The 111952-nt window shown below is 42.8% G+C and overlaps 1 protein-coding gene across 1 annotated transcript; it reads right to left on the bottom strand.

The window, feature by feature from the left end:
• Window positions 1-11416: 11416 nt before the first annotated feature.
• BCR (BCR activator of RhoGEF and GTPase) lies at window positions 11417-111483 on the bottom strand. Its single transcript, XM_050906789.1, has 23 exons — window positions 109968-111483; window positions 60294-60478; window positions 49957-50061; window positions 49251-49436; window positions 45431-45538; window positions 43608-43668; window positions 42624-42676; window positions 42131-42271; window positions 32565-32686; window positions 31149-31317; window positions 29646-29765; window positions 28612-28687; window positions 27904-28008; window positions 27008-27082; window positions 25695-25792; window positions 24892-25023; window positions 17095-17154; window positions 16851-16960; window positions 15876-16015; window positions 14240-14374; window positions 13532-13637; window positions 12315-12477; window positions 11417-11552 (listed from the first exon to the last, which is right to left on the bottom strand). The coding sequence occupies exons 1-23, from the start codon at window positions 111481-111483 to the stop codon at window positions 11463-11465; spliced, it is 4056 nt and encodes a 1351-aa protein (XP_050762746.1). The 3' UTR covers window positions 11417-11462.
• Between the last annotated feature and the right edge of the window lie 469 nt (window positions 111484-111952).

Raw genomic sequence — 111952 nt, 5'->3', positions numbered from 1 at the left:
CTGCCCGCCCTGGCTGCGGCGGCGGCCCGGCGCTGAGGGGCCGCGCTGCCCCTCGGCCTGTGGGGCGGGGCGATGGTGGTGGCCCCGGCCCAAGGCCTGGGTCTCGCTCTGGTAAAAAAACATTTCATTTTTTTTCTGGAAGAAAACCGTAGATTTTAAGCTTCAGAGAAACCTTGAGGAGGGAACCCGCGAATGTGCAGCAAAGCTCGAGGGTGAAGGTGCGGCGGTGGCGGCCTCGCGTCGCCGTTACAGCCGAAACTGTCGAACAGCTGTCACCACAGCTCACACAAACGGGCAGCCGCCTCTTGAGCATTGAGCGTGCACAAGGCAGGTAGTGCAGCCCAGCAGAGATGGGAGCGGAGGGGCTGTGGGTCTCCAAAACCTGTGCCTGTGCCTTACAGTACATTATTAGATTAATTGTAGCTTTTCATTTGAGCGAGAAGTAAATGTTTAAATGTTGTAGAGAATAGCTTTGTCTTATTAGGTTACAAGAACTGTCTGTGAACTCAAGCTTTCAGACTTCTAGCTCCTTTTAAAAGACTGTACTAAGCTAAGTTTTGTAGCTCATCGTTGTTATGCAGGATGTATGACTGTTGTCATGAATAACAAGCAACTGCAGTTAATAAACCCAAATTACAGTGTTGGTACTTTAGTGGGAGGTATAGCAGAGCCCGTATTTACAGGCATTGGCTGGAAAGTGCTATGAACACAGTAACTAAGAAAATGTGCTGATTTAACATATCCCTGTGAAAGTTTCCCCATCAGGGTTTCTGTTTAGCTCAGACCATGGGTTAAAGCCTCTCTCCCAACAGCAATTCAGCTGTTTTATCAAAAGAAACGCTTCAGTATAAGATTGCATTACAGCCTCCCCCTTGAGCTACATTCCTTCCTAGAATTCATAGGGCTGCAGATTGGTGAAGGCAAGTATGATTTACAATCCCCTCGTTATCTCGGGTGAAATTTAATTCTTAATATTGTAAATCAAAGTAAATGACATCTATATTTCATCAGAATTCCCTTTAAAACTGAGAGGATGTACGCTTCCAGATGTTACAACATAGTTTGATTTACATTGTGGGAAAAATTCCTATTTATGTGTCTTGCAGAATCATTTTATTTAGATGTCCTTCCCAATCCGTTTCTCTGTCGGTCTGCCTGTTCTTAGCTGGCGGGGATTCCCCTGGAAGACTGCTGCACGGACACGGTGTACTTTGACATTGAAAGGCTCCTTTATACCTAAGTAATATTTATTTCTGATGTTTGTTTTGTAGCAATATGACCAATGTCATTCCACTAGGTTTTCTGATCCATGATGTGTTCAACAAAGTGCTGTCTGTTCAACAAAATGCTTTTTTCAACAAAACCTTTGAATTGAATTTTAAGAGTTATCAGTAAAAAAAAAAATGGCATGTCAATGACAATCAGCAGCATTACTTCTGTATTAGGGATGTGAAAAATGTCTGCATTTGTTTTGTACAATGTATTTCTCACGGTAGCCCACAAAGGGGCTCTGCTTTCTGTTTTCTAGCAGGAAACAGAACGTAGTTCATTCAGCTCAGTGAATTTATGAACAAGCTGCTAGCTGACAGTGCATATAGCTGGTATCCTAGTTCAGGAACTTAAAAGGTCACTGAAAAAAACTGCATAATATTGCAGCATTATGTCCTGTAATGTGTGCAAGAGTGGTTCAACTGTCTACTAGGAAAACTTTCTCATTGTGGTTATGTATGGGATTAGATTGCCCGAGAGGATTACAGAACCTCCATAATTGGAGGCTTCTAACAAAGAGCAGACAAATGTCTGTTGGGAGTCGGGCAGGTACAGCTGATCCTGTCTCAGACTGATAGCTGTATCCTGCAGGGCTTCTGGCGAGCGGCTGCCTCAGGGCAGCCTGCTCCAAGCCTCAGGAAGCAGCGCGAGGGCTGCCTGGAAAATGAAAAGACACCTGCTCAGGTGTAGCAATTTGCACGGAACATCCATGGTTATTATGCCTTCCTGTGTTCTTTCTCGTCCTGCTCCAGCCTTAAGTTTCGTTTGTTCTTTCTCGTTACAAGGAAGAAGCGTACCGTAAGTGTGTACTGGCTGAATTTGCACAAGCTTGCACTCTGCGATTCATCTCAAGCCAGCGGCAGTGTTGCTCACCCAGGGTCTTCAAGTGGGGGAGAGCAGCTAGGAGGAGCGGCTGAGAAGCACCAGCCTGGTCGTCAGTGAAGAGCTTGATGTGGTAGAAGCGTGGCTGTGTGAGTAGAGCTCCTGGTAGAGCTCCTACCTGGGGTAGGACATGACCAACCGTATGAAATTTAACAAGAGCAAGTGCAGGATTCTCCACCTGGGACAGGGTAATCCTGGTTACACATACAAACTGGGGGACAAGAGGCTGAAGAGCAGCCCTGCAGAAAGAGAGCGGGGGCTTTGGGTTGATGGCAAGTTGAATGAGAGTCAGCAACATGTCCTGGCAGCAAAAAGGGCCAACCGTGCCCTGGGCTGCATCGAGCACAGCATAGCGAGCCGGTCGAGGGAGGCGATTGTCCCACTAGACACTGCGTTGGTGCAGCCCCACCTTGAGTACTGTGTGCAGTTTTGGGTGCCTGAATATAAGAAGGACATCAAACTGTTAGAGTGTGTCCAGAGGAAGACAACCAAGATGGTGAAAGGTCTTGAGGGCAAGACTTACGAGCAGCGGCTGAGGTCACTTGGTTTGTTCAGCTTGGAGAAGGCTGAGGGGTGACCTCATCGCAGTCTGCAACTTCCTCAAGGGGGGCAGTGGACGGGGAGGTGCTGATCTCTCTCTGGTGACCAGTGATAGAATGTGAGGAAATGGAACGAAGCTGCTTCAGAGGAAGTTTAGATTGGGCATTAGGAAAAGGCTCTTCACTGAGAGGGTGGTCGGTCCATGGAACAGGCTCCCCAGGGAAGTGGTCACGGCACCAAGCCTGTCAGAGTTCAAGGAGCGTCTGGACGACACTCTTAGTCATATGGTTTAGTTTTAGGTAGTCCTGCGAGGAGCAGGGAGTTGGACTCGATGATCCTTATGGGTCCGTTCCAACTTGAGATATTCTGTGATTCTATGACACCTTCCAGGCTCACTCAGGGGCATCCTAATACTGTTCAATGTAGTTGCATTACAAAGCTATGCTTTTTAATTGAGTGAGAGCCATTTTGCAGAAGAATTCCACATTGAAGCTATCTGAAAACTATTTTGAAACTATTTTATATTACACAGATACACCACTGGTAGGAAGTATTAATAATAGTCATTGAGTTTCCCTTTCTTTTCCCAATTTAGGGGTAAGCATGACATTTTTTCTTGACCTGCATCTCATTTCAGTGTAGTTTTAAACACTGTACAGTCAGCTACATTTTTCTCTACTTTGCATATTGCCATTGAGACATGTCATCTTTGTGATCCACACTGAATGAGAATCTGAGAGCTTTCGAGCAGGTATCTTTTTATTATAGAGAGGTTTATATTTTATATTAAATTTGGACTGTATTAAAACAAATGTACTTTAATTACATTAGTAATTTAAATAATATTTAAGTTAAATAAAGCACCAAGAGAACTTGATTTAAATAACTGATTCAGTTTCCACATTGATTCCTACAAAACCCACTAATTTCATGCAATGTTTGAAGAACTAGAGGCCAGAGCTGATTTCTTAGCAAATATGTAAGTACAGCTAAAGTGCTCTGCACACAAATGTAAAGGTTACAAGGTTTGAGACTGGCTGCATTTTGAAGCAGTACTCCTACAAAGGGATTAATACAGATCTGAAAATGGGCTGTTTTGCCCAGCTACTTCTCTACCTTACATGTAAACTATTTCCATGTTACAGTTGTTTTAGTTTAATTCAGCAATAACCCTGTACTAACCTCTAGGTTTTAAGTGATATAGCTTTTACCTTGTAAAACATGAAATAGCTTTTATTTTGAAACAGCAGTGTTACATTCCATACCTCTAGCAAACTCAGTTGAATGTAATTCACACATTCAGTTTAATGTAGGCCCAGTTTTTAGTTAAAGAAGACCAAAAGAACCTGACAAACATAGATACAGGAGATTTTATTTAACATTGTGTACAAAGAAAGGCTACAAATGCCTTCCCCCCCCCCCCCCCATACAGTTTTTGGATCCCTTTTTCATACCACTCTTCTCAGAAAATTTAAAAAAAAAAAAAATCCAGAATGACAATTTCCCCCCCCCCCCCTTTTTCCCTTTCCTTTTTCCCTTTCTTTGGGCCTAAACTGAGAGATGTTTAGCAGTACAGTTTCAACACCTGTCAGTATTAAACTATTAGGATTAGGTTTTCTTTCCCAAAACCAGAGCACTATGAGATACTGAAGTACTAGCAACAGCAGTATAAAATGTTAAAAACTGACTCCCTAACATGGTAGTGTTAAAACAATGCCAAAACTATTAACTCTGATGAAACCCAAAATTATCCAAACAATAATGTTGTCTTCTACACCTGATAATTTAGCACTAATTATATAATTTAATTGTATTTATATTTAAATAAATAGTCTTAACTCCTTTCTGTGGAATTCTTCATGGATTATAAACACTTGTAATACTAGAGATAAGAACAAACTACACAACTTACATAGGCAAGAGAAGGCTTAGTTTTATTTTTTCTGCTGGACAGACACTGAAAGGACAACATTTCACAGTGTCCTGCTGTGAGATCATTTTTAAATTCACTGTTTCATTGTGGTGCTTCTCAGTCATCCAACACAACAATTTCTTCCCCTCTTTTTGCTGCCTTGGTTAGTACTGATATCCCATCTCTTGAAACATCTGTCCCTGCGTAGGTAAGTTTTATCCAGGATTCCAAATACATTACCATTACTGAGTGGCTTCCACAAGTTTTCATATGTGACTGTGAAGCCCAAAAGAAGATTTCTCTTGGGCTGTGAGAAGCAGTAAAGAAGGGATTAGAAGAGACTGTTGTGAAGAAATGTCCTTTTGCTATGGCAGCTTTTACATGCCCACCTACTATATTTGAAATAGTTTTTAGACAGATCAGTTTTCAGCTGACTATTTGTGTAATACCTAGAGTTAGCGTAGTCCCAATTTCTCCCAAAATGGGACTAAAATGGAGGACATTCAAGCTACTCTATGTAGATTGGCACTTGATCATTCAGTAATGCACAATAAGAAGGAACTGCATGAGTCTCTTCCCATAAGTGCCTTCTGGGCCTCACTCAAACTGCCCCAGGGGAGGCGTGAGCATCTAAGGACCAAGGCCATCTGCTCACTGGTGGGTTGTACTCATTGTGATCCTTGTTTTGGGTCATCTGCAGAAAGCTGCTGTATTCTCCTTCCAGGCAGGAAGCTGTTTTGTACACAAGCCTGCCCTTCTGTACAGCCACGGGGATAGAACGTGGCCTTATCACAGAAATCATTCTGCAGATTAGAGAAATGGTTCATCTATAGAATATCTTGGGTTCTCAGAACATCTTACCACCGGGGGAAAACACTGCAACAGTTACACAAACAAAAGCTCTAGTGGAAAATAAAAGAAGTTTTCTCCATTCTGATGAACCACTTTTGACAAGAGGATTTGAATGTGACTGCAATAAAGACAAAGCAGTAGAGCAAACACTTCTGCTAGGCTTAGGGACTCTGTAATCGTTTAATTCCCAAATGTGCTTGAACAGGTGTAAATCATGGAATCTTACTTAATTCGCAAAACAGGCCTACACGAGCCCAGAGCTTTAGCAGTACCTGGTCCATTCTGCACCAGAAGACTGGAGATATTTTAGTTATCTCCAGGGATAGCTCTGCTACAAACTGAACCTCCCCGTGCAGTGGTTTCTACAGTGCAGAATGATGGGAAGTGGTTTCTGTTGGGAAATGAGGGGTCTTTCTTACTGCAAGGTGAAACATGACAGTAGGAAATAAATGACACATAAAAGATTTGCATGGTTCACCTGCACATTTTTACAATGGTCTCCAGCAATTCCACTGTGAGATGGTAACACAAAGAGAATCAACAGTAGAGGCAAACTAGGTCATTTAATAATTTTCTAATTCTTGGCAATAGCATTTATCTATTTGCTTGACCTGGAAGGCCTAAATCTAGTGATATGGTCATGGAAGGAGGAGAATCAAGATGTACAGTCAAGTTTGCTTTGGTCCTACTGTTTCAACCATTTCATCATTATAGCATATTGTGGCATTTTATCCTTGCAGCCCAGAAACAGACTTTTACCTTAAACAATAGTAACAAGTAAAGTAATTTACCTTACAACAATAGTGTAACTTTCTGGTTCTATTAGCTTTTTCCTTCTTTGCGGTGGTGTTTCACCTAGGGTAATATATGGACTCTATTGCTCCTCCCTATCTATTGCCACGGGGGGGGGGGGGGGGGGGGGGGGGGGGGGGGGGGGGGGGGGGGGGGGGGGGGAAGGTAGAAGGCAAGTGATAAGCTTTGCTTTCTTAGCACTGGACTGTGAATTTTCAGTAGCAAGAAAGAGGCATTGCAGCACATCAGAACGGGGAGGCTACAGTAGCTAAATTCCTGGCGTTCCTGTATTAATGTTTGTTTACAGGCAAGACAGTCTTTGCTCACAGTTACCTAGGGCATAAGCCACCTTCTGTAACGTGAAATGAGAACTTCTTTCTAGTTCCAGATGCTGTGATCTGAGTGACTCCTAATTATGCTTCTCTTTTCCATTTGTGTTACTTTTATTCCCTAAAACCTTGTTAAGGAATAATCATTAATTGCAAGTGCTTCCTTTAGAGCTTCTGTTGATTTTAAGGGCAATCCATGTATTTAATTCTATTCAATGAGAAAACTCACAGAATACATATGAACATTCATTTCATTCTAGTTCAGAATGGAGAATTGCTAATACTAATCTAAGGCTCCAGTATCTCAGTTGCACGTACCCTATGTTAAAGGAAGTGAGTGGTATCAGATTTATTTTTCTGATAACAGTACTATGACAATGTTAGCAAAGTTTACAAAGAAAAACATACCTGGACTACAAATTTAAGAGGGCATAAACAAGTGACTTACTAACTACACCGAGAATTTGCTTAATTTGATCGTATCTCCTTAGGAGTTGCCCTTTCAGATTTTTCTTCTCCAAGGAACAGAAGCAATCCCTTACATCTAGCATGAATGTATTGGTCTTCTGTTATTACAAGTCCCTGTCTTCTTGAATTAAAGTAAAAAGAGAAAGGGTAGGGGTTTTTCTTAAATCATTTCCCATTTCTCACTAAAATTTCCATAATAAGAATGCCACATCTGATAATGTTATCCCAGTAGATGACCAAGCACTGAAACGAAAGGATTAACCAGTGAGGAATCAGAGAGGGTTGGTTTTTTGCCATCAGATTTTAAACATTTTTAAAAGCCATGTTGGTCAATTTACATTTTATACATACTTGAAAGAATGGCACATTAAGATAAATGAACACATTGTGATGCCTTCCAGTGTTACAAGGGTGACAGACAAATTTGGAGATCCATGTATGCTTTAAAGAACAGTACATTTGTTTAAATAAACTCATAGAAAACCACCATAAACAACCGTAAAACAGATTTTAAACAGGTAAAATGAATAAACTGTAAAAATACTGCATCTTCCATAAACACACTCTGTGGTTCCACCACCCTGTGGCCAACAAAAAAAGTTGCCGTTTTGCTTCATACGGTGCATGCTGATTGCCTTGTATTAGCAACTGAAGGTCAGAATCGAGGCAGGCAGTGGGCATCAGCAAATACAGTCACCACACTGCTGTATTTTGCCCTTAGCTGATACATTGAAAAATAGCAGCATTAAAATACAGCCTGAAATAGCTTAGCTACTACCTCAACTTGTTAAAATTGTGCAAGAATAAAGAACACCAGCAGCATTTTAATGGATGTGTTTCAATTTGGTTTCAGACGCTCCCCTCCCATACAAAGCACACACAAACACAAAGCTGAAACTGATCTAGTAACTGTTATTTCTTGTCCATCTTTGAAAACTTTTCCCATAGTTTCCTTTACTTAACTTTTTAAATTTTACTTAGAAACCTATTCAGTGTTAAAGAAAATCCATGAGAATTTGAAAATAATTTCTAAATGCCAGGAAACTGATGCTTATTCCTCTCCTTAAACAGGAGATACACAGACTATTCTCATCACCTGAATTTCTTTAGTTGAAAGTTTTAACGTTTCAGATTTCTGTTACTGAAAGCTACATTTTTAGAAAGGTCTCCCATACACTAGAAACTGAAAGAGCATAAACTCTCAGTGGCACATGTAAAGGGTAATTTTTTGCTAGTTTGCTCTTATGTTGTTTATATTGTACCTTTTTGATATAGAAAATGGAAGAGTTAGGTCTTCTGACACAACTCACAAGGGAATATGTAAGAGTAGAAATCAGAAGGCCTTCTCTAAAGCCAAGTTTTGCAATTCCCTTTTTGTTTAAGTATGATAAGGCTTATTAAAAAAACAACAACAACAACAAAAAAAACCCCAAAAAACCCCCAACCAACATCCCTGGGAAAAGAACATAAAAGCCTTTTGGAAATACTTAATTTCTGAAAACATAAGACTATTTGAAAAAAAATGCAAAATTAAATGAAATTCAAGAAATCAATTCTTGTATTTCAAATCAGTCCATGATTTCATCATCAGCAATAAGATGTGCTATCTTTTCCAGCCCAAAATCACCAGCTTTGGGGAAAACATTCATACTTAACAGAAATAATTAACGGGTTAAGTTAAATTAACTTTTTTTTCCCTGATCCACATGCCTGCATGTTAGATAATGTTACATTAGAACTGAGCATTGTAAGGAGACACTAAAAGCAACAACTTGTAACAGTAACCAAAGTAAAAGCCATTTTCTCACGGTTACATACTATAGATCAGTAATTTAATATTAAAATTAACCTCCTATATAAATAAAAATAAAAAAGTTGGGCAAAAGTAAATTGGCACAGTCATTATGGTATTGCTTTCCAGTTTCAACACTGCAAAGAGCAGCCACAGATTCCAAACACCAAAAGGAAAAGGCTGTCACCCAACCACCTGGTGTAGTTTGGCTGGGTTTTTTTTTCCCCTTTTAAATGAAGTCATCAGCAGTGCTACTGCCTCAGATACATCAAACAACTGCTTGGAATGGGTAGGTGTGCAGCTTGCAGTAAAAGGACTGCTATAGAACCGCTATGTAAAAATGAGAACAAATACATAAAAACAAAACCACAGAGTGTGGTTTACTGGTCTGCATGACTTTTCTTAAGTCAATGTTTTTCAGGATTGTGACTAATTTTTACCTTCAAAAAGGCAAAAAAATTAGAAAAAAAAAAAATCAAAATCTTAAGCCTTCAAGTTTCCTTACCTTCATTCCCTCCCTCTCCCAAAAAAGCACCTCCTACTATAAACACTTTTTCTGTTTTACGGGTTCAGAAGTTGGAATGTAGTGGAAATACATACAAGAGAGAAGGAATTTCTAGTTGTACATTACATTACAAAGAGGTTTGCTCCCAGACCTAAGGAGGGAGGGATACTAAGCAATATTAAATTCCTATAAGAATCCTTACAAAGCATGCAAAATATGGATATACTCACAAAATTGAAATTTATATTTGTTCCTTTTTGAATTTGCAACTTCACAGTACAATAATTTCTAATATTATGCAGCAGTCAGAATTACAGTGACCACAAAATCATTTCCCTTTAATTTTTTTCTTTCCATTTGTTTGAAAGACTTTTTTTTTTTTTTGAGAGGTTGCAGATCACCCATCAGAAAATGTGAAATTCAGCATAACAGGGGTTGCTTTCTTTGTCGTATCTCCCCTCAAATGATGTTGACAACCTAACTCTACCAATCTTTCAAAAATCTGTCCCTCCCTCCCCTTTCCATGCTGATTCCTTCCCTTGTCTTCAAGCTGTACTTTTCTTCTCGCCAGGATGATGATGGACGGATGCCACAAAATGGATGCTGCATAACTGGGTAGGAATTAAAGGGGGCTGGAGTAGTTTATGAAAATGGGATCACTCCCTCCCCCCAAGATGTTTGGCACAACTGCTTCATAGCCAGAATACTTTGCTCTGGATACCAGCAATTAGATTATGCTTTCAATTCCCTAGACAAATAGAGCTGCCCTTTACGCCTACGTAACCCCTGTGGCTTTAACTGATTTAGGCAAGGAAACACAAAGTTGGTATTTGGCTAGACCTTTTGTACTGCTGTATGTAGTTCCATAGAAATTTCTTCACTGCTCTTATTTAAAACGGGGTTGGAATTTCTGGAGAATACACAATGCATGCTACTTGCTAGATTGTCCATAAAGTACATTCTGACACATTTTATCAAAGTATTTGTATCTATCAGAAAAAGACTCTCGTAGAAGCAATGTACAAAGCCTCCAAAAATTCAAGTATCAAAAAAAAAAAAAAAAAAAAAAAGATGTTCTGATAAAAGTTTGGAGTAAGCAGCCAGCCCAACTGATAGCCATTGATTTTTTTTTTTTTTGTCCACAAATGCTTCAATTATTTTTGCAGTGATAACATCTTTTCTTTGGAGCATTGGGAATTAACAGTCTTCCCAATTAATTTTCATTAAGTTTGGCGGGGTCTAAGGAATTTAGCAATCCTGCCTGGACAATATTGCCCCTGCTTTTATATGCAAACAAACAACAGAATCACTGACTCTAATCCTCCCTGCCTCTCTTTAATTTGCTATATTTATTTATAGCGTAACATCATGAGGTCTGGCTCCCTTAACCCAAAAAACCCCATCAGAAGTGCAACATAGGCAAGAGCAGGGCATCTCCTTCCCTAGAGCTGTATAAACATTTGCAAGGGAAGGGGTGGGTGAGACCAAAAAAAACCAACCCAAAACCAAACAAACCAACAGTTCTAGTTGTATGCAAAACTGTTTCATTTCTTTAGAACCCTGTTCAAATCAAACTTGAATTTCTGAGGAGGGAATCTTAGATCCCAGACCCTTCCCTTCTCCTCTTGCAAAGCAATGCTATTTTTGTGGCCTAGAACAGTACTTTAAAAACAGCAGTTATTAAAGACACAGTTGTGATATATCCTTTAACTCCCCCTCACCCAAAAAGGGGTATCCTATCAAGTGGTCCAGTAGAAATCTTGAAGTTTCTTTATGATAAATTAAATCCATAAAATGAGGAATACCTTCTGTCACATTCCCAACAAGAATAATAGCCACACTCTGTGGTGCATTTGTTCAAGTGTCTATTGCTCCTTCTAGCGGAGATTCTGCACAGCTCCATCTCCAGTTCAGTTCTGGTCCTACCAATCAAAAGTAGAGGTTTTTCTCCTTTCTCTTCAGGTTGTCTCTGGTTAACAAACAGCAGAAGCACTGAGGGCCATAATTCCCCAGGACAGGAACAGGCCAGTAATGTCTGAAGAAACACCAGTCGTCTTTTTCTCAGGTGTGGCAGATTTATGCCAAGAGCAGGTTTTTGTGTCCTGTTGGTATCACAGGCACCTACACCTCTGTGGAAAAGAGAATGCTTTGCCTCTTGCTGTCCGGGGTAGGGATAGTCTCTAGCTGCAGGAAGTACAGAAGAACTTGAACCTGGAAAGAGAAAGAAAGAGGTAATGATAAAGCTCTGTTAACTCATTCTCATCCTGGCTATCTGAGAGTTGGCAGACATGCCTACAGCTCTCTCCACAGGAACATTTTGCAGTTATGTATTTGTTTTAATACAGTGTATAATATCAGCAGGAATATTAAAACCTGCAGTGCTTCAGAGACACTCCTTTCAGCTTCCAGGGTATAACAATGGTGTTGGTGTTCCACTGCACTGAAAAAATCTGATCTATAATCTGCCATTACTCAGTCAAGAACGTACAAAACAGCCCGACCAGCTAACACAGCCTCTATGTTCGAATTCTCTGCACCGCTTTCAAAAGGCAGCAGTGGCCAAAGAAATCTGAATTTAGCAAAGAATTTTGTTGTGCATCAGTGAAGGTGGTTTAAGTGTTGAGGAGCATTGCAGAAAAACACTGTCAGTCCTTTTATCCCAGGCTAGCAATACGGTGCTGTGAGACAGCTCTCAAAAAAATCTTACTATTCACAAACACAAACCATACAGGATGCGTGCATGCTGACATTTTTTCATGAAAAGCTGTATTAGTACAGATGCAAACTGAACTGCCTGAAGTAACTCAGTTCTACAAACAGTCTAAAATGTCTGTGTAAGGGTGAAAATTGTTTATGTTTCTCAAAAAAACTGTCATGAAAACACAGAAGGATGGCTGAACCAGGCCTTGCTAGAGGACTGCAGTTTCCCAGATATTGTCTTCACAAGATTCAATAGCACATTTAGAATTTTACCTGGGACATGACTTCTAGTGACCAACTATCAGTCATTGTGATAGGCTGGGTTGGGTTAGCAGGGATTTTACTGTCCTTCTCTGAAGGTCTGAGCAGCGTTGGTCCAAAGACAGTTGCAAGATTATGCAGGGACATCTTGTTAATGCTTTCCCTCTCAGCAACCCTGGGAGAAGAAACAATGAAGAAGGCAGATCTTTATAAATCGCTGAGTTTGGAAGTGTCCTTAAGTAAGAAATCATATTAATTCCTTTTGTAAAAAGTTTTAGATACATTCAATCAACCACTCTCTCCATATATGCCTAAATGAACTTTATATATAAGCAAATATCTTGATCTGACAGAACAAGTCTCCACGCACTCTACAGACTTAGAGTGGCTTAAACTTGGGAAAGGGACTGCTGCTTACTGTCTGGACAGGCAGAAGTGGGACAGGAATAAAGGAATGTTTTTCATCCCCGTTTTATAAATGAGAAACTGAGGCACAAAGGTTAAAAAATTTACCCAAGGGCAGAAAAGTCTGCAGCAGAAACACAAGTAAAACCCAGATTTCCTGGATTTTAATCCAGGACCTCAGTCACAAGATTATCTTTCATCTCTCCAGTGACAGTCCCTGGTATGTACAAAATACATATGTAAATTAATACATTGTGCATGTATTAAGCAAGCTTATTGCATTCATATCAAACGCATGGAAATACTTTTTCACAGTTACAACCATATTACAAAGACATAGACAAGATCAGAAAGACTAGCCTAAGCAAGGAACTGACAACTCCAGTTAGCAGAAGTGCAAAGTTGGAATTTTTAAAAATATATCATGTTAGATTGCAGACACCTTTTGAAACAGGGCTTACAAGTCCTTAAACATGGCCAAAGCTTCATGATTTATACTAAAACCTTTCCCGATCTTTGTATCCAGATGCAGATGCAGTTTTGCAGTGATATTGCAGCAGGAATTTGCATTTGCACTAGATAAGCCGAGACTTTTGTTACCCCTTTCCTCCAGTTCTAATCCTTTCAGTATGAGTGGGAATGGAATTCAGGATTTAGTGCCTCACTAAGTGAGTATGAGACAATAGTTATCTGATGAGCATTCACAGCAAATCAGCAAATGCTTCTTCATTTGTGTGATTCAGCACGAATTCAAGGAAGAGACTCCTCTTCAAAATAATGATGCTTTACAGATTAAATACGTTTCTAAAGGATCCACATATTACCTTTTTAAATGGTCCAAAAGGAAAAGGAATGTCACAAGGTTGGGTTCTGGAAGTGATAACAATAGATTCAACATACAGCTTTCCTTTGCAACAGGATCTGAAAGTGCTACAAGACAGAAAATAACAAAACATCACCATAGGCAGTGAACGAGAATTTGACTGACTGTGTAATTTCCCAAACCAACAAATATGGATGGTCCTGAATGGACTGCAATTATATCATAGGTTGGAAGGTCAGAGTTGCACATCAATACCCCACAGGATCTCTTTCCTTTATTTCATAGACGCATAGAGAATCCTTTTCTCTCAAGCAGCTCAAGTACTTTCAGACTTTAAACCGTTATGATGTTTTTCCCCTGCATCAAGATAAGACAAGGCATACCCCCCCACACAAAGAGGGCTTCCCTGGAAGACTGAATGGGGCAAACAGCAAGCACAGCCTCAACAAGTAGGCTGTCATCCTACTCTTAACCTATCCTTCAGAAACCCGGACATTTTCAACTTACAAAAAAGCATGGCAATTGCCCATATTCAAGCTCATAGGAAGAAGATGTCATTCCAACGCTCGTTTCTGAGCTCCGTTTCACTTCCCTAACAGCTTGTTCCAGGCTTCTGTCCAACACTATAAATATGGGTTTTGTATTGCTTTAGGAGCAGCCTCCTACAGAAGAGTTTCAGTTGCCAAGGGTTATTTCTGCTACTACCTACCAATGCCCTCAGCAAAGTTGGGGTACAGTTCGTCTGTAAAGAGGGGTTCAGGCAGTTCCCGGAAGTACAGTTTCAAGGTGCCTGCAATGGCATTAACATCCATCTCGCTCATCATCACTGAGACGTCTTTGTTATCTGAAAGAGGGAAAAGGGGAAGCAGGGTAAAGAAGCTGCTGGCCTTGTGTTCATTCTTTTTCTTGCTTTGGCTCTCTTTGTTTATCCTTTGCCTTTGCCCAAATAGCTGAGAGTTCTCCTGTTTACGTTTCTCCAGATTAAATGAGCTACCTTCTGACAACTGAGAAGTGCTGCACAAAAGACTGCAAACAGTTTACAGCTTTAAATCAAGTAGAGGGAACCTCATACTACCCAGGGTTAGTTATGCTGTGCCAGCAACCTCAGCCTGATCTGGAACAAGCCCTGCTTGACTGTATTTATATGCATTTCAACTTTTGTTAGTGACAAAAATTGTTACTCCAATTCCCTGCCTCTAACAGCTTAGAAAAGAGACTCTGAGGCTAACTCCCCACTGAGTGTAGCTAAAGTACACAGGCAATTCAGGGCTCACGTTTCAGTTTTGTTACTATTAAAAACAACAAAACCACCCCCTTTCCCTAAAACAAACAGACGAACCAGCAGAGCCAGTGCTGGTTTCATGAAGCTTAGTGTAAAACAGCATTTAATAGAAATGAAAAAAGTTGCTTTTCAAAATGTGAAACACCCTTACTTGCACTAGTGAAGATTCATAAATCAATGCATTTGGTAGCTTAGAGGGACTGAAAAGAAAATACAAGAAGGAAGAAATTTCACAAAATAAGTGAAGAAAAAGTGCAGGGAGGGTGAATTTGGGCACCTGGCACAGGCCCCATGACTGCTTGCATCAAAAGAGAGCTCGAGTGTGGCTTGAGCAGTCCTTGGACCATCGTGTGGAGGCTGGAAGTAGGGCAGAATTTCACTTTTTGTACCTCAGCAATTTGGAGGTGTTTCATCTGCCTGATCTTGGATGCCTTTTGGGACATACACGCCATTCTTTTAAATGCAGCACCAGTAAGGAGCCCTTTTCTGCTCAAGATCAAAGAAAGCTTTACAAAGGTTGGTCAAAATTATCTAATTTTACAATGTGTGCACATCAATCTAGACAGAGTTAAGAAGAGAACTTGGGAGCCTGACCACCCAACTTCAGTTTCGAAAACACCCTTCCTAGTCAACCTTAGAAATTTTTTTTTCTGGCTTCCTTTCACAAAACATTCTCAATTTCAAGGACTTCTATTCATTTGGAGACCTCGCAACAGTGAGGAAATTACAGCTTCTGATTGCTGCTGCTTCCCCTGAGGAAGGTGTCTGCCATTTACAAAGATTTGGCAAGGCAGGCAAACCCACCATTTCGTGTCTGCTGGAAAGAATAACAAATGCATTATGTGGTATAAGGATCCATCCCATTGTATGTCTTGGGTTATATCTGTAGCTGAAGAGTATTAATAAAACATGCAGCCAGGGTTAAAATGATTCTCCTTGTGTGAGAATCTTTGCCTCTTAATTCTTCTTGGGGAACATAAGATTAAGAATAGCATAGCCACCTGACAGGGAGCTCACGCAGGTTCTCACAGTGCAAAGGAAACCATCAGACACAGATACTTACTGACATCAAAGGCAGCTTTCAAAGCTTGGATATCGGTTGCGACCCCAGAGACACGGTAGATGCCCACCTCCTCCATTCCACGCCGCTCTATCTCCTCCACGCACTGGCGCACTATGTAAGGCACCTTCGATCTCTCTCTCCTTAAGAAAGCCAGATACAAGAGTTCAGTACAGGCCATGCTCTCAATGCTTCTTACCCCAGCCAGCTAGGCTGGCTAAAATCACCCCGTCATTTTGCTGTGCAAACCTCTTCTGGAAAATGGGGTGGGAGAAAGTCTGAGTAGGCAATCAAGACTGAGCTGAAAAACTCCTTTTAAAACTGGAGAGGGTTTTCTGACTGTCTCAGCCTGGCTTTGGCTGTCCTGCAGCTGCCTTGAGCACTTGAGCTTCTGGCCGGGTCCCAGTGCCCCTAGAGTCTGCAACTCTGCGCAGGAATCAGAGGATTCCCAAACAGTCCTTGGACACATAGCAACACTGTTGCTTTCCAATTAATGCAATTCCATAGGGAGGAAATACCATGCTTCCCAAACTATGTAACAGAACAAACGGGTTTCTTCTGGCAAACGATTCATGACAAAAGATCAGGGGTTAAAATAATACAACAGGATCCAAAGAACGTGAACATTTCCGATTATGGAAAGGAAACATCACTGTTCAGTGGCTCTGGAAATTTGTGACCAAGTCAACTAACTACAGAACAAAGGGGCAAGGGGTATTTCCAGAACTCAGAAAAGTGATAGGCTGTAAGTAAACACCCTGGGTTTCAAAGCCTGTGTGTACACTGGTTTTTTCCCCTGCAAAAAATGAAGCTCAGAGAATGTACAGCATCTCCATTCTGCAGCCAAGCCATCTACACTACTACCCAAGTGGAGCAGGCTGGACTGACAAATCCCTCAGTGGGGTAAAGACAGGTGCAGCCCACTGGCCAGCTGGCTTTCTGAAAAACAATAGGGAGAAACGTGACCCATAGGCTCACTTGGTAACAATAGCGATCTTGACTCCAAAAACCCCAGTCTGTTTCCGGGATGGCATCCTTTTCAGGCTAAACTCCCGACTGGTAAACTTCACTGACAGCTTCACTTCAACCTGAATAAAAGAGAACAGCTGTTACTTTTCTAACATTTTCTTTTTTTTTTTCCCCCTATGCTGCAATGAAGAGCAAAGAAATAAAGCACATAAGAGGTACAGAAGCAGTGCTAACTTCTGTTTTCCATACTTACTCCATTCATTGAGATGACTGTGCGTTGCCAATCTTTGTCCTGCAATGCCTGTGGGTCCAGCTGAAAAACATGGAAGTTACCCATGAGCTAGGAACAGACTTCAGAGAAATCAGCTAGCCTGAAAGGCTTCTGTAAGTGAGCAGAGCACTACCACTTTCAACATGTTAGTTCTTTTCCATAGGAAAACACACATTCCAAGGTTTCTCAGGTTTCAGGCAATGGGACACTCGGATATTGTGCGGTTCTCTAAGAAGCGCTGATGAGGACTCACACACATGGAAAATCCAGCAACATGTGTGCGGTGTCTGCTCAACAACAAAGGCAACCTCAGTGAGCAAAATCAATGTTTGAAAGCCAATTAACTTCAGCTTTCATAGAAAGAGAGACTGCATTCATTGCTTTAGCACAACAGGCACATTAACAGACAGCCAAATTTGTCCCATACCACAGGGCTAGGCATCAGAAAAGGGGAGGAGAGATTTCTGAAATAACTGTGATTTGAAATAGAGGAAACTGTCTCCCTCTGCAGTTATCTAGAGACAGGTATGGTTGGATGAGTGTGAAATTACTGCACTGAAATAAAAAGCCAGGCTGGAGAACTTCATAGCTCTTGGCTACGAAGCTAATAGCTTCCAAGAAGGACTATGTTCCACTGAATTCAAAAGACATAGTGACCCTAACAGTGAGATCAAGGAACAGAAATATGAAGTGATCCATACAGAGACAAGTAACTTTACCTCTGTCATGATCTGACAGAGGAGAGATGGAGAAAATCAGCCCAGAAATCATGGAAAGTTGTCCTACTTCAACCTGCCTATTCCTTTTCATTTCAACTTGAGCACAGAGGCAGGAAGAACACCTGGCCCTGCTATTGCAAGAATTCATTAAGCAGAAACAAGTTCTGAAGCAAAGCCCTGATCTCCCGTTTTCAGCTTTGCTTGATCTCTTTTGAGTGGACAGTTGTGAGGCTGGGGAGCAGCTGACTCAAGTACTCAAACATCACCCAGCAATTCCAATACTGCCTGGGAAAGTCCAAACGCATCTGAACGGCTGAAGAGCGGCACTCAGCTCAAGCTAGACTGGCAAAAGGGAGAAAAGAGCTGTCTGCACGGAGACTTCTATCAGCAATCGGAACCAGCCAAAGCAAGCAGACTTCGGTGCCTCCTGAGGTGGCTTTGTAACACTTAGCTCTTGAACACTGAGACGCAGTAAGACCGGAAGGAGGCAACTGCACTCAACTCTGTGTTTTGAGTTTACTGTCGTCAGCAAACAAAAAGACACTCAGTAACTAGAGCTATTTCTGCAGCACAGCTCCTCCCTCTCGCAGAACCCCATGCAAAAGCAGAGTTCTCTGACAGGCAGAGGTAATGTTGAAACAATAGCAGCTGCAGTATATTCTGGGAGATCTCAGATGCAATCATGCTCACGCTGTCTTTCAAATCATCAACAAACTAGCCCAATGCTGCTGACAGCTACAGAGACAAGTCCCCCCATGCCCTTCCCCACTCCCCAAAAAAGACAACCAGCAAAGAGAAAAATTTCTCGCTGTTTGCTCACACCGCAGAGACCCCAAGAAGTGACAGACAAGCAAGTCAGGCCAACCTTATCTCTGCGCACTTTGTTACGGACGTGAGCCCACAGTGGGATGCTGCCAGCACACACATGCTTTCCTGTCGAATTGGACCGGTTCCTGTAGGTGCAACTCTGGCAGAAATTCCTGAAGACCCCTTGTAAGGAATAGTCAGTAACCAGTAGCTCCCACATTTTGGGACTGCACAAAGGTCCAGGAGGCCAATGGGCAGCAGTGCTTAGCTTCAGTGCTTCAGCAAACCCAAATAAGAGACTGCTTGCCAAGAGGGTTTGCTTATAACTCTGGCGGAACAGATCCGCCCCCGCCTGTGTGGCTGGCCAAAGTTCCTACAAGTTGGCCAGAATCTAAGCTGTTCTTCCCTGAATTTCCGTGCTGGAAGTTTGGTTTCTTTCAACAACTGCATTCTTTCCCAGAATCAAGAGGAAACCATTTCTGAAGTGTCTGGTTTCCTATGAAGGGCAACCATGCTCAGTATTCCTGAAAGCTTGATCTCCAGCTGCCTAAACAGTCATCTCATTAAGCTGCCAAAATGGCCCTGCTGATAGACACAGCCACAGCCGATCCTCCAGCTCAGAAGCAGTTTTCCATATGCTTTTAGAATGGGTCACTGAGAGCATATTATTTATAGCAGGGAGAGACTGCTTAAGACTAAAGGGGAAAGAGGGTTTTGAATACTTGCCAAAAAAGTTAAAGGAAGAGTCCAGCAGGGTCCAGTTACAGTTTATTTAAGCTAACAGGTATTACTGGTTATGTCTCAGTGATGACCAGGGAACTCCTACCGCTGTACAAAATGAAAGCAAGTAAATAGTTGTTAAAAAGTACGAGCCAAACAAAGTCCTACTCTGTCTCAAGAATGAATATCATATGGCTGCAAAGGATTAGCAAAAGCAGTGTGCTGGAGCTGAGAGATCACAGAGACTCTTCCTTGCTGGGTAACTACTGGAGTGGAGGAAGGACTGCGAGTGTACCTGCTGCCACCTCTTGCTCCCTTACCTCTGAACTCTGTTGCAGGGCTGGCAGGACCCCTGCACTCCCCACCTGCTGCTGGAGAAGAGCTTGTATTGAATGGAGACAGCTAGGGATAACAAGCACCAGGGAGTGGGTCTGGCTGACCCAAGCCAGCCCTGCATAAATCACTGGCAATAACAACAGCAATTAAAAAAAAAAAAATCCCCCCCAGGTGCTTTTTACATAACAAAGCAAAATGATGGAAGCTAATAAAAGAGCAAAGCTTGACTAAGCTCTCAGCAACACTGAGTGAGACAGGAAGATCAGGTCTAACAGTCTGATAAAGTCACAGTAGGAAATAACAGAGTCAACAGGAAACTAAGAACATCATTTAGACTTTGAGCAAGCTTTCAGTCCTGGACCCTACAGATGACTGACCTTCTAAGGCCAGCAAGAGCAACACAGGGAAAGGGCAGCTGGAGCAGACAGGTTACAAAGCAGACTGAAGACAAAGAGAGTTAGTGAGTGCGATGCTCCAGCATAGAGAGGGCCTGTGACAAATGGGGTCATGCCGTCTTCTGGCCTGATTTGGAGATCAATGACCTGGAAGAAGGAACACTGAGTAGAAGAATGCAATCTACAGACAGCGTGCCAAAAGGAGGCTGCTCCGAGCGAGCAAGCACATAGCGCTTGCTTTGCCAGCTCAAGCAGGAGGAGGCACTGTGAAATGGCTGCCTCTGCATTAATGTGACAGTGAAATTTACTGCACCTCTAAACATTTCCTTCAAACAGTTGCTTGGTTTGAGCGAGAAAAGGACCTGTCCTATCTCCACTGAAACTGTGAAAAACTGTGTTGTTTCCATGACCTATGCAAATAGGACAGACCTGCTAAAACCCTCAAAGACTGTATCTCACGGGCTTGTTTGCACAGTCCCCACCAAAAGCGCATGCTGCACAGGAAGAATACAAACCAACCAGTTTGTCTTCACTCCCCCAGCACCTCCAGTCCCCTTGTGACCTGTTCTTTGGCATTTGCAGTGGCAAGCTACAGCCCTAAATTCACTAATGAATCAAGCAAATGCCTCTCTGTCTCCTGCACAAAACACAACAGAACAAAGCAGCTCAGCACCACGGGGATTTCTGAGTGCAAGTCTCTGGCCCTCGTAGCAGCTTAACACTGAATTGAGACAGACAATTAGTGTATAGCAGTCAGTAGAAGCTGAGCGTGCAGAACACAGAGTGGTGAGGACCTGGGAAAAAGGCAAACTGAGGATACTGGTCAATGGCAAATGCAAGCCAGGCACTAAGAAGGGTGTCTGTGCTCTGCCTTAGGAAACCACCACAGAGAGTTTGATGATTTTTTTTTTTCCTCCCCACCAGAAGAGAAAAGAAAACATACAGAAAGAGGAAAAAACGAAGAAGCGTCAGTGGAAATGAAATGCCTTGGAGCAAGGACTGAGGCAACCTTAAGGTTAGTGTGTTTTATGCTATTTATTCACATTACTTCCTCCCTTTATTAAATCTCCCTGGCAACTTTACACTCCATCAATTTTTAATTGTAACTGATGTGACATACATGTTGTCAGAGTTTCACTGCTGCTGGAAACTCCCAGTCCAGCCATAACCCCATTCTTCTCAAAGCTCCCCGCTGACATGTTAATCTTCCCTGCCATCACCCTTTAGACATGACCCATTGCCTTCTTCATTTCCACCCTATTTTCATTGCTGGGATACTGTTCAGCGTGAGCAAACTGTTCAAACGAACTCAAGTGTGTAAAAGATTTTCTCAGTTGACACTTGGGAGGTACACCATATGACAATCTGTTTTACATGGAAAACAACCTAGATGTCTGAAATAGCCATGTGCGCTGCTATGAGACATCCCAGATAATTAAGCAGATAAGAGTGATTGTTTTGCATGGCAACAGAGGAATGGTGTTGTGCTGCTACCACAGAATGACTGATCTAAGGTCATATCCTCTCTTATTTTCCAGCATTGCTGTGAGGGAGAAGGAAATGGTTTGCCTGAGCTGATCATGCAGAAAAAAAAACAACAAAGGAAACAGCATTTCTAGGAAGCACCAACTGGAGGAGATGGATCCCAGGATGAAGTATCAGTTTACTCATGCAGTCTGTTCCCAAGGCAGAGGCCAGTTTTGCTGACATGTGCCCACTTAGATGCAGAGTCTCAGGACCAAACAAAAGGCTGCTACACTCAAAACATGTGGACGTGCCTGCCACATGAAGTGCAAAATTCAAAGAGCAAAAGGGCCAGCCTCCCAAGTGCCAAAGATGGATTCCAAGGTAACAACAGAAAGAAAAGAAAAAAAAAAAAAAAAAGATAGAGAGTTCAACATGAAAGGAGCTGATGCTTACAATTGAACTAAGCCTCATGTTTCCTCCTATAAGATGTTGTCCATTTCTTCCTCCCCTAACCCCCCAATAATTTCAGTTTCACAGCGTACCCAGGAATGGCACCTTCTCCCTGTATTTCTCATGCCTGAGATGTAACAGAAGCCCCCAACCATGAGTGCCGGCTAGTTAAACACAGCATATCCAGTGCTGCCATTCCCAGAAGGTCTGATGAGGACTTCACTTCTACAGGAGGTTCTCCCATATTAAAACCTCATGGGTTTATTTTTCAGGGATAAAACTTGCAGATTGGCAAGCAACGAAGCTCTTGCATGTGGCTATAAAAACAGATAAATAAAATATTCCATAGGAAAAGAAAATATGAGCAATGGGAGCTATTAAAATTGCTGTCCATTCCTGGAAGCTTCTGACCGCATGGACCAATTTCCAGTCTTCCTTCCTTCAGTGCCATTATGTAACGGAGAGATTTAAAAAACATTTCACAGCCAAAACAGTCCTCGGCTCCTGGATGCATTGTCTTCATCATTGCAGCTCAGAGAATTTGGTGAGTCAGAAATCCCAGTAGTGGGAAGTTGCACGTTTACAATAATACGTGCCTTAACAATATATTGCAATTTAGCCAACACAAATTTCCCTGGTTTTATCAGCAGGAGGATGCAGACACGACTCTTGATGTTCCCAGAGTTTATAACTAAAGGGAATTTAGGAAAAAAAAAAAACCAACCCAACCCTCATCCAACTTCACAGACCTTGCCTTTACACAAGACGGACTTTAGCTGAATAATGACAACACAACAACAACCAGAAAGCCCTAGATACACTAGCAACTCTAAAGCAAACAGAATTTAATGTAAAAGCACCTGGGAAAATCGTGAAAGAAAATGACTATAAAACCAGTGATTGGAAAAGATGCTGACAGCATCAATACAGCTAACCATCAGCCACAGGTTGTAATTTGATTTTGTTGTTGCATTATTATGATTTCTTAATAGAGAAATTGTGTTTGCTTTAAAAACAAAACTGAAACAAACCAAAAACTTTTAATAATTCTTATCAACCCAAAATCTTACCAGACTCTCTTAAGACTTCTCTTTGCAGTTATTCAATAGTGTTAAAAAGTTGTGTGATGGGACAGAACTCACTGAGAATTAAGAGGATGTTCTGAGAGTTCACCAAGTTTCTTTATAAATTGCAAGGAGGATTTACTGAAAGCAAGAAAACTTTTGCATTTGCCTTTTACAATACAACAGAATGCAACTTTTGCACATTAATCAAAAACATTTTTATTGATTTTTTTTTTTAAAAAACTTTCCACTGTTGAGGTTTCTCTAAAAGAATCAAGATGCAATTAATATTCAAGTGTCACCAAAGAGGATTTTTACTTATTAACTTAAGTATAAAATGTTTTAACAGAATGTACAAGTGCTGTGCATGAAAATGCCCACTCTTGTGAAAAAAAATTATTAAAAATTTAAAAGATTCTATTCATTTTTTAATCATTCTATGTAAAATATTTGAAGAATTTAGAGGGTCAGTGATTTCAGGTTCTCCATTATGAGCACACAAATCTCCAGGGCATTTCAGGGCTGAAAACTTGCTTTTTTGTAGTTGCTCAGCTCCACGGAAAATAAGCTTTTGTTAGGAGAAGGGACATACAGATTTCTGGTTAGCCTGAGAGACATATATAGGAGGCACCCTGTACTAGCATTTATTGATTTGCACTCAAATTTTCTTTCAAACACCCACCATGCGTTTGGTGACAAAAGCTTTCCCTGAAAACAGCATGACAGCCTCAGGGCTGCAAGGAGGGAGTGAAAGGAACAGGCCTAATGAAAATGAATCCCCTTCTAGAGTAAAGGTGAGAGATGATCCTGCAGGCCACCCTCAATCAGAGCTGTTTCTGAAATCCCACAAATGGCCTTTGCCTGTATGACCATCACTCAAATGTTGGAGAAAGCTGTCATCCATGAAGTGATGAAGAGTCAAACGTAAATGGAGGAGAACTGGTGGTATTTTTCAGCGTGCCAGAAAGAAAAAGGTATCTGGGCACGGTCTCTGCTCTGTACAACAGCCAGTCCAAGACAAAGAATGTGTCCTCAGAGCAAGCATTTAAACACCCTCCTAAAGCTGTGGACAGACAGTGCAACAAACTGGAAGAAGACGGGGAACATACGTTCTCCATGTCGTCCTCCACTGATGGCCTGATTTCTCCTGCATGGAGCTTCAGCACTTTATCACACAGCAGCTCCCTGAAAGCAGCATCCGTTTACAATCATCTCATCACCTCCCCTGTTGTATTACAAATCTGCCACATAGACAAACCGTCCCATGCTGATTCTCAGCGGTGGAAATCTCTCTCAGATGCAGCCTGCTGTCATGGACACCATACTCTGGACGTGACAGTTATCAGGACAATAAGCCTGTCTTCCAAGGCCTTGCTATCACATCAATCAAATTCTAGCACGTACAGAACGTAGCATTTCTTCCACATGATTTACAGAGGGGATACTATATTCATTGCTTCCTCTTTTGTCACAAATGGAGCATCCTCAACAGTGCCCAGGGCTCAGTGACAGTGCAGTTCCTATATACTGTGCTGGAAGTTTTGAAGTTAACAGGCAAATCAGAGATCAAAACATAAATTTTCATGAAAAAGCATCCATTCCATAAGCGTACTGAAGTAGACACAGGGGACAAGGCAAGAGGGAAAAAGCTGCTAACTTCCCACCTGTGAATCACACTGTATACTTCACTATCTGGAGAAAAATCTCCAATGCTGAGACAATCAGAGGGCAGGAAAAAACCTCCCTGGTGCATTCCAGGATTCAAAAGTCCTGTTATGTTTTGCAGTAAGGGTGGCAGGAATGAGTTAAGTACAGTCTTACCTGGATCTGTCCTTTCCCCATTATGCGATCTGTGCTCTCTCCGTCCTCTTTGGTGAGCTTGGTTTTGTTGTAGCACTTTTCATAGCACAGAATCCGCAGAGTTTGTGAGCCTTCGAGCTCAATCTCAAACTCCTGCAGGGCACAAGGAAAGGAAAGAGCAATGAATACACCACAGCAGGACACTAGTCTCTTAATAATCAATATAGTCTCCTTAAAACTCATCAGGAGGGAACACTTAAGGACTGACCAAAACCTCCTCCCTAATGGAGTTGGTCTAGAAATAAACTGAAATTGTATTTTGTATATATAAGGTGGTCAAATCAGAGACTAAGAAGGTTGACTCCTTAGTCAGGTTTCACTGAGTTTCAGCAAAGCATCATTCAAAGAAACAAACTCGCCTACCTTCCTTGTATCTAATTTTGCTCCCCAGCAGGTTTGAGTGGGCTGTAAACAGGCAAAGTGTCTATAGCTAATTCTTTCCCCTCACAACAAATAAACAAACCCACCTCTTTCTTCCACATATTTTCACTTGTGTCTTTAAAAATATAATCAAACATGCATCTGTTTAAATGGTGAAATGCTGGACAAAACTCATTTGTACTGTAACTATAGCTAATCCAAGAGAAAGTCTTCTGCAAGCCCTGACAGCCAAACGAACCTGGCATAAAAGTGTTTTCTGATGGGCAACATATGCGGCACAAGTGCTGAGCACGCAGCAAGTTCTTCCATTTGCGGGTTTTCTGACCATGGTGTTTTGATGTTTGGCACATGGAACAAGTCACATTAAGAAAAATCCAACCTACCTCATTCCAGTTGGGCTCTGTGGTGTCTCTGTAAACTCTAGTTTTAGCCTTGTTCACAAAATACCCGAAAGAATCCACCTCTAATGTGCAGTACAAATCTGAGGAGGGGAGACAGGGACAGAAACTTTTTAAAAATTTCTAGAATCTCCTAACTTGCATTAATCGCTTTCAGGGTGTGTCTTCATTTGCATCTTCTTTGTATTAGTACCAGTAACACTATCCAGCACAAATCGCATCATCTGGACCAGCAGAGTTGCCTTTATGAAGCTGAAGTACCAGCACAGTTGTATAAATGACCTTAGCACAGACAAGCCCTTCACCTCTCAAGAATCAGGTGTATGTTATTATCCAGTATTTCCCAAATCAATCCACAATGAGCAGAAGGTGTACACCAATGAGCAATGACACTTCCCCAGGTAGATATTGGACCCCATCAACACATCAGAACCGATTTCACTGAGAACAGCATCAGTATAATATCCCTCAGAGAGCAGGTTAGGGGCCAGCTGTCAAAAACTCATTATCTTCACAAAGTGGTTAATTATGTGGTATCTGGTGTTTTTGAAGAGCTAATAATGAGCTGTAGACATTGCCCCTATTTGTAAGTTACGTTGTAAGTGATGTTAGCCAGCACCTGGGAAGTCAGTGGTTCAGCAGGAGGAAGGCTAACAGAAAACGTGTACATCCAGTTCACTTCCTCCCTCCTGAGACTGCACATGGAGCTTAGATTAAGAACAAGATCCTCAGCCACATGGCTAGGTAAACTTTGCAGCTTTTCCTAGATTATGCTCATCGATGGCTGAGAAGTATGTTTATTTCTACAGGTGTCCTCTTCACTCTATTTTTTCACCTTTTTTGATCCTTCTGTTAAATCACTCCCCTGAATTTTAATACCTCTTTCTTCACACCAAAAAATCTGGATGTCAGAGAATGCTTCCCATTCTTTCGTTGCAAAACAAAATACAGTTGAAAGAATTCAGGATAAGGGGTGACTTGTATCTAAAACTGTTGGGTAATTAGCAAACACTGTGTAAAAAAAAAAAAAGATACCAACAGACTAGGCCCAAAAAAATAATGCTGCATGCTTGATCCTTGATCCTGGTCTTTCTGAGAGTTAATAATAGCATTAAAAAATTGCATTCCCATAAGTTTACACCAATATCCCGATTTCACTTCCAGTTCCCCAAATCACCTCTCCTCCTCACCATCATCCCAGATGCTGCAATCCTAAACCAGTCCACACCCAGCTGTCACAGCACCTGAATTATCTAATCCCTATCAATACCTCTGTGTATTACAGAACTGCAACTCACTTGAACTTTGCTTGAATCCTGTGGCAGAGTGGACAATGACATTCAGGAATCCATAGAGACCTGGAGATTCATCATCTGTACAAAGGACCCAAGGAATTTTGTTACGTTCACAGAGGAGCCAAGAGTGAAAGACAGAGTGATGAGATTGATATTACATAGGTTAATGAGCAGAGGGTAAACCACCCCTTAAAAGGATGGCAGGAGCATGTAATCTAGCCATTTCAGCAAAAGAGGAGACTGTTCCAGGTTCAGTGTCGGTTTCACCTGTAATGCCTTCTGGCAATGTGTGGCTTTTACAATGACATTTCTAGGGTCAGCAAGACAGCATGGAAGAAATTCAAAGGAGAAAAAGTAAAACATAGAGGCTAAGTCTATACTAGCAGATTAAACAGTAATTTAGGATGGTCTCTGACACAATTTTGGCCAACTAGTATTCTTCCAAAGGATTCCCAGGCATAGTTTAAAGTTGTCCCAGGCTAGGACTCCAACAGGCACTCCAATCCCTGGCATGATGGCTGCATGTAAAGACCATTTAATAGTCAATGAATATATATTGGAGAATGTCCAGGAATATTTTACTATTTAGATGTAGCCACATAATTTGGAGCTTGTATTTTTATTGTTGCAGCAAGTAACACTGGGATGACAGATTTTTCTTGTTCCTGCTGCTCTCTTTTTTTGTACGCTATCATCTACTTCAACTAAACTACACAAGTTGGGTACATATGGTCTCAGCTTTTGTTTTACAGGAACTCTCAGTTTGTAACTCATCACCAGGTTGAAGCCTGTAGCAAAAAGAAACAGTAAGAGCAGTTCTAAGGGAAATGCACAAAGGCAGGCAGAGGTAGGTTTTCACTGCAGCTGTACCATGTGAAAGCATAAACCAAAGGTCTCACCTTCCTTATTGATAGTGAGGGGAATGTTGTGGACTGTCTGAAGCTTGACACAGGAGTTTGTCAGCATCTGGAGCTCCACCGATGTGAGTGAGAAGCTTTTAAAGCCTGCCAAGGAGATTCAGAGAGGGAGGAATTCAAATTCAAAGCAGAGGCTGGACACATGCTCCCTCATTCTGGGCATACATGGGAGAGCTGCCCCCTGGGCAATGCTCAGCAATAGTGCTGTCGTGCTCAGGTCTGTACTGCTGCTGCAGCCCAGCTCTGTTGAGGGCATATTTAGTTACTCTTTGGAGTAAAAAGTCTCAGGATGGTTCACAGGAAACAAGGGGGGCTCTTATTTTCTTGCAAAGCCAAAGAACACCCATGCCAAAAAAGTAAATAAGTTTCTTTGGATTAAAGCCAGGTAAAAGGGTGCAGCTGTTCCCTCTACCTGGAATTGCACAGAGCTCTGATCTCTAGGGTATATGGGAGAATCTCTCCACACACTTACTAAGTGCTCTCCCTACACATTCCTTACATGTTGCTGCAAGCAAAAGTCCCCCAGACAGGCTCAGATGTGCAGAGACAGAAGACATCCATGTTGTGCTGTGGATTTCAACATACTTCTCTCTTTTGGCAGGGAACCCTGCCCCACACTTCATCCTCTGGACTCCTGCTCTCTAATAAGATCACAGTATTTGTACCAATGCCCAGCTGAGGGACACTCACATTTCTTCTGCTGCTCCCGGATGTTCTCCCTCCACTCTGCCCTTTCATAGTCCGATGAAATGAGGAATGTGTAACTCTACCCAGGAAAAGAGAAGAAAATGGGGTATGCATTAGTCTGACCGACCACTGAGAGCAGGCCGGCCTGCCTGCCTCCCACCCTCCTCCAGTGGAAATTGTTGGATATACTGCCCTTCTAGTACTCCTGCCAGTTGCCCTACATCACAGCTTTGTCAGTGACAGACGGGACTCTGGCAATGTGCCTTCTCAGCAACGTGCCAGCTGTACCAACACGGACTCCTGCAGTCAGAGCTTTCACAGAGCTCCACCCTGCAAACAGCAGCTGCATCCCTGGCAGCATGAGGTCCCATGGCAGCTCTGTGCTATTCCTCACAATAGTTGCACCAGGAAACCCAAAAGCCTCCAGAGCAGGCCTAGACACAGATGCAAGCTGCGGAAGCAGTGACCAGCCTGTGGATTTTCACGGAGTAGTAACAGGATCTCGTGCTAATCCATTGCCATGTGCATGGAAAGGCCACAGTGACAGGTTACAGCACTGCCAGAGCAGGGGATACCTCTGGCACATTAAGCATCCCACAGCGCTAAAGGAGATTGTTCACAACCATTCAGCATCCGTGGTGCCAAGTGCAGCCTACAGTCCTGAAGAGACAGCACTGAGTGTGCTAAGCCTTGAACTTGAAGCAAAGTCTAGAAGGCAGCTGCTGCAGAGCTTTATCTTAGGTGAAGAGAGCTGTTCCTATTGCTTTGCCAGGACAGGTGCTGAGGTAGGGGACTAATTTCTAATGTTATTTTTTAAATGCCAATGTTACATACAAATACGTAAGTCATAGCCTTACAAGATGTCATCATAACCTTTGGTGTCGCAAGGGCTAGGTGTCTGCTGCTTGGAAAGTGCTTTCAGGCCAGACAGTAGAGGGCATGAAGACCTCCTTGTACAACAGCATATACAAACACCTCCCCCCGCTCCCCCCCAACCTCTGTCTTGCACACTGAGGGAGACCAGAAGAGCCACTCACCTTGCCATTGCGATTGTGTACACGGAAGGCCATGTTGGGAGACATCAGTAGTAGGAGGGATTCCTGCTCTGAGAGCTTCTTTTTCAACCTCTCAATGACCTTGCTGCCTTTATTGGCCCTCTGAAGGGTGGGGGAGAGAGGGAGACAGAGGACTCATGTGATTCTCCAATGTCTGCCCCATTTACACTGACAGACATTTTAAGATCCACAGTCCCTTCCCTCTGTGAATAGCCAAACGGCCCCAGGCAGGAGAAATGCTGTCAGCAGGATCCACAGGGCTCCCAGCTGCTCAGGAAGATGTTACCCGCAGTATCTCTACACTCAGACTTGGCTCCGTTCCCCAATTCCAGCTGCCCCAGACGAAGGTGCAGAGGTGTGTGGCCACTGTCCCAGCTACACCCTGTACTTTCTGTTCCAGAGGCTGCAGCAGCATCATGTCACTGGGCAGTCATAGCACTGCCAGGTCCTCCACAAGCATCCTTAACTAAGGAGAGAGTAAGGAACTTCTCTAGAAGCTGCCCAGAACTCTGTTGCCAAAATTATCTCCCACTCACCGATCCATTTTCAAAAGAGGTCAGCTAAAAATAAGGTTTTTTCTTGGATAAAACCCAGTCCCAAACCCAGCCATGTATATTGTTTGGCACTGATGCACCGAATCACCTATCTTAGACACTTGCACCTTGTGAGTAAGAGGCTTCCACATGGTGTTCCTCCTAATATCTTACTTTTTCCAGGAAGCCCTCTCTGAAAGCCAGCCAGGGCAGAGAGGCAGAAGCATGTTCTTTGGAAGCGCAGGGGATAGTCTTCTCATGGTACAAGCAATGTTATTCATATCCTGTTCTACACACCAGCAGGCTTTCAGTTTTCAAACTCTTATTTCTCATTTGGGTTCCAGGAAGGTTTGGAGCCTAACACCTCTGAGAAAACACATCTTGCAAGCAAAGAGAAGCCTGGGCCAGAGACACCATATCTGTGTCAGACTGTCCAGTCAGCATAATTGGTGTTCTCCATATATTTGCTGGTGCTTTGACACCAGTGAAGTCAGAAACAGCTTCAAAAGCATAACTGAGCCTGCAAAAATTCAGAAGTACATGGCTTCTGACCAAAATCACTTGCAGGATCATTCTTTAACAGCCAGAAATTGGCAAGCCACTCTCGTGTCCACAGCATAAGAGCCCTGCCCTCCACATGGATGCTCGGGGATAGCAGTCACAGGTGGTTCCATGCAAGTAGAGGAGCTACTGGGTACAACTACAGGGTCTTTTTGTTTCTGCCTCCTCACAGGACACCATCATTCAAGCCATGCACTAGGACGAGCAACAATGGGCTGCAGAGCATCTGGATATCACTGATAATAGAGCTGCATCACAAACCTCTGCTGAACAGTCTGTTTTAGCATGACTCCCCATGCAGTGCCGCTCTGGGAATGCTGCTTCTATCAGCACCTCATCTCAGCAGAGACACCGAGTCTGTACTTGGCATGGAGTGCTCAACCCCTCTTACCTTTTCACGCTGGATGTCATTCTTGATCTGGGATATCTTGATCTTCATGGCATCCAGTTCCTCATCAGGTACCAGTGGGATATTGGGCACTGCCTCAGACTCATCCACCATTTGGAAACTAAGGTCAGTGAGCGGGATGTACCATTTGCAGTCATATTGCTGGCTTTTTCTGAAAGACAGAAGGTCCAAACCTTTTACTCTCACCAGTGTTTGGCAACACCCACCGCCCCTTCCCACAAGTCCTTCCCCGCTATAGTGCGTAAGATACAGAAATGGGCACAACTTCACTGTGACTCCCATGTGGAAAAAGTCTGGTAAAGGGCTGCTTTCCAGCAAGAAAGCCTAGAAGGGCCAAGAGCCAGTACAGCACAGCAGTGCTGTGCAATACAGTACAGCAACTTGTTTTGTTATCTAGTTCTTTTCATCCTAAGAAACCACAACGATCTTTTGCAAACCCTTTCAGTCCTGCGTGCTCTCCCTTTGAAGCCTCCATAGAGGCAAAGTTCAAAAGCCATGCCATGCCTCTGACCTGGCTGCTGCCTATGATCTAAACCCAGGTCTCTCCTGCCTGAGCTAGGAGGGCCAAGTGGCGCAGGTGAGCCAATATGTATAAACCTCTGTGTAATCCAATCAGAAGAGAGAAACTACAGCTCGTAACTGCCATTCTCCAATGATTTCACCAAGATAACCAGTTCACTTTTTTAATGTTTCATGTGATTTATTCCCTCTCCACCTCTACTGTCAGCAACATCCACTCTTGGGAATGTCCCACTCTTTTGAAGGTTCATTCCTCACAAGCATGTGCTTCAAAAGGGGCAGGAACAACTTTTTGCTTGAGGAGGGCAAGAAGATGAGAGGGGTCTCCCCGAGCAGAACATTTACCAAATGAAGAGAAGCCCTGCTTGAGGCAGGTATGTTGGTAAAGGCGCCTCCTCCCTCATTTGTGAAAAATGTCAACAAAACTGTTTTTATAGCTGCACTGTGGGGTTGACACATAGTCTGTTTATTGTACCTTTTCCATTTTTCTGCAAAACTGTTAACTGGCTGTAGCTGCAAGGGCAAAATTAATAACCTTAGTAACAAAAGAAAGTGAAGAATGTCACCTATTAAAAGAAAGGGGAAGTAGAAAAATGAATGGCATTTGTCCAGAATACCAGCAGCTACAGCACATCCTATTTTCCTAGGAAGGTTCGGGGCAGCGGCGGGAGGAATTAACCTTTCCTGAGGGATCAGGACTTGGCCAAGGTCTCATAAAATAGACAGTACTACCTTGCTGATCATTCCTTGTCTAACTACATCTTGTGGATTATGGTTACCCAGGTCTGGGGTATTCATATTCAACTAAAACTGCTGGCTAAACCCAGGATTCTGCTGAAGCTGAGGTGCAAAGCACATAGTCCAGAAGGAAAACCTCACCCTCCAATCTGCTTCTTGAGCTTGGCACAAAGGAACAGATCAGTAAAGAGAAAGACATGACGTAGCTTGCGAGCCCCCTCAACCAGCTCCACCATGAAACTGTCCTTCAGCAGCTGCCGGTGCTGGTGAAAAAACAGAAAAAATGTTTTAGTTGGTACAATATGAGCCCCAGATTTGGCACTGGGGCAACACATTCCTTAGACATGACTCCTACCTGAGCCAATTCAGTAAATTGGTCTAATTCAGAAAAAAGAAAAAAGGCTACTAAATGTTCCTTGCTGTAAGTTCTGCTCCCTGCTGCTGCCCTCTCTCCCAGGGGCAGAAATGGCCATGCATCTCCTTTATTACCTGGTTCTGGGTCAGACTTCAGGCTTCTCTCCATCACCTGTTCCTGAGCCCAAGTGTAATTTATTGTGAGTCATTCCCCAGCTTCTGTGTACCCAAGGGCCAGAATCACTGACAGCACATCATCCCCTCACAAACCAGCAGAGAGCAGCAAACACCAGTTTTCTCAGGAGTCACCCAGCCACTGAATTCAGCTTAAGCTACCCCACCAGGGAGAAAGAGGAGCAAACACCTCCACGAACATCTCCACTCCCGGTTCACAACAGTAGTTTGTCAACATTAACAGCTGAATGCCATGGCTGCTTCTTTATTACAAGTGCTGTTAAGGGACAATTCCTGAACAAAATGTGTATCTAGCAAACTTCTCAGTAGTCCCTTATCAACCTGTGTTTAAATAGGACCATCTGGTTATGTCCCCACCCAATGCCTATTTAAATCTTTTTTATGTATCATATAAACATTCCCCAAACCAAGAAGATGCAAAGAAGCTGCACAACTCTGATGCCTTTTTTCCTGTTTCTAGTTCCAGGGAGCTTCACAACCTCCTAAATAAGAGGCACACATTGGTAGGCAGAAGCATTGCTTTCCTAATTCCCTTATTGGGACTCCATAGTTGAAAGAATAAAGGGCTGGAGCACTGGCACTGAGACAGATGGCTGTGTGCTGTTACCAGTGACCAAGCAAGGAGTTTCAAGCCTTGCTCTATGCTCAGGCCTCCTGCTCTGATGTCAGGATCAACAGGACTCTGAGTGCACATCTGGAATAGATATCTCCCACTGATTTTCAAACAGAAGTCAGGGGTATTCAACTTTGGGCAAATTTTATTCCCACCAATACGTATAACTGTCAGTGTTGCCTTGCTTCACAGCCAGTACAAGCAGGAACCATCAGCTGCTCCACACGTGCTAAGTAGCTAAGGTACTTTTTCCTGACCCATACTATTTCCTTACTATTCCAGCTATGAGGATGCTCCCCTGACACCAATGAGCGACACGTTACACATACCATATATACCTAGACAGCACCGTGGCTGGGGATTGGAGAGATCTGCTAACCCTGTCCGGCGCTAACCAACACCTCCCCCTGCTGTCTCACTGTCAGCCTTCCCCAGGCCCATGGTCGGGACTTGTCAGTACGACTCACTCCCGACCTGCAGTATCTCTGTGATCCCCACGCTGGGAAACACATACATGAAAACTGTCCATTTCCAAGAGGCAGCTGTGCTCAGCTATGCAGCAGTATGCAACAGGAAAGCAGTTAACCTGAGCAAGGTTAGGACATCCAAACCAGAATTGATGCCTCAGTTTCTCAGATTGTGCCCCACGGGTTTTGTTTGCTGCGTGACTTAACACGCCCTGAATACATTTACTGCAGAGGGTGTGGGAGTGCAAACCCCCACGCTGCCTCTCCTTCCGCCTACCATTCTTCCCATCTTGGCTCTCCAAAATGAAAACAAACCACATCAGTCCTGAGCCCAGCAGGCATCATGGCAAGGAACACAAGGCAAAGAAATGCCCTTGCAGATATAATTCTTGTTTCCACATTCTGTCCTACAGCAACCTAAACTTCCTGACATGGATTGAAAGTCTGCACTTTCCTGTCTGCAGCTGCACGAGCACCTCAGCTAGCTGTTAAAGCACACATACCAGTGTCAGCATCTCATCTTCGTGCTGCCTTCCATTACACAAAGGTCCTGGAAATCTGTGAGCAGCAGCAGCAAAAGCTGCACCTTTCCCATAGTGCCAGGAAGCAAGGCTGCTCCTTAGCAGACTGTTGCACCATCTCTGGGCAGGAGTCTGTGGAGATCTGGTATTCAGCAGTGATTCAGGCTCAGAAAGGCCTGTACATATGTTAATGTTTATTTTTAGGTGGGTGTGATCCTCCTGGCTTCTCCTCAGTGGTTTTGGAGAGAATGTCTGCCTGCATTAATGTCTCTGCTGCTGATGCGCACTTGTGCATGCATCCCCCTCCTGCCTGGCAAACAAACCCCAGGTAGGAAACTAGAAACATTAAGCTTTAAAAATAAATAAAGGAGGAGGTATGTTGTCAGTAGCAAAAACACACTCCACAGCTGCAAAGAATTTCATCTGGGAGCAATAATGAAGCAGGGAAAGATATTTTCTGAGCAAGCCAAAACCCTGATCTCAGGTTTTTAGACCTGATGCATATTAATTACACAGCAAATCAGCTCAGCTCCTCCAGCGCAATGAGAATAGCTGCTTGTTGCCAGCTCAACCCCTGCTCATTATTCGTAGGTGTAAAGACATTCTCACAGCTCACTCATCTCTTGCTACCCAGCAGGATGTGGCACTGCCCCTTTCCTACCTGGCAGGGACATGGCTCAGTCCTGACCTGGCCTTCTGTCCCCCTCTGCCAGGCATGGCAGTGGGAGAGATCGGCCAAGACCCCAGCCCAGCACCCTGCTGAGAGTTCCTAGCTGAAAAATACTCAAGGCTAGTCCAGGGCACAGACTCAGCACCCCATCCTGGGAAGATGTCTCTGGTGGCAGAGACAGGCCAACATGGCCAGCAACGCGTTTCTTCACAGACAAAGGAGGGCACAGGCCCATGAGAGCTGTTGGAAGACTGTGAAGGACTACTGCTCAGCCCTAGATCAGCCCCCTGGTTTTGGCAGTATTCCAGTACCATCGCCTAGACCAGAGCATTTTGAAGACAAGCATGTCCTCAAGTGAAGGGGAAGCGCATACAGAGGCACCATTGACTGGAAATGTTTGTGTCAGGCTTCCACAAAGTAAGAAAAGAAGAGCCCATCAGTATTCCGTGCAGCAAGGCTACAGACCTCCCCATGTGGCCTGCCTGGTCCAACCAGGCTAGCCCTTCTCCTGCCTTCTGAAGTTGCACCTAACCTGCTGGTGCACAGTCCTTTGCTGTCACCATCCAAGTAGGCTTCCTCCAAGCAGCCATGCTCTCTGTCCCACATCTCCCCAAAACCCAAGCAGAAAGCTCAGCCATATCATGCCAAAACAGGAGTGTGATTCAACAGCCTTCATACTTCCCATCTGGGACTGAGGTACCACTCATTTGCACTGACTTTATTTTGGCTAGCACTCCTGGGTACAAAATACCCTGGCTGACATGAGACACAGTGCTACCATGAGGCAGCAAAAAGTCTCTGGCAGCGTGGTCTCCCAGAAAGAGAGCTGGGTGGGAAGAAGACAAGGCTACATTTCCTAAGCTTGACTGGAACAGAAGTAAAGAGGTGAAAGGGATGTATTCCAGTCAGCCACTCAGAGGAAAACACTGAGCTTCCCAGACCTTTCATTCTTCATATCTTCTTGCTCATGAGCTAGTTGAGAAGGTCTCCCTTCAGCAAGCAGCAGGGGTAAACTGCCACAAAAGCAACCAAGCATCTGGGGAGGAGAGGACAGGAAAAAACATTCGTGGATCAAGTCAGGAAATCTCTCCTCACAGGGGTGTGGAGCTTGATATTAGATCTAACCACCAGCTTCTCTCGGAAAACAGGACTTTCATTAGGGCTGGGCACAACAAGCATGTCCCAGGCTGCTCAGCATCAGTGGAGCAGAGGAGGAGCGCTTCCAGCAAAGGGTCACATCCTTTGTTGCAAATGATTCATCTTGCTGGGAGGGTTCAGCAGGTCAGAGGGAAACAATAAAAGGATTTCCCAACTGGCTTACCAGATCTCTGCCAAACCCCACAGTGAGGGAGTGCAGGGCACCTTCCCGGACCTCCCGACATGAGTCAGCCCATCCTACCCCACCCTGAGGGAGCCACCAGGCCCCTCAGACAGGACTCTTGCCGGCCAGATGCCCATGCCACCTCAGCTCCACAGGCCTTCTCTAGCAGTTTGGGAACCAAAGCCAACTTTGGTCAACTGCTCCCACCCAGGGCCAGCAACAGCTATTCCTTTGGTGGCCTCCTGTTAAACAGGGTCTCCTGAAACATGAGGTCTTTTGGCTGGGTGATCCTGCTGTACATGACATACAACAGCCTATGTGTGGGAAACCATCTCTCTACCTTGTTTCCAAAGTTCCTCGTTTGGTAAGGTTACCAAAGGTGCTAAAGGTTTCCTAAAATACCCTGAAATGACATATAGACTACAGAAACACCACATAAACATCCAAGAAAACATAAGCTTAGGATCAGAGTGGCAGTACAGTGGCAGAGTGACCCCCTCTCTTCCACAGACAGCCCCAAGACTGTTAGGCGTCCAGCACAGGAGCTCAGCTCCACTATAGAAAAGTGTTCCAGGAGGCCTGGGGGAAAACTTTCTGTTTTGTATCATAATGGAGTGAATTAGGATAATCTTTAATCTCTCAAACAGGGCCTGGGCTGACTGTTACCTTCAGTGGCTCTTGCAAAGCTCCTGTACTGGTGCAGTATGAGTCCCAAGTCTCCTTTCTAGGCTCTGCTTTCCTTTGCATGTTTTCACCTGCTTCTTCTCCCACCCACCTCAGTGCTCTGGACAAAAGAGCTCTCCCTGTACATCTTTCAGTGCTTGGATATCCTCTTTGGATTGCCTATTGCTGTCCTCCTCCTCTTACCTCTGTCATCAGTGAGCATCTCCCCCTCCTCTGCTACCAACCTCACGACTACCTGTATGCTCATCTATTCATCCTACAGTGTTTTTGTGCTGTTTGCATATGATAAATCCTGCTGCTGTCACGTACTGTCTAACTCCAGGAAGTGTGGCAGAAGACCAGCTTATCTGAGACACATTACAAAAAGTGGAATTTAAAAATCTACTCATCCAGAATCACAGCTGTACAAAAGGCCGTCTCCTCACTTGTGTGCTAAGGAAAGAGCTCATCAAATGTGGTGACAGCAGAGGCCTGCAGTGTGCGTGAGAGCCCTGGGAAGGACTGGAACATGTGTGATGCAGGAGGAGGGTAAAAGCGGGAGACGGGTATTGGCATATGTCAGTGAGGAAGAGGTGGTTTGGCTTTCTGCAGAGTGTAGGAAGAAAATGATTCCTTGTGTGTGTGTGCGTGTGTTGCAAGACCAGCATTGCAGAATAAAGGGATGCTCTGCCTAGGGAGCTAAACTGGCTGCTCTTTGAGCATTTTAATAGCCTTTCTTTTTTCTTTCCAAAGCTCCTGTCACCATGACCTCTCTGACTCCAGCTGTAAGACAGAGTGTGAAGCATCCAAGATCATTTTTGAGTGCTCTATTGCCAACATCTGCCCAAGGTCTCCAGAAGCAGTAGGCACTAGGCCTCAAGCTGTGCATCACTGCCTGTGTCTAAGCTTAGCTCGCAGCTTTTCAAAGGCTTTAGTCTGCACTTCTGCTCCCTTTCAAATGTCCTTTGTCCTTTCCCTTCCCTAGCACACTTGGTCTCTACCAAGTTAAACGGGAGCCTAAGGCAATGATAGCCAGTCCCTTGACTGCAGTTTAAAACCACGTTTAGAAACATGGTAGAGCAGCTTGCCAAGCAGCCTCTTCTCTCCAGGGCAAGGGAAAAGGTGCACAGTAGCATAAGCTGATCCAACATGTGATCTAGTGGGCTTGATCCCAGAAGGAACTGCCTGTCAGCCCTCTTGTGTCTGGACTGGTGCTGATGAGACCAGACACTAAGCCGCTCAGCTAGCAGAGCGACCCAGAACTCAAAAAGACTTCGTTTTTAGGCAGCTCCATTCCTCCATGCCACTGTGGGATCACACAAATACCAGTGTGAACACTTCAGAGACGGTGGGACTGTACGGCCGGGGCAAGGCAGAATGGCAGCTGCCACCAATCAGGTTGGTCTGAACTGCCCTGAAACAACATCCAGCAAAGAGCATTAGACAAGCAGCAGTCAAGAAAGGAACCACCATCTCCCAAATGAGCTCTGCAATTTTTTTGCAGTTTCATTAATTCCTGCTTTACAAGAATGGGCTGAATTAGCTGGAAACACAAGCCTTTACTTCTGGCAGGGAAAGACGACACAAGCTCTACAGTCATTTGCATCCAGGCTGAGTTGAAAAAAACCCATGCAGTCCATATAGCTGCTCTGTTAATAAGACTAGAAAGGTTATTACTCCCTTCCTTCTGGCACGTAATAGTGGCACATCCTTCACCTCAAAGCATTCATTTTCCTGCTTCCCCAAGGGACCATCCCCAGTAGAACCTTAAACAGGTTCCCTATTTAAGCCAAGAGGATAGTGGTGAAGAAGGATCAGCAGTGAGCAAATAAGATGCCTGCTCCATGGTCCTAAGGGGTGGAAGATTCTCCACCACTTGCATTCTGAGTCAGAAGGTACAGTGCTACTCAGACACCCTTTCCCTCCGTGCATTTGTTTGGTTATTTAGAGGGTGGGCAAAGTGGATACCTGCAGATAATCCACGAAAAAAAGTAAAAAAGTAAAACCACAAAAGTAGAAAGATCGGAAGAAAAGGAGGGAGCAAGAGAATGCAGCAGTTCAGGTTGAATGGAAACAGACCCAAAAGCCCAGATAAGCCCTCCTGGTTCCCCTGTGTTGCCAGGCTGGGGCTGGTGCTCTCCTGGCTCCTCCATATCACAGCCCTCAGCAAACCACAAAGCAGAGAAGACTAGCTACAGTCAGCCTCACAGGCAGCAAGGACCAAACTATGTGTTTGTAGGCTTAACTCACCAATACTGCCTTCCCTGTTATAGCCTTTTCTGTCCCTCTGGTGAATGGTTTTACTCCCTTTGTTCCTATCTCCTTGCACTACCTGAAGTAATCATTCAGCCCAGCAAATTAAGCCAGGTCCATGTGTCACAGAAAACTTTCGGTTTATATGCACAAGTCTAGAATTAGAAAAAAGCCTACTGAGCCAAGCAGAAACAGGGGGCTGGTGTGCAGGAAGCACACCTGACATCATGCAGGAAGACAGCAGGCAGGTCAGACTGAGTCGATGCTCCCGGAGCAGGGAATCATCTTTTGCAGAAGGGAGGAATACTGTGCTGATGAGCCTGTACTCTCTCCTGACCTGCACTCCTCTCCTTTGCAGCCTGTCACTAGGGAGATTAACAACTAGCTGCTTTCCCCAGTTCAAAGCAATCATAAGAAAAAGAGCTGGAGCAAGAGGCTGGCAAAAGAGATTTGACTCCTCCCCACGACACACTCAAAGGGGAAAAATATTCCACATAAAAGGCAAGGACTGGGAAAAAAAGATAACTGAGATCAGCACCTAAGCAATATATGAGGGGAAAGGGTTGTTTTCCCTCCTTCCTTTCCACCAAGGAAATTTCAATGGGAGGAAGACAAATAATGAAAAAAGCCATCAAAGCAAGCTGGTGATTCATTAAAATAAAAAACGCATTATGCATTGAGAGCAGTCAATTAGGAGATGCAAACTGCACACTGTCCTGTCACCCCAGGGGAAGCACAAGCAAGGTGAGTGGGAGGAAAGGATAAGTAGAAAAGGAAAGATTTACAGGCATAAACAAAACCCAGCTATGACCCCAAGCTGAGTAGCTTGTAGGAAGGAGCAGCCATCACTAACCCACATGGAGTAGCTGGGAGCAGACTTGTGTCTCTGGATTACTATGCAGAGAGTGAACATACCTACTCTCTAGACACAGAGTGGTGTCAACTGGAGCATTACCGCTTTGAAAAAAGTGGGATATTTGTGCCAAATGACTAAAGAAAGTATCCACCATCAGATTCCCAGAGTGGAAGGCAAACTCTGGGAAGCATCAGAAGCAAGTCCTTTTCTTCCCTGGGCTCAGTGCAAGCTGTGTGCAGCACAAAGGGTTCCCAGTCCCCTCCAGCACACCCACAGCCCTCTCCTTGGGTATGTCCCCTTCTTTTCCTCCCCACATCACACATGGAGTCACTGCAGGACCAGTGAGAGTGTGAACGGGCCTGCTGAGCCCAATCCTGACAAGCCTCCCCTTCCTGCTTTCTAAGATCTGACAAATACACCAATCCAAAAAGACATCATCAGGATCATCCTCCTGAGCCTGTCCCTCTGCCTGGGCTCTGGCACCTCATTAGGATTCTGCATGACACTTTTCAAAGCCTGCATCCCTCATTGGGATGCTGACAGACAACCAGAGAACACAAAATGCTCCCTCCCCTGCAAGGGGGCATTCTAGCCTGCAATTTCTGCTACGACTCAATCAGCACCCACTTTAATGAGGCCATCTACTATCACTGAGGCCCTGGTGACTGATGTCTGAGCTTCTACCTCAGTCTCCAATTGCTCAGCCCCTCCTTTTCTCAGCTGCAGACTTCCTCAGTTGACAAAATGAGACAATGAGCAAGACTTGCAGGACAAAGTGGACCAAATTCCCAGTACTGCAGCTTCTAGCAAATCTTTGTCAAGCGAAAATCAGTTTTACAGCTAAAAGCAAGCATGTTTAGCTGACAGGATTTAGGAATACATCATGAAGTTTCATGGTATCTTAACAATCTCCTGGGCTTTGTAAGAGATGTTTTGTACAGAGTAATTTGGGTCACTTTTGATCAGCCAGTGTCTCTGGCACGCTGCCACAATTCCTCTTACACATATGCTATCTGAGCTGCACCTCTCTTTTGTCCAATCTCCTACATTCTTTCCTCTCTTAATACTTCTGTCAGTCCCAGCCTTTCCTCATCAGGAAGGACTGAACTGCTTTCTAATGAAACTATGAGGCAGATGAATCAAGCCCACTGAGGCATACAGCACTTTACCATTGTGTAGCTCTATGCCCTCCTTGCACAACATCGCATGCAGGTAAAGGAACTGCACATCTTAGAACTTTCTTGGTGTAGTCCAGCTCCTAGCAGAGCTGAGAAGAGTTATATTACACCCTTAGGAGTCAATTGCCTCCCTTAGCTTTCCCAACTCATTCCATTTGTTTTGCTTCCCAGTCCGATTTACAACATTCTTTGAAATGAGGATGCAAAAAATGAGTTTTATGGCGAGAATGAAGATTCTGGAAAACAGCTTTTCCTAATCTTTTATGATTTCTGATGTTTCCTCACCTTCTTTTCCTCCCAGGCTTGGTTTCAGTTTGCAGGTAAAATACAAATCCATTTAGTGCATAGCAATATGCATCATAGAAATTATGTATGACAAATGATTATAACAATGCTAAGGACAAAACTCTAATCATACTTTTCCTCTGGGTTTCCAAATTGTTTTCCGAACAGAAAACAGAGAGGAGCTGTACCACATCCTTCAGAGAACAAGGACACTGCAGAAACTGTATCTTAGCAACAAACGAATTAATAGCGTAACTTCCTACTCCGCTCTACAGAAAAGGCACAACCAGTATTTAGAAACTGAGAAGATAACGAAAGCAGGAAGACTCACCTCCCCCTTCTTTACAGTCATGGACTGCCGACGAGGAGTGATCTCCTCATTGATGCTGGAGAGGAAGTTCTGCGAGATCCGCAGAGCATCCTGCAGGAGTGGATGATCAGGGTGGCTCACTGGAGTGTGCTTGAGCAAATCCTGACACCAGGAACACAAACAAAGAACAGAATCATGAGCAGCACGGGAAAGCAGAAGGGTCTGAGGGGTCCCTAACTAGAGCTGTAGGACAAGATGCTCCAGCTTCTTCTTACAGATTAGAGCAAGGCTTTATGTCTAGAGGAAGAGGATAATACTCTGCACTTCTTGGTAACACCACTGAAGAGGTAGCAGGGTCCTACCTATGGACTCCCTCCCCTTAGTGTAAAGGGAAGAGGCTCTTACACAGCATGACAGGCTTATTTTTGCAGTCCTGCAGCTCCATGGAAAATTTGAAGGGCAAAGATAGAAGGAAAGGGGCCTAAAGTTTGAAAACTACCCTTCAGATACTTACATGCAGGACAAGTGTGCTGCGAGTCACTCGATCCACTGGTTTGTATAATAAAGCTGTGGAAAAAAAAAAAAAAAAGCAGCAGGAACATAAGGAAGAGGTACCTAAATACAGCCTCTACAGAGCAACTTGTCCAATGCAACTGAATGTACAGGCATAGGCTTATTAACCAATGAGCTACTGGAAAATTCCCTTCTCTAAGGTTAATGTGCTGCACAGCCAGTAAAACACACATGAACACACAGAGGAAATAAATATGCTCCACAGCAACCAGATGCCCACTCGTGAGCACGCCCTGCCAGACAGTGGATGAGGAGTACATAAGGTGGTACAGAACAACTGCACGCAGCATGGCACACTTCCAACAATTCACTGGCAACCTGCCTGGTCCCACAGGTCAGAATCTGGCCTTGCACTCTTAAAGTTGCCAAGGAGGTCCCTGAAAGGTTGGCAGTGCATCCCTCCTTCTGGAGTTCAGCATGACATATTGAGTGCTTCCAAATCCTGATAATAGGCCAAAACAGGAAGGGGATTGGCTTTTATATTAGTGAGTATGGAAACTTCTTATAACATGGGTTGTCTTCTACTTATGTGCATAGAGATAGGCACCATGGAACCTGATCTTGACCAGGCTCTCTAGATGCTACCATAGGACAAAAACCATATAACAATATCTGCTAGGATTGTATTTGTGCTATCGCTGGGTAGCAGATGTTCTCTTAAAAATCACATCAGTCCTTTGATTGGCCTGGTTTTGCCCAAAGGGACTGATGAGGTTTTAAGCTGGGCAGGGGCTTCCTCGTGCATGCATGCAGCTTACTATGCATGAGCTCTGCTACTTAGCAAAAGGGAACTGATTTCCCAGGTAGAGCCAGCAGAGACTCCATAACCTTCCAGCATTTAAAAAGAAAAAGGGAGAGTGGAGGTTTGGCAATAGCCTCCACACAGTCCTGACAAACCACAGTTTCCTCTGTATGGATCACTCACTTTCCAAGGAATTTTTCGTCGTCTGATCTTTAGATTCCTTTGTGCTTCTAGCCTTTAGATTCTAAAAGAAAAAGAAAACCCACGTAGCAGACAGTCAATCACCTTGAAATATCACATGGGAATGTAACAGACTATCTGCTCCTCCAAGGGAGGGCCTAAGTGTGAATGGAGGACAGCCCTATCACAGTTCAAGTCAGTGAAGGAAAAATGAGCTTTCCTTCTTGGTAAATCCACCATTGCCATGTCACAGGCACCCACACATCTCAAATATTAAGCAGTTTTCTTAGGAGTGCATGTCGATAGAGATGCAGCAAAGCAGGGAACCACCTATAGCAACAGGGATGGTGGAGTTTAAATCACCTGCAGAAGAAAGACATGTCCATAAGGATGCAGCCATTGTCACAGCATGTGTACAGCACCAATAAATAAAGTACAGGATTGGGATTCAGTACTCCCAGGTTATACTTCCTTATACCTGTACTCAGAGCTGGGTGACCTTGGACAAGTCAGCTCTCTTTCACGGCAGAAAAGGAACAATGCCTGTGACTCTTCTCTTTGCACATGGACCATGAAGCTATGTGCATTAATGTGCTGAGCTCTGAAATCCTCACCAGGACACAAATGCAAAAGTATCATCACTATCATTCCAAATACAGTAGATACTAGCATGATTTCAGAATTATCCTTCAGAAAACAGCAAAACCAAGGGATCACATTTGCACAGAGCCCAGGACCCTGGGGCCTTAATCTCTATTCTGTCTTCTAGGGACTACCATAATACTATCTACACATACTACTATTAATAAATGGGAAAGTCCATGAAACACTTTTTAGTACTGAAAGAAAAGCAAGCACACGGGAAGCTACTTTACTAATGAGTTGACACCACTAGAGCACAGAAGTGGTCAGGTAAAGGACCAGAACCTGGTGGAAATCCTCAGGAGAGAATAGAAGGCATTTGCACTCTGATGAGTAGTACAGCACGTCCCAAAAGGCAAGCCTTGCTTCCCTCATTTCACAGAGGGAACAGGTTCTATTTTACCTCTTTATCATAAAAATCTAAAGGGACATGCAATATTGAAAGTACTCAGGAGTTTTTTCAGAGCAATAAATGTCCCTAGTATTATTCAGCTGTGATTATTTATCTGCTTGTTTTTAAGGCCACACATATGAAGTTCGTGTTTTCTTGGTAACTGAGTTCAAGATATAATCACCGCAGTACAAAGAGTCAATGAGACCATGCACTGCAGGCAAAGTTGGTGGCCTGGGAAGCCTGAAAAAGTATTCAAAATGCTTTGACACAAGGTACTCCTCCTAAAGAGAGGAAATCACAGCAGCCCTATGAATAATTTATAGATTACCTTTGACACACTTGCCTTTTTAAACAGAGAGCTACCCTCTCCTCCTCTCCATGCCAGTAAAGCCTGCAATTCCACTGACAGCCGTAATGCAAGCCATTAAGGATGGCTTTTTACACCATAGTCAGCATCATCATTAGCAAGAGAAATATTTAAGAAACTCAAATACAGCTTTCCCTTCTAGAAATGCATGAAGGTGGCACAGAGCTGAGAAGTTCAAAGCAATGCCAGTTTTTACAAGATTCCCTGGGTGGGGACAATACATAAAGACTGTCTATATGATAACTGTTATTAGCCCAGAGTATAAATCGCTATAAGAACATGAGCTGAAGCAGTGAGTCTGTGGGAGCTCACAACTCCTCCAGAAGTCAGGGCTGCAAAGATACTTGGAGGATAGACAGGAGTGACATCGCAGGGTATTAGTCAGATCCAGACGGCTCGTGTGTCTGAATACCGTGACATTACCTCAGAGATTTCAGCAAACTGAGCATTGGCTTGGCAGCATTTCTCTGCTGTCTCCATAGCAACTTCATAGTTATCCACAAAGGCCCGGTACACTCCCAGCTGGCTGGCCTGCAGGAAGCAAAACAAAATACAGTAAACGCTGGGGAAGAAGACAGTTTGGGATAGCCAGCCTCAGTATCTAATGATCAGGTCATGTTCCTTCACACCAAAGAATCGCACGGAATGCTGAGCAGGCCCAGAAAGACATCTCTGGCCTGTCAGCTTTGCTTAACCAGCACAGGTGCTCCCATGCACCCAGTTCCATCTATGCTGAACAAGTTCACTTGTGAAGGATGAGGAAGCCTGCAAGAATGACACATCCTTATTACTGCCATCTATTTTTCCGTTCTGAACTGCCATCTATTTTTCCGTTCTGAACTGCCAGATTAGTATCTATTAATATTTTAGCTCATTGGTGTAACTGGAGCTGCTGGCTATTTGCCACAAAATATGAATCAGACAGGAATGATTCAGCCCAACAGCACAAACGTGACCCCAGTAAGCTACCTGTTGGCTTTTGCATGATGGACACACTAAATCAAACCCAGATATTAACCCATATCTGCATTAGCGAACATCGTTATAAGGGCAGCAGAGTGCTGAAAATACAGAAGAGAGATCCAGAGCACAATCTGTTTGGAAGGCAGTGACTGCAGCACTAGGTAACAGAAAATGGCAGTTTTTCCAGCAGAAGGAATATTCAATTAGTCCAGAATAAGATGGAGGAGGCCTCAGAGTGCAGTAATAAGTCATTATTATCACTGAGTCTGAGCACTGATCCCGTTTGCTGACTCAGGAATTGCAGCCATATTTATTCCAGAGAACATACAATCCAGCTTGGGAAAACCTGGGTAGCTTCCAAGCTTGTCTGGATTGCAGAGCTGGTTTTGTGTTGCAGAGCTACACAGGCTGTGCTGTAAACACCCCAGCAGCTTGAACATGCTTGCAAGTGCATGGTCAGTAGTGAGCCAACAGGTGGAGTGCTGTAAAAGGCTCCATTAAAGAGAAGTTTCTTACCAGAGCTTGCACTCACCTTATTATTTCTGCAACTTCCCTGACACTTATGCCCAAGATGTGCAACAGGCAGAGCAGTTAACTTTCCCACAGACAGTGCTCTTTTCCTCTCCTGCTCTCTCATAATCATTGTGTTCCCCACTCTCTATGGAGCTTTGTGCAAGAGATGATGGAAGAGAAAAAGTCATTCTCAGGAGAACATTCCCTGCACAAATTTCTTTAGCTAACAGAGGCTAAGAAACAGCGAGCTATTTCCTAGGGCACATTTACTGAAAGATTAGGAACCAATCTTAACCCTCATACAAAATAACACAGTTATGACTGAAGCTGAAGGAAACAGCACTCACTTATGCTAGGGATGACCTGGCCCCACCAGCGTGGAGAGAATAAAATCTGTATTTGTCACTGGGGCACAATTCTGTGACGAAGCTGCTGTCAGAATTACTGATCATTTGCAGGGCTTATGACATTCGGGTTTGGATGATGCCAGCTAATATGGCAGAGCTTTAAAGTTTCTCCATTCCCGTGTGGCTCTTCCATTTCCTGCTACTCCTGAACAGTCTTTCTAAGCTTTTGTTTTCCTCCTCTAAACATGCTGTCATGAAAACATCTTTTTCATTAAAAACTGAGCTTCCAATCAAAGCAATAATGCTCGCACACAGTTTGCATGCTGGTTTAATTTTTCTCTTTTTCAATTAAAAAGAACACACTGAAAATTAAACAAGCTTTGGTAGAAATAACTGGCTTTTGGTTAAATTTTTTTCCATTCCTGAAAACTATCAGTGATAATATTTGCTAAATATTCCGTCATTTCTAAAAACAGTTCTAAAGTGTTTCATTTCTAGTTATAAAAAATACATACAAAATATTCCCCAAAAATGAGAAGCATATTTCACTCCCACATGCCTAGCGTCTTTTTTTTTTTCCTTTTCCTTAGTTTCAACAGGAAAAAGGTGGAATAACAGTCAATGATGTTGCAAATGGATCGTACTTTGTGCCAGACCACATGAAATTCTAAAACTCCTTGCATGCACTATCTATAACTTCAATCTACGGTGCTTTGTTTTGCATGATATTAAAGAAAATTAATGTCCCCAGGGACCTCAGGATAATAACAAGGATTCCAGTGTTTATCATCAGGTTGCATGACGTGACCACAAGTAAACAGTCTGCTCCAAAAGATTTGATGTATATCCGGTATAGATGTCTTGTAATGCCTGATGTTCTTGCCATCTCTCTCATCTAGCTGCTTCCCACTGCCTGCCAAGAATTATTAGCTTTATCTCATTCAGCAAAGAGTTCGCAATTCCCACTGATACTGTACCAGACCACCAGAAACTGAAACTGCTAAGCTAGCTCAAAGCTTCCTGCACTAGGGCAATTTGTTCCTTTGCTTCCAATACTAATCCAACAAAATGAATGATTCTGTCACAAATGCAGAAAAATCAGGGGAACATAAAAATAGAGTGCCAGAAGGGCTTAACTCCTGCACCTGTGATCACCACCAGCAAGAAATGGTCTTAAACAAAGGCCTAAGTAGCTGTACGGTGAGTCAAAGCTTGCCTGACAGCCAGCAGTGATAAAGAATATATTCAGGTCTTCTTCAATCAATGCTGTCTTTATTGCTGCACTACACTTTCAATGCAGTTTGTGAGGCTTCCACTTTCAGCAGCCTTCTGTATCTTTGCTTCAGCAGCCAGCAGCAGGTGGATTTGTCTTCTTAAACCAGTTGCTCAAATTGCATACCATGAACTACTCACCAAGGCACCAACTTGACTCCTCCTGGCTAAAACATGCTGGCAGTGAAAAGCAGATTCCCATATTTTGATCTTGAGCTGCTGGCATGCATGGAAAACATCATCTTCCAGGCCCATCTCCCCCTGCTCCATAGGGGATGGGGCTGGTGCTGGGCTACACAGCTGCTAACAATTGAGTGACCCTGGTAAAGTGCACTCCCCATCCAATAAACCCCTCACTGGAATGCCACTCCTACCCTGAGAATCAGAGGCACCTCAGGAATGCAGAAATTCTTTTCTAAAAAGGAAAAAACAGCTCCTTTAATCCTTTGCTCTCTGCACATGCTAGGGGAGAGGCTAAAGGGGCCAAAGGAATCTCCTAGAATGCAAACAATTTGTCATCTGGCTCGGAAACTCAGCAATTTTAATTAAAGCTCAGGAATATGCTGTATATGTCCTTGACCTGTTCTGCACTCAGAGAATTTTGTTGAGGTTGCTTGGAGGATTCTCAGCAGCAGGTTGACTGCATCAGCATAGCAGCAAGGGGAATATCAAGGCCAGGATGGTGGTAGAAAAGCAAAGCCAAAGGTGATGACAATAAAACAGAGAAAATCAGCACAAAATAGAGCAAAGCACCACAGAGAGAAGGAAGTATGTGTGAGGGAGTTCAGCAATAATGAGAAACACTTAGCTGTCAGTGTTAAAAAGCATACTTTTTAACACTGCCATTCTCCCATCTTCCTCTAAAGCAAATGGTTTTATGACACTGCAGACACCCTGGAGATTCAACATTTCTGTGAAATTGTATTTGTATTAGTAGCATAGCCTGCTGGAGTCTTTAAGTAAAGGCAATGAAACAGCCACTTTTGCTGTAGGCCCGTCACTGCAGTGGCAAAGCTAGAAGCCTGTCATCTAACCCAGCTATGGGCTTTCATCCCTTTGGTCTATGCAGAGTCACCAAAGGGAATCGTACTAGCACCTGTGAGATGAATGAGAGGTAACAGAAACTTTGGTGATGGTAGCTGACTCACCAACTTTTGGAAGAGGTCCCCTACACGTTGCTGGTGACTCCACTGCTGCACTCGGGGAAAGAGCCCGTCATAGAATTCTTTGTGGATCTCGTAGAGCTCAGGCACTTTGAAGAATATTGTCTCAATCTGCTGACTAGTCAGCACAGGCTGAGAGGTGGTGGCAGCTGCTTTCAAAGGCTTCATAGGCTGAAATGAGGAAAGAGGGAAATCATTATCATGCAAACCAAGTACATTCACCCTTGCCACATTACAACATATCCCTCCAGTGCGTTGTTTTTCATCCTATTAATAAGCGATATTTGCATTCACACAACTCCTGAAAGCTAGACATTAACAAGTTCTCTCATGGGGATCAGCCACCTCTGGTAGGTGGATTTTCCCAGGATATTAATGGTGCCATTAAAATCCCTTTGCACTCCATTTCCTTAATCTCTGTCCAACTGTACAGCACCATGTCTAATAATTAACACAGGATACTGAAAGACAGGGCTCCTGGATACTACCACACTAATAACTCCCTGCTTGTGCCATATCCAGTCCTTTCTTTAAGCCTCTCTTTCTCTACTGGAGAAGAGGAGTAACAGGTACTTTTTGCACCTGGCAGCTTGTAACCCATGGTATGTGAAGTTCTTGGAAACTTTGTATGGAAGCAGCAGTGAAAATGCAAGTACCAGTGTTCGAAATGGTATCTGCCACCAGCGCTTACCAGCAGCAGAGCCTCCAGGTGGCTCAGGTAGGTTTCCTCACTGGCTAGGATTCCTGACAGGACCCATTTTCTCATCTCCAGGCCTTTCTCCAGGTCTGGCTCACTCTACAAAGAAGTTGTTAAGAAGAAAAAAGAAAGAGAAAAAAGAAAAAACAAAGGGGAAAAAAAAAAAAAGAGGGGGGGTGGGGTGGAGGGAGACAAAGAAGAAAACAAGAATGAGGATGGAGAGTAAAAGATATCATTCACCTGACCACAGCATACTTGGTGGGGTTTTTTTTGTTTACTTTCAGACTAAAAAAACCCAACCAAACAAAAAACCCACCTGTGCTCAGTGTCCTGTTTCTAGAAACATGCAAACATAAAACATTAAAGAAATTTTTATTTACCAGCAACTGATGTCACTTAGATTATTTACAGGTGTTAGCTTTAGTTATCCAACTTTGGTGCCTCAATTAGGTGCCTGGACTTCTTCACAAAATTCAAAAACAGAACTTAAAAATTCAGAATTTATCCTCCTAACCAAATCTTAGGGACCCTTGGTTATGTGCAATTCACTCCCTCCTCCCACAAGAGTTCTCTATGATCTTACTCCAAAGCCATGTTTCGCTATGCAGACAGGATCATTTCCCCTGCATCTACACAGATGCGCATGAATATACAGCAGTTACAGCCTGACATTGCTGTTAAGAGCGCTGTTCTTTCTCCCACTCTCTACTATTCACTGAATTATTTTTCAGTGCCAGCTTGCACAAAGTCTATTTTTAGTTAGAGGATGGAATAATCAGCACTGCTTGGAATGCACATGCTGATTTTCTTATTGGGATTCCATGAAGGAGTTCTTAACCAAAACAACTGAAGAAAAATAAAAAAAAAAAAAAACCAAAACAACCAACATTCATGGGCAAATGTACACATCAAGGGAAGACTAACATCAAGTGTTAAGAGAAGCAGTAATCCCCTTTGTTGAATTTCAATTATCCTTCCTCTCAAAACTGTTACCTGAAAAATGTTTAACCTGATAAAGTGAAATTGAATATTTCCATAAACTCTTAAAAAAAATGTGGCCAAACAATGAAGGTTATAAATAATAAGAAACACCCCCCTTTTACCAAATCTTATTTCCAGTTCTTTTTATTTCTGTCATTCACAGAAATGGCTTTTTACAATTCTTACAACCTTTTTGTGTTGTTAAATGTCTCTAAGAACAGAGTCAGTAGTTGGATCTGAAAGGGTAGATACTTCTCAAGGGCTTTGGGTAGGTTGTTTGGTGCTCCATTCTACTCCTCTTAATATCCAGAGGAATCTTCAGCTATTGATTTCAGCAGCAGGAGGATCACAAAACATAGCAGTATGCTCCACTCTATTGACTGAACATAAAGCCCTACAGCTGACAAAAAAGTCATTTAGTTTAGGGTCCCATGCTTTGAATCCTGCAGATGTATCTATGAGGTTCATTATGGAGAGAAGGTATCTTGGCTATAGGTAAGCTTACAGTAACTATCACATTCTGAGTGTGACTTTGAGCCTACGCACCACATGAAGAAAGAAACGGATCCTCACGCTCCCAGATATTTCTGGATTCAGTCTCATTAATAACCATCCTGATTTTTGAACGCTTTCATTAAATTTCACAAGCTATTTTCTAGGCTAAAAGCCCTTGCAGCAACTACTTTATAAAAATTTTGTGAGGTGTCACATACCACTATCACCTCTTAAATAAAAGTGGCAGGCAGAAGCTGTTTTAAGGAAAGGAGTAAAATTTACACACACGTCAGGTACTACATGGAAAGAAGAACTTGTCTTTGTATCCCACCCTTCAGTGAGGTTAAGTAAGAACCACAGTGCCTTTTAAAATCTTGAAAGGGCATCTCAAAGAAGCTAGGAATTTGTAATTCAGCAGTCGTGTTCGGAAGATCTCAGAAAAACACCAGTGACAAACTACATGGTAAAATGAATGCTGCAACAGATTCTGTGCATCTACAGAGCACCCGTGTGACTGCCTGTTACAGCTCAAACAGAAACGTGCAACAACGTTACAACCATTCCTTATGATTTCTGTACCAGTAGTGCCTGGATGGCCACCTCATGGACCATTTTGTAAGGCATGGTACATACACGTAATCAAGACGGACAGCCCCAAGATGTTTAACAAAGATTGCCTTCATCCAAAGAGGCAGGGATGTAGCAGCCCTGGTGCAAGAAAAACACAATACCTCTTGGTTTCCAAAGACTTCTTACAATACTTACAAAAGAAAAATGCAGCTTCACAAAGAAGCATTGAGAAAAACTAACAGTGCTCCAAAGTCCCCACTGCTGAGGATGAGGTAACTGGTCAATATTGAACCAGCACTGTAACTGTCTTCAGCAGGTTCTCTTGGTGGAGGTGAGGATTTTAAAACCAGCTGGGTATGTTTGTAACATCTGCAAAGAGCAGCACACAATGACAAATTATTCAAATGATTCAAACTTCCCCATCACGACAGTGGCATGACAGTTTTCCTTACAGCACTGAGAACAGTTTTCCTCTTCACAAATAAAAGCTTTAATTTACAAGCCAGTTCTTGCTGGGCACCGTCAGCTGACAGAGACAGCATTTTCTGCCTGAATGTTAATTTCCTCTCTTTAAAGAGATGTGCTTTCAGAGAGACAAACATCTCCCAGGACACACTAGAGGCCTTCCTTCCTGGCCATTACCACAAGGTCACTTTGCAAAGTCCACGGTATTGTCCTAACCCTTTTTAATAGGAGCATTTTCCAAGCATGATGCTTGCAAAACTCTAGCCTCAGATGCAGCCAGATGCAGCAGGGCCCGGCTGCTTTAAGCTACAGTACGGCAGTTGCTGAAGAAACCCCCAGGGGAGTTTATCCAACAATCACATAGCACATTACAAGGTTTCCAATGCAGTACCTCAAATTTACATACAGATTCCTTGTATGTGTAAAGATGATTTCCTGCTGCTCCTGCTGTGTCAGGGATCAATACAACACCATGGTGCTGCTGTCTGCATTGTGCTGCCACTCTGTATTTCCTCCTGAGAGCCAGTGCTCTGACAAGAGTTTCCTGCTGAGGGAGGCCTTTTCTGACAACGTCATCTGGGGCTGCACTGAGCAGCAGCTCTTGCTGCTAGATGAACATCTGGAAAACAGCCCCTGTGCTTCGCCAGCCTCAGGGTGCTTTTTAAGTCACACTTGTTATGAAACGTACTCCAGGACTGAGAAATTCACTGGGAGATGGTGCCAACATCAGGAAGAAGAGGAGCAAGTTTATTATTTAGTATTACAACATTCCTTGCTTACAGAATTGGGAACAGGCTCACCTGCTCACCCAAAACAAGACAGAACAATTAGCAGACAGAGATACTGTGAGACTGTCCTTCCACTCTCCCCTTACAGCACGCCAAGATGTGATGCATCCAGTGCAAAGCGCATTTTCTGCTTTGCCCATATCTGACAAAAAAGGGAAACGAAGAGCAGCACTGACCACAACAGCCTCAGTGACTGCTCTGTTTCTGCACTCCAGGCAGAAGGGCAGTTAAGAAAGGGAACATCCTGGGCGTAGGTATCAAGCTCCCCACCGGTTCAGGGAGACCTGCCAAGGCTGAGGACTCCTTTCCCCTACCCTAGCAAAAAGGAAGCAGTCTGAAATCTTTGAGCTGCTTGTGGCAAGGGGAGGAGCTGGTACCACATCTACCAGACCACATTAGCTAGGGGAAAATACACCTATTAACCAAAGCGCAGATGGGATGTTCCCAGCAGGATGTGGGAGCAGCCAGTATTGGCAAACTCTAACCACTCAGCAGGGAGTGCCAGGTGGTCAGCAGTCCATCCCATGCTTCCTACCCAGCTTGGTTAGCCCGTTTTTTACTTGTACAAGTCTGACTAGTATTTCATGTTCTAACTCTGTCCCTACCTCTTTGATGCCAGCATCTATTTCTAGCCTATCTCCATTGCCCTTCCATCTTTTGGCTACCTCTCTACCCACTCATTTCAGAATAAATCTATCTTACAAGACTATCACAGGGGAGCAGCCAGAGCATTCCTGTCTGTCTGCCATGGGAGCTATGAGCACCCAACATCCAGCCAGTTCTGAAAAAGCAAGCAAGAAATCAGTGCTTTGCTCCCACTCCTCATGAACTACATTTAAAAAAAAAAAAAAAAAAAAAAAAAAAAAAAGGAAGGTGGAAAGTAGTCTAAAGGAAGTTTCACAGGTATCTCATGCCTATAGGGTCCTGGTGTTTTCTTCTCAACTGGGTGGTGCTTCTTGCTATTCCAAAGACTTAAAAACCAAAAGATTGAGTCACAGTCATAAGTGCAACCTTGCGACCTGAATCAAGGCCAGTCAGAGTGGTTCGAAGCACTGAAGATATTAGAGAGCATGCATACCCTGGCCCTGAGCCATGGCTGTTTTGAATGTGTTTACAACTTGTCAGCCTAAGTACTTTAGTTTACTAACCAGGTTGGTATTGCATGTTGTATTCAATTACTGCAAGCCTGAGATTCACCAGCTCCAAGGATTAGACAGATTCAGCTCTTCCTGACTCTGTTTAAAGAACTCGGGGCTTTCTGGTTGTTGTTTAAATTAACAGCAATAATTGTTTTCTTGCAAATGTTAGAAGAACGCAGATTAAGAATCTAGAAACCACAACACGTAAGATTTTGCAAAGTGGTTGCTGCCAGCACAGCTCTAAAGAGAATCAGTGATTCAAAGTGGGCATATAAAAGGCATTTTCACTCTCAGACCTTCCTTTGGTACAGTGTGTTCATATACTGTGCAATGAATGTGTTCAAAGGAGAGGTTTCCTGTAAGGACAGCTCAGAATCTCATAGAGAAGCTGACAGCCTACAAAAGAGAAAAACTATTCATTTCAATTTTTAAAGTGTAAATATCTTTGAAAGCTTCTGCTAAACAGGCTGGAGGTGTCTCATTGTCTTGGTGATATTAAACAGGGCAAATTCTGTAATCAAGCCAATCATGCTCCATGCAGGGAGGGGAAGGAGCAGAAAGAGGAGCCAACATTATTTATAACATCAGTACTGGTGTGCCAGCTCTCCTCGGGAAGGGCTGTACATCCAGGCAGAGCCCTTAAGGAGCAAAGAGTTGGAGAGTAAAAAGGAAGATTTGTATCTGTTGGGGGTGGTGAGGGGAAAGGGACAGTAAAACCAACCAACCAACCAAAACCAAATACTGAGAGGAAGAAAGGAGAAGGATTTGGAAATGCTGGAGAAGGAAGGACAAGCTAGCAACAGCAGTACCAAACAGAGCAGTAACCCCATTTATTGATGTAGCTTCAGAGGTCAACTTTTCTGGACCCCCTTGGGACCAAGCTAGGAGAAAAGTCCACAACCTGCTCTGCCACAGCCCTGCTTTCTGCATAGCTGGCAGATAGTGAGAACAAAAGAACCTGGTCTGAGGACCGGCAATGGCTGCCAATGCTGTGCCAACCATAGACTGCACAGCAGAAAAGGGAAAAGAAATTCTACCTGAAAATCTGTAAGTACCAGCCAATTTCCCCTCCAAACAGAACAGAAAGTAGGAGTTAGACGCTCAGCTTTAGCACTCCTGCCTCCCTGGGCGTGATACATACAAGAATTGGAGAGATCTATTTTGGCAAAAAACTCACCTTCTAAACTCTAGAAAAGTGACTCCGCTCATTGCCTGGGGAGGTGGAAGCAGCTTTGCTTTTCCACTGGCTGCCCTGCCCCCACCTCCACAGAGCCCCACACCCTCAGCTCCACACACATCTTTGAGCCTGGCTTTGTTGGCAAGCAGATCTTGAAAGGCCTTTCTTATTTCTACCCTTCCCATCACTGTAATCTCTCCCCACGTGAGCAGCAGCAATAGGATCATGATGACTGAAGCTTCTCATCCTCTCTCAGTCTCTTCAGCCTCCAAGCTGCAAGCTACCCATTCCAAAACTCCTGGCAATAACTCTTCTCTAGTGAAGGGTGTCAGTCACTAACTTTCCAGCTGTCCCAACACTTTCCTGTGCCCCAAGAATACTGTAGCAAGCTCTCCCTCTGCCCTCCTCTAACTCTATCCAGGTATCTTCTCCACTTTTCACCCTAACTATACGGGGAAGACAGACACATTCTCTCTCTTTCTGGGAGTGAATTATCACTACCTATTACAAACACTGTCTGACACCTTCTGAAGCTACCAGCACTGTCTTATTTGGCAAACATTTGCGCTGACATTTTCCAAGACAAGTTTCCAGAATTTTTGGGAAGTTCAATCACAACAGTTCAACTGTTACAGAAAGCAAGGTTCAGGAAAATTAAATCACTTCTCAAGTTAAACAAACAAACAACTTAGGCATTAGTGGAACCTATTTCTCCTTTTTCCTCTTTCCCCTGTAGGCTTGCTTCAGAGCAACAGTGAAAGTTTGGCAAAAGCATTGGCTTTATGCCAGGACATGCGTCAGCAGCTCAGCACGAGATTCTGGAAGAGCCAGAAGAGGGGGTACGACCTAGCTTCCTCAATGCAAACATTTGTTACGGCCTCCTTACCACAAAAATGACAAGTCAGGGGATGCCGAGATCCACACTACAAACGCCCATGTTGATTATATCCTCTCTGGGTCACAGACAAAACTAATGCTGGTGCACCTCTTGTCACCCTCCTTGGATAGCAACAGATGTTTGTGCAATGGACACACAGCAGGTGGAATATGAATACATAAGGGGTGGCTGAAGTCGTACAGTTTGGAGGCAAACCCACTAGTGTCTTTTAGTCTGCTTATATGATGCAGGTGGTAGGGGGGATTGGAAAACAGATCCCAAACGACACGGTGTAGAACACCACAAACCTTCTGGAAGTCAATTGCGGCCCTCACTTCCTGGAACACAGAACATGAGGTGCTGGGAGTTGGTCACCCTACACACTGAGGGAACAACATGAAGCCCCTCCACAAGTAGTCCAGGAGGTATCACTTCGTTCTCTTTTAGAAAGAGACACTGCTTTTGCTGCTCTGCACTTCCTCTATGGTGGCTGGGTAGACCAGGTGGAACCCTGATGCGCTATCCAACCGAAGGCTATAGCTGCTATAAGGAGATGGAAGGACTTAGTCAAACACTTGGCAGAAAAATACAAAGCCCAGAGCAAGCCCACAAAATAAGTCAAAGCAAAATGCCCTCAATATCCAGACAGCAACAACCCAGTCTCCAAGAGGAAGGCTGGTCTCATGGATAAGGCAGATAAATATCACACCAGAATGCTGCTATGTCTGTGTGATACTAAGCGAATTACTTAGAATTACATTAACAACAAAAAAAAAAAAAAAAAAAAAAAATCATTGTTTGCAATGTTTTCCATTTTCTGGGTGTCTGACTGGAGTGTTGTTAACTCTTGGTTGCAAGTGAAATTAAAGGGTTTTTACTCTAATGTGAAGAAAACTGCATTAAAAGTCAGAACCTGGTTTTGCAGAACATTATGCATCTCACATTAAGCACCAAAAATTAGCAGATGCTTTTCCTATAATCTGTCTGCTTTGATTACCTGTGGTTAGTGAACATACCATCCTCTTATCTCACAGGAACATTGCAAGGATAATTAAGACCTGTGTAGCATTCCAACTGTATTTGGAGTTAATGGTCATGCCAAAAGGAAACGAGTACTTTTGTACTCACAGCAGAATTTGCACAGTGTCCTGTAAATAAGGTGTACACATAGCTCTAGAGATAAAATATTGAATCCAGTCAGTATCATTCACTATATACACTGAACAATGCAGGAGCCCCACAGAAAAAATAAGACATGATTGCGTAATTGAAAGTTATCATAAAGATTCAAGACAAGACTATAGGCACAAGGCAAGGTTGGATAACCATAGTCATTTCTTAAGTTCTGAATAACTTCACAATCTTAATATTTTGTCAAAGTGGTGTATATAGTGCATGTGTTGTGTTGATTTCTAGACTCTGGTCATAAAGATAATCTAAAATTTTCAGAAGTAATTGCAGGCACCTAAGAAAGAAGTAAAAGGGCAAGGAGACAACTATAAAAGAAAACACATGTAAATAAAAAGTGTTTTCTGCTAATCAAGTGTAGTGAAAAAGCAAATAGAAAAGACATACATCTTGGTATTTCTGGTCCAACACATTTTATGTGCTTGGCTCAGCACAGCGTGTTTGACACTTAATTTTGTTACTGATGTCTTTTCCACTACAGCTGAAAACATAACTACAGTAAAAGCCATCTAACAACTCATGATGACAGAAAGTTTAACTTGTTTGGGAAATACTGCAACCATATACAAATTAGTCTCTTCCTCCTTGTCATGGACTGTCCTTCATGAGTGGCGTTGTCATTTGTGGACTAATTACAGACAGGATCAGCTGAAGCGGTTGAGGTTCACAATTAAAAGTCTAATCTGTATCAGGACACCTCTTTCTTTTGGAAGCCATAAAACATCTTTTTATAGACAGAGAGAAGCAAGCAGCCATTTATGTTAAAAATTATTTTTAAAAAGGCAGCTTTCTAGCATTATTAAGGTAACTTTGAAATTAACTACTGTTAAATGCTTATGAGGCAGTATTCAAACAAATAAAGAACAAAATTAAATATTAGGCAGTATCTCTTCCAGGCCTCCAGTCACAGGCACTATGACAACTGGTTCTTTAAGATAACTCTCAGCTATATTTACTCACATAGCATTTTTCCTTCATCCTGAGAAACATAACCTGGAAATCTCAAGCCAATATTAAAACGTTCTTGGAGCTTTTGAATTTACTAATGATCATTTCTTCATTCAAAAGCCTCTTACATATCACAAGAATTCTCATCTTGAGAGATAAAAAAGCATCTCAGAATTAATAGACTAAAGCATAAGCAGCTAACCAGATTCCATACTTTATAGTCAAATAAAATTAAGCAAACATCAACAATGTATGTACTTGATAATGCTTTAAGAGATCTTGACAATGCGTTTTTATAAATGAGAAAGAAGAACAAGAACACTCTCTCAAGTAGGCTTCTTAATCTAACATTCATCCTAGAAAAAGTAAGGAAGCTTATGATATGGCTCTAACCAATAGAGAGTAATAGAAGGATGTATATAATGAATGCTAAGTAGCAATGGTTTGCGGAACTTGTCAGACTCTTGAAATCATTTTGATGCAAGATAAATAAAACTGTCTGATAAAGGTGATGGTGTTGATTTACATGTACACTGATATCTGTTAAAAATCCATCTTCTTCTCCCATGACATCTTAATTAATAGGACAGAACAATATAAAGCCAACACAAGTTAAACCACTTAAATGACAGATTTCAAAGTGTCATTTACAATGTGGGAATTCAAGGTTGTTTGGCTACACTTTCTTAGAAATACAGTAGGAAGGAAGTGACAGTTGTCTTTGTCCTATTAAGCATTTTTATGAATGATTTGGGGAAACCAAACATTTGCAGATGACAAAGATATTGAGGGAAACAGCAACTTGGGACTGGAGTGCTCTACAATCTAGGAAGCAAAAGGATAAAGAGAAACAAAGGTTGAAAGTCAAACAGATTAACTCAAGCTGAAACTAAGACATTTTTGACTGTGAAGACAGCAGAGTCAATAGTTATTTACCAAGGCAAGCAGCAGAGTCTCTACCAAGACTATTGTAAAAACAAAAATAGAAATTTTCCTTAAGTTCCAAGCTATAGCCATGCTACTGAACGTGAAGCAAAAATAAAGCAAGATAGTCTGAAGTCCACTTCAAACCACAGGTCAGGCTAGGTGGTCGCTTCTGAACTTTTTATCTACCATAATTGATTATATAGATAGCTATTTAGTGAACAGTCAAATTCGTTATAAGAAGTGGCCATCTCCCACCCAAAGTCACCATACTTCAGAGCTGGCAATTTTAATTCCTCTTATTCCATTTTCACATCGTGAAGGAAACAGATTTTATATTCTAGATGCTTTATCAAAGCCTTTAACCTACCTGAAAATAACTCCTATTTCCCTTGTGAAAGGCAATGACAACCCACATGCACAGATGTATGAACATCATAATGTAGGATGTTTTGTTCCAGAGTCTCCTTTCCAAAATATCTGGTATTTAGAGACCCTCTCAACAGCACTTGATCACCAATTCTCTCCACTAAAATTCACAAAGGCTGAAAAACTGAAGCTTAAAAAAAATCGTACACACAACACTCATCCCTGAAGTTCAGGCTTAGCAGCCTCAATGTAGCTTTAAATATACAATATCAATCAGGCACTGCTATATTATGTCAGGTAATCTGTCCTACAGTGTTGGTAGTCCCTGTCTTTGCTCCCTATTAAAGAGGTCTACCCCTTGCAAACCCTGCAAGGCTTTGCTGACTCCAAAAAGGCAGGAAACAACTCACTGATTTTGTAGATTCCAGAGACCCTGAAGATAGGGTGTCTCGGCTGCCCCGACTCTTGGAACTGAGATGGGGTGAGGATGATGGCGAGTCATCAATATAGGGCATCATATCATGATGTCGCCTCTGTTCTTCAGCACGGTCTGCATCATACGCATAGCTAGGTGGTGTGCCACTGAACGAAGCATCTGTAAAACACAGGAGAAAAATCTGTCTGGTCAGAGTCAAACTGGACAGGAGACAGGCTGGTCAACCAAGGCACTGCCTGCCTCCCAGCTATTATGATTACTTATCAGTAAACCCAGAGTCAGTGATAGTTAAATATAGATCAAGTGGAGGCGTAAATTTAATTAAACTCATGTTGTCACCAAACATTCACTTCACTCATTCTAAGTCCTAAAAGGTAAAACTCTTCTAATATCTAACATTAGTGTTAATTTAATTACAGCTCCTTCCTTCAAGTTTTCCTTCAAAAGCATTAGCATCAAAATAAATCCTTTTGCAGGCTCCATAAAAGTTACACAGTCTGGGTTTAGGAATGTAGTGGGTTAGGGTAACAGACCCAGTTTTTTCTGTAGAACAAGAACAGATGATGCCCCTGCCAGTTTAGCAATCATAGATAATACATAGCTCAGGGGAGAAACATAACTCTTTCCAGACCTCTCAGGAACAAGACAACTAGGAAAGAAAGGTCTTACATGTCAAGTGAACCGGCCTACTGCCAAAAACAAAATCCTAAGAGGCCCTCTTCTATTGGCTGCCCCTCCTCCTCAATTTTGAGACTAACTCCTTAAACAAACGAACAAACCACTACCCTGCTCCCTCCTACCCCACCCCCCACCCCCACCCCAAACAAAAACCAAACAAAAAAGGATGGTGGTATGAAGAGTTAAATTAACCATGATCACGTGAGATATCAAAGAACTTCTGCAGGAAAGATGAGTAGTAAAATTGGTTCTGGTATCTTTAGTAGCTGCGTACAGAAACTGTTTCTGCAAAAATCTGTATTAAGGACACACACTGAGCAGCTCCCTCTACCATAGATTGAAAGGTCTTTTACCTCTCTGCACAAAGAAATATACACAGAGGACCAAAATTTGCTTTCTGCACAGTGGCACCGCATCACATACATCTTGCCTGAGAGAAGCTGGAGACAACCTTACATACGGGTTACATGGGCCTGTGAAGAACTTTCACCTGTCAATGCCCAGAAGCGTCCTGTGTGTAACAGTAATAGCCACGCATGGGCCACTGAACACAAAATGGTAGAGTTCCTCCTCCTCTTTCAGTTACAAGTCACAAAATGCCACTCTTCTCCCAAAACTGACGAACAACCACAGGGAGATAATCTAGATCCACTTTTACAGTAGCAGGTGAGCCTTATGGAAGACAAAGCCACAAAAAAAAGAACAGCTTTTTTGTCGTATAAGTTTAAAATTACGTATTAAATTCACACTTGAACACAAGTAGAACCAATTTTTACTTGTTTTCACAAATGTCCAGGTTCTGCAAAAATAATAAGCAGCAGCTGCCAAGCATACTAATAATCCTGTTATACATCACCAAGGCAGGGCGGAGGAGTAACATTTTAAAGCCCACTTTCCTCCCTCACAGTAAACTCAGTTAAAGCATGACTCATTCCAGTAAAGGATGTGAACTTTGTGTGGAATAGAATAAAACTTGATCCCTGCGGCTTATTCAGGAGGGAGAGCTGGTCTAGGGAATTTATGAAAACAATATACTGAAAATCCAACAATAAACTCACTGTAGAAGTGAGCCTCTGTCTTGGTTCGTACCAAATACCACCCAGCTAAATAACAGCTGTATATGAGGCCTTTAGGCTGCTGAAGGACCATGGCAACATTATTTTAACAAGCTCAACGAGTTTTATGTCACCCACCCGCTCGTGGTACTACCTTGTGCTCAAGCTCTCAGAGTTCCTCAAAAGACTCATTAGATTGTGCAAGACCACAGGAATGAAGGGGAAAAAAAAAAAAAAAAAAAATGGTGGTACATGTTCTCTGGAAGGGACTTTTGTCTAGATGTTAGAGGTTTCCAGAGCTCCCCAACCATTTAGAAGACATCCTATCAAGCTGATTTGGTAAACACAGGCTTGAAAGGGAGTTGCTGAAATAAGGATGCTCAGTCACAAACAAAAGAGACTTTTAGATATCCCAAAGTTGGATAATGTCTACAACACCTACAAGCCAAAATAAGATCTCATGCTAGAATTTTCAAAAGCTCTTTGGCTAGAAGAATGCAGAAGAGAAGACAGCATGGCCCCCACCTTGCACTACCCACCTTGCCCAAACAGCCAAGGAAACACTGAAAAGAAAAAGTAAAAAAACCCTCCTCGCACACAAGATGGATGGTCTTCTGTTTGGCCAGAAGGTTAAGGGACTGTTTTGACTCCAGAAACCAGAACTATAAATAGGAAGGAGGATGGGTGTCTCTTTGTATCTCTGCACTATTCATGCCATATTAAAAACCAGCAAAAAAAAAAAAGGCAAAAAAAAACCCAGGAAAAAAAAACCCAGCAAAAAAAACCCCCCACACCTAGCACCATATAACTTCAGTGGAGGAGTGCAGATATATGTTTTCCGTTCAGCTGTCCCTTGTGCAACTTTCTAACCCAAGAAGCCTGCAAGATATTACTGATAATTTAACACTGGCGTTATCCAAGGAGGAACATCAGTACTGAGCACTTATGGAGGCTTCATGCCTTTGATCAAGCAAGAGTTCTTTTTTCTTCAGAAGTTTCTTCAAACTACTCTTATCCAAACCAGTTTCTCCTGCATACATGCAGTAACAAGACCATGTTGCTGTGCAGAAATTAAGGCAGGAATATTTCTTTCACTCCCAATGCTCACTTTCAAAATTTATAGTTTGCTCCACTTCTGTTAATGGGGGAGTGAATGCAGACTAAAATATATTAGCAGAAAGGCTTGCAGTGAATCACAGTATTTTCACTTCCCTCACTTTCTCCTGCTAAAAAGCAGGCTTCACATGTCTACCTTCCGTAACACGTTCTGTCTCCTACTGCACAGGGAAACCTATATCTGAAACTGAAGGAAAGGGCAGGTGGAGGACTTGGGCTCAGAGGAGAAGATTTATTCCTAGCTTTGCAATGAGATTTAGTCTACCTTTGAATCACTTCGTCTCCCTATCCATAAAAATGAAAATAACACATCTCAACAAGGAATGAATCTATCAGTGTCACAAGACTGCCATGAGATCTGTGCATAGAAAGCTCCACACAGAATTTAAAACTTTATTTCTGTATCCTCCAGGGATCCTTTACACATTAAAAAGCTTAGAAGTAGTTATAATCCCTCTTCTTTCTATTATTGCTGCATACAGCACTGAAATCCACCTATGGAGATTTTAATTATCTCCAAGGCAGAAGGACCTTCTTGCTTTTATTCTACCATTTTTTCCAACAGAAGCAATGTATGACTGTAGCCAGATACACTGCGCAAGTCTTAACACTAATAACAGAGGTAGACTTGTATCTCTGTGATTAAAGAGACCACTGTTGCTAGGGAAACTAGGTTATTCAGATCTAAACCCAGCACAATGCTGCACAGGCTGTTCAGGCTCTACCTGGGAGCAGAAAGACTAGAGCAAAGAGATTAGAGCCAGGAGCTCACCTGCTCAAACACTTCCAGCTGCTCTGGGTACTGCTATTGTAGATGGCAAGTGGAGACAGCAGCTGGGCCCAAGCAAGAGCACTTGGTTTCTTAGCCAGTGTCTCACATAGGGTGAGCATTAAGAGGGTTACTATTCTGCTGTTAGGGCCAGCCACTAAGCCATCAAAGCCAGAGAAAGACGAAACACAGGAACAACAGAAATTGCTGACAAGGGACAACTAAGGAAAAAGGGTAGGCATACAAGGATGATGGGCTCAAACATGTTGTATTGAGAGAGCACCAGAGAGAGATACTGAGGACACTACTCCATGTGCGTCATGCTTCTCTCACCTCACCAGCGGGCCCCCTTTCTCCTCCTCTTTGGGTAACCTGTAAGAGATCCCATCCCATAGAGAAGAGCAGCAGCTGTGACTTTCAGAAACAAGCCCTTTCAGCACCTAAGAGTAGCTACTTCTACCACTGGCCCTCTGACATTCTCTTACAGTACCCCTCTCCTGCACCAGCACGATCTTCAGGTGCAATGAACTACCTGAGGCTACAAAGGCTCATCATCAATTCACACATTCTGCTAAAAACCTCAAGCATTTACTTCCACCTTTGGTTCTGAGAGCAATGGCCTCCCTGGCCTTGCTTTGCTCCAGCTTTTATGAGTCTGTTCCACCATCCCCCTCCTCAGTTACTGCTTCCATCCTCTAACCTCCTTTCTCATCTCTGTCCTCTTTTCATTTTCTTTTAGTTTTCTCAAACTTAATATTCTTTTTCTTTATTTTCCTGTTCCTCCCCTCTTCAAAACTGCTCCTCTCCCTCACTGCCTCAAATTTCACCTGGCTGGGGGCTAAGGAAGAATCTAACAAATTTACAGTTAGTCACAAATTCACTGGCACTCAGAGACAGCACAGTAACACTGTTCCCTTGTCCTGCTGCCTACACCCTTCCTGCTGGGTGCCACATTCATTCTTTGGAAATATGAAATCAAGTCATAGATCTAACTTGAAAGCAGGAAGGGAAAAAGAAATTAACTTCTAAGTAAAAAGAAAGATTAGCTGCATCTAATCCAGGGCCACACAATGGTTCAAATGCATGTGTCATACTTCCACAGCATCACGACATCCATAGCTGCTCAAGAGGCTTAACAGCAGCATGCAGAGAAGCTTCCAAGCTAGCTGTGCTCCAGCTAATCCTGCTAAAAGAGCAGTGAAGCCACAGCAGCTCAGACCTGCCTGCCTAAGTAAATACCTAGAATCCTGGAGGGGGAGGGGGAGTTGCACCTCATGCCAAAGCCCCACATCACTGTGGCTTCATGGTAAACCGTACCAAGGCTAGCGCAAGTTTGTAACATCTATACTCACTCCAAAACCATTCCTGCAGCTGCAGAGCAGAAGAGAGCTAGGGCAGTTTGCATCCTCCGACTGTGTGTTTCTATGCCAGGGAATGTGTGAGGCCATAGTTTGACAATGCATTGTCTTGGCAGCAATAGGGGTTCAAGGCTTCCCCCACCAAGCCATAAACCACTGCACGGCCCTTTCCCCTCTTATCCCCTTAGTTCTGCAACCCCACAGATGTCTACGGTCCAGATATAGAACTCAGCCAGCTCAAAGAAAAGTATCTTCGACACTTCCCTTCTAAGCTGGATCAGCTCTCTGAACTAGTTCACGGCACAGAAATCCAAACTAAAAGGATACATGCATGGTAGTTCAGGGGTGGGCATATGTAAAAGCTTGTACTGCAACTGAAGACATCGTATTAGCAAAACACTGCTTGAGTTTCCTTTAGGCTGAAGCTTAGTCAATTCCTGGGATTTACACAGGGCTGGTTTGGGCAGAAGTTACCAGAATGCAATACTTGTTTGGGTTTTCGTTGTTGTTGTTGGTTGTTGTTGTTTGTTTGTTTTACTTTTTTTTGTAACCTCTAAGTTACTAATATGCCTTACTGACCTTAGCTCCAGCTTTTACATACTGCTGTTTGCTTGGTGATAAACAATACAGAATCATGTCATTTTATTTCTTAGTGCTGGCCAGGCTACTTGGAGAAGGATCAGGGATTCAGGCCCAATGCTGAGCACATGTAGAAGTACATCAGTGTGGATGGGCTGTGAATGCAGTTGCCTAGGGAATACAGCCGCACTTTCTAAAAAATAGAAGAGTTAAACTATGGAAAACTAAGCATCTTGCTTATTTCCTTGACACCTTCTGAATCATCATCTCCAAACCCAGGAAATAGCGCACTCAATACTTTGCATGCTTTTGCACAAAACTGAGATCCACAAACAATAATTATGCTGTCTACCTATATCAGGAGCCTGTCCCAGAACAAAGATCAAGTATCAAAAGGGGAAAAAAAAAAAAAATAAAAAAAAATATGTTTGCCATGTCAAATCCCTGTGGCTTTATTCTTCTCAGATTGACGAAGAAAAGGCTCCGCTAGGATGCTGAACAGATTCAAAACAAGCTATCTCCTTCATGCTCTGTATCTCTTCTTTATGTAAAGACAGTACATCTACATGTAAAGATGTTTAGTGAAACCTGAAGCCCCCACTCAAATACAAAACCAATTCATTTAGCAACAAAAAATCCCATTAGTTTGCAAATTCATTCTTTAGTATTAGATGAGCATGAAAACAGAAAGGCAAAAAGTAACAAAAGCTAGCTCCAAGCCTGCCTATGGCCTCAAACTGTATTTCTCCATTAAGCACATGAAGAGAATCCAACCATCAGTGCTATCTGATAGACTCCTACAAGGCACCCCATCATTTGCCATAGAAGAAAAATGTCCACAGAGGATGATCTTGCTTACCACTGCTGAACAAGCTGTTTGGGAGCATGGGTTGCACAAGTAGAATTGCAGTGAAATACATAACACAGCCCACCCACAGGAAACACCCATCAGCACACAAAACCAAGGCAGAGTTAAACAAGCAGTTTCATACACTGCAGCCAAGCTGCAGTTTCCCTTCTGCAGGCAGACATGAAATGGGCTCTGAAAGCATGCTGTATGTTGACAACTTGCAATGAAACACTCCTTAGAGAACAGGACAAAAGGGGAACAGTACCCCAGGAAGGGAGGTTTCTAAATACACAGCTGGACACTGGAATGACAACTACAGCTTATAAAGCAACCAAAAAAGAGTTCTGTGAATCCCAGACTTCAGCAGATTTTCCTGAAATCACCATATCCAGTTCAGGTTTGCATCCTCCCCTCTCCCATTGTAACAGGTCATCTTTCTGCAGCATGTTAAGTGGCTGCAGAAACAAGTATCTGTCACGTGTAAATTTTACCCAATATTTCATTTTCTTTTAAGGGTAAGGGTATGTTTGTGTGTGCGCGCATGTGTATGCATGCATGCAGAGATTGAGAACTGCATCTTATTTTTGAGATGGAAGAAGGAGAAAGCAATGTACCTTACATATGGAAGCAGCAAGACAGCTGGTGGTTCTCTCCACCCTCCCTCCCCCAGGGGATCTCAGGCCATAGAGGTTAACCAGTCTCCAAGAAACTTCTGTCTCTACCACAGATGAGCTTACTGAGCAGACAGCACCCTTAAGTCTTTAGGAGATGAATTAACTGCAGTCCACTTTTAATCTTTTAGGTGTGTCAAACCCAGATCATTAAACATCTAAAAAAGATCAGATTTCTTTAATCTGCCCATATATTCTATGAAGAGTTCATGCAGAGACTAGAGGACAGGTCTGATCTGTTTGTAGCAGTCTGTTACTGAGACATGCTGTTGCATTTTGCTCTGATTGGCATTTTCCTGGGGACAGATTTAACTTTCACACAGATCTAATACCCTTGCAGAGTGAGGTTCCATGATGCAGCCATAATGTGAAAGATGGGACTACTAAGACCATTCTCCACCTCAGGGAAGCCTAAGGCGTCCTCACACAAGACAGAAAGAACTGCTCACTAAGGCTACTAAGAGAGTTGTTATCATGAGAGAAAAAGTCAGGAAGCTTACCTGATCATCCAGGAGAGTCCATCTTTCACCAGACAAGACTGCACTGTAGCATGCAAATTCCAAAGATTTCCCTTCTGCCAGCCAGCACAACTTCCCTGCTGCTCATCTTTGCTTCTGACAACTCCGGTTCAGCAACCATGGAGTGCTACATGTTAAGGAGTGTAGACCAAGCTGTCATCCACACATTACATTCAGCCAGGCTTTGACACAGTGCATGCCACAGAGGTCGGCAAGGGAACAGTAGCAGAGGTGTAAATTCCCATGTCTCTAAGACATCCGGCACTTGGATCAGTTTCAATCAAACTAAAACACTGGGAGGGAAGCACAACCATTGCACACCACAAACTAGACAGAGGAGTCCAACTGATGATAACAGTTGTGATTAGGAGGAAAACAGGTTACATGTTTAGAAGATGTGGCCTTTCAAATACAAGGTGTCTCCACAGCAATTTGTAAATTTTAGGATATACTACAAGCATGCTGTATGTAACTAACATTAGGAAAGAAAGTTACCCACAGTTACTGCAGAAGGCAAGACTTGAACATTTCTCTATGACAGCTGACAATGCCTATGTCCTACTGGCTGCTACATGCCCTCCAAGGCACTTAAAAGGTTTAATCACCATCACTGAGAGCCCTAAACATCAGTGAGTAAACACACAAATATATGAATGAGGTATGTTCCCAGCATGACTGGCTGCAAATATGCTGCCAACAGGTAAAGACAGAGAAATTCTGGTCAGGTCCGAATTACATAGGTAACATCCATTCAAGGAAGAGTGTGAGAATACTTAACTCACAGGGCAGGCCAGGGCCCAAAACAGTGAAACTCCTGTTGCCTTTTTTCTTTTTTTACTGTTTCTCCTAAATGTTTACCACTAAGTCATATGGCACAATGTTAACACCCCATAACATGGATGAATACCTCTCAGACTCCTGCCTTGGAGAGAGCAGAAAGTGAATCTGTTTCCATCCAGGGTCTAAGTCTTTAGATTCCTCTCCTGTTCTATGTTTTCCCAGGCAGGCTGGAAAGGTTTCCATGTTCAGTTCATGTTGGCAGTCAGGCCACTGGATGTTCTTGGCAAAGTAAACCCCAGAGCAAACTGGAACACCTTTCCAGTTTTCTTTTCCATTCCTTACTCAGGATTGTGCACCAAGTTTAGCTGTTCTCATTCACTGCAAGTCTAACAGGCAGAAAGTAAATTTTAGGCCTGGTCATTCAGAATGAAAGACTTTTTTCAGTATAAAAATACATGGACGGGTAGATACATTCATAAGTACATGTGGCTTTGCACCAAAGACACCAGGAGCTTTAGCACTGACTAGATCAGAGGTGCAAGCTGACTGAAATAGAAAAAAGGTTTCTATGAAAAATAAGGTTAAATAAAACCCAAAACCAAACAACAAGTAAGCAACAATGAACCACACACAGTTGAAAGGAGAAGAACCTAGAAGTCAGACTATTTCCCAACAAAAGCAGGGGCTGCATTATGAGAGCTAAAGTTTTAGGATTCAAGCAGTCTCCACTCTCTTTGTAGGTTCCTGTCCATGTCTCCCCCACTGTCCTGTAACAGACATGTTTGCAGGGAGCACAGCAAACCACAGTAGGAGCTGGCTAAGCTAAAAATAACTGGAAAGCATGTTATTCTATAACCCAGAGCAGTTCCTTATTCCATTTCACTGATTATCTCCACACAATGCATCAGCATAACAGCACAGAGGTGGGATGAAGCAAATGCGACTGTTCAGGTCAGCACTACTGCTGTGCTCAAACTACAGCTTTCATTTCATTTCTAAAAAAACCCCTAGTAACAAAGCCTAAAAGGAAACTGCATGTACTAACTACATTGGGAGGGCTGCTTCTCTCATACCTAGTGTGGCTCTATCATTTGGCAGGTGAATGGATGAAAATTCCAACCATGATCAGCATACTATTTACTATTTTGTTCTTCACGGTTGTCTTAGAGTTTTGCAGCCACTTCAAACAACGTTTGGCAACAGGAATCTCCAAAGAAGTAGAAGAGATTAGAAAATTAATAGAAACAAAACGGACCAATTGCCACAGCATGATCTGTTAACAAAAAAACCCACGATGTATATATTCCATTTCCTGTATTTAACTAGAGCAGACCAAAAGTCCTGCCATGCAGAGAGGCAAGCTTCTGTTAAAACAAGAGTTTAACTGAACTGACAGTTTTGTGATAAGGTAAGGGAGGACCAGCCCTAGGCAGCAGGGGGTATTAAAGTCTATTCAAAAAAACAGTAAATGTATCTGATAATAACACTGTTCTGTCTCTAGATCTTCAACCTCTTTCAGGATGAATTGCTTGGCTTCTTTTCATATCATTTTGTTTTCTCACTAGTGCAGCTAGGACACTAAGAAGCCAATAAAGCTAGCCACCATTTCCCTGTTTACACTGTAAATCTAGCCATTGACATCTTACTTGTTACACTGTAAAAAATAAGCTATTGATTCACCATCTTGGCCTAGAACAAGGAACCCAAGATAAATGCCTTGCTAGGCAGATGGCTCTGCCTACACCACTAACAGCCTTTTCTGAACACAGCTGCTGCCCAAGCTCAGTGTCTTCCTGTCATCTGGCTGGAGAAGAAAAAACAAGTTTTGTGTCATTCATAATCATGGCAAGGTAGTTACAGAATTTTTTTTTTTTTTAATTAAAGATGTTGAAGGTAGAACACAGCTCCCTACCAGCATTAATAAGCACCATCTACTCCCCATCTCTTTTCCTTTGAAACTGCTAGATAACATGAAGGTAGTTGGGGTCACATGTCAAGGTTTGTTCTGGGCGAGTAAGTTCTCATCTGACACAGCATACCACCTTTCTTCCCAAATTGTGTGCTGCTTTTGCAGAATTTGCTTTTAGAAGTGGAAGTCCTCCTCTAATTATTATGATTGTGAAGAATAAGTTTAGAAAAGCATGATTCAAGAACAAGCAGCACAGTGGTGCCGGTCAGAGTTCTCAGAAGCTGAAGAACAGATGAGAGGAAAGACCTCTCAATCTGAGCTCACAGTGCACTCCATCAGACACCAACAATGCTGTTTTACACTTCAGCATCATTGACTGGCTCATTGCTGTTCAGATTTTACTAAAATACGAGATAAGAGGGAGCTTATTTTGGTAACACAGATGTGTTACAGCACCATTTCATTAAGTCCTGCCATCCCACAGCATGAATGAGCCAACAAGTGATTTTGAAGCCACACCAAAGGGAAGCACTAAAATGCCAATGAATTTCATCCAAAGGAAAACAGGACCACACCAGTCCCAACTAAGATGCAACAACCTATGTAGATGATGGTGTCCCCCAACAGCTTTCTTCTGTACCCAAACTTGTGTATACAAAGCAGAGCTCCTGCTCAGCCAGTAGCTCTCAAAGCAAACGATTAGAGTCCTCATGCCCAGCAAGTCACAAAGTAGTTTCATACAGCAACTTTGCACCAAGGCCAAGAACTGACCTCTTGTGACTCCCTAACACTTCAAGGAGAGCTGTGGATATGCAGAGGCACACAGACCCAGGCAGGATGAGAGCCTGGCTGCCTGTGCAGACATCTGTGACTGCCACACACACACTTCTTCAAGGGCACTCAGAAGCTGTAATTCAGATCAGCTGGTGCAGGAGAAGGCAAAGCAGAAGGACTTACCTGTGAAAACAGCTCGCTCTGCAGCAGGCCCTAAAGAAGCCTTTGAACTATTGCTGTACTGCAGATGATGTAGCTAAGGACTGTCAACAGCGAGGACTCAGTCTCAGGCAAGTCACAAAATAAACAGATTTGCAGGGGAGTGTGTCCCCACACCCCACTTTCCTGCACAAGAACTTCTCTTTCCCTAGTGGTGAAGGAAACTTGTTAGGGAAACACTCTGGACACAAAGTGTCAAGAAACATAAAATATATACACCAAGTGTGTGTACATACACACATACATACACACACACCCCCCAGCAGAAGACTGGTCAGTTGTCCCAACTATTTGGGAACAGGATTTGGCTGTGCCAAAACACAGGCTGAACCCAAGGAATCCACACCAGACTCCTACTGAGCAGTCTGCACAGCAGGATAAGATTTTAAAAGATTAACCTGTACAGCACAGACACTCACACACAGAACAGACACAGCCAATGATGATGCTTGCTGCTGTTCACACTTTCATTTCCAAATTCCGTTGCTTAATAAAAACAGGTAAAGAGAGAGTCTGAGCAGCTAGTCCAGAGCATAGCACAAGCCAGAAGCAGACCTAGAGAATTAGTTTACCCCAGAGGAGCTAGTTCAAAGCAAGAAAACTTTAAAAACAATACAGCAGCAAAAGAAACACTTTCTCCATGTGGTTTTAGGGTTACTTTCTCCTTTTATTTCCAGTGGCATCCCCCTCCCAAAAGAGCCAGACAGCCATTCCCCAAGATGAAGCACTGAAATTCCACAAGGAGTAATAATCGGAGTGGTCAGACACTGGCACTTAAGGTCTGCTTCTGATTTCAAGCCTGAAAAAAAATAAATCAATTATTTACCAGAATTACGATCTACTTAGCAGATAATAGCCTGGGATCTCCTCCCTCCCCCCTTTACAAGCAACATTTTGCTAGAGAACAAAGCATTAAAAAGGAAAGTAAGTGGGAGTAGCTGGAACAGGGGCTGTCTTGCATGAGCTGTCAACCACCAACAGTACTGCCACATCAACTGCTCGTGAACAGCCCCGGGCAGTTCCCAGCTGGCAGGTGGTGATCAGAACCAGCTCCCATTGTGTCAGGGACCACTGAGCCACTCATCCCTTTGCTCACTGCAGCACTCAAACAAGGGGCTTAAAACCGTCTTGTGCTCAGCCAAAGCAATGAGCAGGCCTGAATGCCTATGACTGGCACCTGAATAGTGGCTGTGGAAACCCTGGCAATTAGATGCTCTGCATAAACTGACATTGAAATCTGTATTTTGACAGGAAAAAGAATCTACCCAAGAACTACTAAGAGAAGCTCTAAGGAAGGCCATCTACAGCTACAAAGAGAAAAACCTCAAATTTTTGAGACAAAATCCAAAATCTTCAAGGCACAGACACAGAGCTTCCAAAAGGCCTTTTTGTGGGGCAAGGGATAACAGAACTTTGTGCCCAAATGCATTACAAGTACACATATGGTCTCAGCATCTTGACCAGACACCTTAGAAAGAACAGAGACCTGAATGTTTCTTTGGCCTCATTCAATTAAAGTTAACAGAGGTGGGGAAATACAAATTCACATCAATTTGTATTGCACTGGAAGCAGGTTTCACCCCACCTACCCCAAAATAACTGCTTTAAGAATGGTGTCAACCTAAACTCCTTATATAGTCGAGAGGCATGTCCGGAAGCAGACAAAAATCTTAGATGGGATAAACTGCTTACTGGAAGGGGACCAATCACTTGACAACAGAAGAAATCCTCACAGTTATGCTCTCCCCATCAGAGGGAGAGGATCCAGGCCATGGTTTCTGACTTGACCAGACTATTTTGGAAGGGAAAAAGATTAGCCAGGCACAGATACTTACTCTGAACTGAGTAAATTGTATGTACAGCTAATCTTTGTGCCAGTAACAGAGCACACACCCAGAAGGATGGCTGCGCTCCTCCATGCAGCACCGCTGTGGCTTGCTGGCTGCTCTAAAGCTTAGCTGCCTCATATCTTCATTCCTTTTATAGGAAATGTATTTATTTATTTTAATCTCATCTTTCATATCGTGTTTGTAGGCAGTCAAATATTTTGAGTGAAAACTTCAGAGAAAAACCTAACCCTCTTTAAATGGAATAAATGTACAACCAGAAGCAAGTAAAACACAAGAGGGGAAAATAAAGGAACACTTGTACATCAGCACTATATTTAGATACTGCTTTACTAGACTTTTACAGAAACTTGGAAGATGTGTTGTGTTGATGCTTGGTCCAGCCCTAAAAAGCTTCAAGCAATTTGACACAGCCCTGAAATAGAAGTTCTGACGTTTTAGACTGCAAGCTGCACAGAGCAGATACTGTTCAACAGCACAGTAACTGTTTTCTACAAAACCTCTGCACGCCACTATGTTTCCTGGATTAATGCTTCACTTCAATTTTCAGCAGCATTTTTAAACAACAACTACATTGTCTGACAGACTCACGCACTTTGATACGTTTGAGATAACTGAAGAATTAGTGGGACAAGACAAGATTCCTATCAATATTACTACAGTAGAAAGACAGAAATACTACTTGTAAGTCACTATATGGGACTAGCTATCTGATGTGCCAAGCAGGGTATCCACTCGCATAAAGTGGAAAGCTGGTTCCTGCCCCAAGAGAAGGGTTTGGTCAGAATGGAAGACAGACCAAAAAAACCACCTTAACCTGGGATTTGTTTTACTTCCTCAGAGTTGTGCATGCCACAGTACAGATTTTATATAGTTCATAAAATGCACCCACCCAGCACTGTGGGGACACATTTTATTATAAAAGCTGTATGTGGCAATGGAAATTCTGTTCAGAACATCGCTACCACAAAACAACAACCACCACCTTCAAGAGGCTCCTTTTCTGTCCCAAATAGTCATTTCTCCTCCTAAAAACAAAAACATTAAAAATAGAAAAGAAGGAAGGTATCTTGGGAAGGTGAATTAAAAGGGGAGTACTGGTACAGGACATGGGGTTGAATTTTTGGGACCACACTGGTACCTCATAAGCCCAAGTAATTCATGAAAATAAGACTTAGACCCAAGCTACTTGAGCATATGTTAGCCTAGATCCTTGGCCAAGGAGCTTTCAATCACAAAAGTGTAGACTATAAAAACAGCAGGTGTTAAAGATGCCACAGAGAATGACATCAAGTAGTAAAGGAAGAAACACAGTTCACACAAAAGAGATGACAAATATCCTCAGGCACTTTCTTCCTCTTAATAGTCACAACCGTTTAAGTTGTTAGTTTCACATCAGCAACACAGGGCTTGTGGACCACAAGTGGCTAGACACAGAAGGAACTACAGGAAGCGAAACATGCCTCTTCTATCCTAAAATAAAAATGGGCTGGAGCTCAGTACCAACTGATCATTTTATAAAGGGCAAGCTGTCTTTTAACAGCAGCCTGGTAGAGATGAAAAATGATGGAATAGCCTCGTTTTTGTTTATGGGTTTGTTTTTAACAGATAGGAATGAGAGAAGAGAAACAAAACAAGCATAACTCATTCCTTTCACATATTACTCCTGAATGTAACAGCCAAGAAAAAAACATCAAGTTTCAGAAGCACCTGCACTGATGATCCATGTGTATTAATGAATCTTAACACAAAGCTTTCATGAAGCTGAAGGCTGAGTTCAGTGAGCAAGGTGAGAACTTCCTGTGTGAAGGCAGTGTACCCTTGTACCCACCAACCACCTCTCAAAGATTAAAGTACTCAATCCTCAGTTTTACGTCAAGCAGATGGGGTCTCTTGCCTTTGATTAGTATGCCCCTCTTCAACAAGAGCATGAGGATCCACACTCTGTCCAACTCTATTGCAAGATTAGGTACAGTTTCTCCTCTGCCTATGATTAGCATCTGATGTTGACAAATGGGAGGGGAATAAGAAGGGGGGAAAAAAAAAAAAGCACAGCCCACCCTTGTCAAAGGGCGGCAGTATGATGGCCTGGACATCACATAAACCAGATGTTAACCAAAGGACTTGGTTGCTCAACCTTAGTCACTACCCCTATTCTCTACTAGTCACTACAGGACCTTACAACTGCCAGGTCCCTCTTCCAAAGCCTGGAGATTTAATCTTAAACTGAACCTGAAGTTAACTTGAATTCATGCACACCAGCTGTTCTGCCTCAAAGAGCCACAAAGGGTCAAAGGAGCAAAGGCAGTGAGTCTCAGGTCCCGAATTGCTCACAAAAGGGACTATTTTAATAGAGTACCACAAGGTATTCCTGCTGCTGTTATGTCTTGGTTATGAGGATTTGAGCCTAACATGTGAGCCTCCTTCCATGGCTGCTTCCCTCCCACAGGGAAGGATGAGCACTGACTGATAGGTCCCTAGCAAAGAGCAGCCACTATTCCTTTTCTGTAACTGCTTCTTGGAAACCAAGTTCCCCATGGGACCTGGCAAAAAGCCAAGGGTGAAATGCAAAATTTAGTAACAGCAGGATCTGCAGCACAGCAGTCTCACAGCACACAGACTTTTCTAAAGGGATTACTGGCTATCAGCCACTCTCAGAGGGGGCTCTTTACATGAGGTTGGCACTTCTCCCAGCAGAAGGTGTCAGGGGATGACACAGACACTAGGTAACGGAGGCATAACAACCCAGCATGCACTCACTATGGATGAATCCCCTTCGAGAATCAGGGAAAAGCAGTTACTGCAACAAGAGGGTCTTGTCAGATGCAGTATTAACTCTACAGCTACTAGCAGTGCACCAAATGGCGCTTAACCCCAGAGCACCCTTAAACATAGGAGTTTAGGCCCTCTTCCTCCACTCCAGGGCAGGTAAATGTCACAAGTGGAACCAGTGTTTACCAGAGACCATCACATGTCTTGGCATTCCATGAACTAGTCTCACAAGGACATTATTGATCGATGCTGTTTTTCACTAGGTGCATGTAAACAACCAGCAGATACTACTGGCACATGGGAGCATAGGCAATCATGCTGTGCCTTATAGTGAGGAATGTGGAGATATGCGCACTAGCAGGCAACAAGAAAGCTTATGTGTTCAAGAGACAGCTGTTTAAAACCCACCTCTCAGCAAAAACTTGGAATGACCATATCGCAAAATGAGCTTCCCTCTGGATATACAATTTCTTATTCAAACCCAGACTCGCCTTTCAGGTATATAAACCATCCCGAATTAAAATGTCCCTCTCTCCCAGTAACGGTATTTTCTCTCTAATCTGCCCTCTAGATAGGACAGTCTTGCCTCTCCCCATTGCTTCTCTCCAACCAGAACGTAAAGCTTCTTCTTGCCTGGTATCCTCCAAGAATCTCAGACTTCTCTTGCTTAGCCCAGAATGTCTGCCAAGAAGTCAAGGCTGGAAAAGTTTTTGTATGTGAATATTCCTATTTCACTGTCCCAAGCATTTTTGTAAAAGAAGAAGAATACTACACCGTATAGCTGTACAGATGCCAGGATACCTGGCCTACAACACAGCAGGTTGCCCTATGCAGCTTGGTAAGAAAATTTGAAGAGGACACATCCAGTAAAGATTCTCACCTCCTTCAAATTCTGTTAATAATCCACTTTTCCTACTGAATGCTGTCCATACATTAGTGAGATCCTAAGAATGCAACAGCTTGGGTCACGTACACAGCCCTCCACATCTGGAGGCCTGCAAACAATGGGAAGCCAAGGCTGCAGCATGTGCCAGGAAACTTTAGGCACCATGCAATCAGCTCAGCTAGTTTTGTGGTTTAGTGCCTAGCCTCAAAACACCATGTTCCCATTTTGAACCTACCAAAAACAGCTCAACTAGTAGGCCCAAATGCTGTGTATAAAATATATATTTAAGGCAAGCGAGAAGTGGAGAAAAAAAGAAGCCATGAATAGAAGTCTTTATGTCAGGAGTTATTCCTCATCCAATTGTTGGGTATTTTAAATCTCTCCCTCTACACGGCCCACGGTTATTGAGTTCGATATAAGGGAAGGAGGGAACCACCTTGGACAAGCCCCTCCTGCTTAGTTTCTTTAAATGGTAACAGTTCCCATTTAGTTTCACCATGTGTAACTGAAAACTAGCATAATCCACTACCACAGCTACTTATTTTATATATTTAATTACTTACAACACAATAACAGGTCTAGTCCAACCTATTTCCCTGTTCCCAGTGCTAGTCTTTCCCTCTGTTCTCATGCCAGATACAAGAAGTATTATACACAATGGCATCCAATGCCAAAAACTCTTCCGTTCTTTACAGAGCAAGGCTCTCAATCAGTGATGAAGAGAGCTCGCACATGGAAAAAGAAGTGGTATTTCTTGGGATGTCATTACTTGCAAGAAATGGAGCACAGACATCCTGCAGTACTGTCCAGAAGAAATGGAATAAAAGATTGAAGAAAAGGCTTGGAATAGAAGTTATGAAAAAGCAGTTGCTTTAAACGGAAACCCATCAAACAACTTCCTTCTGCACAAGCAAACAATCCCAATAATTTCTGAACGCTCCTTCAGTATTCCATCCAAAGGGTCAGGAATTCCTAGCTACAGAGATTTTTACTGCATTAGAGGAATTGAAACCTTTTTCCTCCTTACATGGGGAACACATTTAATGTCAGCTGTGTAATAGATTATACGTGCATGTGAGTTAATGCCTCTCCTGGCCGTAGTTAATGGATGATCCTGGTAACATAAGAATTATATCAAAATTCCACTACAAAGGATAAAACTAACTTACAGGGAAACAGCTTTGCACTGAGTGAGCTAGAGCTGCAAATTAGGAGGACTAAAGCTTAATTTAGGTACACTTCTGTCTGCAAGGGTAGGAACAAAAATTTAAACTGAGGAGAAAAGAAGAGTTGAAGAGCTGGTGACAAACAGAGAATGCAATCTAAAGAGACAGGATGGCAAAGAGAAGGTGGCTTCTCTGAGAATGACAGCTGGAGAAAGGAAGTCCTGGCAGGCAGGAAATCCAAGGCAGAATGCACTTTCCGTGCCTCCAGGACTGCTGGAAATTAGGAGTATTCCAGTAACTTAAATTTGATTGCTTGTAACATTACAGCTCTCTGAATGCAGACTGCTCTGGAAACTGGCAAAACCTATCACTACTTCCAGTATCACTTGGGCAGTTCATTATTCATGAGAAGTGGCACAATGAACTTGTACTTCTCTGTATCTTGCATATGTACAAAGTCTGACTAAAAAAAATGACAGTCAGTGATTCACAGCAATCACTGGAAAAGAGTCTAGGAAACTCTTTTGCAAGGTTTGACAGCGTGGTACCATGGTTACTAAGACAATACAAAGCACAAAATCCTGCTGTATATCTTATCCCTTTGTGTTCAACTATCTGGGACAGCAATACCTTTCATGTAATAGGGATGAGCCCCTGTATTTTAGACATGTGGCTGTTTGTTCAACGTCCAAGTTTTTCCATTACTTTTTATCTTTCTAAAATGTACAGATGTGCTAAATTTATTATTTGATTCATTACTATCAGGACATGTGACAGAAAGACAACAGCTAAGGAGATCAGGGTATTTTGTTCTACAATTGAACAGTTAGACTCTAGGAAGAACCAGATTAGCATCCAGCAATGCCCTGACTTCCTCCATTTTTAAACTGAGATAATATCTACTTATACTCGGAACTTTAAAGCAAAAGTTAAAAAAACATATTTGGAGATCTTCGGGAAAAAGTCAGTTATTACAGGTAACGTTAACTCACCTTTTCTTAGGCTAGCCACTTGCCAGAAAGTACATACACAACAAATCAATTTTCATAGCAGGGAGGGTTTGGTAAGTGAATTAGGATAGTCTACATAGCTAAAGACCAAATTATTCAATTGCAAAGAGGGGAAATTCCAAAGCATCATTCAGGAATAGCTTTCTGAGACAAGGAAAATTAGACATCTTTAAGTTACTATAGAAACAAGCAAAACACACTGCCACACACAACAGCAGAATTTCAGAATTACATAAATCCAAGACCCCCAAAATCTTACATATATCCCCATCATCACCAAGCCGCAATGCGCTATTTAGCAATCAAGCTCTTCTGGATGCCATGCTTTACTCCTCTTTAACCTTTCTTACTACCAATCCTTTAATCAAAGCTTCTGCAAGGGCGTGGAGAAAAAACTGCATCAGTCACAAATTCATAATGTTTACAGTTTTTTACCCCTACGCACTCCCTTCAGCGTGATTTTGTGGATGCCAGTCCCAGCAGCTAGTCTTCGGACAAGGTTACACAGTAATTGACTTGGCATCTTCTTGAACACTTATGCATTATTATTTTGAGAGCTTACAGGTAAGAAGGTCATTGTATGAAGGCACCCCTCTCTCACACATCCTCCACTTCTCTTAACATCATGCTCTGGAATACAACATCACATCCGCTGTCAAGGTATTGCAATATGAGAAAGCTTAACAAAGACAAAGATTAAGCCAGCTCCTGTATATATCCCATCACCATCCCTTCACTCACACACACAGGCTGTATAAACACAAATCTGGAGTCTCACTGTCTACATTGAGCTGATATCTGCTAGGCATGCTTCTACAGAATGACATTTCAATAAATAAATAAAAATAAATCTGTAGGATCATGCTCTTTGACCTCCAGCACATATGACCAGACTGCTGGTTCAGCTTGAGTGGTTTCCACTGCTCCAGGAGCTCTGTATTTGCAGTGGCAAGGCAGCTGGGTCACTGCCATACCTCAGCAGACCACAAATATAGCTTCAGCCACCTGACACCAATCCCAATTATTTGGTGTCTTTTTTTGTTTTCTCCAATCAATCATCCCCTTTAAGTCAAATTCTGGGTTTTCCTGTTGTTAAGAACTGGGATTCACTGCTGCAGCTTGGCTTCCTCTAGGACACATGGGGAAGAGAGATAAGCCCTCCCTTTCAGTCAGTGCTGACCACAGATAAGCACAGGGGCTTTATTATTTTCCACCTGGTCTCTACCAGCAGAACACAAGCAAGGTTAATCTGAAAACTTGACAGGTTGAGGAGTGGAAGAAGCAAATGCTTCTTCAGCAAGTCTCAGCTTGCTAACAAGGTTTAAGCAACAGGGCACATTATTTTAGGCTCAGGAAGTAACCAAATCTTATAATTCCACAGGAAAGAAAGTTAGTTCTCCTCCCTAGCAAAACTGAGGGCAAAGAGCTGATGTTCATAACCATTCTTTGGAGAGCAACACATGCCGGCAAAAGTGTTTTCAGCCAGCCTTTAGCCACATTAATTCCCTTTAACAAAAAGGAATTTGAAGACCACAGTCTAACAAATGAGGAAGCTTTGCCATCTCATCCTTTGCAGGGAGGCACAGGCAGCAACACTTAAAAGTGTCAGAGGGGACTGAGCAAAAAAGAAGAGGGGGAGGATTTAAAAATATACTGTAGTTCTAGTGCTTCAACAAATGCCAGGAAATTCCAAAGTCCTGCCTCTTATTTTGTCCCAAAATACAATGGTATGATTTAAGAAGGGTGTGTGAAAAGTTATTTGGTGCACCTTAACTGCGTATGCTGTTGCCCACAGGCAGAGAAACTGTACCCCAAACAGCATGGCAGTGTAAAGTCTTGATTTCTTATCACCTCAAGCTATAATGGAACAGATGCATTTTTAAGATTTGCTTTTGTTTTATATCTTGTATCCATGTCACCCTGCAGATTTTGCTAGAGAAGAGCTTGTCCCCTGAAATAAAAAGAGACAGCATTTTGAGAAAAACACAAGCAGATTAACTGAATTCCTAAACTCATTTCAGCAACTGTACTTCTCATTTATGCTCATGTGCTGCATTCTCCAGTGCTTTTAAGTTGTTGCCACATTCCTAAAGACAGCTATCAGCATGGCAATTGTCATTATAAAACTAGAGTTCCATCTTTAGACTTAAGATGAAATAAGGTCTCAGAAATGAGATGCAAGAAAACAACTCTGTACTATCAAACATTTGGAAATTCTTAGTCAAACAGCTGAGACAATGTTTCTGCACTGGAAGAATGTGCTCTGTTCATCAAAATGCTGCCTAGTACTTTATGTAGCTTTTCTCTATGCTACCGCTTCCAAGCTGGTTTCTCCTGCTAAATCAAATCCTATGTGGATGCTCGTCAGCACTGACCTTCAGCAGATAGTCTACATTTCAGAGACTTTTGTAATCTGAACTCCCAAGGTGATCCCTACACATAATGCACTGAAATATTTACTGCGGACTTAAAAATTTACAGGCCTGGTCTCTCCTTCAGAAACTGGGTTTTTTCCCACTGAAAAGTTTGAGATATTTGTGGACCAAGACAAAGAAATACGAGGGAGATTGTTACTAAAAAAAGATTCTTGTAATTCATTTGAGAAAGTTCTTTTTACCGAAGCCAGTGGGACTATATGTCAGAACATATGGTCAGAAGAAACACTAAAAAAAAAAAAACAAACCACCACCACTAAAAAGACAAATACTCCAGTGCTTTGGAGCACGTGCTCCTTACGAGACAAGAAAGTAATTTGCAAAATAATCCAATTTAAGACACAACAAAACCACTCCTCCAGAAACACAAACACACAAAGCAAGATGCTGTCAGTATGTGCAAGCAGGCACAGCTAGGGTCTGCAGATCATTTGACCTATTTTGATTCTTTATAATGTTTCTGTAAAATAAAGCACTTAAATAAGCAAATCCAAATATTTTGTTTAATCAATGCCCCCCAACAGTGTGCTACAAGACTGCCTGTCAATTTAGAAAAAAATAAAAGATACAGTATTTTATTTAAAATAGAATGAAGAAACACTCATAATTAAAATAAGCAGGGAAGTACCCTTCAGTGAGGCAAAGGAGTAACCCTGGGGCAAGTCATTGAAAACTGGTTTAGATTTGACAAGTTACACAGTATGCTCAGGGGCTATATAAGCAGTACACTCTGTGCAGCATACACAGATAAGGAAGACCACACTACACACACATCAATGGGTAACCTACACCATGCAATTAAATATTTAGGGAAATTAGGGCCTGCATGAAGCTCCGTAGGAGCCCTTGCCTCCTTACACTGATTCCGGAAGAGAAGGTATACATTAGCCTTTGCACAGACTCTGCCCCGAGTAAGGATAACTTCCACCTTCGTGACAACATTTTCAAGGGTAGTTGTGGCAGAGGAAGATGTGATGCTCCAGGTGATCAAACCACTCCACACAAGTCTTGCACACTTAGCAAGTAGGAAAAAGTTATGCAGTCCCAAAGACTTATAGGGTCAGAGCTCTTACGCTGACTAAACAAATTTACATTATATGCATATGGACAATACTGGATGCCAAAACATCAGCATGTCAATGAATCAGATTGTGTATCTTTTCCTGAAACAAGAGTTTCGAAGGAACTCACACTTTATGCACTGCACAAAAGTGAGGAGAAAAGGCCTTACTGCTGAACCACAAAATATTCTGCATATTGTGATACAAAAATAAAAAAATTAACACACTGCAAGACATTTAAAATGTCTGATAACATGTGCACAGCAAACCGTAACATCAGAACTACATCTTTTATAGCACATGTAAAGGAGCGTATCTGTCTTGCCTTTAGAACATCGGAAAACCAGATTTCCTAGAGAAGGAGCCTCTCAACATTGCTACAGTAGAGCAAGTAAGACCAGACTGCAACAGCTACCCAAAAGAACACAGATAAGGACATTATGCATGCACAAAAATGGTGTCAGCCACCAACTTGTACATGCATTTGTCTGCAATTATAGCTTATTACAGCTGCAGTCATAACACAGTTATTCAACAAATTCTGAAGACATTAGCCTCCTGGAGAGTATGAAGTAGTTTTTCACCACTAGAAGAACCAGCTGCCTGAGGATTATCGCAGTGATAAAAACCTCCTTCCTCTACATCACCTTACAGTGACAGCAAGGGCATCAAGCTGAAGGGACAACAGACAAGCCATGAGTCTGTCTAAGTAGACATCTATGGAGTGCGAGGGCAGCAAAGAGATGGTTCTGAAAATGATTACCCCAGAGGCAACACAGACCAAAAAGCACGGATGCTCGTTCAAACGAGGAACCTGCCTGATGATAGGTCCCCGCATATTCACAGATTACGAATTGCTACAGCAAAAAAAGTGGCAACGTTACATGCTTTATACGCTGCTTCTCTGACATGTGGAATTAAGAAATTATGTACGTATTTCTACAGCCTTAGTTCTGACCACAGCAGAACTGCATTCCCAGAGAGGAGTGGACACCAAAAGGCAGCAAGGAGCGGCTCCTGGCAGAAGAGGTCACAGCTTGCCGGTCCAGTTGGCTAGCGCTGTGGGAACATCACTCTGCTGTACCAGCACAAGGAGTCTGGCTGCTTGCTCAGAGACAAATCATGTTACTGAGGCCTTCCCAAAGTCAATTCATTTAATAAATCACCCTCGTCTCATACAAGTTTTCAGCTTCAGTATGAAGCTGGACCTTGATTAAGCTGTAAGATTGGACTGGCAAAGAAATGCTACAGGAAAGTAAACCAAAAGATGCAGATTTTCCATCAAGCTATTCCATTAATTTTCATTTATAAATCCAGCTTTGCAGCTAAAAGAGGACATAGTCTCCCATGTAAAGGGTATCCCTAATTAACCGTCATCATAAGGGAACATACTGATTCAGTTGTAACAATTTAGCTTTAAAACATTCTGGAATCAGACTTAAATAAATAGTGTCATACTCTGCAGACCAACTTCTTTTGAGCAAAAGGAGCTTATTTCTGTTATGTTCATATGCACAAATCAACATATGAGACATGAACAGTATTTCAGAGCTGGTAACACAAGGCTTTTCTAAATCACTGAGTTTCACCCAGACAATGTTTCAAATATGCCAGGCAGAGCTTTGAAGAACCTTCTTTTTCGGGATTTCATAGGTGTACATGACATTTAGATTTTTGAGGTTATAGTACATTCCCAGATACTTCAAACTCATGCAGAAAAAACATACTCCCCAAAACAAATTTATTGGCACTTTCTGGCCAGTATTTCAGCAGTTAAAGAATTAGGAATGTAAAGTGTGCTGGGACTTGAACTCTGGGTGTGGTTACCACTAAACTGAAGGAAAGAAACAAGCCAATGCAAGAACCACCTCATGTTTTGCCAGGGAGATAGAAACAAAACTAAATTAAAACCAGAAACTGTGGTAACAGATACTAAGTGTCATCTTGAGTGGCACTGACTTCAGATGTGCAAAAGTTACAGAATTGACTGTGCACCTGAGGACAGCCAGCCATCATTCTGTTCCTGTTGATTAGTAATTTCTTGGCAGATGATGCACGAAGCTTATCAGCAAAAACAAACACAATAAAAGAAAATTTCAGTTTTGTTTCATCTTCAGAGCTTTCAATGAATGTCTGTCCGAGCAGTAATTTTCTCAAGCTTTATAAATCGAAACGATACTCATGTAATAAGGTGACAGTTTCCTTCTTAAAACACAAGCAGAAAATTCTGTCACACTTTACACTATCCTTAGCTCACTCCTTTGTAACTGGAGATAGTGTGCTCTCTGCAGTACCTAAACACAAGGACTACAGACAGGAAGTCTTTCTATTATCAAAGATGATTGCTCCTTTATCCCAGCCTTTACACAAAGGACTTATTTGCACCCCTACCACAATCAAAAATAGTATTCTGTCTTCCATACTCCTCTCTACTTCTTCTCACCACCCTCCAGCCTTCCCTATCTAAACAAACATGGAAGAACAAAGTCTGCCTGTACACTTTAATTTACAACAGATTCCAAACTGATCCAAGTAGCTGTTAATCAGAGCTGAACTTGCAGCCTCCAAGACATTTTCTGTCTAGGAAGAAATAGACTTTCTTGTGTAGAAGATTTTGCAGTGTTGTTGTTCAGAACGTGTAATTAAAAATACATGTATTTCCAGGGTAGGTTTCTTATGAAAGCCTCAGAACTACCTTCACTAATCCCTTTGAAGGTGATGAATGTACTGAGACAATGCACAGAACTTGTGCAAAGCAAACCAGACCCCAAAATCCTCCTCTTAAAAAAGAAATAACCCTTGTTCCAGACATGCACAACAACTTTAACAAAGGCATTTGTACTCTAAAATCAGTCTACAGTTCTTTCACAAACAGATCTGTGTAGCTGGCAGAGGAAATCCCATCTTGCTACGCTGGCCAGAAAAGGGCTGAAGATCCAAAGGCTTCATAGTGTCTATGTGGTGGGAGGAACCCTTCCTGTTGCTCCTCACTGCAGCAGATAAAAATTCAGGAATTCCCCCCAGTCCCCAAGAAAACAGCACCAGTGTGTTCAGCCCCTCGCCCCCCAACTCCCTCCCCTTCCCAGCACCTGTAGCAGAGCATAAGTTTCTAAAGCACTGCTGAGCCATCAGCTGTGCCCACGAAGCAAGCAGACAGACATCTTTTGTGCCTCTCTCATTTGGCAGCTGCAGGGGAGAGGTGTGGGGGCTGGGAGGAGGGTGTTCTCCCCTAACACACCCAGGGGAGAGCATCAGCAAGCATGGAAAAAAGGACTCAAGAAAACAGGGGAGGCAACGGAACAAGCACACAGATGCCCATGTATTGACGTCCTCTCCTTCCTTTCAGCTTGCAGTTATTTATTCTGAGGGCTAATTTTTAATGTTGGGGAAATTCCAAGTCCACCTAAGGCTGGAGAATTTAAAAAAGAAAAAAAGTGAAGCACAGTGCAACCGTGCCTGCCTGCAGCCTTTCTGGGATAAGGAGAGGAGAAAAGCCTGTCTGACAAAGCATCTTAGTCAGCCACAGTAACCCACAGCTTCCATCAGCCAGCCTTTGGCAAGATCCAGGTGACTAATGACTGGAACAAACCAAAAGTGTCATCAAGCGCTATGCGAGCACTGGCACGCTGCTGGAGGATCTCAGTCCTGCCAGGCAGCCAGCAAATAGATACCATAATGGGGCATGCAACAGGCTCCCATACCACAGGCAACAGGTGGATCAGAACAAGTGGCAAGTTAAAAAGCCACAGAAGGGGAGCAGCAGCTGAACAGGTGAAAGCTCTCAGCAGACCCCAGCTGGAACCGAATGCAGCAAGTTAGGAGGGCAGTGGCAGCAGCCAGTGAATCTCAGCAGCAGGAAAAGCTACAGTTTTCCCCAAGTCCTCCAAGTTCAGTCCTTAAAACATAAGAGAAAATGGTAAGCAAAACTAGCATAGTAACCGTGGGAGGGACAATAGGAGAATCAATATAAAATGCTTACATAACATTTACCACATTTAGTGGTAACACACTAAACGTGTGTTCCCTTTTTGAAATTTTTCTGCACCTTCCTCTGGTTCTCTGTTTTCCTCTAGCTAAACAATCACTATCCCTCTAAAACTCAAAGCAGTGAAACTCAAATGTAGACATACCACACTCAGGCACTGGCCCATCCTGCAATTTTCAAGCGAAGTACGGAGTTATGCTCTACAGCACAACTCAGGTAATTAACACCAGCTCAGCTTTGACAGCACCTTCTGTTTTTTAATGCTGTCAGGTGGTCTACCAGCTGTTTTCTGCATGTACCCTTGCAAACTTAAGAGGCAAGCCAGGCAGCAGAAGTCTGAGCACTAAACTCTTGGATTAACAGGGGTTAGATGGGGCAAATACATAAACAGTAGCACTCTGAGGAAGTCAAGAATGGAAGCAGAGCTGCATACAGACCAGAGTGCAAGAGCCACCCAAATGGTATTTCTCAAACTCTTACAACGTGTACAAACATACAAGTAGTGGCTGAAACAGGCTGAAACTCCCTAAAAATATACACAGGTAAATTTCTCTAACACTGACTTAATTACAGTTAAATAAACACTGCTATAGAGCTATACTCCACCAACAGAAGTCATAAGAAAACAGGAAATAAACAGGCAAGTCATCCAATTTTTCACCTACCCTTCTTGTATCACTTTATCGAGCCCAGACTCTGCAGCATCCAAGTTGCTGCCACATTCCATGCAACTACCAACCACCAAACTTCACCTAGCACTTCATGCACAACAGGCATAAGACCACTTCTTCCATTAACACGGGCTCCACTTTGGAACAAAAGGCTCAAAGTACTGATCCATATAACTTATTTTATCCCTCTAGCTATTACAGAGGAGATATTATACAGCTGCTGGAGCTCCCTTATCCATACAGATTAAAAAAAAAAAAAAAAAAAAAAAGGCACCATGCCCAGCATGCTTCAGAAAAGGCATCCAAACCAAAGTTAACTGAACCAGGTGAACCCAGCCAGAGCTCTGTAGTGCTGTTGGCCATTCCTAATGAAGAGAGCTGCCATGGGCGGAGTTCAGACACACCCACAGGCAGTTCTGGCATGGATTTGGTCTCCCTTTGCATTAAGTTCAAACCAATTTACAAAGGAAATCATCATCTTCATCTTCCATGACAAGATGACAGAAATGCAAAGAGGCAAAGCACTTCCCCCTCAAGAGTCCCACTTTCTTCCACTGTACCACACCATACTAAAGGGATCCCATTCAATTCAGGCTTTCTTGTATTACAATGCAACAGCACTCGGTGCAGTCAGAAGACAAATTGCCTTTTACCGTCCCCAGTAAGATGATCAGTAGACAGGAGCTGAGAAAGGCTGGATTGCAGCATGCTTTACAAGAACCTTGTTTACCAGTTCTAGGTAATTAGCCTTCACTGCTCCAACAGCTACTCATCTAAGCACCTGCTATTGATGGATGGCATAAGAGGGGTCTAGAGATTCCCCTTTCTGGCTCTTCATTTTCGTTCAACCTCAAGAATTTCCCACCGAAGACACTCTATCCCACATCCACTGAAAGCTACAGCATGGAAAGAACTACAAGATAAACCACCTGAACTGATAGGATGTCTCTATCTGGCATCCTTTATCGAGTTTTGTGGTAACCTTGAGCCTTCAACCTTGCCAACCAGCAACGCAATGCCTCCTAAAATGCTCCACAGGCAGAGAGGCTTTTGTTGTGTCCATCATAACTCTTTCTGTCCACTTCCCCACAAACAGTAACTCTGCTGGTGTGCAACAAAACTGTGAACCTCCCATCCCCTTTTACGTAGCAGCAATCAATGAGCAGGGTTCAGGGGTAGCAAAGTGAGAAAAGTAGTCTGAGGCAAAAAAGCTCCTGCTGAGCAGCCTCTAACTGCTCTAAATGGCTCTCTCCCTACGCAGATATAGCTAATGCAGTCATCTCTCCTCCACCCCTTCTGCTCCCAAATGACTGAATGACAATACAGAAGCAATGCTTGCTTCTCACAGCCAGAGAAAACTGAGGGCCTCTGCAGCCTATAAACAATATGTGAATATAAATGACATCCCATCCAAAACTCATACTGTAGTCAAGGCAAGACAAGTGGTTCTAAACCTTCTTTTAAAAAAAGACACAAAACCAAACCAAACAACAAAAACTACACAGGGCAGACCACAGCTCCCCTACTTTTAGGCCTTCCTCTCCCTACCAGGGGTTCAAGACAACTCCCTGGTAACCTCAGAGAACAGCAGCTCCTTCTCCTTGACAAGGCACTAGCTGCTCTGGGGGGCTGCCTCATGAAAGTAGGGGTTCCTTTATTTACAGTTTCTTCCCTCCCTTTCCAACCAGTTATTTTTGAGGGATTATGTTTCCTGTTTTCACTGCTCTGCCTCCATTTGTCATTCATCACAGCCATTAAAGTAGGAGGGAAGCTCAGGGGAGCAGACCAACACAAAGCAAACCTTTACAGTTCAGCAAGCAAGGGATTAAATGTCACCTCTTCCCCACCCCCAACCTCACCTCTCACACACCCTCCAAGATGTTATGTAAATATGGCTTATCCTCCAGCACATACCCAGATTCTGACAGCTTTGACAGGTCAGACATTTCAGGATGGATCAGACAGGCAACCTATTCATCCTGGTTTGTGACAGCTACTTACCCTCCCTCTGGCTGGTCCATTTGGGATCATGAACAACTTGTTCTGGAAAACCCCTGCGTATATCTTGTAGCTAGAAGTGGTGCCACAGTAGTTTTTAGAGATGAAAGCAGAGCAATATAACCCAGATACTCTTTCTTGTTATGCTGTTGATTTGCAGACATTACCTCCCCACCACCTCAGTACTGGGTGCCCAATTTTCAGGAAAATGTAGTCAGAAAAAAAGGAGGAAAAAAAAAAGCCCTGGTAACAATTTAGAAGGATGCTATTCACAGAACTACTGCCCTTTCCTTAAGCCTTTGCTTAGACTTTCCCTGGCAGCAGTCTCACAAACCTTCTTGATGAAGGTTGTACTTACTGAGTAACTCAGATGCAGTATAGCTGCTACAACTATACTGCTACTCAGTACAGCTGCAGCTCTTCTGCCACTTCTAGGAGAAGTACAGTGACCCCTGGGGACAATAAACACATGAGGTATCAAAGGTTAAGGGTAACAGAACAACTGGCTTTGAGCAGATAAAGGGCAGTTTTACTGTTTTAACACCTTTTCAGGTATCTCAGGCTATTTACTCTCCCTTCATACATTCTTCTGTACTATAGCCTGACTCCCATTGGTCACCTGAGACTCTCAAACATGTGCTATCTATGAAGGATAAACAATAACCATTTTAGCAGAAGTGGAGCTAGAAGCATCCCCACGAAGTCCATTAGCCCCTCCAACAGTTCACAGGCTCCCATTGACACGATGCACAGCTTCCCCAAGACTGCTGCTACAGTTGCAACCTTCTCAGTCTCCTCCCTCCCAGTCACACTGCAGGGCTGCCCCAAAGGTGACAACGCATTGTCCTAGCAGCAGATGATGGCTAGGGGACAGAGGGAAAGGAAAGCCTAAAAAGCAGAATGTTGAGACAGGGACGCAAAGACTCAGAAATAAAATGCATTTGGTTTTTGAAGACAGCTGAGGGTATGTCTCGATTATATGGCTAAGCTAGTCTAATGAGCGAGTGTGGGTTCGTGCAGCAGCAAATCATACACAGAAAGGATTCTTACCCAGGTATCAGAAAGTAGTTAAGGTTTAATTAGGCTCAGGATAGAGTGATCAACAGCAAAGAGGAAACTAATCACATCTGAAACTGAACCATGGATGGCATGTACAGACAGGAGACCAGGAGAGACTGGAATGGTAAAGGGCACTGAGAAGGGAGAAAAACACCACAATCAAAAACTCTGTCAACAAAGAGGGAAGCCAGCATCTGAGATGACCACAGCCACTTCTGAGGAAGATACGTTTCTGCTGCCAGGTGCTGGGCAGAAGTAATCTTAACTTTATGGGACTGCAAAAATGAACATATCTCTCAGTGGTTAAGAAAAAAGCAACTAAAATCATAGCAAAGGATCAGGAGATCCTAGGCTCAATATCTGACAGCTCAGATTGTACAGCTGGGCAAAAGGGAGAATAACCCTGAAGATAAAAGCCATTTCCCAATGCAGACATCAAGTTCTCCCTTCCGTTGCATTAGGAAGGGCAGGAATCCTACCAACACTAGCTCAAAATAAGAGTCTAGTCCTCTCCAACAAACTGTGCCACTGTGGAAGTCTATCACACTGATGCCTGTGCATCACAGTGTACTCTGATGATTAAAAGCCTATGATGAGTAACAGGCGCTGCATACGCAGGAGGGCTTAACACTGCAGAGTTATTCACAAGAAAGTCAAGAGACCTGTATAGGTACTGTTCCACTCAGATGATACATTCCCTGAGGGCTGGGAATTTCTTTTTGCTTTGAACAGTACAGTATTATTTCTTGATACTAGTGTAAACAGACTGACCACAAAGACTGGTTTAGGGAGCTGCTGATTCAGAGCATTAGCAACTTAAGATTTTAAAGTTCTCCTTAAGAGGTCGAACAAGCAGAGCACCCAGTAAAGGAGCTTTGGAAATAATAATAATAGAAAAAAAACAGGTACAAAGGGTAGAAATAGACCACCAGACAGTGAAAACCTGGGCAAAGCTGCTGCAAGGTAGATACTGAAAGTTTCTAGGCTTCACTAGTATACCACAGCCACAATACAGTTGCATTCCTTTGCTGAGGAAGTACACCAGCTTCTCTCACTGATCTTGCAAGAGAATGTTAATGAGACCTACCTGGAAGGCTTTAAAATTTAGGGGGAGTACTGTTCTGGCAGGAACTTACTGGTTAGTAAGTCAATCTGAAACACAAATGACCTGTACTGTAAATGCACCTTTCCAAGCAGTTAAAAAACAAACAACACACCAAAAAAAAAAAACCAACCCCACCAAAAAAACCCAAAAACCCCAAACTAAACATCAACCCACCCATCCACCCCACCCCCCAAAAACCCGACATACAGATCTGCCTTTGGAGAAATGTAAATAAGAAAAGCCGGTTAGTCTAGAAGTCAATCCTGCAGCACGGGAAAACCGGAATTTTTTTAATTCCTGTCTCCTTTATTGTTGCCAGCTAGAGGCTGGGTTGATTTCTTAAGCAAACTCAGGGGTAGAACAGACTGGACTTCCCTGAAATATTCTCCTGCCACATAATTTCTGTATTGCGAAGTATCATTCAATCAACAAGTGTTGTGAGCAAAAAAAGTGTTGCTTGCACTGTAGTAAGTGAACAAAAGTCAAAACCCTGGATTCTACTGTGCAAGGTGCCATAGAAACATTTGGAGAGAAAGACAACGACAGAAGAATTTCCCTAGTAAGGAGTCTGGTAGTGAGACACAAACTACATTATAGCTTCAGTCCATTTACATGCATTAGTAATTAAAAAATAGCTGTTTGGTTGGTTACATAAAAGAAGCTGTGGTCACCAATATGGTTCTTTATCATTCAAGTAACTGTGGAATAAGCCAACAAAAAGGCAGTAATAATGGAAAGACAGGATGGTTATGCAGATTTAACTAGCTTTTCCTTTAGGCCCTATCCACTGCAGAGCTCTAGCAGAACTGGTGAAAACAACAAAGGTTAAACCATACTAACCTAACCACCACAGACAGAGATGAGCCAGGACAAAGCTTATTTAGCATCGATGTTACCACCCCATTTCACAGATGAGATGTATGTAGTAGAGACTGTCTTAGAGGTTAAGTTCTAGAACTAAGAACAGTTCAGGGTCGAGATCCCAGACCTATCATCTGTAGATGATCTCGGGCACTTTATTTGGAATGATCAGAGCCTCAGTTTCCCTGGATGAACAGGCTATTGACAGTTGAACTTATCCATGTTTTTGAAACACCTGCAGATCCCAAGAGCAGATAAACCCATATTATTACAATAGTGCAAGAGAAGATTTGGAAAGAAAAATCCAGTTTTAGTGTGTATCCTTCCTCTTCTGTGCATAAAATCTAAGACTGCGTATTCTCCTCCCCACTCCTTAGACAGATATAGGATCCTTATATGCATTTTTTTAAGCCAACCTCCAAAACAGTACTTTGTAATGTTAGAATGACAAGTTATCCTTTTAAAAGTAAATAACTGACCCTACCCACAAGTTTCACACAGATTTTAACATAATTAAAACTATATTTCAATATACTTAAAACAAAACCCAAGATTTTTTAAAGACAGGACACCCAACACCTTAAACACTATTCCTTCCTACAGGCCTGCTTCTCTGAAAAACATTCACCCACCTAATTTTTGCCTTATCAGGAACCTGCTACATTCCAAAGGGCTGTGCTCAAGGTTGTAATGTTCTTTTCCAGGCATTTTGCTGACTATTTCACTGCCAAATACGGCCCTTTGCAGGATGCCCTTGTTTGCAGGAACTCAAAAGCTGAGACATTACAACAGGGCTGCACAGTATGCTGACGGGAAGAAGTAGACTGCTGTTCACTTCAAAGGGAAAAAGTGTGTCACTCTGTATATTTTTAAAACCAAGAATTAATAATTGACATTTGCTTTCACACAGTCCTTTGATCCCAAAGCAAAACAAGCTAAAGGGATACATACAGTAGCACAGCTGCCCCTGGGGTGAGCCACTAGACAACTGCATACTGTGTAAGGTGAAGAAGAGAACAGGCAAAAGAACATGAGTTTGCCCTTGTAACAGGGAAATAACTTCTTCCAAGTCTTTGCAGAGCAACTAGACTTTCTGAGTATTATCTGAGAGACCAAGTTGTAGACAGCACGATGGTAAACAGCATAAGTGGTTTCCTACTCCTAGTTTTCCCCTATAAATAGCAACCCCTCCCCACTGCCTACGGCACTGCCTGACATCTCCCAGGCACACTTGGTATGCATACAGAGATACGACAGAATTTGACAGCAGCAGGTTTCATTTGGAACCATCTTCAAGGATATATTAAACGATGCAGTTAAATCCACTTAAATACCCAATAGAGTATCAGAATAAACCTGTTAAAAGGATTATTCTACATACTAGTTGATTTCTACAACATTTGTATTTGTTGCAAAGGCCCTTTAAATGAATACAAGATAAGGAAATCACCTTGGGGCTGAGGCCTCATAGAACACCTAGTCAAGATTCATGGGCCTAAGAGAAGAAAGCAGCTATTTTAAAGAGAGGTTTGGCAGAAGAGAACCAGACCCATCTCTGTTGAGTTGTTCAATCTGCCTCAGATATTAATCCTATTTCAGGAATACAGGGAGTGCTCTGGGCACAATGAGTCAGCAGGGTAGGGCATTTTTTTCCATGTTTGTGGACTGAACAGGAACAGAAAGAGCAAAAGAAGCTGGAAGCCAGAAATCTAGCACCTGGCTGCTATACAGGCAGGAATTCAGCAGGGTTAAGTCAGAAGAGCTCACAAATCTGTGCAGAGAGGTAAATAAGCTTTTTAAGCAAATCACGCTATTGGACACAAAGTCTCAGTTGCACTATTAGGCCAGGACAATGACATTCCATATTTCAAAGCAAACAAGTGTAAGAAGGCCTAGCAATAACCTCTAAAACTCCCCTTCCCCAAAAACACTCATCAAGGGAAAAATATTCACATACTATGTAGTTGGAAGATGTAATATTGCAGATATCTCATTACAGTAGTTACATCATAAAAAATAATATAAAATCTTAGCCCATGAACACTCACACATACACTCCTAGAAACCAAATGCAAGTTACTTAAGGTGATCCACTCTCCTTTAAAAGCTGTGCTGACCTACATCCATACAGTCCTCCTTCCAGATGATTTATGACCTAAACAATCTTTTAGCAGAAGATAGAGACTTTTTTTAGTCTTAGTAAAAAGGAATAATTGTATCTTCTTTTCCATTTTCTCCTGGCCATAAACAGTCAATGTATTTGCTGATGTAATAATTAAAAACATGAAGTACTTACATAGGCAACTGAAAGGGGAGTCAGTCACATGGACTAGGATGTCATCTGGTCTGTCTCACAACAATACTGACTGTAAATATATCTTTTCCCCCATTTCTAGTCCTAGCATTCTACTTCAATTTATTCTACAAAACAGACTCTATTTCAAACATCAGCAAGCCCTTAGACTGCCTTTTCTTTCTTCCCCCCCCGCCCCCCCAACAGCAGAAACAAAGCATCTGACCAGGGAAGAGGTACTCTGCTCAAAGGATACCCCAGACCTCTTCCTGAAATCCCAAAGCAGCTGGTTAATCAGAAGTGAAATTGCTAACGTTAAACATGATTTCTCAGCATTAATGTTCCCATTGTTATTTGAATTAACAGCCTCAGAGTCCCAACAGACTGGGGGTTTAAGCATACATTGTCTTTCATGGCATTATACACTCTCTCCCCTCCAACACCAATCAATCAGTTGCTGCTCCAACACAAACATTTGTGGGGAGGATGGATGGGATCCATGGTTAGAGGGGTTTTGTGTTTTGGTTTGGGGAGTTTTGTGATTTTTGTTTGGTTTTGGCTGGGGGGGACACAAAAAAAACCAAAAAACCCCACAGAAATTCCCTGATCCAGTTCTCAGCATGAACGTACAAATGAACAGTTGTTGGCACAACTGACAGGGCAGCATGCCACAGCATGAAGCATTATCACCAAAGACAATTTAAATCAAGACTTAGCCTCAAGGGGCATAATATGAAAATACTGGAAGACATATACAAATACATGCTGTAAGACAAGGCCGACCTTGCTTCGAATTTTAAATAAATAAACAAAAGAAAAAAAGTGAAAAGTGGAAAAAACAGAGGTCGACACATAAGCAGAACCAACCACAGCCATAGGTAGGCAAATGCAACCCAGATTTTGAACTTAATTATTTAGAGGGAAAACTGAATGAGTTAATAGGAACACAGAATTAAGAAGAAAGAAAGAAGTAGTGGAAGAAAGTATATGAATTCTAGAAATCAGTGAAAAGGCAAGCTTCCAGCAACAGAATTGAGGTTTTTTCGTCGTGTTTTGTTTTTTCTTTTTTATAGTATTTTCCTTTAAAAGTTACATATGGATATAAACTAATTTCTAAACACGTACATATAGAGGAAGTTAATCCATTTTCCAGCTAAAAGTGTGGTCCAGAAGAAATACACCAAACTGGATTCCAGGACACTAGGGCTCACCAAAATTCAGCTAGAAGCCCGAGTTTCAGCATCTCAAAAGACTGAGCTGCATACTTCCTCGTTGAAACACTTGGAAATTTATTTATGCAAATCACTATATAAGATAAAAGCTTGTTGTAAACCCAAGGCTGTTTTTCTTTTAAAGTTCACTTCTCATTCCTTACATGTGTTTGAAAGAAACTTGCAAATGACTGGTTTCCTTACAAAGAAAAAAACACAACCACAAAACAACCAACTATCAAACACTATTAAACAAGCCTATTTGCAACGTGCATCAGCCCTACATGGCAAGTGCCCATTAATGGGAAAAACAGTTTTAGCATCAGAATGTTTCCTTAACCAGCTGTTCATCTAATTACAAGAAAAGGCTTGTTACAAAGTTGAGGTGGAACTTTGTAAGGGTGCTTGTTTCTTTGCATCAGTGCATATTTGCATATACATTGAAACCAGTCTGAAACACCTATATACAGAATAAAAGATTTAAGTTCAAAAATTCTTCCTCTTCAGATTTTTCTTGCACACACATATATTCAGAACACATTTACATAACAGATAATCAAGTCTCCTTCCTTGCTTTAAGTGGAGATACTGAGATTTCCTACAAGTACTGAAATGGAGGATAGGCACTAACTGTAGAAAGTAACCCTTTGTCTGCAGTATAAATTTTATTATGTTTACCTATCGAGCACAAAACAAAGCAGAGCTTAGATCACATTAGTATGTATTTTAGTTTGACCAGACGGTGAGATCACACCAAATTATGTATAGGTCAGCGCTCAAGCCTGAATAAATTTGGGGTAGTCAAGGTCAGGGCTAGGGCATGTTTGCTGAACACAAACATGACAAGTCAGTCACATTCAAACAGCTAAGATCACACCATGGTGTAACAGAACTTAAGTTTGTTGCAGATGACCACCCGGCTGAAAGGAAGGCATCTTCTTCTGTCGTCTCAGATACTGTAAAAACATAATAGACGTATTTTTCTCTCCATGCATACTAAAAAACCCTACGTAACCAAAATTCATTTTGACAGAGTCCTACATCAGAGGACTGGACAAACTGAAAAAAGTGTATCTGATGTTTTGTTATAAACACCATTTTATCACTTTCTCTTGTCTTTTTGCCTCTTAAGACAGCAGAGGCAGAGTGGCGCTAGAAGAATTATTAAATAAAGTAAAAATGCTATGCAAACTGCATTTGTGTTTCCATAGCACCCATCCAGGAGGCATGGCAGATGCATATGGGCAACTAACACAGTTCTCCAAAAGGTAAGAGAAACTTTAAAACAGAATTACGTTTTTGAACTGCCTGCCCAGTATAGCTCACAGACAGCTCTCAACCACATCTGCACTACTGCTACTGAAACTGGACAGCATAAGCCGCATGCATGTAAGTTTTAAAACATTTATAACCTAAGCCTGTGAAAACCCTATCAGCTCTTTTGAAGTCAGAGATCAAGCCAACACTTCAAAAATCAAGATATCTTGGGTAATTCTGGTTCAGATAGATATATAGAAACATACAGCTAGTGTTGTGGAGCTTCAGTCACAGCAAAACAGTCACTAGAAATCCCCTGACACCAGCACGTCCTGGATCACGTCTTTCCTGAGATACTGTTACAGCTCTCAAGAGTAGCCATTGCTGTGTCCAACTGTTAAATAAAACAAAAACAATAATCCAAGCAAAAAAATCAAAATTCATTAAGCTCTCTCATTTCTTCCTTGCTAGTTATTCCAAACTCTACCTCTTTTCCATTAGGATAATATCTTTTCCTGATGAGAACCCTGACCCTTTTAGCAATACAGAAAAACTCTGGTAATGGCAAGTTGACTTCAGCTCTGTGACTGCATGGTAAGAATTCATATTCTTATCACCTTACCAGGTGGATTTTACTGGAGGTGTCCTTCAGTGCCCCACTCCTCTGGAAGTACTTACTCAAGGGGCTCCCTTTGAAGCTGAGTTTGGTGCACCAATATCCGCCTGCCCTCCAGAGCACAGGTATAGGCACCTGCTTCTTCTAGGCACAGCCAGTTCTTTATTTACCTTAGGCAGTGCCAGATTTTCTCCTCTGCTGGAGTCAGCATTATCTCATCCATTCACCTCCCTGGTGGAACTTTTCAGTACAACGCAGAATTTTTCAGTGGTGAGAGACACTGAACACAAACAGGAGTATAAAGATAAAATCATTGTCAAATTGCAGACATTGTCATGGAGCTCTCAAGCTAATAGTGGGGGGTACTAGAAGAAACATCGTGATACTATCAACCATCTACTAAAACTCTGCTGAGATGAGATTGGCTGAGATGTACCCCTCACTCTGAGGTGGAGGCTGCAACAGGACCTTCTGTCTCCTACATCTTCCTGGGATACATGTCCCCCCACCTTATTACTGTCTCCTCCCAAGACTTACAGATGCTACAGCTCTGTTCCAGGGTGCTGCCCACTCCTACCCCCAGCAAGATGGACAAGTGCTACTACTGGAGGAGAAGCAAGATCATCTTCTCTTCCCTAATACTGAAGTAGAGAGGGATCAGCATCAACCTGAAGTTTCTGATACGGTTTCATGGTAACCAGTACTCCCGTAGCTCCAAATCCTTAGTAAACTGATGGTCAAGGTAAACTAATATAAAGTTATTTCACTCAGTGCATACAGAAGTTGCAAAATCAATTTGGATTAGAAAGGGTCAAGTGATGCATAAATCCTATGTAAATATTTCTATACAAAGCAGTGTGGTTTCTCAACAACTGCAAAGGGAAAGGCTTATGGGTTTGTGTAACTGCTCAGCTGTGCTTAGGAGGACCTTCAAGAAATGCAGCAAATCAAATTGAGGAAGTGCCTCTCCAAAGACTAAATGGCTACAGTGACAGGTCTGCATTCTCTGGGCTATGTGTTCAAACATCAGTTAGGAATACAGGAAAGTGGAAAATAATTTTCTTCAATATGCCCTGATCTAAATTTGTAAGATATGAGAGCTCCTGCACTCACACAAAGCAGAACTCAGCCCTCATCTGAATGACAAGAGCATCAGACCATGTAAACAATCTCAAAATCGCAATCAGCCTCTCATTATTGTTGTTCAGTACAGATCAATTCAAGAAGGTAGCCAAGCCTGTAGCTCAATACTGCACCTGAAATACCAAAGGAAAAAAAGGAATTTTCTTGATCCTTATCATCAGAAAAGAGCATGGGGACCATCAGTCACATCTGCCAAAGGCCCTTGTGCTGGAAAAAACTGCAGTGTTGCATAAGTGTCAGACAGCAAGTGGTTCCCAGGCTCCCTGTTGAGGTGAGCACACACTGGCTCTTCTGAAGATACCCGAGGACAAAACACATAGTCCCCTTTCTCCCACACCAGACCCCTCCATCTGATCAGATACATGCTCATCATGCAGTTCTGTTAGCAACATCTGCCTTTTGGTCTCATTACAATCACAGGTCTCCTAGGAAAGAAGGTAACAGCAGACCATGGAGCACCCAAACTAGTTACATGATTCGCAGCATACGTCATTCCTATGGGTAAGTTCCTTAGGAAAGAAGCTAGCGGAGAAAAGGCTGAACAAAAGGTTCACCCAAACAATTACTCAGGTGATTGTTAGCCCCAACATATTGCTTAAGTGTACTAGTTTTCTGTCATAGTTAGAAGCAGCTCTGGAAGGCCTTTGAGGAGCATGCTTACGTGAGCTGAGAGATACTTGTTCCAGCAAGTTAGGAAGCCAAGAGAACCTTTGAGACAACACTCTGGACTCGGCTAAAGCATTCTCTTCCTGATATCCATCTACCCCATATCAGGAGCTATGGATGATCAATATTAGACCAGAGAAGTGGTGTGCGTCCCAAGGCTGAAGAATGTATTTTCATCAAGACTACAGCTTGTCAGGTTTTTTTCCTCTTTGCAATTCAGATTTTACTCATCAGCTTTTTATTAAAGAAAAACAAGAAAAGTAAAACAAGGAACAGCCTGTAAGATGTGCTGCTCTTCACTGCAGTCACTGATGTAGTGCAGGCTGCACACCACCTATACAAGGCACTTTTAATCACAGCTAAGCACTGGGCTTGGTATCCACCACAATTAGGCTTAGACAGGAGAACTGCAATAGAAGTTTACAACAGGATGTTCTCTGTTGGCTAATCCACAAATTCAAGTAAGTAATTAGTACAATTAGCAAAGACAAATATGTTCATCCAAATACCGTGATTTCCTCAAAGACAATGACAGAACATTGCCAGATTGAGGCATTACTATGTTTTCTTAGAGCGATGACAGTGATTTCATCCCTATCAGACCGAGAGGTCCAATGATCACCTCAGGAGAATGTAAAGCAAAAGTATACAAGACACCCAGGGAAGGGAATGGAACTCCCACACTCAAACATTCAACCTAGAAGGATTCAAACAAAGGGGACAGTCTGCAGAAGAGCTGAAGGGCAAGGACGGAACACACAGAAATCTTCCAACAGTGATCAACTAATTTTCTCAGCATATTATTTTCTGAAACTTCACGTGGTAATGTCAGTGCTGACCATTATAAAAAAATCTCAGGAGCAGAGATAGGTTAGCAGGAAGCAAAAATGAAGATTGCTATGAACTGAGGCAGTTGGACGCTAACAGTCACAGAAACATGCTTTTCTGTGCCTTGGCTCATACTAAGCAGCATAATCTAATCTCTTTTGGGAAGCCCTGAGCCCAGCCAGGCTGACAGGCCATTACTATCTTCCGGGCAAAATCATACCGTGCTATGTAATTGTAGACTGCAGCAGATACAGTTCTCTGTGTTTGTATGTTACACCTCCCTAGTGACAACAGACCAATCACATTTACTTTGTAGCAGCTCAGGCACGTTTGGACCCTGATGCTCCAAGGAATGAGGTATTTTTCTTCAGAACACATTATTCTAGGAAACTGCTGGACCATTTTAAAGAACACGCAGATGTGACTGTAGGTAACTGAGGGTTTGGTTTTTTGTGGCTTTTTGTGGGGGGTTTGTTGTTGGTGGGGGGTTTTTTAACTATCCTAACAACTAGAGCCTGCTCCAGCCTCACCCATATTGTAGGTTCAAAAATGGGTACTCCTTACCTAGCTTTGCAGCCAAGGGAGTATATAATTTCTGATAACATAACAGCTGGCACATATGCCATCAGAGAAGTAGCTGCATTTCGGTGTTAAGTGTAGAATATTCTAAAGTCCTTAAGAAGAAGTAAACAGACATAGTGAGCCAAGGCTGCACAGTGCACTTCTCCACACATCAAGGACAGGTCACAAACACAGAGGAGCTGCTGGGTCCAAACACATGAGTTGCTCACTATTAAGTAACTACTGCAAAAGCTGGCTTCTTAGATTTCAGATAATACTGTGTGATCCACAGCAGCCTGCTACAGTTGTTACTATCCTGTTGTCACAGACCAATCTGCAAGTAATTTGGGGCTTTTGGATACTTCAGTGAGACCTAACCTGCACAGAAGCTCCAAAAGAGGATGGGGGTTTTTTTATATATTATCTTTAAAAGAAGGAAGGTTGTGGTGGATTTATTCTCCCTAGAAAAGAATTCCTCCCTCCGCAAAATAAAAAAAACCAAACCCAGAAGCAACAAGGATCGGTGAAATGACCGCAAATAACAAAATAATAGAAGATAACAACTAGGCAAAGGGCCTGCAATACCAATAGGCACAATTCAGTAGTATAAACCAACAGACTGAACTTTACTAATTCACTCTTCCTACAGGGCAATCATTGTCGATTCTCACACACATACTCCTCATGTATTCATGTAGCCATGGGCAACTAACTCAGCTCCAGCTGCCACGTTTGGGCAGAGCTTTCTCTGAAACAGATTCCAATTACATTTGCAATAATCTGATTACTACATCAGCCGTAACCTGGTTAAGAAAGGGTCTGAGAGATACCATTTTGGCAGTTGCGAAGAAGACAAAAGGGAAACGTGCTTTTGTTATTTTAGTAACAGGAAGATTTGCAAACCACAACCAGATTTTGTGATAGAAATACACCACGCTGGTCCTATGTGGGACAGTTTTACTGTTTAAAACACATACAGCACAACTCAAAACAAGTTTAGAGAAGTTACAGATTTGTAAAACTGCCTCAGCAGTAAGACAGACCAACACTCAAGGATTTACTTACCGTTTATGGTTACTTTCACATCACATGTAATTTAAAGATACAATCAGGAAAGCAATCCACTTTGTTATCAGTGAGCTGGCCAAAACCTGCTTTGTAACTTAAGACACTCAAATTGTTGTTTTGGAAGTACTTCATTCACATGCAGTTCACCCAAACTAATCCATGCCAGCACTGTTGTCACTTGCAGTCTACCCCTCTATCTGCACAGCAAAGTTGCCATTCAACCTGTACCAGAACATCCATTTCTTTTCCTACATGTGCCAGCAAGAGATTACTGAAGTCAATGATATTTCACCAGGGAAAGAACAGGATCAGGTCCTTATTATTCTTTCCATGCTTATCTGACTGGGCAGAACAAATCAAAGAGGAGACAGTCAAAAAAAAAACCTGCTAGTCTTGGTTTCTCTGGGGGAAAGCAAGCTCCAGATAAGCTGTGCCTCCAATCAACAGTCTGATTTTCATGAACAGCAATATGCTTCCCTATGGTAATTGAAATGGAGCAATTCTCCTCAAACAGCTTGCCAAGTCTCACCTCATTAACCTTTACGGACTGACCTCCAAAATTCCTTGAAGCTGAAATACAGGTCCCCCTTGCCTCTGCACAATAACTGTTTATCCCTCAGAGGCTGGGGAGAGAGGGAGAGCATTGGAGAGTGAACTGCTAAACGTGCTAGAACTGGAAGACAGAGACCTGTTTCCAGGCTGTTACTGGGGCCCAAACCTTCACAGGCTTCTGTCTCCTTTGCTGGCCCCTCTTTCAGCTAGCCTGCAAAAGCCAAACTTGGATTAGAAATCACCCTCCCCTCCCCCAACACTTCCTTTAAGAGTCAATATCATTAGCTATAGTGTGCTGCCCAGTATTCAAATAAGCATTTCCTAACCCACACTTGACAGTTTAGCAAATTTTCTAATTAAACCCTATTTCTCCCCCCTCCCAAGTCTGTTACTCAGGATGCCGACTTGCCATTCCACCCAACTCATTTTACTGCCTTTGCCCACACCTCAATAAAACTTTCTGGTGGCAGTGAAAAGTAAGCTCTCAATGAAGGAGTGACTGAACACAATACTTAGCATTTCATCCAAATATCCAAACCAGAGATATTAGACGAATGGAAGCACTTACAAAAGGTGGCAGAGCAATTAATTCCACAAATTAGTAAACTCCTAGCTTTCTTTGTCTCAACGTTAGCTTCAGAGAGCATAACTGCAAGAATCAAAAGTAAAATGTTCCAGTTTTGCACCTCTGGAAGTCTGTACATAGGGTCACGTACACTTACACTAAACAGTGAAAATCTTCAAGGTTAAAACCACACACTTGTGCAACTGCTTCACTAGAGATGAGAAAACAGAGGAGACCAAAGCACCTCATTCCCCAATGTATTTCACTGCTTTAAAGTCCATCACCTACATGCACAAGTAAATCATTTCATAAGCCATGGTCAGTGCTTATACCAGTCTAAAGACAGACCCGTCTTCTTCCCATGTTTGCCTGTTCCTCCACATAGCAATTAGTTTCACTCCACCAGCCCAGTCCCTTCATTAGCTCCAAACCCTAACCAATTCTACCATGTTCAACCCCATCCTCAGCTCTTCACTCCCTTGCTTACTTTTGGTTCTGCAATGGAGTCCTGGTTTCGGCTGGGATAGAGTTAATTTTCTTCTTAGCAGCTGATACAGTGCTGTGTTTTGGATTTAGTGGGAGAATACTGTTGATAACACTCTGATGTTTTAGTTGTTGCTAAGTAGCATTTATCTTAAGCCAAGGACTTTTCAGTTTCCCATGCTCTGCCAGCAAGCAGGTGTGCACAAGAAGCTGGGAGGGAGCATAGCCGGGGCAGCTGACCCGAACTAGCCAAAGGGGTATTCCATACCATGGAACGTCATGCCCAGTATATAAACAGGGGGTACTTGGCTGGGAGGCACGGATCGCTGCTTGGGCATCGGTCAGCAGGTGGTGAGCAATTGCATTGTGCATCACTTGTATTTTCTTGGGTTTTATGTCTTTTTTTTGGTTATATTCCTTTTCATTACAATTATTACTATTATATTATTATTCTTAGTTAGTAGTGTATTTTATTTTACTTTAGTTATTAAACTGTTCTTATCTCAACCCACGAGTTTTACCATTTTTTTTCCTCCTCCCCACCCCACTGGGAGGGGGGAAAGGGGAAGCGGCTGCGTGGTGCTTAGTTGCTGGCTGGGGTTAAACCACAACAAAGGGAAAAACAGCTGAAAAGCTTTCTAATCCAGAAAAGGAAGCCAGTGCAAGAAAGTACCAAGACATCAGGTTTTCTACTCCTTCTTTCTCTTCTTTTTCCTTCAGCCACCTAGAAAGAGGCCTCCATCTTAGAGGAGGTAGTGCACTGGGGCAGGCAGTAGCCCATGGATGCTCCCAACTCTCCCTGCCACTTCTCAGGGCAGGACCAAAATTTTGTACAAAACAGCAACCTCTCTGTGTTTTTCCTCTGAAACCATTTGGACAGATGCTGACAACTGTGAAGCAGAATGGATGCACAGTTCATACACATCTGTCAGTTCAACTGCTTTGGCCATAAACCAGTGCTTTTTCAGTACTTTGAACAGAGTCAGCAAGAACCATAGGAGCAGCTCACTGAGCCACAGACTTAATATTGTGGTTCCACTTGCCTACACATTTCCTGCTCAAATGAAAGGCATTATCATCTTGTTCTGTGGCATTCACTGCAACACTTTAGGGCTCTAGCCCCTGGCTCTGTGAAATCACCACGCTGAAATCACCTAGGTCCAATTGTTTTGGCATACAGAACAGCATTCTAGTCTGTGGTTATCACAGCATGGATGCTGCATGGATATCCATATGGCTCTGTTGCAGCTTGCTCCTAGCCTTGAGTTCCTACAACACTCCCAAACTTTAAGTGTGCACTTGTATTACATTTCACCTGCCCTGCCTGCCTGGTAGGCCCTTATGCAGCATTGCAGCTGCACAAAGTGGGTTCATCTCTACTGCCAGACAGACCACTTTTAAACTGTTGGTAATTATGCAGGGATGACAAGCAGCTTTCTACCTAACCCATTACTTGCAGAATTCATAGCTCTCTGTCTACTTACTCCATAGGAAAGCCAGTCCCACTTCAATTATCTCTGTCGTGGACCACAAAAGTGAGCTTCACACAGACAGATCAGGTGACATCAGCACTCTCTACGGCTTCCCAGTATCAGACAACTACTATCTGGGTTGGTTTACACTCTCATTTCAAAGGCAGGTGCTTTGTGATTACAGAAGAACCTGAACATTGGGGTGGAAGAAACTCCATGATCTAGAGTGAACATAAGAAAAGCAAAAATAAAAATCTATCTGCATGCCATTACTTATGGTAGGCCTGAGATAAAGGTTAGCAACTGTTTGTGGAAGAAGGAACAAAACAAACAAACAAACAGGACTGCAGAGTCCACTGTAGTCACTGGGGACATAAAGCAGAAGCTCCACAGATTCCACTAAACTCAGCTGGAAGGAAGGAGAAATCTGGCAGAGAAAGAAAGGGAGCTCTTCACTCGCCCAGACTAAGAAGAGGGGAGTGGTAGCACAAGCAGCTTGATAATCTCAAAAGTCACTAAATCGCTGGAAAGCAAGGCAGGGGGTGGGGCAGCACTTAAACAGCATCTTGTCATCAGTGCTCCTAGGAAATCCACTAATCATCACAGCAAAGGATTAGAACATGTTTAAAAAGTAATAGCAAAATGAACTAAACAAGTGTCAGAGAAAATTTAAACTTCATTCTTGACCCAATGTAAGTCACAGACTGACAGCAGGACCTGTGCCAGCAGCCCTTAAAATCAACAAGTGAGCTGCACATTATGAAGAGTTCCTACACTTCAGATCCTCAGAAGGAAGAATCACTACACAGTGGACTGAAGTCTCCCTCAGTTGCTCAAAGAAAAGTTGTGTTCCTCAACAGCAGCAACAGCACTGGCATGTTCCCTCATGAGTCGTCTCTGTACCGCTAAAACATTGCAAAGCACATTTCAAACTACATCTTGTAAAATCCACAGAATACAATACTGGGTGGAAGAAGTGCAGAATTAAGAAACTTGTCCAAGATCTCAGAACACATGAGCAACTCGGGAAGAGACCCTTGCAGAAACTGGTACAGAACAATGTCCTTCCATGACAACATATTGCGTGCTTTCTTGGGGCTTTAAAATTAAGTAGTGTCAAGGATGCTTGCCTATCTGGTCAGGCATTTAAGGCATACAAAAACTGAAGAATCTACAGCTCTGACTAACTATGCACTTTAAAATGGCATTCTGCTTAGCTGAGATAACAGGAATTTTGAGTCTTGCAGTTCACACGCGTAGAAAAATTCCAGCACTCTTTCCTCTGTTTACATCAAACTCACTAAAAATATAGAGAACACTCCATGCTCTTCAGAAAGGGACATTCAGCACTCCCACACTTAGTAGAGGCTAAAATAAGTACAACTTTACTCCCAATGGAATTAAGTTACACATATCCCCAAACTGACCTTATATTGAGCACTACGGCTGTTGGTAGCTTTCTAGAGAGAGTGCCTGGCAGAACTCTCTGGAGAGCACTATCAAGTCCTCTCAAGAGAACAGAAGTCACTACTAGGGCACCTTTAAGGAAGCAGCTTTGCAGGTAAATATTATCTATGTGGACTCCAGATAGAGTTTCCACGTTGTTATGCAGATAGATAAAATCATTTCACACACAGAGCTATGAGAGAGCATGCACTGATTTTATGAAGCAAGCTATGAAGCCAAGCAACAACTCCAGTGTGCTCCTCAATTAACAAACTGCTACTAGTTAAAAACTAGTCAAAAAACTGACCCAACTCAGGCCATTGCGAGGCCTCGGCACTGCACAGCAGCACTATGCAACTCTCCCCTTGATTATAAGCAGAAATGCACAACAGGTGGCTTCTCTTGTGTCTGTCTCTGCAACTAACATTTAACAGTAGACAGAATTTTAAAAATCTTGTTCTTCCTCCACAATCATAGTAAAAATATTCAAACTTAATGCAGAGTTAAGATGTGTTTTGTTTTTTTTCTATTCCCACTACAGGAAATTAGTGATACATAATTAATACTAACATAAATATCTTTGCCCAGGCTCCATTAAATACACTTAATAGAAGGTACAGTTACTACCAAATCTCAACCCTGAAGCTCTCACTCTACTCCTTGGAAAAAACTGAAAGCCTACCTTGGTCTGATTTAAGGTTTTTGATAACACTTCTCCAAGAACCCACATTCAAATTTTGGCTTGGATCCCATTCACTTGAGAGTTAGGTGACCTCCTTCTAGTCCTTTTTTGTGATACAAAAGTAGGAAATTATCACTTGACTGTGAACTTGGGAAAGAATTTGGACAAAACAGCACGTGTCCGCTGGCCAAGCTCAAGATGCACTGGGACAGCAGATCCAGACAGAAAGTTCACATCGCACCTGTCCACACCACATTCAGCATTATTATGGCCAGAGCCATGAAAAGCAAAGCCAGCAAGCATACAAAAATCTGAATGCACAAAGAAACCAAATACTATTGAATAAACCCCACTTAATGCTAATTAACATTAAGGCTGGCCTGAACCTGCGGTGATTCAAACTTGCACTCTCTGTTCACGCAAAACTTCAGGGAAGGCTGGCAGAACCAGTGACTGAACCACAGGTGCAGGAAAAGCTGTCTGGATCTGTGAACTGCTTTCCTATCACGCGGTGATGGAGAACAGTCCGCATCAGAGCATGATAGTTGGGAATGGTAGCCAGCCAGCTAATCACACAGTGATCTCTCATGCCTTTTGTTTGTTTTATGAAAAAGAGGTTCTGCCAGTTGGTTTCAGATCAAAATTCTTCCTAATCAGGAAAGAAAGAAAATTCATATAAAATGATGCTCAGCAGGAATTAATCAGAAACACAGTCCTCCTGAAGGCATAAGCCTTTTTGGTTAAGTAAAAGTTGCCACCAGCTAATGTGCAAGACACTAATGATTAGCCATCTGGTGAAGGTTCCTGCTAAGCTTGCCATGTTACCCCCTATGCTGAGGAAAGCAGAAGGTGCATTAGTTACATTCTGTCCTTGCCTGCAATTACGTGGTCATCCTTAGGAACAAGACACAAAGCTTTCCAGCGCAATCAGCAATTGTAACTGTTCCGACTTTTCAGCAGCCCTTTTTTTTAATCAGTGCATCCTAGCTAAATTATTTAAAATAAATATTATCTATTGCCTTTCTGAAAGCCGAATTTATCCTCAAACTTTATCAACCTCTGTTATTTTTGTCCCTTTGTTTCCTTCTGCAAAAATTGCAATTGCCAGGAGGCTTCCCAGTCATCTAAAGAGCATCAGTAAACAAGAGCAGAGACAGATGGCTGCAGCTCAGTTTAAACCAGCACAAGATCCAGCCTCTCCTCTGCATTGCAAGTACTATCCATAAGATAAAAACATATGCATAAAACCAAACAAGAATGCAGTAGTCCCAGATCGAAAACAAGTATATATATATACAATCTGATAAGGAAGAAGTCACTGTGAGGACAGGGTGCTGAGGTTTCATGTACAGTGAACATCCATTACAACTGTACAGCCTTCCAATAATACAATGGGATGTAAGGATGGCGGGGGGGCAGGGAAGAGTTCTCCCTCCATTGTTGCTCCCAAAAGTATTGCTGGCAAAAAAACAATCAGCAGGGAAAGTAAAACCAGGCATCTCCTTCCAGCAAAGTTACTCTTCTGAGAACTAATACACCAAGCTCACACAACCTGAGACAGTGACAACATCTCTGATAGGCCTCTCAATTCACCTACTACTTCAAGAATTCAGTCACATTGATAAATAACATGTTAACCCCTTATTAAAATGATACATTCAAAGAGACAAAGAATATCCACAAGATAACTCACAGATTTAGAATGATAGAAGTCTATCGAAATAATCATACTGGTTTTTTTTTTCATTCCTGGATTTGATTGTTTTTCATTTACTGCATAGGAGACTACCGGTGTTAGCACAAGATACTATTTACATTATGTGCCTTGCTAAATAGATTCAGATGTCCACATACATTCAGTAAATCTATCTGAATCAACATAGTTCACTGTTTGCCTCTTCCACCACCTATAAATCCACTGCAATTCCACAGACACACCTGCATGCCTGAATGGCTTACATAAGAACAGGTTCAAACATTGCCCATTCTTCCCCAAACAAAAAATTTGACCCTGCTGAAATTAAATTAACAGCTCTCCCTCAGGGCTTCCTAATATTCCAAGTTCTTCCTTCATTTAGTGATAGCAGAAAGCTTCCAGAACAGGGTTGCACAATCACCACCTCCACTTAGCTCTAACTGAACGATGACACGAGACAGAATGCGAAACTAGCATTCCAATTAATACAGACAGGAAAAAAACAAGATTGTGGGAGCAGCATCATTATTGGTAAAGCTCCAGCAAAACCCTCAGGTTGTAGCATGCTGGCACACTACCACCTCTGAGGCAGAGTTTAACTACTCCTCAGTGCCAGAATACGAGGGAGGGAACGACCTGGTGGTGAATACTGAACAGTTCCGGCTCCTTTTTACCTGTGTTCATATTGAAACTTTAAGAACTGATTAACATTGGACTCCATCGATACTCTCAAGAGAAGCCTTAATCAACCCTTCTGGGAATCCAATCTCTACTCCTAAAATGCAGTCTGATGTATACTTCTGCAGGACCTTCCTAAAACAGGACAACTACAAAATAAACACAGACTTCTCACATTAAACAGTTGCATGCTTAGAGCGATTCACCCAGGGTCACCTAGAAAACCTCTCCCATTCATTTCCATGATGCTATTTCCTGCTCCATACATTTAAAAGACGAAACGAAAAGCTGGTACACACCTGTATCCCCATGGAAGCAGCTGTCCTGGTGACATCTCCCAGAAGGCAAGTCTCCATCACTTGGCCAGATCTGTCCTGTTTTTCGTACACCCACAATAGTAGCCTCAGACACAATGACCTGCTGCTGCCTGTGCCGTTTTTGAGACTGGGGGGTTGGTGGACTGCTGCTGTCAAAGGACTGCTGAGAGTTCTGGGAGGGAGAACGGCTTTTATCCCGATACATGCGGTAAGTGGTGGGGCTGGGGGAGACATGGCTGGACTGCCCTGAGGAGAAGTCTTCCTCACTGGATGTAAGGTTCTCATTAGAGCTACAATCAGGAGTATATCCTCCTCCAATATCTTCAAAACTCCTGGGGGAATAAGACCTCCTGGGCCACGTGAGATGTTTTTCCTGGTCAGTTGTGCCCTGATTTCGCAGAACAGGTCCTTTCCCTTCTCCTTCCCCCATCATTCCACCAACATAGATACTTTGATAGGGTTGAAAGTCCATGGGCTGCCAAGGTGAGCGGTTGCTGCCATTGGCATTAATGAGGTTATCTTTGAGAAACCTGGGGTTCAGTTCAGCATCCTCATATTCTCCATCATAGCCAAAGCTGCTCTCTGAGGACCTTCCTCTGTAAGCAGGCCTCTGGAACTCACTGAAGCTGGGTACCATGTTAGAAGGGAGGGAATGCAAAGACTTTTTGCGTTCCATTTGCATGGCTTGGCTACCAAGGGAACTTATTTTATCGGAAACATCTTTATCGTTGACCTTCACTAGACCCTTCTCATGATGATACTCCATGTTCACATAAAAGGGCTTTTCAACAACATCCTTGTTATCTCCAGAAGAATGTGAATTAACCTTTTTAATCCTCTCAAAATTGGACCTTAGTGCTGCCACACTGGTGCTGTTCCCTCTGTCCTTAGAAATAGGTTCAAATGATCCCTCCTTCTCAGCAGATCCCACTAGCCTGCGAGTTGAAGCCGATCTGTGTTTTGAAGGAGAGCCATCTGTATCACAGCGATTCTCCATATCTTCTACAACTCTCTTCAGTTTCTCTTCACCATAGTGCTTACACCTGTCCTGCTCTCCCTCTCCATGACGGGGGCTGTCCAAAGGCAACAGGTCTGACCCATCACTCTGCGTAGACAGCTTACGCAGAGAGGGTATCCTGGGTTTGAACTTTTCCTCCCCATGGTGTGACTTGCTTTTTTCATATTCATCTTGGTCAGCAGACTGGTGATGATGCACGTCTTGGATCTGCTGCTCTGCACCCCCTTCAGGCAACTGAGAAACACGTTTAAAACCCCATCTCTGTCTATCATAGCTTTTTTTCTCCTTTGCCAGAAGAGTCTGCAGGTAAATCATGCGGAACCTCTCCTTGTTGACCTCCATCTCCAGTCTCCGGATAGATGCTTTGCACATCTCCAGCTCCTGTTCAATGTCTCCCACAGATTTCAGCTCCATTTTAGGAGGCTCAGAGTCTGCAAATTGTGCTTTCCAAGCCTCCACAAACCCCACAGGGTCCACCATTTTGCATACAGGAGTAAGTGGAGAATACGGGAAGGAGGCTGGAGAGAGATAGGTGGAAAGAATAAACCAACCGGACCTCACACGTAGAAGCAGAAACAGCTCCGGCAGGGTCAACTCAATGCGTCTCTTTCACGGTCCGTGCAGGGAAACTGGGAGGCAAGCGGCAATCTTCGGAGCAGTCTCTCCTCGCCGTCTCCTTCAGCTTTTGCCAGCCCCAGCCCCCCCCGTACACTCGCTACTCTCTCCCCGGCATGACTGATCTTTTGCTAGAGAACAACAATGCTCCCACCCCAGCGATCCCAGAGCACTTCAAAGTGGGTGGACAAAGGAGCAGGCTCGGGGCGGGGGAGGGAAGGTAAATATCGCCCCCCACCCACCCACCTCCTGCCGCCGCCGTCCTGGGCACGGCCCTCAGCGCAGCCACGCTCAGGAGTCCTCCGCTCCGTCCTCCCCTCGCCAGCCCCCGTGT

This window comes from Gymnogyps californianus, chromosome 16 (genome assembly GCF_018139145.2).
Source record: "Gymnogyps californianus isolate 813 chromosome 16, ASM1813914v2, whole genome shotgun sequence".
In the NCBI taxonomy this organism is placed as follows: domain Eukaryota; kingdom Metazoa; phylum Chordata; class Aves; order Accipitriformes; family Cathartidae; genus Gymnogyps; species Gymnogyps californianus.
The sequence above is the reverse complement of the archived record's forward strand: the minus strand, read 5'-3'. Positions and strand labels throughout refer to the sequence as shown.

Bases quoted from the DNA above. Each gene is read 5' to 3' on its own strand.
- BCR (XM_050906789.1), bottom strand. From the start codon at position 111,483: ATGGTGGACCCTGTGGGGTTTGTGGAGGCTTGGAAAGCACAATTTGCA. The intron at 45,539-49,250 runs GTGAGTCAGCTA...TGCTTCCTGCAG, and splicing joins GGGACCTCTTCCAAAAGTTG to GCCAGCCAGCTGGGAGTGTA. The intron at 25,024-25,694 runs GTAGGTTGGATT...TGTGCCCTGCAG, and splicing joins CAGAGCCCAACTGGAATGAG to GAGTTTGAGATTGAGCTCGA.